This window comes from Papaver somniferum, unplaced genomic scaffold (genome assembly GCF_003573695.1).
Source record: "Papaver somniferum cultivar HN1 unplaced genomic scaffold, ASM357369v1 unplaced-scaffold_21, whole genome shotgun sequence".
Classification (NCBI taxonomy): Eukaryota; Viridiplantae; Streptophyta; class Magnoliopsida; order Ranunculales; family Papaveraceae; genus Papaver; species Papaver somniferum.
The window spans coordinates 15878859-16023037 of NW_020631041.1; the positions used below are offsets into that span (position 1 = coordinate 15878859).

The 144179-nt window shown below is 36.6% G+C and overlaps 8 protein-coding genes and 1 pseudogene across 10 annotated transcripts; 7 read left to right on the plus strand and 2 right to left on the minus strand.

Moving 5' to 3' along the window:
- Window positions 1–6662: 6662 nt before the first annotated feature.
- On the plus strand, window positions 6663–7940 carry LOC113340357 (transcription factor MYB113-like). Its single transcript, XM_026585565.1, has 3 exons — window positions 6663–6835; window positions 6914–7043; window positions 7238–7940. The coding sequence occupies exons 1-3, from the start codon at window positions 6682–6684 to the stop codon at window positions 7761–7763; spliced, it is 810 nt and encodes a 269-aa protein (XP_026441350.1). The 5' UTR covers window positions 6663–6681; the 3' UTR covers window positions 7764–7940.
- Window positions 7941–39430: 31490 nt separating this feature from the next.
- Window positions 39431–40432, minus strand: LOC113339674. The gene is made up of 3 exons (XM_026584910.1): window positions 40421–40432; window positions 39943–40335; window positions 39431–39859 (listed from the first exon to the last, which is right to left on the minus strand). Exons 1-3 carry the CDS (start codon window positions 40430–40432, stop codon window positions 39431–39433), a joined length of 834 nt encoding a protein of 277 aa, XP_026440695.1.
- Window positions 40433–40515: 83 nt separating this feature from the next.
- LOC113339675 lies at window positions 40516–41046 on the plus strand. The gene has a single exon (XM_026584911.1). The coding sequence runs from the start codon at window positions 40516–40518 to the stop codon at window positions 41044–41046; it is 531 nt and encodes a 176-aa protein (XP_026440696.1).
- Window positions 41047–59988: 18942 nt separating this feature from the next.
- Window positions 59989–72297, plus strand: LOC113339928 (myosin-15-like). Its single transcript, XM_026585153.1, has 39 exons — window positions 59989–60161; window positions 60251–60388; window positions 60487–60630; window positions 61264–61409; window positions 61514–61670; window positions 61818–61876; window positions 62113–62269; window positions 62376–62525; window positions 62650–62786; window positions 63219–63365; window positions 63460–63561; window positions 63690–63747; window positions 63835–63936; window positions 64197–64234; window positions 64324–64450; window positions 64743–64916; window positions 65340–65471; window positions 65646–65755; window positions 66063–66123; window positions 66257–66434; window positions 66524–66729; window positions 67008–67127; window positions 67325–67423; window positions 67583–67804; window positions 67900–68039; window positions 68200–68311; window positions 68644–68703; window positions 68792–68881; window positions 69114–69284; window positions 69422–69562; window positions 69807–69980; window positions 70078–70212; window positions 70473–70543; window positions 70622–70721; window positions 70822–70878; window positions 70986–71042; window positions 71142–71222; window positions 71311–71393; window positions 71643–72297. The coding sequence occupies exons 1-39, from the start codon at window positions 60156–60158 to the stop codon at window positions 71767–71769; spliced, it is 4569 nt and encodes a 1522-aa protein (XP_026440938.1). The 5' UTR covers window positions 59989–60155; the 3' UTR covers window positions 71770–72297.
- Window positions 72298–72430: 133 nt separating this feature from the next.
- On the minus strand, window positions 72431–75204 carry LOC113339929 (F-box/kelch-repeat protein At3g06240-like). 2 transcript variants are annotated; one of them, XM_026585155.1, is made up of 3 exons: window positions 73826–75204; window positions 72778–72831; window positions 72431–72627 (listed from the first exon to the last, which is right to left on the minus strand). In XM_026585155.1, exons 1-2 carry the CDS (start codon window positions 75046–75048, stop codon window positions 72798–72800), a joined length of 1257 nt encoding a protein of 418 aa, XP_026440940.1. In that variant the 5' UTR covers window positions 75049–75204; the 3' UTR covers window positions 72431–72627; window positions 72778–72797. The 2 variants fall into 2 exon arrangements, with proteins under 2 accessions (XP_026440940.1, XP_026440939.1); XM_026585154.1 differs by having other exon boundaries at window positions 72431–72667; window positions 73826–75201.
- Window positions 75205–85297: 10093 nt separating this feature from the next.
- LOC113340313 (glycosyl hydrolase 5 family protein-like) lies at window positions 85298–88593 on the plus strand. 2 transcript variants are annotated; one of them, XM_026585520.1, is made up of 5 exons: window positions 85329–85464; window positions 86155–86334; window positions 86484–86818; window positions 86919–87166; window positions 87272–88593. In XM_026585520.1, exons 3-5 carry the CDS (start codon window positions 86585–86587, stop codon window positions 88284–88286), a joined length of 1497 nt encoding a protein of 498 aa, XP_026441305.1. In that variant the 5' UTR covers window positions 85329–85464; window positions 86155–86334; window positions 86484–86584; the 3' UTR covers window positions 88287–88593. The 2 variants fall into 2 exon arrangements, with proteins under 2 accessions (XP_026441303.1, XP_026441305.1); XM_026585518.1 differs by lacking the exon at window positions 86155–86334 and having other exon boundaries at window positions 85298–85464.
- Window positions 88594–96124: 7531 nt separating this feature from the next.
- On the plus strand, window positions 96125–98745 carry LOC113339677 (golgin IMH1-like). Its single transcript, XM_026584912.1, has 8 exons — window positions 96125–96191; window positions 96444–96722; window positions 96941–96951; window positions 97063–97437; window positions 97509–97653; window positions 97729–97770; window positions 97941–98261; window positions 98357–98745. The coding sequence occupies exons 1-8, from the start codon at window positions 96125–96127 to the stop codon at window positions 98743–98745; spliced, it is 1629 nt and encodes a 542-aa protein (XP_026440697.1).
- A 12622-nt stretch (window positions 98746–111367) lies between these two features.
- Window positions 111368–112824, plus strand: LOC113339678 (annotated as a pseudogene).
- A 28519-nt stretch (window positions 112825–141343) lies between these two features.
- Window positions 141344–142105, plus strand: LOC113339679 (non-classical arabinogalactan protein 31-like). Its single transcript, XM_026584913.1, has 2 exons — window positions 141344–141677; window positions 141780–142105. The coding sequence occupies exons 1-2, from the start codon at window positions 141344–141346 to the stop codon at window positions 142103–142105; spliced, it is 660 nt and encodes a 219-aa protein (XP_026440698.1).
- Window positions 142106–144179: the final 2074 nt, after the last annotated feature.

Sequence of the window (144179 nt, forward strand, 5' to 3'; positions counted from 1 at the left end):
ATCGCCTTTATTACCCCTCGATTTGATTTGAGTTTCATCTAATCTTAATTTTGTCAACTTGTTCTATTCTTGATAAATTTCATAAAGTTTAATGTTTATTTTTTTAAATTTGTTCAAATTATAACAACAAATGAAATTTAGTATCACGGCTAGAACTATGTATCTAATAGAAGAAAAATCTACTTTGAGTTTCATTGTCAATTCAATCTTTTACCGAGTATCTAGTAATAACAAGATGTTGTCGATTCACAACAAGTACGAGCTGAGATCTCTGCAACCTGAACTCGCTCATAGCAACAGAAGCTCTCGTAATACATCTGTGAATTGATATCGAAGTGTAATGAACTCATATAATTCATTATCTTCTTAAATTTTTTTGATATATCTCTTTAATCTTGTTGGTTTCTTATGTTTTCTGAATTTTTAGCCTACTGCGTGGTCGCAGCGAAGCTGCCAGAAGACAAGTTCCAGTTGCATTTCTAGAACGTGTCAAGGATTGACTTCAGCAAGAGATATAGAGGAGGCAAGACTGGAATTGTTGTTGCACACAACCTTAACAAGTAGTTTGGGTAATTCTTTCAAAATTTACCTGCCAATAGGAAACAATAATTAATAATTATGTATCTTTAAAGTCATGAATTTGAGTACTGCTAAGCATATGGATGTGTAACTGCAGATTACACTAGCCATGTGGATATGTAACTTCTTATTACACAAGCAATATGAATGCGTAACTACAGTTTACACAAGCCATTGCATGTGTACCTGCTAAGTATATTATTTTTTTTACGTTTCAAGTGTGTAGTATTCGTAAAAATTGGTTTTATCTGTTCATTTAAACTATTTAAATTTTGGTTTTGGGTAGGTGTGGGCACTGTAAGAAGCTTGCACCAGAGTATGAGAAGCTTGGTGGAAACTTTAATAAGGCTAAGTCTGTTCTTATTGGAAAGGTTAAATAATTTTAACTTATTTACTTTTGATCTATATTGATGTTTTTGAACTTCCTTCTTGCATGATGTGTCATTCTGCTTACCTTTACCCTATCTCCGTTTTAAGTAAGTAGAGTGGAGGTTTTGAAATAAGTACTACTTACTGGAAGCATCAAACAATTGTGCTACTGTGTGTCTTATTCACTCTTGTCTTTACCATTTCAAGTACATTGTCTTTTCTCAGAAGTTGTCTAATCAATAGCAGAACTGTCTAAAACTAGTAATTACTTTTTTGAGTCGAGTCTTTATTTGCAAGGTGAAATGAGTGCCTTCTTCTTGTTGTAGTTTTGTTTTCTATCATTAGCTGTCAAGTGCAACCCTTATTGTTCATCGCCAAGGGAGCTGTGTCAGAGGAAAATAATAAAATCTGTTTTATGTATTTAGAGGCTTACTTTATTTTTAAATATTTTTGCAGAAGACCAAGCTAACAAAATGTCAAGCACAAATGCAGAGGATGCCCAGAAGCAGGAACATGTAGAGGATACAAGCAAAGACCAAGTTAACGAAGACTCGCCTGAAAATAACCCAATGCATGAACACGGAATAGAAGAACATCCCATGCCATCACCTCAGCAAGAGGTACTAACTGAATATTTGTTTATTTGCATTTCTGGAAAGAGTTATTTTCCAAGCCAGTTTAGAGCTTACTTGGCATGATTATGTTTGATGATTTTCTGTGGAGTACCAAAGTTGGATTCCTTATGGTACAATCCTAATTTAAAAATGTTAGAAACTTAACATTAAAAATATGTCTTCAGGAAGAATTACTCAAGAAGAAATATGGAGGAATTTTATCCAAGAAAACTCCTTTGATATCCAAGGTAACAATCTATTTCTACAGTTCTTATGATTAATAGTCGCTACCTAGTTTTTCTACTTTTAGGCTGTAATTAATCGACGAGTGTTATTGTTTTTTCCAGGATCATGAGCGTGCATTCTTTGATTCTGCTAATTGGGCTCTTGGAAAGGTAATTTATACTAGTTATCACTTCCCACATAATTTTAGTTACTAATTGTTTGTCGTGCTACCTGCTTCAATGTGTGATATATGTTATTGTCTGATTGAACAGCAAGGAAAAGCAAAGCCTAAAGGACCACTCGAGGCACTCCGACCAAAATTACAGGTATCTTTATGTTTCAAAGTTACTGTTCCGATATAGTTCTTATTTTGTAACAAACAAGTAATTCACTTGTTTTCCTGTTTGCTATTACCAGCCCACACCACACCAGCAAGCGCGATCCAGACGATCAGCTTATGCTCCAGCAGGCGAGGGTGAAGGTTAGTGCTCTCATCCCCTCCCCCCGCATCAAATATGTTACACTTCCTGGTAGATGATTCATATAAAAAATTACACTATCAGTTTCTCTAACCAAGTTCAATGTGATTAATATTTGAAGTCAGTGGTGGTGTTTTTTGATTAATATTTCAATGTGATTGTGTTTCTCATTTTGACGATTATGAACATGTGTAACTTTCGTCTACACATCCAAATTGCATGTGTAACTTGCGTCTACACTACTTAGATGCATCTGTAACTCCCAGTTACACTTATCAATATGTATGTTTCTTACTGTCTGAAGCTTTACTTTCTGTTGCTTAAAATGTCCTTCGTCATCGATAATATGAAAATGGCTTAGGTACATCTAGACTAGCGCTGTAAAACGTCTTTCTGTTAATACAGTGCTAACAACGTCTTTCTGCTGAAACAGTGATATCTTAATTAAGAGCTTCTCATTCACTTGCAAGGTTAATTGTATTATTTTATGACTGGTAATTGCTTGATAGTCACCTCTCGTTTTTGCTAGTGTTATTCATTTAGAGATGGATTTGCTGATTTTATGTTGACATATCTAAGTCAGATGCATGTGTAACTCCTAGTTACATAATTCAGATGCATGTGTATCTGCAAGTTACACATGTTAATTAGATGTGTAACTTTTACTTACACATACTGATTTTGGGTACACATATCAATATGTATGTGTAACTCCTAGTTACACTAGTCATATGCATGTGTAACTGCTAGCTACACTAGTCAGATGAATGTGTATCTCCTAGTTACACATGTTATATGCATGTGTAACTCTCAGTTACACAATTCAGATGCATGTGTAACCGCTAGCTACACTAGTCAGATGCTTGTGAAACTGAAATATACATTGTTTTATGTACTGTTCATTTTAATCGTATAAATACTGATTGCTTGTTGTTATATTTCAGGTTTTAGATAACTTCATAAAAGCTAATTGCTTAAACGTGGTAATGGTCTCGCTGGAACTGGAGTTGACGCTGAATACACAAGTCAGATGCATGTGTAACTCTCAGTTACACTAGATAGACACATATGTAACTCTCAATTACACTAAACAGATGCGTGTGTAACTTCTAGTTACACATGCTAAGAAATTATTGTAAATGAATATTAAAGTAATAACTTTTTTTTTTGTGTTTTTTTTTTATGTCTATTTATTTGCATATATATACAAGTGTAACTTTGCATTACACATATCATAAGGATGTGTAACTTCTGGTTACACATGCCATATGCATGTGTAACTTCTGTTTACACCTTCGCAGTGTATTTTAATAATTTCGGGCCTAGATTTAATAATTTTGGGCTTAGATTTAAATTTTATTTAATTATGGGCTTGACAATAAGCATAAGGGTATCAAGGTCTTTTAAAAACTGGGGGCCTAGATTTAAACTTTTTTTAATTAAGGGCCTCATATTATGGGTTATCCATGGGTTGGGCCTGAGCCTAATTTCCCCTTCATTAATTAATAATATGATTTCAGGTGAATGTTCTCTGTTGTGGTTAAAAGCTAAATAAAGCTTTCTTCCAAGAGCTTCTGCCCCACCAAAAATATTTAGATCAATAAAAATCTTCATTTTTTTCACACCACCAATATTTTGTATTGTCCACACCATTACATCTCGATCATATATCAAATTCCCCCTGCTAATACCACCATTCTACACACCGAACCCTAAACTGCAAACTAAGTCCTGCACTGTAACACCACCATTGTCGTCATCACCAGAACTCAGAATATTCAACTGAAGTAACTGATCAGCTATATATTAGGTAACAATGATAAGCTTTTAGGGCTAAACAAAATCTAAAGTTGGCGATAAAATCTAGGGTTTGAGAGACAAGTTGAATACTTGGAGTTCTCCAATGGGATTGAGCTCTCTTCAAAACAGGTACTTTAACATATATTTACGGTTTCGTTTTAGTTTTCAATTTTTTTGGGTGATTTTGGATTTTAATGATCAGTTAAAACAAATAATCAGGGTTGCACAATTTCTTTGGTTTGAATTAGGTTTCTCTCGCTTTTGAGCTAGCAATTACTTCACAGTGTTCACACCAATTACAGACATGACGTTGTCGATGTAAGAATATCAGTTCTCCAATTTGCTTTCATGTCCACTATTCTCTACTTTTGTTAGCTACATCGGTTATGTTCCTCTTATGAATATATGCTTATCAAACGTAGTTAAGCAAACTCTCCTATCTGAATATAGTTTTTTTTTGCTCGATTACTATCTGAATATAGTAGATACGAGTTCTCGAGTTGCATCATCGTGTTTCATATGTTTCTGTGTATTACTTATGGTTCGTTATGATCATCGAACTCTTCTAGAGTTGGAGTTCTCGAGTTGTATCATCGTATTTCATACATGTCTATGTGTTAGTTAGGGTCCATTAAGATATTGTTGGATTTCCTATGCGATTTTCGTTGATGTCGAATTGACTTTCAATTGTGAAGATGCCTTCTTCAATTTAGACCCTCTTGAAATTTGTGTTAAATCTTTCTACCCCCACTCCTGGAAAGCTTGGCCCCTGTATATAGGTCTCTCTTTCTCTTAATTTTTCAAATTGAATTAGTGAATTGGTTGTTTACTTAATTAGGTTTGCATTTGTTATTTTGCTTAACTAATTTTAGATTGACCTTTTCAGGTCCCTTTACTCGAAGCGTTTTCAGGAATAACAGCCCCTTTCGGATATGAGGTTGATAGATTTAGCTAACAAGCCAGGATGGTGATTTCACTATATGAGTTATATGCATAATGCATTATGATTAAAGGTGGTAAAGTCCATCCAGGAGGTAAAGTTGCACTTATCAAATTTAATGATGATAAGCGGCTTGCAGATTCAGATTTATTACACAGTCGTCGGCTAAGAAATTCCCTGATCCTGTATTGAGCAGTCCACCTGAGAAGGCTTCCATGTATGTTCTCTATCTTCTTTTTATTTTTCTGAGCATACTATTTGAGTTTGAGGTGCTTCAAGAATGCCAAATACCATGAATGGTGAGCTTTAAAGATAATACCAAAATGGCTAAATGATTGAAATACAAAATAAACCAACTCCATGTCTGAAATGGCAACCAACTCAAATGAGAATGATCATGGAAAAAAGTAATTAAGTAAAATACAGAATGCGTCTAGGAAGAAAATCATTTGAGTGTAAGACTGCACATTGCTTATAAGTCTCTATTAAGTCTCCTTATTTTTAGAATTAAGAGGTTTATTTGTTGCATATCCTTCTCCTCATTCATTGGTTTTCTTGAAAGTAAAGATCAAAGTGATGGAACTGAGTAGGCATTGCTCAGTCAGAGGTTACTGACTTACTTCTTTGAACGATCATATTGAAGGAAAAAAAATGACTGATCTCTACTCATTGCTTTATAAACTTACTACAGCGTTGTAGTGTCTGGTGTATTATTCTATGAGCAAATTTGTTGCATTCACTCACTGACTTTGGGATCAATACTTACGTGAGTCGGTTTTTTGTGGGGTTTTTTTTTGGAAAAGATAAAATTCATTCAATAAAATAAGTGTTGAGTTAGCACCAAAGTAACAACGGAACATCCGTCAATACTAGAAATTACCGTTGTGCAGGATGATGGTGTTGTTCAGGATGATGGTGTCAATGCATTTGGCATGGTGTTTTTAGTCTCCCACAACTTAGAATTGTTGCTGGCCTGCTGCATACTCCAAATTGACCACATTGTAGCAACTATTCTGAAGATTCAATGTAACACATACTATTTTGTCCTTTTCTCTATCTCACCATATCATCATGAGCAGGTATGCAATATAACGTTAGATTATGGTTGGATTTATATGAGTACTTATGATTAGGTTTCAATTCATACATGTTTTTGTTTATTGTGTGGAGGTCTCAAACTGTCCCGCAGATGATCTCTCTTAATTTCAAAAGGAAGTAGTGATGTTTTTTTCTTGATCGGTAGGATCGGAAGTACTGATGTTGCAAATGGGTCTCTCTTAATTTCAAAAGGAAGTTTCACGGCTAATTCACTGAGAACATCACTTTTTCCGAGAATTCACCTTCTCATATATAAAACAATGTGGTAAAATCAAAAAATTAGATCGGGTCTCATCCTCCACATTTTCTTCATTTCGTACATGCATTAAAACTTCACTTTCCCACACTGAATTCTCTTTCTCGTATGCCGTATAAGACAAAAAATAGCGAAAAAGTAGCAGTTGTGAACGTGGTTAATTTGCTACGTAGTATCCAAATTAGCCATGAAACAATCCTTCTAGAAACTAAAATTGCAATATAAATCCTCCTCCACTTCTTCCTTCATTTATCCAAATCACGTGCATGCATTTTTCTTAAGAGTGCACTATTTTTAGTAGTAGTTAGGCAGCACTAATTAATGCATCACCCAAGCATGGAGAATACTTCTTCAATTCCGTCATCCTTGAAAGGTTTGAGGAAAGGACCTTGGGCTGAAGACGAAGATCTACTTTTAAGGAAATGTATAGAAAAGCATGGTGCAGGAAAATGGGGTCAAGTTCCTCTTAGAGCAGGTACTTAACGTACATTTAATCTAATTAGTGAGCATATATTCAGTAAGCATGTTTCATAGTTCTGTTGATATGTCTCAGGCCTAAATCGATGTCGGAAAAGCTGTAGACTGAGGTGGTTGAACCATCTGCAACCAGATCTCAAAAGAGGAGAGTTTGAAGCAGATGAAGTGGATCTTATTGCCCGCATGCATAAGCTTCTTGGAAACAGGCAAGTAGCTACTCTGAGCATCAGTCCACAGTGGGAGAAACTAAATATATGAATAAAACCTTAACTTCACTATATTTAACATTTGAATTTTCCTCGGAAAACTATTGAGAATAGTTAATACACGGGCTATATAACGGTAGAAACTAAATCTATACCAACTTCTTTATTTTATCAAACAATGAATTTTTGCGCAGGTGGTCCTTAATTGCTGGTAGAGTTCCCGGAAGAACAGCAAACGATATCAAGAATTTCTTCAACACTCACTTGAAGAAAAAATGTTTCTCTAAACACGGTCAGAAGAACAAACAAAAGAAACGTAGACGTCCTTCTCGTCGGAATATCGATGATAATCATATGACGGTGATGACAAAAGTTTTGAGACCTCAACCTCGAAGCTTCTCCGAGACATCTCAGTGGATAATAAACAAAGAATCAGCACCAATAGCAGCAGGGATGATTAACAATCTTAAAGCCACAACAAATAGTAATGATCATGAAGATCATGAGTTGGCAAAGAATTCTTTGTTGTCGGTCGTTAATCATCTTGATGGGTTCTCATCAAAAAATGTTAACAGTAGTGATGCTTACTACTGTAACTTTCATAATGATCGGAGGTTGAAAGAAGTTGACGATTACTTGAACAATGATGGCTGGTATCTGGATGATGATCTATGGAGAATGTTAGGGGAAAATCAAGATGGACAGTACTTAACCATCTAATCGATCACATTCCCATAGGCCTTGCCGAGAAAATAATTAAGAAGTGGTCCGTACACTTTTGTTTGTTCTTTGTTTAGTTATCCCAAAAAGTAGGAGTTGTTTGTTTGTTTCTAATTCAAGTGTTTCTGGATTTGTCTAAATACATGTGGATAAATATTAATGCGAATCAGTTCTGTAGTTCGATGCAAATATCATTGACGCCCAGAAAGGAGGGAAAACCCAATCAAATGGTGGGAAACTTTGGTTGAAATCCGAAATTGCTTCCAAGTCCACAAAAACACTTATAGCCCATTTGGATGTTATTTAAGAAACTTGTTTGTTAAATTTAGGAGTAATTGACTCTTCTAAAAGTCAAAAATCAAGAAGTCAATGTGGCAATATTATTTCAAAACGACTTCTAAAAGTAAAGAGAAAAAAGTCGATGTGAAACTAAAATGTTTTTGTTTCTGACTTCTGGGATTGATTTCTGCTTCTGGAGAAGCAAAAACACTTTTACTTCTTGTATCCAAACGTGTTATAAAAGAACTAAAAGTTAGTATGGACACATAATTTCAGAATAGTTTTTTTTTTATCAGTAAAGAATTTGGCGCTTGTATCATTACCCAATGACTTTACCACTGTACTATAGTGATACCGTTCAAAATGACTTTTAGAAGCAAAAAAATAATAATTTTTGTGAAATAGATTGTTTTTTCTTGTCACTTTTGGGTTGAGTGCTTATGGTATTCAAACACCCTCGTATAAATTTCTTGTTTGTGTTTATGTTGATATGTTAATTTAATTATTCTTTGAAAATAGGTTTGCCTCATTGGCTCTATTATTGATGGAGCTAATTTTGGGAATCGAAAACCTTAAGGGAACATGATTATAAGACAATCATCAAGCTATAGTACCTTCACCGATTCTTGCCTAACAATTCTATCTGTCGGGGGACCTTCTCTCACTCGCTTTTTTACAAAACAAAAGACCAATTATCAGAGAAGTTTGATTTTGAAATAAAACAAGTATGTATCATTGTATAAAGCAAGACTGGATCAGACCTAACCCGATGTTTCTCAGAACATGTAAATAACATGAAATGGAGCTTTCAAATTTGAACTTTTTGAGGCAATCTGAATAACAATGTCCCAAGTAACAATAACAGTATCCAAGGTAGTATCCACATCACCAATCAATCGACCTTGAAATGTCTGTATCGGAAGTCGAGTCGGGATGACTTGCCTTTAGAAATTTTGGTAATAATTTTAGTGGTTGATGATGATCTTGATCGAGTAGATGTTGTCTTGAATCGTTTCTATTCTTTTTGCTACTGGTAAATTTTCTCCACAGAGAAACAATATCTTCCACTTGAGCCAACTTTTTGGTGAACCGAAAATAAACAACAATAACCCAAGAACAATATATTTCAAATCAAAAAATAGAGTTACTAAACCTAAAAACTATCACAGAAATCAAACCTGGTAAAAGAAATACTCTAGAAGAAAAATCAATAAAAAATAGTAAAAATTATATAGGAATAGTGAAAGAAAAAATTAAATCCAAGCTTAGACAGTGTAACTATTTGACTCAAACCCAAAATCTAAAGAAGGCGATGAAAATTAAAACAAATAAGAGAGATTAAGTGCAGGATGAAGTTAGATGTTAATATCCATCTCTATTAAACAATAAATAGTCAGATATTAGTCATTTATTATTATCCTTGATCAAAAGTAAAAAAAAATCCATCACCCCTCAAAAATCCCCGTTTCATCCTGAAACAAATATCTCAAGCCATCATTATCCTTGATCAAAAGCATTTCCATTTCTAGATTTCGCATGACTTTTCGATATTTCTACATACAAATTTTTATCACAGGACGATCAAAAATACCTATAAACTTATCAAAACGGTTTTGGAATCTATTTCGACCTCACTAGTTGAGGGAGTAGAGAAAGAATTAGGAACAAGGGGGCCACATAATTAGACTCGGTCCCATTGAAAACAATTATAAAATATCATGATGAGAAACCATGTGACTATTAATTTCTCCATTAATATTTAGTCCCTTCGAACGGAAGAAGAGTTAAACCAACTTACAATTGAATAATGAAAATATCCCTGATTCAACCATGTTGAAGTAGGAAAAATGGCCATAAAAGAAACCTCTTATGGGGTTGGTTTCTTTGACAACATACGTTGTTCAAAACCTTTCAGAGAAGTAGAGAGAAAATACATACCAAATTGCAGCCAAAAAGAAAATACATACCAAACTCTCTTCTTTTCAAAATAATAGGCTGGTTTCATATGTAAATTGCACATGAAACCAGCCTATTATTTTGAATCAGAGGGAGTAGATTTTCGCAAGTAAATAAAAACATAAGATATTCCACATCCACAGAAGTGGTTACTACTATCACTTTTGCATTAGTCCCCGACTCCCCATAAATAACAAAAAAATGGTCCCCCACGTAGCAGCCATCTTAACCAGGTACGTTCCGAATTTACATAGAGGTAGGTTTCTTTTCGTTTAATGCCCGTTTGCCGTTGCTATCGTCAAACGTCTGGACTAAATTCAGGTCATTTAAAGCGGCAAGCAGATGTACTATTATATTTCTATTTAATAGTTAAGATTTGCTGATAAATTGCAAATATTCTGACTGAGCGATCATTCAATATGATGATGATCTTTCGTTTTCGTACTGCAATTTAATATGGTGAGGACCTCTTTCCGGAGAAACAACAAACCTTTTTGGACCCGCGAATAAGTTGCTTTTTAAGTTGTTGGGTGGCATGGCAATATAACTTCCAGTTCTGCGTTAAATCCATCGTTGGTCTGTATTTGTAATTAACATGGCAAAAATAAAAACAACAAAATTATATTGTGTCCTCCTAAACCCTAAAATATTGTACATTTGGATATCTAAGATTTCATTTAGAGGTGTAAAACATGCCGGTCCAGCACAGTCCAACCCATGAAATCACGTGTTTAGTTTGTTATGTACCGTGTTGTGCTGTGCCGGAGATTAAGACGTGTCGTGTTGTGCCGCTGTGTCGTGTTATCAGACGTGTTGTGTTTTGTTGTGTCACAAAAATAAACGTGGTGTGTCGTGTTATGCTGTGTCGGGCATATTTATCTTATATTTTCTAATATTTGCTACATCATCAGCATTATGGATCCTTGGATATAAATGTACCGCCTGTTTATCAGACTCTTTTGTCTATCGGTTTCTCGGACTTTTTTATCTATGATCCCGACCATAGGAAAAAGGGCACATACACGAACTTTTTTGTCTATAGATCCCGACCACCATAGGGGAAAAGGTACATCAGCGCCGGAACCAAGGGAGGATTAGGCATGGCTCTAAACCCTCCTAAAATTCCAATGATCCCCGTTCAGCTCCAAAATTCCTTAATATTTTATGTACAAACCTCCAAAGTTTAAAATGTAATTCCCATAATTTGTAAAGTTTTAGAGTTTAGTCCACCTAATTTTCCTTATTTGAGAGCCTTGGTCCGCCACTGAGGCGCACACAGACACAATCTCTCTTTTCAAGGAACGAGAAGTTCTATCATTCTTCGGTTGAACCTCGTGCACCCTTTACTTGCCCAAAGAGAAGATAATCATTTATCCGTGTATTTACCTTTACACATAGATGTGTAAAACGTGTCGACCCAGCATAGCACACCCCACAAATTCACGTGCTTAGCGTGTTGTGCGTCTTGTTGTGCTTTGCCGGAGATTAAGGCGTGTCGTGCTGTGTCGTGCTAGATGCCGTGTTGTGTTGTACCAGAAAATTAAACGTGATGTGCCAAGTTGTGTTGGGTCGGGCACATTTATTTTATATTTTTCAAAGTAAACATTTTCTAAATATTTATGTATTATATGAGTTGTAACAAAAATAAGTCAATATATTGATGATCAAACGTCTAAAATTGGCTAGAATAGAGACTTCTTATGAAATATACACAAAATGTGACGTATTTTGTAGTGTTTTGTGCATATTATTACGTGCTTTCTTAACGTGTTGTGTTGTGCCACGTATTTATCCGTGCTGCGTGTTGTGTTGTGCCGATGAGGCTAGCCCAACACGGCCCACGAAGCTAACGTGTTGTGCCGTGTTGTGCTGCGTTGTGCTCAAATTTTTACATGCGGGGCAGAACTATGCTCGTGTTGGCACAACCCAATTTACACCTCTACTTACTGGCCTTCACCACTGGTTGCATAATGCACGAAAGCTTTGAAAAACCAATTGTGTGGCATATGCCATCATTTTTAGTACAACCGTACAAGGTTGTACGCATAATGCAATATATACCAATTGCAGCACCATCCCATAGCTAAGGCGGGAGCTGGTACACTTACGGACAGTTTCTACACCAAAATGTCCCGGTAAGGAAATGGACGGACGAGATCCAAACTCTCAACACATGGATTGCTAGATGACATCTTCGTGTTTGAAAACGACTAATTTAATTCATTTACAGTCATAATATATCACAAAGTGGATGCCGACACTTCCTTTGGTGGGCTTGGTTACTTGTATGTTAAAACTATAGTGAGATCCATTTTTCAGATTTCTTCCACTGAGAAATTCACGCCCAGAAATCTAAAGGCACGCATTCATTTTTTAGAAAAAAATTATTGTCGAACCCAAAATTATCGAAATTAAAGACCAGCAAAGAGAGTCGGACAAAAAGACCAGCAAATCGGAGATCGATTTTCAAAATCTGTTGCTCGTCTGGTTTCTTTTTCTATTTTCGTTCTCAATTCTCTTTGTGTGTTTGAATCTTAACTTTTTCTAGATCTGATTTAGGTATACGATCCAAACTATTCTCAGATCCTTTTGATTGATGTAATTTCGATTGTCTGATGCATTAATTGTGTTTATTGTTTCGGTTTGCATATTTCATACTATTCAATTGTACATACGGCATTTTCCTATGGGTTCTTCACGCCTGTGGTGTTTCATGGTAAGATAACAAAACACCGTAGAGAGTTTTCATCTTAACAAGAGACGAACAAAGCAAAAGTTTTAATCTTCTCACTGAATTGGTAGTTTCATTTGTTTTTCCAGGTGACCTTACCAATTCCTAGATCTATCGACACCATGGGCACCTGTATGGTAAGTTAAATCTTAAGCTCTTCTATATATTCCGTTTTCACACTCGTCCACTCACGAGAACTTTATCTACAGGTATCTTTGCCTGGCTCTAATTTACTTCACTTGTTACGTATTGTATGCTCTGATAGTAAAACTAAAGGTTGGAGCATTCTCGAAGTGGTTCCCTCATGCATTCGTGAGCATACCTTAGTGACTTTCTTTCTGTTCATGGATTGATCAACTATTTTGCATGGATATGGATTAATCACTTTTGTTTATTTTTCTCAAATGGTACGAAGGTGTGGGAATACTGAAACCTGATGCATTTGCTCCTCCAAATCCATAAGCCTAGTTGAGATATTTGTAACTGTCACTTAAAAGACTGCCACTTTTGGTAAATGCTAATGGTACTATTTTGTTTTGAAATTTAAACTCAAAACTCCAATCCAATGACTAATGAGTACATAATCCAGCCAAATTTAAATATAAACAATAATAAGAATGCGTTGTTGGTTGGGAAGCTACGAATATATTGATGTTGGTGTTAGTCATAATGGTTGAATAATTTGTTATGCAGTTGTGAAAATGGATGCATAACCTGTTCTGCATCTAGAAAAATTGTTGCATAACTTGTTATGCAGTCCAGAAAACGGTTGCATAACATGTTATGCAACAATTTTTTTGTTACTATTTGTTTTTATCCGAAAATATGGTTGCATAATGCATTATGCATCGACAAAATTGTTGAACAATCTTTTATGCATCGAGAAAATAGATGCATAATCTGACATGTCCGTAAATATGGATGCATTATGCATCAATTTTTTATTTACGCACTAAAATCAACCAAAACAATGGCTATTTAACTTGTCATAGATGCATAACTTTGTTATGCAGATGCATAATTTGTTATCCAGTCGAGAAAATGGTTGCATAATTCGTTATGCGTCTGCAGAATGTGTTATGCATCTTTTTTGGTGGCTGCATAATGGTTATGTATCAAGTTTTCAAAAAAAAAATCCTAAAATGATAATCACCACCGATTTTTCGTGAAAAATAAACATTTGATATTGTTGTTTGTACTCGTACTGGTACAACCCAATTTACACCTCTACTTACTGGCCTTCACCACTGGTTGCATAATGCACGAAAGCTTTGAAAAACCAATTGTGCGGCATATGCCATCATTTTTAGTACAACCGTACAAGGTTGTATGCATAATGCAATATATACCAATTGCAGCACCATTCCATAGCTAAGGCGGGAGCTGGTACACTTACAGACAGTTTCTACACCAAAATGTCCCGGTAAGGAAATGGACGGACGAGATCCAAACTCTCAACACATGGATTGCTAGATGACGTCTTCTTGTTTGAAAACGACTAATTTAATTCATTTACAGTCATAATATATCACAAATTGGATGCCGACACTTCCTTTGGTGGGCTTGGACCGGCTCTGGACCCAGATTTCTGGGTTTTCTATTCGGTAATTACTTGTATTTGTGTGTCTTTGTCTCGTGAATTAAAACGGTTTTTTTGAGGACCATGATTTTTTTGGGACCATAATTTTATTTTGGGTAAATACATTAAAAGTAAATCTAGGTTATCCCTTATCTAGATATTTATATTAATACCTAAATTACCCTCTTGATTTATTTTTTGGTAATGATTAGTTAGTGTTAATAATAGTTAGTATAGTGATTAGTAAAATGATTAAGTAAAAGATAATTAATGAGATTAAAAAATCAGATGTTTTTTTTTTTAAAAGAAGCAGAATCATTGAGAGAGTAAAGTTGGAGAACATGAAGAAGGAAAACATGAAAACAAAGAATTTTACCAACCACAACCGAAGGAAGAGTATTTGGGTACCCAGGTATGTTTCAAACTTAGATAATGTTGGTTGAATTGCTTCAAATTTTCAAAAAACTGTAAATTTTTAGGGTAGATTTTGGCTTGTTCGGTTACCTTATGTGAAGAGCAGGTTACCGAACTTATCTGAAAGTGTAGTTCGGTTACCTTTTCCATATACGCAGGTTACCGAACTCGTTCTTTAATGGAGGTTTTTAGTTGTTCGGTTACCTTTTCCATACACGCAGGTTACCGAACTTTGCTTATAGGACTTACAGAGTAATGTTCGGTTGGTTCGCAAACTTTAACCCAACAACATATCTAACTGAACTCCACATGTATGCAATTAGTGAAGAGTTCGGTTTGTCAAAAAAATTTACGAACAAACCGAACATAGTGGAACAAGTTCGGTTAAATTGAAACTCAACATAGTAGGCAAAATAACACGGTTCGGCTACATTGGAAAAAGAAATTCTTTTTGGAATATAAGTAGAGTTCGTTTACTAGATAGTTTTAGAAATTTTTGCAAACCAACAGAACAAGGTAGGTAAAGTTCGGTTATATCATAACTCAACATAGTAGGAAAAATAACACAGTTCGGTTACATTTTTTTTTTGTATTATATATGGGTAGAGTTCGTTACTAACTAGTTTTAGAATTTTTTGCGAACCAACCGAACTCGGAGTTCGGTTATGAAAAATTAAATTCGTGATAACCGAAGTGTTCTTCGTGTTCTTGGTTTCAGAATGTTCGGTTACAAAACTAGTTTTTTTAAAACTATTCCTAACCGAACATGCCACTTTAACATCCATTTAAACCATACTTTGATGATTTCTACTCAATTTTCCTATCCAAAAACGAATTAAAAAGATTGATGGGTTTTTCAATGGAACGAGGAACGTCAAGGAAAGAGAGAAGAAGAAGAGAAAAACTTTTTTTCAAAACTAAAAAATTTCGATTGCTCTTTTGATGTTGATTCGATTTTGATTTTGGTTAATAAATTCATTTAGATTAGATGTAGGAGTGTATGATTAGATTTATATAGTTATTAAGTTAGTTTTAATTTAAATTAAAGTAAAGGGTAAATGGGTATATACCTAACTTTGGGACACCCCTTATAAGTATAGGGAGGTTGGCCTAATAAAACCATGGTCCCCCAAAAAAACATGGTCCCTAAAAAATCGTTCATAAATTATCAGGGCTCAATTGGGGGCTCTGAAAAATAATTAGGGGCCCTATCTACAAGACAAAAAAAGGTCATGATTTAGTAATTGGGGGTTATCCCTTATCTCAGTTTTTTTAAAATGGCTAAACTACCCTCAAATCGTTATTGTTAATTGAGTTGATTAGTTGTTAATCTTACTTAATTTGATTTTAACCTTTTTTTTTCAAATTTTGTGTTTGCAATTTCTTTCTATCTTTTTTTTTAAAATTTTTTTTTTTTGCCCAAATTTGTATTCAAAATCGTCATGGAGGTTAAGTGTTTCATTGACGACCCTCAAGAGTCGTTACTATTTAAAAAACAACCCCCAAGAGTCGGCATTGGTTCATTGACGACCCTCAAGAGTTGTTATGCTTCAAAAAACGACCCTCAAGAGTCGTCATTGAAACAATGACGACTCTAAACAGTCGTTAACGCATATAAAAGGGTCGTAATAGTATTGAATAAGACCATGACGACCTTTTGATGTATTTTTCCGCAATTAATGACTTTTCAGAGAAGATAACGACCATTTTATATGCATTAATGACTGTTTAGGGTCGTCATCGAAACAATGACGACTCTTGAGGGTTGTTTTTCAATCATTAACGACTCTTGAGGGTCATCAATGAAACAATGACGACTCTTTAGGGTCGTTTTTGAAATAGTAACGATTCTTGAGAGTCGTCAATGAAACACTTCACTACCACGATGATTTTACATACAAATCTCGGCAAAAAAAAAATTAAAAATTAAAAAAAAATAACAACTAAAAAAAATTAAAAAATTAAAATTAAAAAAATTAAAACTAAAATATATATATATATATATATTAATAGGTTGACATGTGTCACAATCCTAAGGGTTGGGTAATCTAGTCTTTTCATTGTATTTAGACACCCCTTATCCTCCTCCCATGAGTGGGGATAGGAATCTAGAGCCCCTAATTAGTTTTCGAGGCCCCGATTAAGCCCTGTATATTATCTTTGGTTCTGTTTTATCAAAGCTTTCAATATCTCGTGGCGAATGCAGCCGACTCTTACTCATAATTTTAATACCTGAAATATAATCCTCTACAATAGAAAAACGAAAAATAAAATAAAATAAGGAATTTCCTTCCTAGTCCTAGTGAGATAATTTGGGTCATCTAAAGAGGATAACTCAAAATACAGTAAAACTTTTATAAAGTAATACTCGTTAAAATAATAATCTCTATAAAATAATAAAATTATTTAGTCACAACTAGGTTTGGTCAGGTTAAATTTCTTCTCGCTAAAATAATAGTCTCTTTAAAATAATAATTTTTCTCGGTCCCAAAACTATTACTTTAAAAAAGTTTTACCGTATATGGAGGTAAAGCCAAGAAGAGTGAAGATTTGATTTTGGAGGTAAAATCACTTGTAATCTTATGGTTCTCCTGTGAGAAAACTTCTTACTTGGTTCCGTCTTATTTAACTAGGATGCGGTAGTAACATTTGGTGATGGTTGTTATTTGACCTACATAATAAGTCAAATGAGCACTGCGGCACTGCCAATTCTCCAAGACGATCTCCTCATAATTTGTAGGGCATCAAAAACTCGAGCACCTTCTCCAGGTATATAATATGTCTGCATATCAGCGAATTAATACTTTAAAATACACAATTATTCACCGCCAAAGGCTTGATCATCCGCAAGTAATTGCCTTTCACCCAGCTTTCGACATGCCAACATGAACCTCCCCATTCCTCAAATCTATCTAGGAGTCCAATTAAAACACGGAGGATTCTTTCGCTGCATTTTTGAATTTCTGCTTCAACACCTAGCACGTAAGGAGAGCAGTTGGGTAGCGAAATTCCTAATACATGCAGGAATATTAGTACTCATAAAATCCTCCCTGACCCCTACTACCAATCATATCATGCAACCAAAACTTCTCCCTAACCACGTGGATTGCACCACCAGAAATATTTTCTGGGGGCATGATTCTTATGTCAAGAAACTTCATCCCCTAGATTGGGATAAGCTTATGAAACCCAAATCAGAATGCGGGATAAGCATCATAAGTAATAGCAAACAAAATAAAGCACTGATAATGAAAAAGGTTTTCAATATCCATGAGAAATTGGGTTCAGTTTGGGTCACCCTTTGCAACGAAAAATATCTAAAACAAACCTTTTTTTTTTTTTGAAGAAATTCCAACCATCCCTTCCTCAACTAGCCCTCAATGAAGGGAATTGACATCCTCATGCCTACAGTAAAACAACATCTTTTTCATAGAATTAGGATGGTTTAACAACCCAAATCCAAGAAAATTGGATCCTATAATTCACCAATACCCTTAATCCAGTGATTGTTATACATCCAAAAGATTGCTAACCTCATTCATCATATCACTCATACCTAAAACCACGATAAATTAAACATCCCCCTCCCCACATAGCCCAACGATTTGCGAATATCCATCTCCCACAACATAACTCTAATGGCAACTGCAAGATGAAACTTAGCTTATATAAAGACAACTCTCTTTATTGATGTTTAGAAAATCTCTCAAAACTAAACACAAGCTCTAATCTTGCTCATATGATCAACCACAACTTTGGTGATCATATATATATAGAACTATGAATTCCTTTTCCTAGTCCTATTACCTTATTACATGATTTCTATGTTGAAGATTAACCAACATTCTCCCCGTTAAGCTTCAACTGTGCTTGTGAAAAATCTTGTACTCATATTAATTTCCTCATTTCTTAAAACTTGATCTGAGCCAATGCCTTTGTTAATATATCTGCCTTCTGCTCAGTTCCAGGTATGTGTTCTACGTTAATGACCTCCTTCTCGATGCATTCTCGTATGAAATGATACCTTTTGTGAATGTGTTTCATCTTCCCATGAAACACTGAATTTTTAGTGAGTGCAATTGCAGACTTATTATCAATCTTGATGAGAACTTTTTCAGGTTCTCTTCCTTTGATTTCACCCAACAGTTCTTGAAGCCATATTGATTGTTTAGCTGCTTCTGTTGCAGCCATAAACTCAGCTTCACAGGATGAGAGGGCTACAGTGTCTTGCTTATGTGAACACCATGTAATAGGTGCTTCTCCTATATAAAATAGATGACCAGTTGTACCTTTTCCATCATCTTGGTTAATATTATGACTGCTGTCACTATACCCAACAATTCCTTTTGATCCTCCTCGACCATGCTTCAATCCATAGTTGATTGTTCCTATTAGATATCTCAATATCTGCTTTATTACATCACCATGAGACTTGCGTGGACTCTGCATATAACGGCTTGCTACTCCCACAGAGAAAGCCAAATCTGGTCTTGTGTGTAATAAGTATCTTAGGCATCCAACATTTCTTATATAACTCGTTGAATCAATCTCTGCTTCTTCTTGTGCCTTTGAAACTTTAAGTCCAAACTCCATTGGTATCTTAGTTGGATTACAAGTTTCAAGTCCTGCTTCTTTCAGAATTCTCCTTGCATAAGCTTCTTGTTTAATCTGAATCCCATCTACTCCTTGATGGACTTCTATGCCAAGGTAATAAGTGAGTTTTCCGAGGTCTGACATCTCAAACTTTGATGATGTTTCTCTCTTGAACTCATTGATAACCTTAAGAGAATTACCAGTCACAAATAGATCATCTACATAGACTGCAATTACTAGTAGTGTCCCCTTTTTCTTCTTTTCTGTATACTGATGTTTCTTTAGAGCATTTAACAAATCTGATTTCTCTTAAGATTTGATCTAACTTTGTATTCCAGGCTCGAGGAGCTTGTCTTAGACCATATAGATCTTTTGATAACTTATAAACTCTATGTTCTTGTCCCTTTACTTCGAAACCTTCTGCTTGTTCAATATACACATCTTCACTTAGTTCGCCATGCAAGAATGCCGTCTTTACGTCTAAATGATGTATTTCCTAAGAGTTTGATGCAGCTTCTGCTATTAAGAGACGAATTGTCTCTAGTCTAGCAACTGGTGTGACAACTTCATCAAAGTCTATGCCTGATTCTTGAACGTATCCCTTAGCTACAAGTCTTTCCTTATATTTTTTAATAGTTCCATCAGCATTTCTTTTAACCTTGAAGATCCACTTGAGGCCAATCACTTTTACCCCACCTGGCTTATCAACTAGAAACCAAGTCTTGTTTCTGTTGATTGAAATAATTTCTTCTCTACATGCTTGTGTCCATTTAGTCGATACCTTTGCTTCCTAAAAATTCCTTGGTTCATCATTAACAGAAAGTATCATAATCTCACATTCTCTGCAGCTTGAAGAACATAATCCTCCAGATACTGTGGCTTTTGTATATGTCTTTTTGATTTTCGCAGTGGAATGGGTTGAGTTATTTCATCGATCTCCTCCTCCTTCTTCTTCTTCTTCTTCTACTTCTTCGTTATTCTCAGTGTTTTCATTATTCTCTTCTTCTTCTTGATTAACATCATTGTTTCCATTGGTATTGATGATTATGGGTCCTTCGCCTTCATCAATTACTTGACCCCATCTCATGTGAAACATTCCTAGATCCCTAATTGGTCCATCATTAGTTTCTTTCCAATTCCAGTTTGCTTTTTCATCGAATACCACATCTCGACTCACTATTACTCTTTTCGTTGTTGGATTGAATAATCTGTAAGCTTTGGATCCAGGCTCAATTCCTAGATGCACAAGAGTCTGAGATCGATCATCCAGTTTCTTAAGAGTTGCATAATCAACTTTTGCGTATGCTTTGCAACCAAACACTCTTAAATGATCTATGTTTGGTTTTCTCTTTCGCAAACTTTCATATGGAGTCATGTCTTTCACAGCTTTCGTAGGTATCCTGTTTATTAGTATGTGGAGTGTCGTACAGCTTCTCCCCATAGATAATTAGGTACCTGCATAGCCTTTAAAGAACTTCTTGTCATCTCCATTAGAGTCATGTTTCTCCTCTCCACCACTCTGTTTTGTTGTGGTAGCCCTCGAACCATCTTGTTCTGAGACATAGTTTTTAAGGTTCTGAAACTTATGTGTCCTAATCTTGCATGCCACTTCCATGTCTGATCTTCCAGTCTCATATTCAGACACAATGGCCTTCAAATCATGAGACTTATCTTGTAGAGTATATTTTGTGAGCGTGAGACTCTAACTAAAAGTCTTCCACTTGGGTCATGAACAGTTAGATATTCTCGCCGCATTCTAACATCACATCCAACTTCTGTAGCTTGTCCCAGACTCAGGATGTTGCTTTTTAAGTTTTTGATGTAGTAGATGTTTGTGACGAGCTTCTGTTCACCGGTCTTGCCTTGAAATAGGATTGATCGTTTCCCTTTAATCTGTACATAAGAACCATCTCCAAATTTCACCTTTCCTTTGATTTTCTCGTTGAGTTCAGAAAAATAATGTTTCTTACCAGTCATGTGGTTGCTGGCTCCGTTATCTAGATACCATACTCCTTCTTCACTATCCTTTGTTTCATAGTTCTTTGGTATTAATTTCTCTTCGTTTAGGAATACCACGTCGTGCATGAAAAGAGCAGTATCGGCTTCCTCTATCTCGTTCTTATTTGCCTCTTGTTTCTTTTGTATTCTTTCAGGGCATACAGAGGAGAAGTGTCCTGGTTTATCACATATGTAACAAATAATGTTTGATCTATCCTTCTTTTCTTTCCCTTGGTTTTGATCATTCTAACTTGTTGTTCTATCTTGTGAGCTAAACCTTCCTCCCCTTCCTCGGCCTCTGTTTACTCTACCACCTCTTCCACGACCTCTTCCTCTTGTCGCAGAGTTTTGTTGGTAAGAGTTTGTGTACAAGAGTTTTCCTTGAGTTTCTACATTGTTTTCTTCATCAAGGATTCTCTCTTCATATGCTTTGAATCTTCCAATTATATCTTCATAGCTAGTCTTCTTTAAATCTAAGACTTGTTCCAGAGAAGCTATAATCTGGATGTATTTGGATCTTGGCAGACTGTTGAGAAACTTCTTGACAAGCTTGTTCTCTTCAATAGTTTGTCCAAGTGATGCAGCTTTTGAGGCTATCTCTAATAGCTTTCCTGCAAAGCTATCAATAGTATCTGTGTCTTTCATATTCACTCTTTCAAATTCAGACATTAAGGTTTGCAGACGGGCTTCTTTAACTCGATCAGCTCCGAGATTACGTGCCTTTATTGCATCACAAATTTTCTTTGAAGTTTTGATGTTCACCAACTTGTAGAACAAGACATTCTGGTATTGCTTGAAAGAGTACTCCAATGGCAACATTGTTTTTGTCTGGGTCCAATGTACCAGGATCAATTGTTTCCCAAACTTTGTAGATTTTCATCAGTACCTTCATTCTCATGGCCCATACTGTGTAGTTTAGTGGCGTTGAGGATTGGAACTTGTATTGTTGGTGGCGTGAACTGTTTTGCACCCACAATGGTGGTTTCGTTTTCCATGGCTCAGAAACACGCTTTGATACCAATTAATGGCAACTGCAAGATGAAACTTAGATTATATAAAGACAACTCTCTTTATTGATGTTTAGAAAATCTCTCAAAACTAAACACAAGCTCTAATCTTGCTCATATGATCAACCACAACTTTGGTGATTATATATATAGAACTATGAATTCCTTTTCCTAGTCCTATTACCTTATTACATGATTTCTATGTTGAAGATTAACCAACAAACTCCACTGACGAATCATTTGGCCTTTCACCAAATCTAAAAAATACACCATCTTATCTGGATACAGATGGTTAATAAAAACTTTGGATCACTCGCACTAATACCCCTTCCCAAAATCTAAGTTCCCGGGGACACTCCCGCAGCCCCCCAAAGTACATATTTTCTTGTTGAAAATAATTAACGAGAGCCTCCTGACTGCCTACATTCTAAACCATATCCACCCCATTGCCATCAACATCTGGTTCACAATGTAATTCTGGTCATATCGTCCTCTACTGCCAAATCGCTGCACCCTCCTGGAACATTATCCTGACGAGGCTTTCAAACACAGTATAGAGTCTTTTCCCTACTTACCGAAACCTCAGACAACAATCTCACAAATTCTAAAACTCAAACACCACTCTTGAACCAACATCGATTTTTTATTTCCAAAAGCAGCCAAATCCAGGAAACACATGGCCCCTTGCCTTCAACAGGAATTTTCCTGGGCAGAGGAAAACCTACCTCCCTGGAATGTCAGCTCTCATAAACCCTGGAATTGGATCGCGAACGTCTATAAAAATTCTAATGGGATGGATCAAACCTAGGTTAGAATGGATCAAGATCAACACAGACGGAGCAGTGCGAGAACACCCTGAAGCAGTGGCAAGTTTCATTTGCAGGGAAACGATTGCACCATGCTAGGTAGCGCAGCCAATGGAAATCACCACTGTTGTAGCAACCGAGCCTTGGTCCATGCTCATAGCAGTGTCAAAGACAACAAAATAACGAAGTTAGCGTAAACTGCAGTTGAGATGGATTCAGAAAACATATTGCAATTCCTAAGTTCAGATGCCGAACCACCATGCTACATCTCCGGAATAATCACGGAAATCAAGCTCGTCATCAGCCCAATGCACGATCCAGTATAATTCCAGGAAATGAGAGCAAGTGACGGGCGAGATGGCAAATCTTTCTGCGGATCGATACCGACCAAACGGGAAACCTATCCGCTTTGATTTGAGACAACAGAATCCCATCTTGTATTAGATGACTCCTTGAATAAAACATACCCTCATGTATTAGCTACTTAGTATTTAATAGTAAAATTTTGTGCTTTAAAAATAACCAATTGGATTGAGGAAACAGTTTTTATAACTTAGTCAACTGTCGTCCCCAAGCCCATTCGTTTAAATTTCGTGTTAATTTCGAGCCCAAGTTCTAACCGGTACGGTATCGCTCCATCCTATTTTCATTTGTCGAGTGACATACTTCATCCAATCAGAAACAAATTCAACTAAGCTGATCAGTGGACCTCAGATGTAGAATTGATAAAAGCTAAGCTGATCTCGCACTTCTCTGCTATGTTTACGAGAGAGGCGGACACCATATTCCCCTGCATTAATGTTTCATGCTCGTCTACTTCGCTGACTCTTGATGAGAACAAGGCCTTGTCTGCAATTCCCTCACATAAGGAGATAAGTGATGTTCTAAAAAATATGGCCCCAATGGGGTCTCCGGGACCTGAAGGTTATCCAGTATGCTTCTATAAAAATTCTTGGAAGGTTGTAGGGAGTGACGTTGTCAAGATGGTTCAGACTGCCTTCAGTGGGGCTGCAATTCCTTTGGGTCTTAACCACACTCACTTGGTTCTCATTCCAAAGGTAAAACAACCATCTCAGCCTAATGTCCTTTATAAAGTTATTGCAAAAAAATTTAGCTAATAGGCTACGATCTCATCTCTCAAACTTTATTGATAGTAGTCAGTCGGCATTTGTACCTGGTCGACAGATTATCGATAATATTGTAATAGCTAAGGAACTAATCCATTCTATGAGTAAGTCTAACTCTGTCCTAGGTGCCTTTGCACTTAAATTAGACATGAGCAAGGCTTATGATAGAGTGGAATGGAGTTTTTTAAAGACTATTTTGCAGGGTATTGGAATCAGGGGAAACTCACTACAGCTTATAATGTCTTGTGTTTCAACTGCCTCATTCTCGGTGTTGATTAATGGAGATCCAGAGGGGTTTTTCTATAGTACCATGGGGATCCGGAAAGGCTGCCCTCTTTCGCCTTATCTGTTCATACTATGCTCGCAAGGCTTCTCCTGGCTAATGAGGAAGATGGAATTAGAAGGTCTTTACAAAGGATACAAGATTAATCGATGGGCACCTAGTATTTCCCATGTTATGTTCGCAGATGAACTGCTTCTCTTTGGAGATATGAACGTAACTACAGTGAACTCTCTTAAGATTATTCTATCGATCTACTCCAAGTGGTCAGGTCAGGTTGTGAATTTTCCAAGTCTTCTATCCATTTCAGTAAGCAAGTTGTAGAGGTTAAAAATGATATAGCTAATGCTCTTGGGGTTCGTACTATGGCTAAGCACGAGAAGTATCGGGGAATTAAAATTCTTCAACCTGCTAATCAGTGTGCTACTTATGATTTTCTCATTGAGAAAATTGAGGCAAAACTGGCAGGCTGGAAGCGTCATAATCTCTCTCATGCAGGAAGAACCCAACTGATCAAGACAGTTCTTGCTATCTTACCGATATATTTTATGGCGACAACAATCATTCCTAAACGAGCAATTAACAGACTCACTCAAATTCTTCGCAATTTTTGGTGGGGACATAGTAGGGAGGTCAAGCAGATGCACTTTATTAATTGGAAATGGTTTAATCTTAGTAAAGAATGTGGGGGTCTTGGTATTCGTTCGTTGGAGTGGTTAATAAAGCCATGGTAGCGAAACTTGGATGGAGATTCCTTACTGACAGTGAAGCTCTTTGGGCGCAGTTGCTACGTGCAAAATACCTTCGTAATGGCTCCTTTTGGGTGGTAAAGAAAGCGGATGATTCATCGAGCACGTGGAAAGCTATCTTATATATTCGAGAAGACTTGAGAAAAGGATGTCTATGGTCTATTGGTGATGGAAAGTCTGTATCTATCTGGCACGACCCTTGGATACCAGCTATTCATGGCAACACTCCAGAGAATGACAATCAACCAATGGCTGGTGCATCTACGGTCAATGAGTTATTACTTCCTAATGGTACTGATTGGAACTTCACTAAAATTAACTGTCTTTTTCCCTGTTACAGCGACTGCTATTAAGGCTATCCATATCCCAAAAAGTGGAGCAAGAGACAAGTTAATATGGAAATATACTACGACATGGGTGTTCAGCGCAAAATCGTTCCAGAAGTTATTAGAAAATGATAATGGCCAATCTTCTGTTAGTATGGACGCGGAGTTTCCTTGGAAGAAGTTGTGGTCTGTGAAAGATATTGCCCCCAAAGTTCTTGTTTTCATATGGAGAATGGTTCATAATGGCTTGGGTTGTCGTGCTGCTATTGGGCGCTTTGCTAGGCAAGTTGATGCGAACTGCTGCTATTGAATTGATGAAGAGGAAAGCATCAACCATCTATTTGTTCTTTGTTCCAGAACTAGAGCTATCTTGTTTGCTTCAGATCTTAATATCAGGTTTGATCCAAACTCTGCACCTTCAATTCAGAGCTTAGTTGCAGGTTGGCTCATGGCTGATGATCACTATGCATCCTTCTGCTATGGGGCTAATGTATTATGGAGTATTTGGACAGCCAGGAACAGGCTGATTTTTGATAATAAACCTTCCAATATTCATAAGATACTACATGATGCAAGAATCCTATTCACTGACTACTACAAGCCCACTATTGTGGAGAATTTGCAATATGTGAGCAGCTCAGTCACTCGACCTCAATGGATACCCCCGGATCCAGGGAAAGTCAAATTGAATTTTGATGGAGCTGTACACGAATTTGAGTCTGCAGCAGCTGTTGTGGCTAGAGATTCGTCTTCGTCTGTTCTCGCAGCTGCGTCATCTCTTCACCTATAAAAATGTCCTGTTGTGGCTGAGATATATGGAATTCTACTTGCACTTCAATTGGCGAAGACGAAGGGTTACGACAAGCTCCTCATTGAAGGTGACTGCCAGCAGCTTATCCGTATATTCAACGGTGAATCTTCAACCATTCCCTGGATAGTCGCACGTATATCTGAGGATATTCAAGACCTATCTAAGGAATTCACTTCAGTTTCTTATTCTTACATCAAACGAGATGCCAATGACATGGCTCATGATCTCGCACACCACGCGGTGCTGAACCATATCCACACTGTGTGGTCTACTTCCAATCTCCCTTTCTGTGTTGTCTCTGGCACATGGTTTTAGCTTTATGTTTTTGCTTTTGTTAGTTTTCCTTCCCTGTTTTTGTTTCTGGTTTGGCTATCAAAAAAAAAAAAAAAAAAAAACGAAAAAAAAAAAACAAATTCAACTAACTAAAAAGTCTAAAACCATTGCCCTGCATGAGGAAAAAGAATTAATTTTCCAACATACTTTTCCTGCAAGGATTTTTCATTTTTCTTTCAAGTCATGGATGAACAATATAATTATTCATTCGTTCAAGCAAAAGTGATACAGTCATACAGACGATTAAGAATAAAGGCATATGACATCAACAACATATGCCTTTTTGATAAATCATAATAACAATTTAAACTAATCACTCCTTAAGCCTACAATATTATCAGTTGTATAAAGTTCAGTAATTACAAACTCAACGTTCAACATATATATTTTTAATCAAAAGAAAACATTTTTCAGTTTTGTGTATTGCGTGAAAGACAACAGAAGTACCGTTGCTCTATTCTAATCCTCGCGGCTCTAATTCCCGGAATACCCAATCGTTAACGTTACATTTGATCTCGTTTTCTTCAAAAGAGAATTTGATCGCAAAATTTGAGGTTCGTCGTGTCTCTACAACAAAAGTATGGCCAGCAAGTTATAACATCAATAAATCTACTGATCATAATAACTATAAGCGGATTGATTTAAATCCATGGGATATAGAATTCTTGCGACTGGTATATATGCAAAGGGGTCTTCTCTTCGCTAAGTCGTCACAATCATCATTACCCAGGTGAGAAGATGAAGAAGAAATAACAAACAATAATGTTATCTTGAATAGGGTAAGGAACTACGAAGGTCAGTCACATCCTTTACTCTCTGTTGAAATATCATGCGTAAATGTTACCATGGGATTAAGGTGCTAGTTAAACGAAGGCAAGTGAAGTGCAGTCAAAATAAGTGAAGTGCAGTCAAGTCTCCGTCTAGATAATAGGATCAAGTCAGTTGTAAATCCTTTATTCTAGATAGACTAGTTTTACATAGTCAGAGATACAGTTTCTTTACCTTCTTTATTCCTATCATTTATAAATAGGAAGAACCAAAGCAAATGTAACTATCCCAGTAAATTAAGTCTGCAGATCAATCTAATTCACCCTACGGGGTTCTGTCAGTGGATGTAGGCGTTAGTGCCGAACCACTTTAATTCTATTGTCTTGTTTATTCATGTTTTGGTTGATTTTGCTTAATCGATGATCCGTCTCGATACCCATAATTTATTATGGTATCAGAGCGGGGAAATCCGCTCAGATTGCTTCCGCTTTCAAAATTCTTTTTCTTTCTCTCTTCAATATTAGTCCAGAAGATTTAAATTCATAACCGTCATTTTTATGAATTCTATTCAAGTCTAAGACCTACAGTTGTATAGGCTTTCCTCCGTTCACATTCAAGAAATTGTTTTATGAAATGACCGACTCTTTGTATTGATCAGTAAAATAATATTGTTTGTTGCTCAAACTTGTTTCATTTTCTCAACTTCATAATCTCTTTTATCATCATGAATTCCTTCTCATATTTTTATGACTATGGATATCGATCATAGTTTCATGACTTTGTGCACAAGATGGTAGTTTCATGATTTTTTTTTTTTCCTTTTCCTGCTCTTGTCGCCAAGATTCATGGAAACTCAATCATTTCCGGAGAGTATTCCATTTTTCAGATATCTTGTTATCGCTTTTAACAAGTTTATCTTATTGAGGTTTTGCTTTACCAAGACCTAATATTTTCATGTACTTGTTGGATTCACCAATCTATATGGTTTCACTCAATAGTTCAAACTACGGGCTAATCTATCCTTTCGCTATGACATGTTGATACAGTACACATGATATTCTATCAATATCTTGCCATTGTTCACTGCGAAACATTTCTCTTAATATCAAGTACTCTATACCTTAAAGCTTTTATGGTAATTATGGGTATTTCAATCAAGCACATTGTGGATGATCAAGTATACATCCCCTGTAATTTACTATTTATTTTTCCTTGATTTTTCTTTGCCAAGAAGAATTCAATCCCGAAAATATTTCCATATCTGAAATTCTTGCCAAAATCTGGCGAATCGATTCATTCATTATGGACGTTTCCATATTTTCCATCTTTTACGAGATACATCCTTTATTTCGGAATATTTAAGGAAAATATTATCTCATCTAAGATTTGGTAACATCATTTTGTTACAATAATATTCTCTTCTTCTTTTTTGTTTCTGGAAAACATAAGTTTCCTTCGGTGAAACTCATAAAAATTCTTTTTTTGGTGTTCTTCGCAAGCTAACACGTTGAACTATCAGTATCAATTACTTTTCTTCCACCATAGATCCGCGATGGTTCGTATCTATAGCCATTGCAGTGGTTATTTTTGGTCAATGAAAGATTGTTTTCCCATTGACAAACCAGTCTTTATCTTAACTCATTCAGGCAAGATGCTATCATGATCTTCTTGTCCGGTATATCAATCATTAACCACAGCAGATGCCATGATCCTTGGCAGTATGCTTTTGTTATTCATGAGCTAATTTTTTTTTAATTAATTGATCACATGCCGTTTGTGGTCTGTTAACACAGTGAAGTGTGATGAAGTTCAATTATCATGTTTACAGTATTCATGATCTTATTATTCACGGGCATCATACACAACGTTTAAGTTGTTGCTTTCTTCCGTCAACAGTATGGCCAATATCACGCGGAAATCTCCCTCAATATCAGGAGTTTTCTCTTCTAAGATCATCATTATCCTGATCTTATTTCTGTTGGAAAACGATTAATAAAAAATATTGTTTTTAAAGTTTTAATAAAAAATTATAATTTATTGTTTTCTTTTGTGAATGAAACTTTTTAGTCCCACATTGTGGAGTTTCCAATTTTTACTAGTTTTAAGAAACTATATAAACTTATTAGTCCCACATTGTGGAGTTTCCACTTCTTAAATTGTTTTATTCCATTATATAAAGAAATTCACTACTTTTGTAAAATCTATGGGAAAGGGGTTGCTCTATATTTTAGAGGGACCCCTAAGGGAAAATATTTTATAGCGTTTCTTAAAAGTTCGCGATTTTCCTTAACGGTCCTGTGAGGGCTATAGCATCACTCTTGAGTGTAGCCGGGCGCTAATGTCTTAAGGGAAACGTGTTGAACACGTGACTCACTCTGTTTTTCCAAAGTTTTTCCTTGTTGCTACTGTGAAGATATGAGAAGCTCGTTCGTTTCGTCAATCGATCAATTCCATTATAAAGGAGATAAGTATCAATAACTTTTACTTATTTGATTTTTTCTTTATTTTAATTATTACGACCAACAATCTTAAGACATTATAATTTGTAATAATCGAAAATGGTAGGTTGGTTTGTGAATCATGGATGTTAATTGTGGAGTGAAAAACAAAAACAATTTTTTGGTCAGCTGTAGAGTTTCGATATTATCTCTTAACCTAAAAGGAATTTCGATGAACCCTTTTGACACAACGTAGTAGACATCCTGATAGTTACCCAGGTAAAATTTCAGAATTTTTGGAGTTGTAAAAGTATTTTTTTGATATTTTACAAAACAGACAAATGTTCCTGAAAAATTCTGACGGGCAAACTTTTGTTGTTAACTAAAGTATTTTTTATGGGGTAATCATGAGTTTTTTGATATGTTGGTTCAAACGAAGTTTGTAAATCTAGATATTATCTTCAAAACTCATATTTTATCTTCCATTTCGGAACTAAGGTTTGTGAGATGTGGTGTATTAGGTGATTGGGAAATTACCGTGTCCGTGGTCAGAGTATAAACGAAGATTGTGACATGAAATTGAAAAGGAACATGGCTACCGGGCGCATGTGGATGAACACAAGTCTTCCAAAGCTGACAAAGGCGGGAATATCAAACACAAATCTAACCGTAGTCTTCATAAGAAAGGTATGTTTCGTAAAACTGAATCCGGCGTTACTTTAATTAAGGATGATTGTTATGTTTGTAAAATTCCGCGCCATACGGTAGCAAAGTGTAGACAACATAAAACCTTAATAAGTAGAAAGTTAATGCTAAGTTAGTTGAAACAAATTATAACGAGTTCATTGACATGATGTCGGAACTTATTTTAACAACCAATGTGAGAGACCAGAAGGTGGACTCTAGAGCCACCAAGAATGTTTGTTGAAACAGAGACCTGTTCACCTCCTATCAGAGGATAGGGGATGTCAAGAAACTCTTTTTTGAGTAACTCATCTGCAATAGAGGTTGCATAAAAGGAAAAGGTCGATCAGAAGCTCATATCTGTAATACTCTCACATTGAATGAAGTTTTCATGTTCCAAGCATATGCAAGAATCTTGTATCTTGTTCTATTGTAAATGGAAAAAGATTTAAGATCTTAATTTTTTTCTGGAAAACTTGTTGTAACAAGGCAGTTATTTTTTAAGCAAGAGTTATAGGACTTTGGATCTATATAAGCTTAACGGAAAAAAACTGATGATGTGAACATAGTTGATTCTTGTGCTTTCTTTATGTGATTGATTGTTTTATGTGGTATGCTTGTAACCGTAAACTTATAAGTCAATGCTTAACTGGATAGCATAGGCTGCGTACCCAAATTTAGTTTGGACTTTGAACACAAAAGTGAAATCTGTGAAGAATCAAATTTGCTTTAAAACCTTTTAGCACAAATGTTCAGAGTAATTCTAAGCCTTTAGAATTAATTCAGTTAGGCCTAGATGACATGAGTTCAACCTAAAATCACTGTGGTAAAAGATGGTTTATAACTTCCGTAGATGATTGTACGAGGTACTGTCTTGTATACTTGCTTAGGGATAAGGATGATGCCTTAGAAGCCTTAAGATGTATAAACTTGAAGTTCAAAACCAATTAGAAGCCTTGAACATAACAACTGTATCCTTAAGAAGATGATAATTGTCATGTTGATTAGTTCAGGATTACCTGCGGCCTTGTGGGGGGAGGCAGTCATGTTAACTAGTATATCCTGAATAGAGTACCCTTAAGGATCAGATAAAACTCCATATGATTTATGGATAGGTAGATGACCTTCTTATGAATGCGTCGAAGTGTGGGGGTGTTTGACTAAGTTTCCATTCGTCTTCCTAAAAGAAGTAGATAGAAACCAAAAATGTTGATTGTGTCTTCATATAAGGTATGCTGAGTATACTTCTACATATAGATTTTTGGTTGTGTTTCTGATTTTTCAGACTTTGGTGTGATTTTTCTGACTTTGTTGTGAATACTATTACATAATCTAGGGATTGAGTTCTTTGAACATGTTTATTCTTAAACCTGTACCTCATTAGAGATGTGTTGTTGATCCCCTAGATTTATTTTCAAATAGTCAGAACTTATCTTAAAGGAAGATGAAGTTAGGTTGAGCCTAAGAGAAGTAAAAAAATTAGACTTGAGACTTCTTATGAAGCCGACTTCATAACATGCCTAGCTTAGTCTAAGCCCTACTTGTAAAGAAGCCTTGATATCTACTGAAACCCCATTCTGGTAAGAAGCTTCATTTAGTGAAATGGACTCAGTCCGTCGGAACCTGACTTGGGAGGTTTATAGTTTACCTCCAGTAAGACCATGAGATGTAAATGAGTCTTTAAGAGGAAACAGGTAGGAAGTGTAGAAAAATATTAGGCTAAGTTGGTAGCTAAAGGCTATAAACTAAAAGAAGGTGATATTTCCTTGATTCTTATTCACATGTGACGAGATTTACTTCGTTGAGATGCTAATTGTTATTGCTGTCATAAACAAATTAGAGATACATCAGATGGATGTTAAGACAGCTTTTCTAAAATGTGAATTAGATAAAGAAATTTACATAGACCAACCTGAGGACTTTGTAGTGAAAGGTTATGATGACAAAGTTTGTAAGTTGAAAAATTTTGTATGGTTTATAAAATAAGCACGTAAACAGTGACATGGAAAATTTGATCATGTGATAATGTGTAGTGGATTTAAGTTAATGAATCTGACAAGTATATTTACAAGTAACTTGTTAAGGATGCCTGTGTGATTGTATGCTTGTATGTTGATGATATGCTTATACTTGATACAAACATAGATGTGATTAATTCCACTAAAAAACATGCGCTGAATGAGAACGTTGACTTGAAAGACTTAGGCCCTGTTGATGTAATCTTAGGGATGAGGATTAGAAATAATCTAACATATAGTCTTAGTCATTCTCATTATTTGAATTTGTGCTTAAGAGATACAATCAGTGTGATTGTAAGCCTGCTTGTACTCCGTACGATTATTCTTGTAGACTCAAGAAAAAAGGTATGGAGTATCTTAACTTGAATACTCAAGAGTTATAGGATGTCTGATGAATTTAATGAACTGTAAGAGTCCAGACATTGCCTATATTGTGAGTAAGTTAAGTAGATATTTGTGTCCAGAGCAAGAGCATTCAGATGCACTAGTAGAGTATTATGGTACCTAAAATACTCTATTACCTTTTTTGTTTATGAAAGGTATCTTGCTGTCCTTGAGGACTTTGTGATAAACTGGATAGTTGACTCAGAGGAGTCTAAGTCTACGAGTGGATATGTTTCACTCTAGCAGGGTTTGTTTTGGAAGATTTCCAAAAACATATATGCTCAATTCATTATGGAATCTGAGAGTATTGAGTTAGATAAAGCACGAGAGGGGGCGAGTGCCTAAGATGTTTTTAGAAGACATTCCTCTCTGGCATAGGCCTGTGCCAGCTATATCTATATACTGTGTTAGCCAAGCTATAATAGCTAAAGCTAAAAATAACTAATCTCAATCGGCGTTATTTCCATTGATTGGATAAAGTCCAAGGAGAATATCGCGCAACCTTTGACGAAAGGTTATCCAAGAGATGTTAGAAACATCGAGGGGAGGGGCTTAAGCTCACAAATTAAACTTGCCATGAAGGATACTCAACCTTGCTGACTGGAGATCCCAAGATCAAGGTTTCGAATGAGACAACTAATTTGTGGTGGGTAAAGGTAAACACTATCAGAGAATTTAATTATTTGTCCCTTCCCTATGGTGTAGACGTGATAGCGTGACTGCATGTGAAGGATGACTTTTAAGAAGTCTTAATGAGTTCCATAGTTTCAATTTAAGATTGAAGTGGGGTGTAGCAGTAACACTCTTTATGGAAACTCACCTATCTGAATGAGGAAGTGGGCCGCTTCCTATGAGAATATGAGCTTTGATTCTCTAGAGCATTCTGAGAAACAGGATATGTCCAAGGCCAAATTGGACAAAACGGCACGAGCTTGGCAGCACCCTTGGAGATATCATCCTTAGTTGTTATCGCGATTTACATCAAATGCTAGCAGTTCAAGACATAGTTCACTGTCTCTAGCAAGTAATTCCGGTAATATCTCACTAAGCAAAGGTTCAAGACCTCATGGACACCTCTGCCTAAAATGGTATTTCCTGCGCTTTTTATGTGATTTTCATTTTGATGGTTTTGGTATTACTGGAACTTAGGACCTAAAGGTCACTAAGGGTTCACTAGTTCATGCTTTTTCACTTTGGTGAAAGATACCTATAGTCTCACCATGTGAGAACTAAAGATGAAAGCTCTCAATATTATTATGATTTATGCAATCCATAGTATGACCCTGGGGTCAACACACTTTTGTGTGAGGGAGAGGACGTCAAAATGACTAGTACGATTTCAACACTTGCACGATCAGTCTGTTTGGTCGTGAGGTTGGGATGTTGATTTACCAAGATCTATCTGTGTTTTCATGTTTTATTGAGTTTTCATTCATGTGGGGGATTGTTGGAAAATGATTAATAAAAAAAATATTGTTTTTAAAGTTTTAATAAAAAATTATAATTTATTGTTTTCTTTTGTGAATGAAACTTTTTAGTCCCACATTGTGGAGTTTCCAATTTTTACTAGTTTTAAGAAACTATATAAACTTATTAGTCCCACATTGTGGAGTTTCCACTTCTTAAATTGTTTTATTCCATTATATAAAGAAATTCACTACTTTTGTAAAATCTATGGGAAAGGGGTTGCTCTATATTTTAGAGGGACCCCTAAGGGAAATTTTTTTATAGGTTTTCTTAAGAGTTCGCGATTTTCCTTAACGGTCCTGTGAGGGCTATAGCATCACTCTTGAGTGTAGCCGGGCGCTAATGTCTTAAGGGCAACGTGTTGAACACGTGACTCACTCTGTTTTTCCAAAGTTTTTCCTTGTTGCTGCTGTGATTATTGTTGGTCGCAATAATTAAAATAAAAAAAATCAAATAAGCAAAAGTTATTGATACTTATCTCCTTTATAATGGAATTGATCGATTGATGAAACGAGCGAGCTTCTCATATCTTCACAGCATCAACAAGGAAAATTTTTGGAAAAACAGAGTGAGTCACGTGTTCAACACGTTTCCCTTAAGATATTAGCGCCCGGCTACACTCAAGAGTGATGTTATAGCCCTCACAGGACGGATATCTCCAGGATAAAACACCCTACTACACCTACTACTAGCATATGTAGTAGATGCTCAACTTGAGCTTGGCAACTCCGAAAAAACCGTTAAGGAAAATCGCGAACTCTTAAGAAACGCTACAAAATATTTTCCCTTAGGGGTCCCTCTAAAATATAGAGCAACCCCTTTCCCATAGATTTTACAAAAGTAGTGAATTTCTTTATATAATGGAATAAAACAATTTAAGAAGTGGAAACTCCACAATGTGGGACTAATAAGTTTATATAGTTTCTTAAAACTACTAAAAATTGGAAACTCCACAATGTGAGACTAAAAAGTTTCATTCACAAAAGAAAACAATAAATTATAATTTTTTATTAAAACTTTAAAAACAATATTTTTTTATTAATCGTTTTCCAACAATTTCTAACGTTAGTTTTTCATCCAAGAAAACTATCTTACACGTCCATCTCTGTTTATCAATATGGACGATTTTTTATACAAGACTACAGGTTGTTTGTATGTCTTACCTGAGTTATCTCTGTTTGTCGTCAACAAATCAAACCCATATCATTCTTCTAAACAATCTTCAAAGCCCGTTATCCAATCAAGTCCATTTTACAACCACAAAAGTTTCAGAGACGACCATCATTCGTTGTTGTTGGTTTGTCTATCATGTATTTCCTTGGTTATCAACAAACGAAGAACTCAACTAAGCCATTTTGAGCCCCTCAGTACATGCTGATGTTGAGAAGGTCATTTTGCTGCTCTGTTACAATTTTTGTTCAAGTGGACTTGATTAAAGATCAAGTTCCCGTGGTTCATAATTGAAGTTTGTATTACAAGATTCTTCCAAGAGTTTACCTTAAGGGATCCGTTTCAAAATTTTCAAATTGAACACTTCAATTCTCTCCATGTCCAACTTGAGGGGGGTGTTGAAATATCATGCGTACATGTTGCCATGGGATTAAAGCGCTAGTTAAACGAAGGAAAGTGAAGTGCAGTTAAGATAAGTGAAGTGCAGTCAAGTCAAGTCTCCGTCTAGATAATAGGATCAAGTCAGTTGTAAATCCTCTATTCTACATAGACTAGTTTTACATAGTCAGAGATACAGTTTCTTTACCTTCTTTATTCCTATCATCTATAAATAGGAAGAACCAAAGCAAATGTAACTATCCCAGTAAATTAAGTCTGGAGATCAATCTCATTCAACCTACGGGGTTCTGTCAGTGGATGTAGGCGTTAGTGCCGAACCACTTTAATTCTCTTGTCTTGTTTATTCATGTTTTGATTGATTTTTCTTAATCGATGATCCGTCTCGATACCCAAAATTTATTACTCTCCGTACAAATAACCGAACTACTTGACGGTGTATTTATAGGGTCCAGTGCAAATTATTCTGTATGCAATGGTATATCGTTTTGGAGTTGCATTAATTTATGGTCTGAGATCTCTAGATCTTCTAATAATTACATTCCATGTCCTCCTCCGATTTTTATGTATCAGTCAAGTCAACATTAGTTGACTTGACCAGTTTGGTCTTGTAAAGTGTGTGAAAGAAGTGTGTCATAATCATTTTCTATTTAAGGCATATGATTATCCATGCAATAGTTATCCATTAAGTCAATGTTATTACAACTTTCTCATGGTATCAATCAGGTCGGTCTGATATTTCATCAAAATTCTTTATCATCAAAAATCTTTCTCTGCAAACAATTTTTAATCAATACCTTTTTAGCAGATTTCTGAATCATTACAAATCTTTTTCATAATAATCTTTTTCTTGATTCAATTCTACAAACAACTACATCAAGATCCGTTTTAGGGTTCTTTGTTTCTGGCTCAAGCAACTTTTTCAGTACTATTTGATGTCCGTTATTGTTTATACAAGGAGAAACAAGATGAATCCAGATACGAATTCCGTTGCTGCTGATGGTAATTTCATCATACCCTTTTCTAATATTGGAAATTTTGTCTCAATGAAATTAGATTCTTCAAATTATTTGCTATGGCGTGACCAATTTGAGTCCATTTTATATTCTGCTTCTTTATATGGATATGTTACTGGGGAAGAAGTAGAACCAGAGAAGAATGTTGTTGTTAATGGAGTTATTTCTCTTAATCTGAAAGGGGTCTATTTGGAAGAAAGCTGATTCTTATTGATGAGTGCTAAAAAGTGCATATTTCTATATATTTTTCTTGGCATTTAACTCATCTTTTGTGCATTAATTCTACATTTTATCCCATATTCTGTATTTTCATTGTTTTCAAGAATAAATATTTTTATTAATTAATTTTGCATTTTTAGGTAATAAATAAAGTTTGGATGAATAGCGGAGCGAAAAGAGCAGAAAAGTAGTGAAAAGCCGGGAGGAATTACACAAGGAAGCCGCGAAGAATGTTGTGCACAAGACCAAAAGGCTAGAAGTGGGCTTGAAGAGGAAGAATTGTTCTTAAACAAGATATGGGCTTGGCATACTCAAGGCCCAAAACCCTCACCCAAACCCATTACCAATATCCATACCCGCATTCATCTTCAGCCGTCAGATTGGATCATCTCAGCATCTTACGCTCGCTTCATCGTCGTGCATCGAAGTCTGAAGCTCCTGTCAAACACTACAACACCTAACTCCATCTTGGACCGTCAGTTTTGATGTATTACATATCCAACGGTCGCTCCACATCCATTTACATCACATCGTTGGATCTTTCCCTCATCCTATCATCCTACGGATTCCCTCACAAAACATCGAGATTTGATGGGTCTGCTCAACACCCAAACAACCAAATACCTATACCCGCAAAACAAACAACCCCTTCCTCAAACCCCATCGACTCCATCTTCTCCCTCACCCTCTGCAACACCACCTTACCCTGCCTCACCACCATCATCACCTCCACCTTCCTCAACTGCCACGACCATCACAACCACTCCAACCACTAAAACCCATCATCACCATATTTCTCTAGCCATCTATTTCATCGATTTCTCACCTCACCTCTCCTTGAAACCCTAGGTGAGAAATTTATGAAATGGGTGAGTCTATAGACGTAATTGGAAGGCATGGAGAGGAGCAGGAAGAGCAGAAGAAGAGTGGGTCGAAGAGATGGAGCAATTGTCCCATCTAATTAGGTGAGAAATCAGAAACCCTAACTGCCCTGTTTTGAATTTGGGGGAAAATTGTAAACCCTAATTATGTAAATTGGGTATAAATAGAAGGCTTGGGTGTTGTAGAAGGCATGCCTGGACTAGCCAGTGCACCACCAAGAGGACTGGACTAGCCAGTTCCTCAATTGTTCATGTTCTGTTTTTGCTTCACTTTCAAATTCAGTTTTATTTTCACATATTCATCATGTTTTAATTTATCACTTGCTAAGTCTCATATGAAGCCTAGTGCACTGTTGAATGATGTATTGCTAGGATAGTTATCTTGATGCCTGTGTTTGCTTGAGCAATGGGAAGTAATCAGTGCTCTGGTATGCCTGTGATTGACTGTGCTGTCAAAAGACAGTCAATACTAGGGGCATATCAGTGAGCAAGCTGATTTTCCTCCCATTCTAATATATGCTCAAGGTCTTCAACTCAACCTAGAATTGCATTGCTTGATTAGGTCACAAGGTGGATTCTAAGCCTTGGCTTAGCCACAAATCTTTTTACAGTCACTTTTAAGTTCAAGCCTGTTTTGATTCCCTGCTCAGTTAAATTTCTTAGCCATCTTGTTCAGTTTTTCTTGCAAATTGTAGCTGTTGTGCATTGAAATCAGTGCACAAACTCCTCCCTGCCCTTGGCTTACAGCCTTGGTTCTTAACTGTTTTGCCATATTGCTTTGCTGTTTTGGTTCTTAAATGTCATGTCATTTGCTTTGCTTTGTTAACTGTTTTCCCATCTTTGCATCTGCCTTATTGCTTTGCCTTTGCCACTGCCTAAATACCATTGTATATGTCACTGTCACCTTTAACTCACCTTGTATAGGCCCTGTTTTGCTCTCTTTGCTTCATTGTGTCATTGTCACTCATTGCATTTAGATTAACCAGCTTAGGAATGCTTCAATACACCCCAAGTCCCTGTGGAATGACCCTGTCTTGCACACATTACTACAATTTGACCCTGTGCACTTGCAGGTATCACTGTAGGCTGTCTTTGCTCTTATTTTATACATATCCCAAAGCCTACCACTTATGTTATGAGTTTTTTTTTTAGAACAAAAAAGGGTATATATTGAAAAGGAAAAATATGTACAGAAAAGGATGGTCCGTAGACCCCCGAAAAACCACTCAAGCCCAAATTACATCTTTACAACATCTTCCCATTGGAATAGAACTTGAGTAATCAAAAAACCCTTAAAAACTTCCTCATTAGAGCACCACAGGCACAAGTTGTGTTTAACAACAACCAACAATTCGTCCAGACTCTTAAACCTACCACCATGAACTCTAGAATTTATCTCCTTCCAAAGTTCCCAAATAATCGCATAAGGAATAGTTTTCCAGATACTCATCTTCTCCCTGCTAAATCTCCCAATCTTCCATCCAGCTAGGTAATCGCATAAGTTATTCTGCATGACCCATCTGATGTTCCAAGCGTTAAGAAAATAATCCCATATCTTCATAGCCCACTCACAGTGCAAAGCAGGTGATCGCTGGTTTCCTCTTATGTGTTGCACAGTAAACATAAATACGAAGGCAATGTCATTCCTCTGTGATGCAACATTATCCTAGTTGGTAAAGAATTGTGCAAGGTTGCCCACATTATTAAGGAGACTTTCGGTGGGATGTTGCTACCCCCTAGCAGGTTAACGAAAGCCCAATCTTCATTGTCGTCAGAGTGTTTCTCATATAACTTCTTAGCTGTTAAATCTCCCACCATCTTATCAACTTCATCCTCCACTAAAATGATACTCCTAAGATCATGTTTTAATTCTAAGAGATCGATTCTCTCTGCAGGATCCAAGTCTCTCTTAAAATTAAAATTCCAGTTTTGCCTTTTAAAATCTGCTATGGAACCCATTTTAAACAAACTTAACTTGTACAATCTTGGGTATTTGTCTGCTAAATCTCTCTTCTCAACCCACCAGTCATGCCAAAATCTACACCCTTCTCCATTCTTTAATTGGATATCAGCACATTTATGAAAGTCTTCCTTGGCCTTAGCTATTACTTGCCAAAAACTCCTCCCAACAGGTTCCTTGTTCTGGCTAGGTAAAAGAAACCCAGCATCATCATTAACTTTCTCACAAACTATCTTTCTCCACCAAGCATCTTGTTCATGAGCATACCTCCAATGCCATTTAGCTAAAAGAGATTTGTTAACTTTCCTTAGACTTCTAATACCTAATCCTCCCTTCTTTTTAGGTTTATGAATTTTAGGTTTATGAGTTGTTTGAAAGCTACATTTACACCTTCTGTTTCTGGTAATGTATTGGGTTTGTCTACTGCACAGCAAATTTGGTATTTTCTTGAAGTAAGCTTTAAAAATCAGTTCATGGCTAGGAAGACTATGCTGAGAAATCAATTACATGGTTGCAAGAAAGGTAACTCCACAGTTCTTGTTTATCTTCAAAATTTAAAGACTATTGCTGATTCTTTAGCTGCAATAGGAGAAAAGGTCTCTGAATCTGACTTAGTAATGTATGTACTCAATGGATTGGGAAGGGAGTTTGATAGTTTTGTAATTTCTGCTCAATATACAGACGTTCCCTTTACTTTTGCTGAGCGAAAACCAAGGCTATTAAATCATGAACAATGGCTTGTTGATCAACATAAGGATACCAGTTTAATCTTTGATACACAAAATTCTTATGCCTTATATTCAAGAAATGGTAATAATGGTAGAAATAATGGTTATGGGAGAGGAAGAATAAGAATAATACTGGTGGCAATAATGGTGGTAGTGGATATGTAGTAATAAAAACACTCAAAATAGGAAACTACCTACAAATGGCTCTTATGAAGCTTTTTCTTCTGGTGTTGTTAATGGGAGAAGAGATTTTTCTCAGGTTGAGTGTCAAATTTGTAGAAAGAAGGGTCACTATGCTAGTAGGTGTCATTTCAAATTATCCACCTCCAAGTACTAGCTCTGCTAATGTAGCTTAACAACAACAATCTATGTCAGAAGAGGGTCATTTTTCAAATTTTACTGCTCCTTCTACATCTGAGACTCCACAATGGTTAGCTGATTCAGGAGCTGTTGCTCATATGACTAGAAATGATGGTCTTCTTCAAAATTCTTCTAACTACAGGGGAAAGGAGACAGTTCAATTTGGCAATGGTAAGTCTCTTACTATTTCATCTACTAGAAATTCAGTCATTAATACAGCTACTGCTAGCTTTAGGCTTCACAATGTTTTATTAGTACCTGAAATGAGACATAATTTACTCTCCATAGCAAGATTTACAAGAGATAATCATTGCTTGCTCAAGGGAATGTATTTAACAATTTGTACCCCATATGTCATTCTGTTTTATTTCCTTCCCACAATTTGTCCTTATCAATCTCTTTGTCTGCTTCTTCTCAAGGGTGGCACAATAGATTGGGTCATCCATCTAGCCATATAGTTCAAAAGCTAAATTCTTCAAAACAAATTATTTTATCAAATCCTATTTCACGTTCTTTGTGCCATCCTTGTCAGCTTGCTAAAAGCAAAAGATTACCTTTTCATTTATCTGATTCTCATGAAAATAAGCCTCTATCTCTTATTCACTGTGATGTTTGGGGGCCAACTGTTCCTTCTTTAAATGGTTGTAGATACTATATTGTTTTTATTGATGATTTCAGTAGGTTCAATTGGATTTATCCAATGGAATTGAAGTCTGATGCTTCTCAATGCTTCACTCATTTTAAACAGCACACTGAAAATCAATTTTCTACAAAAATTCTTTCCTTTCAAGTTGATGGTGCAGCTGAACTTGTTAAAGGACTTTTCTTAAAGTTATTCTTGAACAAAGTGGCATTAAGCTTAGGATTTCTTGTCCTAAAACCCCAGAACAAAATGGTCTAGCTGAAACAGAACACCTGCAAAACTTTTAAATTTCAAATCTCCTTTTGAACTCTTGTTTGGTGAAACTCCAGATTACTCTTTTTAAAGAATTTTTGGAACTGTTTGTTATCCACATTTATAACCCTTATGAAAGAGCTGATAAACTTTCTCTTAAAATAGTAAAGTATATTTTTCTTGGACATAATCCCTTACATAAGGGTTATAAATGTTACAATCCAATTACTAAAAAGTCTTATAGACCCATAAATGTTATTTTTGATGAAACTCAGTTTTACTTTACAGAATCTTTGTCACCTGAAAACGCTTGTTTTCTCCATCTTTGCCATATGACAATGCTATTTCTTCCTTACTTGTTGGTGATCTTATTTCTTCTGATAATCTCAATTCAACTACTATGGTTACTAGGTCTCAGAAAGGTATTACTAAGCCAAAACAGTTTCCAGATCATGTGTCACATTGTTCTGTAAAAATATCCAATTTCTTCTGCTTATGCTTCTTTGTTAACTACAGTCTCTGAGCTTAAAACTTTTAAGCAAGCTATGAGTATTCCTGACTGGCAAGTATCAATGAAGGATGAATATATAGCTTTAAGAGATAATGATACTTGGGATTATGTAGAACCAGAACCTCATATGAACATTTTAGGCTCCAAATGGGTTTACAAGGTAAAACAAAAAACAGATGGAACAATTGATAGACTTAAGTATATATTAGTTGCAAAAGGGTGTGATCAACAAGATGGCATAGATTATAATGAGACTTTTATCCCTGTTGTGAAAGCTACTACTGTCAGAATTGTTCTTTGTATGGCCTTAGCTTATGGTTGGCAGATTAGGCAAATGGATGTTAGTAATGCTTTTTACATGGATATCTCAATGAAGATGTTTATATGGCACAACCTCAAGGTTTTCTACATCCTGATTATCTTCCTCATTATGTTTGTAAAATGAAGAAAAGCTTATATGGATTGAAACAAGCTCTCAGGGCTTGGTTTCATAGATTTAGTTCCTTTTTGAATAATTATAGTTTTAAGAAGGCAATTTCAGATAATAACATGTTTGTGTTTTCTTCTCCACAAGGAATGCTTGTTCTTTTAATCTATGTGGATGATATTTTGCTTACTGGAAGTTCATCTAGTTTGATTGATTCTTTAATTACTTCTCTTAAACAAGAATTTGCGATGAAGGAGTTAGGAGAATTTGGTGACTTTTGGGGAATTAAAGCAGTTAGAGGACCTGATTCTATTGTATTGACACAAAACAAGTATACACTTGAATTGTTGGAAAAAGCCAGTATGCTTGATAGTAAACCTTGTGAAACTTTAGTTGCTAGAGGAGCAAGGGTATCTTTACATGATGGAACTAAATTTCCTAATGCTAGTGAATACATGACACTTGTAGGTAGCTTGCAGTATTTAATAATTACAAGGCCTGATATATGTTTTGGTGTCAATTATGTGTCACAATTCATGCATTCTCCTTCAGATATTCACTTACAGTTGGTAAAAAGGATTTTGAGATATTTGAAAGGTACTGGTCTAGGAATTACTTTAAAGAAAGACAGTTTACAACATTTAAAAGCTTACATAGATTCTGATTGGGCTGGATACCCAGATACAAGAAGATCAACTTTAGGTTATGCCGTATTTTTGGGTAACAATTTAATGTCCTGGTCTTCTAAAAAGCAGTCAACTGTATCTAAGTCCTCAGCAGAGGCTGAGTATAAGTGTATGTCAGTAGCTTCTGGAGAGTTAAAGTGGTTGGTTGATCTGTTATCTGAATTGCATGTTTTAGTTGAAACTCCAACATTGCTTCTTTGTGATAATACTACTGCTTTATCCTTGGTTTTTAATCATGTTTTTCATGCCAGGACAAAACACATAGAAATTCAATACCATACAATTAGAGAGATGGTGGAGCAGGGATTCTTAAGACTTCAGCATATTGCTAGTGAGGATCAAATTGCAGACATTTTTACCAAAGGACTTTGCTTTCCAATTTTCTTCAAGCTTCTACAGTCTCTCATGGATGTTCAGTTGCAGGGTCTTTCTTTTGGCACTTCTGCAGAAATTATTTCTTAGTTTTTCTTTCAGTTACAGGGTCTTTTAGTTTTTTGTTGTTTCACATACTGTTCCAGACTATGGTTTTCAAACTGTAAGTGCGCCCTTATCAGTTTGAGGGGGTGTATTAGATAATGTAATAATCTGTATTAATCAAGTCAACATTAGTTGACTTGGCCAGTCTGGTCTTGTAAAGTGTGTGAAAGAAATGTGTCATAATCACTGTCTATTTAAGGCATATGATTATCCCTGTAATAGTTATCCATTAAGTCAATGTTATTACAACTTTCTCAGTTTTTGAGAGACGGTTTATCAAGGATACAGATTGCCCTATTTGTCTTCCATTCTCTTTTGCTGATGAATTTTCGGCAGGAATGAACATCAGTAATACTAAAGTTGTACTGTTCAAAGGTCATGTAGAGAGACGTTTTCATTTTACTAAAACAAACATTTCAAAACTGAAAGCGAGGGCCAATTCTGAAATAATTTCTGAGATAAAACAACATACAATAATCTCTTCGGTACAAGTTGTGTTAGCTCACCTTTGGATAGCAGTACTACGTGCTAGAAGTAGATTACATAATAATTCTGACAAAACTGAAGAGACTTCGTTTGCATTTAGGAAAAATAACAGAACTAAGTTGATTCCAACCTTGCTAGAGGCGTACTTTGGTACCGCAACATCTTATGTGAATGTAACCGCGGAGGATGACGAGGTGCTCGCAAGGGGATTTGGGTTCTTACCTTCGTTATTAAATGAGGTTGTTAACTCTAACAATGATGAAAAGATTAGAAGTGCTTTCGAAAAGATGATGAGACAGCCCTTATGAAGAAAGGTTTGTACGGGAACGATTTTGGTTGGGGTCGATCTATTACCACGAAAACGGGCGTTCATGGAAAGAAAAATGGAATGACGGTTTTGAATGAAGGCCCAGTTAAAGGAAGTATTGACATTGATATCAGCCTTTCGGTTGAGGTTTTTAAGGCCATGGAGAATGATGCTGAATTCATGGAAGCCTTCTTATTTAAATTTTTTTCTTATAAAATCACGCTTAAAAAATCACGAATAATGATGTTTTCAGTAATGGTTGGTTTTACTACTTTCACCTAGAGGCGTAAAACGTGCCGGCCCAACACAACCCAATCCATGAAATCACGTGCTTAGCATGTTGTGTGCCGTGCTGTATTGGGCACATGTATTTATGTTTTCCAAATATTTGGATATTATATGTGTTGTTATGAATAAAAGTCGACATAACGATAACAAAATGTCAATAATTAGATAGAATAAAGGCTCTTTGTGAAATATACACAAAATGTGATGTATTGTGCCATGTTGTGTAGTATTCTATACATATTATGAGGTGCTTTCTTAACATGTAGTGTTGTGCCGTGCCACGTGCTTATCCATGCTGCGTGTCGTGCTGAGCTGATGTGTCGATTATTCTAACCCAGTCTGTCCCATGAAACTAACGTGATGTGCAGTGCTGGGTTAAACTGCGTGCTGGGCTAGGTTGTGCTCGAATTTTAACGTGCCAGACTGGGATGTGCTCGTGCCGGCAAAACCCAATTTACACCTCTACTTTCACCTATCCGAGTTGTTATTCCTTTGAGTTAAAAGGTTGGCATCAAAATGTATATACACATGAGGGAACACTTAATAATGAGGGACGGAACCAAGTGTTGACTAACCCTGGCTCTAGCCCCCTAAAATCAATAAAATTAATAAAAAACTCTTAAAATTTCCCGCCTAAAATTTTGAATTTAGTCCATAAGAGTTCACATATTTATTCATAAATATTTTTGGCTCCCCTTTAAAAAAAAACTCCTTTTTCCGCCAGCTAAGGAGTGGTACTAGTTTTTGTTATTGTAGGAAAGTTATCTTTGGTAAATAGATTCTTCATCGCGAGTTCGTTTGGGTGGTCATCTGTTCAATTTTCTTTTGAATGTACTTTTAGTATCTTGGATAATTGATCTCGATTTTGGGTCAATGTTGTTCGACTTTAATGTACTTTTAGTATTTTTGATAATTGATCTTGAATTGGCCAAAAATAACAAATCCCGTCGGACTTTGTGTCTGTATAGGCTTTTTCATCCTCTTTGGTCGTGTAAGCTAGGTTTTTCCCATATGAGATGAAACAAAACAAGAATTGAGTGTACTACTATATTAACTAGCTGAACCTGACCATAAATAGCTCATATGGTTGGGAAAATTCTTCTACGGCTAGGTCGAAGTTCTGCCGCTAACAAATCATGAACTGTTGTTGGGAAAATTCTTCTACGGCTAGGTCAAAGTTCTGCCGCTAAAAAATCATGAACTGCTGGCCGTAGATATGTTTGTTCTCCGTAAATGAAGAACTAACCCAAACACTTCTGGGACATTGCTACGTGATGTGTTTGACATAATTTTTTTTGCGATCTAGCCGACTATGGTGAGTTGGCTGGGTTACCAAGCTGATTATGGGTAAAAATTTAGAAAATTAAAATTCCACCCTCAAATTTTACTAATTAAATTTAACAACCAATTGACTCAACTAATTAAAATTATTAAAAAATAATTAAGTAGGACAATTTAACCATTATAATATACATTTAGGCCTTTATTTCGAAATAATCCTACTTCATTTTATCTTGCATCCCTTTAGAATACTTGCAGCCCTTAAAACAGGGGAAGAAGTTTGTTTTGAGGCATACTCAATAAAGACTAATAAAATCATTATGTAGTAAAACGAGTAACCACTTATCCACCATATTTTAATAATGCCAGTAATTCCCTTATCGTTTTTATTTTTATAATTTTTTTTTTGAATTTTTGGTTTAAAATTTTAATTTTTTTCTTTATTTACAAAACCTATACTTAGGTTCCGCTCACAAGTTATCATCCAGACCTAAATGTTTTCAAAACATACATAGGTTCGGCAAACAAGTTATTAAATGAACCTTTTGGTGTTTTTTGTGAATGAAAAATACTCATAGGCTCAGCTGATAACTTGCCAGTCAAACCAAAGTTTTGAGAAAGCATGCTTAGGTTAAGTTGATAAGTTATCAGCCGAACTTCACTCTTTAAATTGTTGAACTTAGGTTCGAATGACTCGAGAAAATGTGCAACGGTCGAACTTAGTGTTGTTTTTCAAAAAATGAAGTCCGATTATCATTTTTCGTGTTTAAATATCATCTAAACTCTTCATCAATACTTTCAGAATGAAGAATAATGAGTAGGGGAGCTTCCCTCTGTAACTGATGTAAAACCTAGTTTTTTCTATTTAAACTTAATATATCAATCAAACACAAGAAAGTAAGATATGGGTTTATGGGAAATATTTTTTATTTTACTTGCAATGAGAGATTGGTTCTCGCTCTCTAACTTCACTCAATTCAATATCTTCCTCAACTTCTCCTTCTTCACTAATTTACAGATTAGAAAAATGGTTAGACCTTCTATCTTTAGTCCAAGACGATGAAAATTGAATTCGGGGTTAGAGATTAGAGTAGAGAATATCGAAGGGAAAAAAATAATTTTAAAAAATTAAAAAAATTAATTAATCAATATTATCTAAGTAATTTAACTAGCTTTAAGGCATCCCTTATGATGTATTGTGGATGTCCCATATCGATATTGAAGCACCATTTATAGTCCATCCTAGAATTACTTTGAGTATGCCAAGTATGCCCTTGGTGCTAGTATAAATTAGAAGAGATAAAGCTACAGGGGGAAGTTTTGGGTTTTGAAATATTGTGTGAAGAATGAGAGGTTCTCTTCTTTCAAACCTAATTGTTATCTCTAGGGGGAATTAGATCATCTAATTCTAGAGTATCAACTAGATGCCTCTCATAATCTTATAGTTTCCAATTTAATTGGGTAGAAATTGTAAGTTATTTGAGAAGAATATCCATTATTAGGTTCTTCCTTTATTCAAAGGGTAGAAGAAACTAAATTGGTTGATTATTTATCCTTTTCAAGTTATCAATTTCAATTCATTTTCATTGTAAGTTTCCGCTTCTCATCATTTGGTATCAGAGCTTTGGTTTGATTCTCAAGGGAAAAAGGTGTGATTGGTGAAGATATTTGTTTTTTTTTTGAGGTGAACACTACTAATCTTTTTCTCAAGTATTTTGGGTTGATTTTTATGTTCTTTGATAGTATTTTCAAATTGGGTTTTTCAATCATATATTGATTTCACTATGGTTTACAAAAGAGAAGTTAATTTGGGTAGGATTCATTCAAAGGATGTGTTAATGAATATTGTACATGAAGTGTTTGATGATATGTATCTAAGAATGGGAGAAATTTGTGAAGAATATTATTGGAAACTTGTAAGTCTCCACCAAGAAAGGATTCTACCTAATGATTGTGATGATATAAGTGAACTAGATGTACCAATTTTGGTTGGTGAATATGAGGATGAACAAATTTCCTACAAGATGTTTGATGAAATGTCTCAACCAAAATTTGATAGTTACTTGAGTTATGAGGAAAATGAAATAGTGAGTGTTCTTCCAATTTATCAAGATGGCATGAATTTGGATCAAATATTTGATTATTTTACTATCATGGACCAAGTGCTATCACGTAAGAATCAAGAGAAAGAAGAATACAATCCTTTGTGTTCAATTTTTGATGAGGTATTTAATGGTAGTGAAGTAAAAAAAATTGGTGTACCAAGGTATGATATTGAATTGGAAAATGCTATGTTAGAAGCATCTCGAGAACAATTTCAAGTATGTGAACCGAATACCGGAAGCAAGCCTTCACTCAAGCTACAACAAAATGGGGAGGCAATATATATGAATCCAATTTGGCTTTCATTAAATATAAGTTTCATGGTTGTAGTCTTCGTGCAAGGTTGAGAGAAATTCTTGGTGTTTCTTTACTACTTGGGGATGCTCTTAACTATGACCACAAGATGTTACATTTGGTGAGCAACTACAATGGAAGGTGTAGAGGTAAAATTTTCTTCAAACAAGGAAGCACTAATGGAGAATATGCTTTGGAGAATTCGTGGACGAATTTGTTCAAACAAGGGGAGGATGATGTATTTACAAATGAAGAAATACTTGATGTGTTATTACTAGTTGGGGATGCTCTCTTCTATAACCACAAAGTGCTACATTTGGTGAGTAATTATAATGGAAGGTGTAGAGGTAGAATTGTCTTCAAGGAAGGAAGAAGTTCAAGCACAAATGGACAATACGCTTTGAAGAATTCGAGGACGAATTTGTTTAAAGAAGGGGAGGATGATGTATTGTGGATGTCCCATATCGATATTGAAGCACCATTTATAGTCCATCCTAGAATTACTTTGAATATGCCAAGTATGCCCTTGGTGCTAGTATAAATTAGAAAAGATAAAGCTAAAGGGGGAAGTTTTGGGTTTTGCAATATTGTGTGAAGAATGAGAGGTTCTCTTCTTTTAAACCTAATTGTTATCTCTAGGGGGAATTAGATCATCTAATTCTAGAGTATCAACTAGATGCCTCTCATAATCTTATAGTTTCCAATTTAATTGGGTAGAAATTGAAGTTATTTGAGAAGAATCTCCATTATTAAGTTCTTCCTTTATTCAAAGGGTAGAAGAAACTAAATTGGTTGATTATTTATCCTCTTCAAGTTATCAATTTCAATTTATTTTCATTGTAAGCTTCCGCTTCTCATCACTTATCAATCTAAACTAGTTAGGGATATTCATGACATGAAAGAGTCAAAGGAACATCAATCATTGGTTTAGGCGAAGAAGATATTAAAAGTATGAGGCAATTAAAACTATGGAGACAATAAATCCTTTAAATGGGTAATCTCCTTTGAGTTTTGGAGGTAATTTTCGATCATTCTATTCAGGAATTTTAAGAAAAAATCTTTTCTTTTACTTGCATCAACCGTTCACACATAAGACGATCCAGTTTTCTATAAAATAGTAGAGTTTCTAGATTAGTTTATTACTCCCTTCGTCTTTTATTAACTGTCCTGATTGACAAAGTCAGTCTTTTATTAACTGTCCTGATTGACAAAATCAAGATATTAAGGGGACTGTAAGAAATGTCATGACTAACACTTATAAATACTATATAATTACTAAATTTAATACAAATGAAAAGATTATATATGAATATATAGAAGGTTTATTAAGAATTTTATAGTTGTCCATAAATTTTTTATTAAAAAAAGGAATGACGAATAGTACGAAAGATATTGAATAGATTTTTGACTGAGTTTATATTAAAACTGATTTTATAATTATAAAAATAAAGGGTATATTTGATAGTTTAAGGAAAAAATATGTCTATAAACAGAGCAGGCAGATAAAAAAGGACCCAAGGAATAGTTTATTGCAAAAAAAAAACCAAACCAGCAATGGATGGAGAGGCCCGAGCAAATCAAATAGCAATTTGTTTTGGTTTGTTTGGCTGATAGTCCATGGAGGACTATTAGGTGGGCATCCAAACCATCACTGGTTGGCGATTTGTATTGCAATCATAATATAATATATGGAAGATCCTTGTAATGTCGTTGTCAAATGTGGGATTATTTGTTAGGAATACATCTCATCAAGACTCAGTCAAAGCTCTTCTGGTAACAGCTGCCAAGAGAAAATCACGTATCAATCACTAGCTTGTGTTACGCTACAGATTGATAATTGCAAATATATTCTCTATAATTGCTAGCTTATGTTACGCCGAAAACATCTTTGTAACCGTTGTAAGAAAGGCATGTAATCTCTATATATTTGTCTACCTTTCCACCATTTGAAGTGTGGATCAATTCACCAAAATATTGTATTCTGTTTTGGTATGAGACAGAAAGATCCTAAACCACACTTTCTTCATTTTTCCGCATCAATGGCAGCACCAGAAACATCCACTCTTCAAGCAATTCATATTAACCATCTCATCAACATCAAACTCAATGATACCAACTATCTTTTATGGAAGACACAATTCAAGCCACTAATGAAGGGATATCGTTTAGAAGGATATGTAGATGGTACTTATGCAATACCATCACCAACCATACCAAACACACAAGTTGATTTACCACCATTATCAAATCCTGCATATGAAAAGTATGAACAACGGGATCAGATCCTACTAGGTTGACTGCTTTCATCCCTCACAGAAGGAGTATTAGGTCGTGTATCTGGTATGCACTTGAAAAAAGATATGCACCCAAGACAAGGGCACATCAGATGAATCTAAGAAGGCAACTAATGAGTTTGCGCAAAAGTAACAGATCCATGTATGATTATTTTGCAAAATCTAAACAATTATTTGATGCCCTTACAGCATCAGGGAATGCACTTTCTGAAGATAATATGCAGCAATCAATCTTGAGTGGGTTGGATCAAGCATATGATTCAATTGTCACTTCGCTGAGCACTGTCGAAAAGATAGATATGGATGCATTTTATGCACATCTGATCGCATATGATATGAGACTTGAGCAACAACTAGCTTCTATTCAGCAACCAATGGAAAATATTGCCTCTTCATCTACTGCACCACCATATCAAAGACAAGAGCAAGGACGGTTTTTCCAGAATCGATCTCAACAAAATCAAGGTTTTCGTCAGCAAAATCAACACAATCGACAGCCTAAAAGAGATCAAGGACAAGGTCCTTGTCGGATTTGCAATCGCAAAAACCATAATGCAAGTTTCTGCTGGTTTCGCAAATATAACAATGCACCACAAAGAGGAAAACCATATGCATATCTTGCTTTACCTGGTGGTCCTGCTGATAACAATTGGGTGACTGACACAGGAACAACTCATCACTTAACTGCAAATCTCAACAATCTGAACATCAGGCATGAATATGATGGAACTGAACAAGTTCGTGAAGGAAATGGAAATGCTCTACACATTGAAAATATTGGTAATGCTTCTTTTACCCATAATAATCGATCCTTTCATCTCAAAAATATACTTCATGTGCCTGACATAAAAACAAATCTTCTTTCTGTTTCAAATTTCTGCAAAGATAATAATGTATATTTTGAATTTCACTTCAATTTCTTTGATGTACAGGATATCAAAACCAGGACAACACTGTTGCAAGGCAGGAGTAAGAATGGGCTTTACATGTTTGATGATGTTCGAGAGATTACCAATACAACTCCAGCTGCTCTAGTAACCAACATTATTCCACTGTGGCATCATCGTCTAGGACACCCAATGCTCCGTACTGTTTTCCGAGTCATTAAACATTTTTCCCTTCCAGTTTCCAATAAGAAGTTTGAGTTCTGTCATTCTTGTCATGTGAGCAAGAGTCATAAACTTCCCTTTCCAAATAGTAGTACTGTAATCGATAAGCCACTGAGCTTACTTGTGTATGATTTATAAACATCTCCTTACTTATCTAGAAATGGATATCGATATTATCTTCTGCTTATGGATGTTTTCTCACATTACACATGGATTTATCCACTATTTCGTAAATCAGATGCATTTCCTGTGTTCATTCAATTCAAAAAACTCATTGAGAATCAAACTGATCTCAAGATTAAAGTTTTTCAGTCAGACAATGGGGGGAGTTTAAAAAGTTCACTGCCTTTCTAAATAGCTCAGGAGTTATACATAGATTTTCATGTCCTCATACATCAGCTCAAAACGGTCTTGTAGAACGTAGAATTAGACACATAATAGAGTCAGGCTTAACACTTCTTTTTCATGCCTCAATGCCAAAATCCTACTGGTTTGAGGCTTTCACAACTGCATGTTACCTCATCAATAGACTCCCAGCTTCAAAAACTGAGTCTAAATCTCCTTTAGAGTTATTGTTCAACAAGACTCCTGACTGCTCCTCTCTTAGAGTTTTTGGATGTTTATGCTATCCATGTCTTAGACCATATGTCTCAAACAAACTCGAACCAAGATCTTTACCATGTGTTTTTATAGGGTACAATAGTGCTCACAAAGGTTATTTATGCTTACATGTTTCAACCAACAGGCTATATATCTCTCGACATGTCAAATTTGTGGAAACAAGCTTCCCATTTGCTGCCAGGCAACAGGTAAATTCTCCTAACTTCACACAGAAATCACTCACTACAAAGCTCTTAAGCTCGTCTGTTTTATCAGTTCCATCTTCTAGTGCATCACTTGAACCTGTCCAACCAGCATCACCATCCATTGAAGCTGAAGCTATAATTGATCAACCGTTGTCCTACAGTCTGCCAGAAGTATCATCTCCAGTCATTGATCAACCCACAGACAATATAATAGTTGGTACTTCATCAGTAGCATCTGATAGCACTGTTTCTCAAGCTCAACCACAAATTCAGCAGCATCATATGGTCACACGAGCTCGAGATGACATTAGAAAGCCTGTAAACAAGTTGTGTCTGCAAGCAACTAAATATCCACTAGAGACAACACATATTACTGCTCCAACATCATATACTGAAGCATCAAAAGATCCAACATGGAGACCACCCACGGATGATGAAGTTAATGCTCACATTCGCAATGGAACTTGGAGTTATGTTCCATATGAGGAATGGATGAATCTAATTGGCTCAAAATGGGTGTTTCGTGTCAAAGAAAAAGCTGATGGGTCAATTGACAGACGCAAAGCCAGATTGGTAGCACAAGGATATAATCAGCGTGAGGGACTTGATTACTATGAAACATTTAGCCCAGTGATAAAGCCTAGCACGATAAGGCTTGTTCTCTCAATTGTTGTGTCTCAAAATTAGACAATGAAACAATTAGATGTCCAAAATGAATTTTTGCATGGTGAGTTAACTGAAGCCGTATATATGAAGCAACCACCAGGGTATGTCAATCCTGACTATCCTAATCATGTCTGTAAGCTTAACAAATCGATTTATGGGTTGAAACAAGCTCCGAGAACTTGGTTTTCCAAATTAAGTAATTTTCTCATTGCGTTGGGATTCAAGGTTCTATTTCTGACAGTTCTCTCTTTATACAACAAGCATCGGAAGGAGTTACATATGTCCTCATCTACGTTGATGACATCATTATCACAGGTTCAAACTCTTCTCTTATCACCAATCTTATTACTAATCTGAGCTCTGCCTTTGCAGTAAAGGATCTGGGAAACCTAAGTTACTTCTTAGGCATAGAAGTAATCCACCAAGACACTTCAGTGATACTCAGTCAGCAGAAGTATATAGTTGATCTACTCAAACGAACAAAAATGTATGCTGCTAAACCAGTCTCTACACCTCTTCCAGTAAATGCCAATATCAGTAAACACGGAAGTGTGAAATTTGAGGACCCTACTCTGTATCGTAGTGTCTGTGGAGCTTTACAATATCTTCATCTCACCAGACCAGACATTGCGGTAGCAGTCAACAAAGTCTGTCAGTATATGCATAATCGTTTTGTTTAGCCTTGTGATCTAGTTAAGAGAATCCTACGATATCTCAAACATACAATGCATTATGGTTTAGTTTTCCGTCCTTCAGCGGATACAACACTTCATGCCTACTCAGACTCTGATTGGGCTGGCAGTTTAGATGATAGAATATCAACAAGTGACTAGGTATTTACTTTGGAAGTAATCTTATTTCGTGGAGTGCATGCAAGCAAAAAACGGTCTCTAAATCCAGTACTGAGGCTGAATACAGAGGCATAGCCATAGCTACATTAGAATTGATATGGCTTCAGTCACTATTGCATGAATTAGGCATTGTAGTACAAGTTCCAACATTGTGGTGTGACAATCTGGGTGCGACTTATCTGACAGCAAATCCAGTCTTTCACGCATGAATGAAACACATTAAAATTTATTACCATTTTGTACGAGAAAGAGTTGCAAACAAAACACTACTGGTAAAGTTTATTTCCTCAAAAGATCAGCTAGATGATGTTTTTACAAAGGGTCTTGCTTCTGTAAGATTTGAGTTTCTTAGAGACAAGTTGAGCATTCGGCCACTCATCCACAACTTGAGGGGGGAAGTTAGGAATACATCTCATAAAGAATCAGTCAAAGCTCTTATGGTAACAGCTGCCAAGAGAAAATCACGTATCAATCACTAGCTTGTGTTACGCTACAGATTGATATGGATTTATTGCAAATATATTCTCTATAATTGCTAGCTTATGTTACGCCAAAAACATATTTGTAACCCTTGTAAGAAAGGCATGTAATATCTATATATTTGTCTACCTTTCCACCATTTGAAGTGTGGATCAGTTCACCAAAATATTGTATTCTGTTTTTATTTGTTGAGGCTGATCAGTCCGCGAAGGATATATTATCATATTTCTATGTCAACTTCTTTAATCAGCACCATCTTTACAAGCACATCTTTTCTTCATTATGCAAATTATGTTACTCCAGCGACTGGTTCTCCACCTCTTTCTCTAGATCAAGTAATGAAGTTGGTAAATTGGTATCCCTTGTCATCGATCTCAAACATCAACTGCACATACAAAGTTAGGGACCTTTAATCAAGATGTAGGATTTATTGAATCTTTAATTTTCAAGGATCGAATATCCCCTCAAAGGTACTTCCCACTATGAGTTTAAAGTTTTGAAATGATATAATGCCAGTGAGGTCGATCATGTAAAAGTCATTTCGCAATGGATCATCTTAATATTTTCGGAGACCAGGAATCATCCAATTTGAAAGTTTCAGAGGTCCGCAACATTCAGCCATATGTTAGCAAATCAGATACAAACCCACCAAAAAGCCTAAAAGAAGCTAATTCAATGATTACAAGTTGAAAATGCAGGGACATCATATACCTGCTCCGACTAGGCTTTCGGTCTAAGGGAGTCCCGACTTTGAATAGAACCTACCTTTCAGGAGCTCGCAGAATTTGAAGCTGGGAGGCAATGCTCAATGGTTCTCAACAAGCACATCAAGCTCATATTGGATAGGAATGCATGGCGTGTTGCCAGAACAACACGAGGTGAACCTAGTCTTGAATGGAAAACTTAGTCGACTATTTATTTAGCCCAGGTTCATTCGTTTGGATTTGGTTTTATTTCGAAGTCGTTACCATTGAGATGCATCATCGCATTTTCACTTGCTCAGTGTCATACTTCAAGCCAGGGCCGGCCCTGACGTTTTGTTGCCCCAAAGAAGACCTAAAAGATGTTGCCCTTTGTGGTTGTTTGAGGATTTTACATGAGGATAACTATATATGTGTCGGTCATGAGTATATTTATGTCATTCTTAAATTAAGATCATAAGTTTTCTGTATTTAAGTATGGAGGTAGGTGTTGTTGTTGATGATTAAGGCAATTAAACAAGTACAAATGCCACTTTAATTATTGGACTCACTTTGAATGCGCAAATAATTCTTGTTTGATTGATCCATGATAATAGGAATCGCTCTTTCTGATTTTACTTTCATTTTTTACCTTTCACTTTGAATGCGCAAATAATTCTAAACAACCCTAAACACTAGGAAGCACTAACACATTAGTCAAACGACTGACAAATGACCAAATCGCAGTTTGAGTTTAAATAAAACTCTGACACCTATGATCATCATCATGATGTGTAAATAAATATCGGTGGTTTTCAAGTGTGGATATTGCCCCGTTTGGGAGGCACGATTGGGGAATCAAGTTGAAAATGGAGTTTTGCTTCAGATCTAAAAGTAGGCCAAAAATGCCGGCAGCCGTAGTCTGGGAGGGTACAAGTTCCACACACAAGGATACGGTTTAACACCAAGTGGAAGTGGTTTAGGAGAAGAAGTTGGAAACCAGAAGGAAGCAAGCGAGTGTTTTGAAGAGAAACCGATAAGAAAAAAATGGCATCTCATTCTCTGTAATTTATGAGATCATTTAAATATTTAGTAATAAGTCATTAAAGTAAATTTTTGATTACAATATGCTCCTAAATGTTTTGTTACACGTCCTTTTTATTTTTCGTAATCGTGATTTAATTCTTCAATTCTCTTTTTTAACATGAATCACCCACAGATAAAATCCTATTTTTACTGCCCCTTCTCCGTGCTGCCCCAAAGTCGCTCAGGGCCGGCCCTGCTTCAAGCAACAATATTCCACTCATTCGTTTGGATTTGGTTTTATTTCGAAGTCTTTACCATTGAGATGCATCATCGCATTTTCACTTGCTGAGTGTCATACTTCAAGCAACAATATTCCACTCATTCGGAAACAAATTTGAGTAAACTAAAAGTCTAAATCATAGCCCTCACCATGAGTATCACGTTGGTCCATTTCTTGTCTCCAACCGACAAGTAGAACCATCTGATAACTTGTTACCAAATTACTATGCTCGAAACTAATTTTCCTGCGTACTTTCCCTGTTAAGGTTTTCATTTTTCGCTCAAGTCATGGATGAAAAACATGGGTTAACTAATCATTCGTTAAAGCAAAAGCGAAATATGGATTAAGAATAAGTAATCAAGACAAACTTTTAGTTTTCCACGAAAAGTGTTCTCAACAATGACATTAACATACATATGCCTTTTTGACTAATCATAACAACAATCTAACTAATCATCATTACTTAATCCTAAAGCATTAGTTGTGTATTTAGTTTAGTAAATTACAAACTCAACGTTCAGAGTAATACAATTAATCAAAAGAAAACGTAGCAAAGTAGTCTTTCAGTTTTGTGTTGTTATACATGGCGTGAAAGAGAACAAAAGTACCGTTGCTCTATTTTGTATCCATTCCTCCTCCTCCTCTCAAATACTTTATCCTCACGGCTCTTAATTGATTGCTAAAGCCTTTTCTCAAATAACGGATCGTTAAAGTTAAATTACTAGTTTGACCTCATTTTCTTCTTGATCAAGTATAAGATTGGTGGTTTTTATATATATTTGGCCAATATACTGAATACCAACCGGGTATAATAAGCGGACCTAAATAAGAACAAATGTAGATTCCCACAACTCATACAACCTTACACAATGCATTTGTGGCCTCGGCCCTTACTCGTTGCATTGGTTTCGTTCATAGGTTTCATCGATTGCCGTCTTCGACTCTAAGGGTAAAATGGTCATTATGCCGACAAGATACACATGAGACTAGGTAAAAATAATGTTGTGTAGATCCATAAACACACGTTTCATGAACGTTGACCGTGTATGCTTCTTTTAATTGACAGTTTTTTTGAATTTTAAAATCTCAGTGGTTCATGGCGGGTTGATTCAAACAAATGTTTTTAAAAGACCCAATCTCTGTGCATTGAAATGCTACATATTACCTGCTGCTGTAAGGTGTGATCATGTGGTTTTCTCGGGAAGCAATAAGTGGATTTTCCTACATGGCGACACCACCAAGCTTGGAAGTAAAATGGCTGCCTTCTTGCTTGCCAAAAGTTCGAATTTTTTTGGGTAGAAAATTTTCTATAGTAGTATTAATATTGTTTAATGGTTGGTATTATGCATAATTAAGGCTAATTAGCTGCATCTAGACCAGGTGATGAAGATGCGTTTTGGAACTTTGAGAAATTAGAATGATGTGAGGGAAAATTAGCATCAAATTCCTATTCTGCGGCGTGTTCTATTGTTTGTTACTTGCTAATCAGCATATAAAGAATGAAATTAACATACTGCCTAACATGATTTTTCTTGAAAGCGATAATTTCTTTCCAATTATATATACATTGCATTTAAGATTTTATTTTTATTGTGATAATTGTACTAATAGAACTTTACGTCTGAAAACGAATCAAGGATATGTGATTTTTTTCTTTTTTTTTTTTAAATAAGAAAGGAGAAATCATATTAAAAGAATTCATTGAATGTTTACATTCAGTTCATTTTAACCATAAAGGATAAGCAGAGAACCAGGATTGATTAATCCTATCAATTCTAGCCTTTTTAGCTAGGCTATTAGCAACTTCATTTGACTCTATATGCACAAAAGTGCACTTCCAGTCCCTAAAACTAACTAACAGACTTCTACAGTCCTGAATGACATTATTATTCGTCCATCTAATACTAGAAAAATCACCATTGATAGCTTTTACTACACCAAGTGGATAATTGACGTAAAACAACACCGACTGTTAATGATATAATATTCTCATTCATATCTAATGTCCAAGAATCCCACAAAATAATTACTAGTAATTTCCAATCCAATTTTGCATAAAATTCAAACCCATTATATCTATCCGCTCTTCTTCTTAATAAAATGTAGTTCTTGTTCCAAATTTATAAGACGTCGAATACATCCAAGCCAAAATTTTAAAATTTCCCTTTAAAAAGCGATATCACTGTAGCATAATTGTGAATAAATTTACGAATAACAAATACCAATGAATAACCTAAACCCAAAATAACATGATTGCTTAAGGTTGCTACCAACATTAGCAGGACTGGTATCATTTCAGTGATCCAATGATAGAGATTGTTTCGAAATTTTTCGTCTCATATCAAATGGTACCAGCCTTTAGTAATTGTGCGGAAACAACTTGTCAGCATCAAATACTTTATTGATTTTCTTTCTATATTACCACATTTCTTTTTAGAAATTATCACAAGCAAATCAAATGAAATCAAATTAAAAAAAGAAAATAAAAATCAAATGAAATCATAGATCAGATCATAAATGCAAATCATCTCAACCATTGATTTCAAATATCAAAAGATTCAAAATACACAAACTCAATAAAGTCCCCTCATACCAAGGAAGGAGAGAATCCGTACCGCCTCGGGACCCGTACCTACAAATAGATCCCATCGACTTCCCAATAATCCCCAAATTACCCCTACGCTCAAAAATTCAAAATGAGTGGCAAACGCGTAATTATCATAAATCCTAGTGTCATTTCCACATCAGTTGTCGTAAGTTCGAACGGGTGCTGTATAGTAAGTTGCCGCGGAAGGGAGGAGGTCGACAAAACAAAACAAAAACTCTCTCTCTCAAAACCGAAAAATCAATCCGAAAAAAATCAAAATCATTCTCTCCAAATCGATCGATCTTCTCTCATTTTTCACTGATTTTGGTTACTTTTGGTGTTTAAAAAGGAATTTGAATGACTACTACTGCAACAAAATTATGACTGTAAGTGATTTCTCTAGGGTTTTTCTGTGTTTTTTCTGTGATTTTTTTTGGGATTTTTTGGGTTTGATTTGAGGTTTTGTTGTGTGTAGGAAGAAATTATTAAGATGAATTGTTATAAGAAAGGGTATAATGTGTGGATTGAAGATAAAGAATCAGCATGGGTTACTGCACAAGTTGTTGATGTGAATGGGAAACAAATTCATGTTAAGACTTCAAATGGAAAGAAGGTTTGTGATTTTTGTTGATCTTTTTTTTTTTTTTGAATTTTTTTGTGATTTTTCCTTTTTTTGGGGAATTGATTGTGATTTTGTTGCTTGTTTTTTAGGTTATGGTATCTTCGGATAAATTGTATCCGAGGGATCCAGATGCTGATCATGGAGGAGTTGATGATATGACCAAATTAACTTATTTAAATGAGCCTGGAGTGTTGTACAATCTTGCCAGGAGATATGCATTGAATGATATTTATGTAAGTGGATGAAATTTTGTTGATTCTTTTTCTAATTGAGCGAAGAAATTATTATGTTAGTGATAATTTATGCTGAAATTGGAGAATTGAAGGTCAGGAGACAGTTGTGAATGTGTTTGAGGAGAGGAAAATTGAGGCTTATTATGAAATTTACCTAGTTTGAGTGACCTTGCATGACATTTCTTAGTCAGGGGTTTGGGTATAGTGTTATACTAGTGAGCGTCGAGCGTCAATGTAGTCAGAAATGAATACAACACGTAGAGTTCAGTGTAATTTGAGGATAAATAGCGATACAGTCAGCATCTGGATATTGATTTTGAGAGATACTTAATCATTGTTTATCACCGAGATATCAGTGATGTTTGGGAATTTCGGCCACCGTAACCAGTAATATGGTTGCCCCAGTGTGATTGATGGGACCATTAACATTTTAAGTCTCCGCTCATTGCGGCATAGGTTTCCATTTAACATGCAATAAATGCCCGTTTTGGCGTATTCGGTATTGTAAAATAGTGCCATTTAATGTTATTATTGAAGGTTCATTTTCTGGGTTGTTCGAAGTAAATGCATTTTTAGTAATTTCCTAGCTTGTGTTACCCTGTCTTATTCTTGTTTTTTCGTATGGATTTGTAGACGTATACAGGAAGCATCTTGATTGCCGTTAACCCATTTACAAAGCTTCCTCATCTGTATAATGCACACATGATGGAGCAGTATAAAGGAGCTTCTTTTGGCGAGCTAAGTCCTCATGTGTTTGCAGTAGCTGATGCATCATACAGGTGTGTTGTATTTGAAGTTCTTATAAATTTATTAAGCAAGCAAGTACATAGTGTCTTAGTGTTTTGCATGTACTAACATAGGTATGTTGAAATTCACAAATCAGAGCAATGATGAATGAGGCTCGCAGTCAGTCCATTTTAGTCAGTGGTGAAAGTGGGGCGGGCAAGACAGAGACAACAAAACTGATTATGCAGTACCTTACTTTTGTTGGTGGAAGGGCAGCTGGTGATGATCGAACTGTCGAGCAGCAAGTTCTTGAAGTAGGGTTTTCACTAAGTTCATGTGATGTTTGCTTCTACTTCCACATGAACTTATTATGCATAAGCTTTTCTGTTGCAGTATTTGTTCTAGGTTCATTTCTAGTTCATCTTATACTAATCTGTGTCTTTCTGACTGGTGGATGCTAGTCGAATCCGCTTTTGGAGGCATTTGGCAATGCAAGGACTGTCAGAAATGACAACTCAAGGTCTGTTTTGTAGTTGCTGAAAAAATTTCTTCGTTCACTTTTGGTATAAAGGTCTTGTAATTTTAGAGGCGGCCTATTTCATCTTACTCCATTAGATTGAGTTACTTCTGTTTGACATTAATGTTTAGTATCTTTGAATCTTGGAGCTGTAAAGAGGACAGTGAAAATGATAGGCTCATGCAAAGTTATGATTTGATATCTTATTTGTTTAATTGTTTTTTGATTTTTGTTTGCAGTCGTTTCGGAAAATTTGTTGAGATTCAGTTCGATGCAAATGGTAGGATATCTGGGGCTGCAATCAGAACCTACCTTTTGGAACGGTCGCGTGTGGTGCAGATAACTGATCCAGAGCGAAATTATCATGTCTTCTATCAGTTATGTGCCTCTGGGAAGGTGAGCAGGCACACTTGCAATATTGTTCTTTTCTTTTCGTTTTTACTTAAGTTTTTATTGGGTTTTTCTTAATTTCTAATATGAGATGATTGGTTCATATTTCTAGGATGCAGAGAAGTTCAAGTTAAGCGATCCAAGTTACTTTCACTACTTAAATCAAAGTAAAACCTATGATTTAGATGGAGTAAGTAGTGCAGAGGAATACGTGAGGACAAAGAGAGCAATGGATATAGTTGGTATTAGTGTTGATGAGCAGGTTTGTCTAACTTCTGTATGGTGTTGGATTTTGATTTCATTTTTACAGGATGAATAGTCTCTTTGTCGGGATGGCACTGTTTTTTAAGTATTGTCTTTACATTTATGAGTATTTTCTCTTCCAGGAAGCTATATTTCGCACCCTGGCAGCTATTCTGCATCTTGGCAATGTTGAATTTTCTCCTGGTAAAGAGCACGATTCTTCTGTTATTAAGGATCAGACATCTAGCTTTCATCTTCAAATGGCTGCTAGTTTATTCATGTAAGTGAATTGCACAGAAAACACCATGTACCTTGTAGGTGATTTACACCTTTGAAATCGCTTAGCAGTGAAAAATTATAAATATCATTCTCTTGTGATTTTTGGATATGTTGATGCTTTGTTATTTTAAATTTGGAATGCTGCTACAAAATATGTCTTCCCCAGATCAACCAAAGAAAAGAAATTAGTCTCCTTATTTGAGTCTCTTTTTTTTTTTTGCCTATAGTTTTTAGAGATTTATTGTTCTCTGATTTACCTCTTTTGGAACTGCATAGTAGGTGTAGATTTAATTATGATAGAGAATACATATATGATCCATAATAAGATCTATAAGGATTACATTATGCAAGTATTTTTGGTCATATACGAAGCATGTAATTTGAAAGTTGTCGATGCTTTTAAGGACTGGAATAATGTCTGAGCTCTTCTTAGGTGCGATACAAAACTTTTGCTTTCAACACTCTGCACACGTTCTATTCAGACTCGAGAAGGAAGTATTGTGAAAGCTCTCGACTGTAATGCTGCTGTAGCCAGCCGGGATACATTAGCGAAGACTGTGTATTCTCGCTTGTTCGACTGGTATGTAAAATTGCTCATATATTCAAGATCCGTGATATTTAAGGGTAGCTTCTCTTATGAAAAAAAGTAACATTGTTTCAAATGTCTATTCTAGGCTGGTTGAAAAGATCAACAGGTCTGTTGGCCAGGACCCAGATTCAAAGATACAAATTGGAGTCTTGGATATTTATGGCTTTGAGTGTTTCAAGAATAACAGGTTATATTCTAATATGATTCCCACTTTGTTTTCTTTTCGTTCGGTTGTTGTATACCCCTATTCTTATTTCCATGAATAACAGGTTAGGAGATTTGTCTGTTAACTTAAGTTATTCTATTTTGCCTCAGCTTTGAGCAGTTCTGCATTAATTTTGCCAACGAAAAGCTTCAGCAACATTTCAATGAGGTACGTGAAAAAGTTTTGTTGGATATACCCCTATGTGTGACTTTTTTACATAATTATTTCTCATTCTCTTTCCTACATTCATTTCAGCATGTGTTTAAGATGGAGCAGGAAGAGTACAGCAAGGAAAAAATTAATTGGAGCTACATTGAGTTCATTGACAACCAAGATGTCTTGGACTTGATTGAAAAGGTGTCATTTACTTCTCCTATATATATGTTAAAATTTCCTGGGTGGATGTCTCAGATATCAATATCCATCTTAACCTCCATGACCAAGCTTCATTTTCCCCTAACTTTATTTGTGAATTCTCCTTGGTGTTATTCACCGCGTTCACAGAATACCACCTGCACCACTTTAGGCTTTATTATAATGTTCTTCTATTTGCTGGATTTCAATGAGTCTGTGCCAGTCAAACTCTTTAACTAATGCTAGTGTACTTACAATTGCAGAAACCGATTGGAATCATTGCTCTCTTGGATGAAGCTTGGTAAAAGAGAAGTTTATCAATTTGATGAAAATTTACATCAGGTCCTTCTTGCGATGTTTATTATCAACCTGCTTTTCTTATTTATGCAGCATGTTTCCAAAATCAACAAATGCAACATTTGCAACAAAGCTATTCCAGAATTTCCGCGCCCATCCTAGGTTGGAAAGAACCAAATTCTCTGAAACAGGATTTGCACTCTCTCATTATGCTGGGAAGGTATGTGATGTATCTTAGTGCAAACAAAATTTATTTTTTCTGTTACTTGTGTGTCTTTCTCCTAATAGGGACCTTATACCTGTTCTGACGTATTTGTAATTTAATGCCTCCTAAGAATTTGAATGGAGTCAGATCTTCATCTTAAACTTAGTTCAAGTTGCGAGGAATGATGCTGTTATTATTATTGTGTAGACTATTACTTGTTACACCAATTAGCATTTGATATGCACATAATTTTTCTTTTTAGTGAAGTTCTAAATTCTAAGTGGTTCATTTTGTTTTTGTTTTGTAGGTTACATATCAAACGGATTCTTTCTTAGATAAAAACAGAGATTATGTAGTGATGGAGCACTGCAATCTCTTGTCATCTTCTAAGTGCTTTTTTGTTGCTGGCCTTTTTGCTTCGTCGCCAGAGGAACCTTCAAGGTCATCATACAAGTTCTCTTCCGTGTCCTCCAGGTTTAAGGTATACATTTTCTTTGTTTAACTCTTTTGTTTTAGGTGTTTTACAATATCTCTATCAGTTACTGAGCATAGGAGGAAGAATCTAGTCATACGAAGGTAAAAAAAACTTTTTCGGAGTTGTGGGCTAATCTTCGGAAGAAATGGAAAGTTGATCATGATGTTGGCATGTTGCTATAGCTTTGAAGATTAATGCGATATTGTAGAACTTTATATTTTTGTTTACTACAGCATGGGTAAACAGATTTCTTTCATCTTTCTGGGATGAAAATTAGACTTAGAAATAGTTAGGGTTCCTTGTATTTCTGTTTGCGGGAAGTTTCAGTGCGTATATAAACATGATGGTTTTTTGTTTTGAAAAAAACAAACAAACCGAACTTCAAGACTTGCTAATCACGTGCAATCTTTCTTTCTTTTTTCCCCCCAGCAACAACTTCAAGCACTAATGGAAACCCTGAACACAACAGAACCTCATTACATTCGCTGTGTGAAACCCAACTCTTTGAATCGACCTCAAAGGTTTGAGAATCTGAGTGTCTTGCATCAGCTACGATGTGGGGTGAGTTTACTTCCTTCTTATCTTTATGTGTTAATGCAGTTTAAATTTCTCATGGTTCAATGTTACCTGGACCTGCTAATTTGATTTTCTACATTCTTGTGAACAAATTTATTGGCTTCCAAATTAAACCCCAAACTATTGACAGTATATCTCTTTTATTTGGTTTATTTTCAGGGTGTTCTAGAGGCTGTTCGTATCAGTCTTGCAGGTTATCCTACACGTAGGACTTACTCTGAGTTTGTTGATCGCTTTGGTCTCTTAGCTCTGGAACTTATGGACGGAAGGTAGTTAATTACTTCAATCAACTGTTCCATTTTTGAGCATTAACTCGCTTTTGTTGATTTGCTTTAGTTTGTTTTATATTTTTTGTGGTGAGGTTTAGTTATCAGTAATGTCAGCAGGTACCCCTGTCTGTCCTTGTCATATATCTTATACTTTAGTAATGTCTTACATGTCTCAGAATTCTTATTTCACCTTTTATGCTTATTGCTTGTAGTTAAACTGTTCTGCAGTGAAATTCTTTTTGTTCAGGTATATACTCAGACATTGCCTTTAAGTGCTGATTTCCTTTTTGTTTCTCTTACCTCGCAGTTATGATGAAAAAGCTTTGACGGAGAGGATTTTGCACAAGTTAAAACTTGAAAATTTTCAGGTGTGCTAGCTTACCTTAATGAGTATATTTTCTAATGGCAGTCATATTTCCACAAGTAGGAATTCTTGTAATGGCCTCTTTTCATCAACATAAACTTCTGGTTGCATTGATCTACAATTTCTCTTTGTCACAGTTGGGCAAGAAAAAAGCTTTTCTTAGGGCGGGGCAAATCGCTGTTCTGGATTCCAGACGAGCTGAAGTTTTGGACAGGGCCGCAAAGATCATTCAAAGTCGATTTCGAACATTTATTGCATGCAGAAAATTTATCGCTACTCGGGCAGCTGCAGTTGTGCTGCAATCATATTGCAGAGGTCTTCATTCTTTCTTCTTGTTGAAACTTCTCAATTTAGTGAAACTGTTAGTTGATCAGATTTCCCATAGCATTCTTTGTATTTTTCAGGGTGTCTTGCTCGAGAAATGTTTGCAGATAGAAGAGAAGCTGCAGCAGCTGTGTTGATTCAAAAATATACCCGCAGATGGCTACTTCGGCGTGCATATGTGCAACTATACTCATCTGTTCTTTGTATACAGTCCAGCATTAGAGGTTTCTCTACGCGCCAAAAGTACTTGCACCAGAAGGAACATAAAGCTGCTACGCAGATACAGGTAATCATGTTTGTGATCTTAATATATTTTTTGGTCGAACTTTATAGTTACATGTATTTTGCTGAACTATCTACTATGTCCACCAATCTCGTCTCTTATCTCTTTCTCGCTTCAGTCCCTCCATCTTACTCTCTTTCTATTGATTCAGCAGGGTATATGAACATATCGCTGGATTTCATTTGTCTTTTTTAACTTAATGTATTGGTATTTTATGTGGATGCTGTAAAATTGTTTCCCTCTATTAGTATGGCTCTTATATTTATTTCTCAATTACACAGACCTGCTGGAGGATGTACAGGGTGCGGTTAGCTTTCCAGAATAAGCAGCGGTCAATAGTAGCCATTCAATGTCTTTGGAGGCAGAAACTGGCCAAAAGAGAGCTTCGAAGGCTCAAGAAGGTACTAATCGACACCATAGCTCATGTTATATAATTTTGCAATATTTTCTTTCTTGACAAGGGCTGAAGTCTACTTTCAATGATTAGTTCAGTTTATTGGGATTTCTTGCAAAAATATGAGTTCCTTCTACTGATCGCTTTTCATCCACATCCTCATGCTTAAATAGTTTCCCGTGCTAATTCTATTGAGTTCAACAGGAAGCAAATGAAGCTGGTGCTTTACGCTTGGCAAAGAATAAACTTGAAGTACAGTTGGAGGATCTTACATGGCGGTTGCAACTAGAGAAAAGATTACGGGTGCGCTATTCTTAAAAATATTTTTCTCTTGGTTGAATTTAAGATAAACCCTAATGAACATCATCTGTTTAGACTTAAGACCTCGGTCTTTGTTATTTTCTGATAGAAAGTAAGACAATACCCGTGTCATTGTTGTATTTATGATTTATCATACTGCAGGTGTCTAATGATGAGACGAAGCAAGTGGAAATATCAAAGCTTCAGAAAACTGTAGAGTCGTTGAACTCGGAGTTAGACGCAGCCAAGTCAACAATAATGAGCGAGTGCAACAACAATATGTTGCTTAAAAGTCAGTTGGAATTAACAAATAAAGAGAAATCTGAATTGGAAAGTAGACTTAATGGAATGGTAGAACTAAACAAGGAGAATGTAGTTCTGAAGGTATGCAGTTTTGTGGATATGAACTTCATCTTTAATGATATATTTGCGTCCTTGAAAACTCATGTGACTTATGTCCTTGTTTGCTATCTCTGTAGGATTCACTGGTGTCTTTGGAAAAGGAAAATTCAGCAATGGAAGTTGAGCTTGTGAAGTCTCAAAAAGAATTGAAGGATACCATGGAGAAGTTGTGCGGCGTGGAAGAAGCACATGTACAACTACAGCAGACATTGCAAAGGTATTATTTCAACAGCTACATGTTATCTTTGAATTAAGAATATTAGGAAACTTCACTCCCGGGAAGAAAAGTCATAAGTATGTTTGTGTTTGAACTTTTAAATATCAGTTGGCCATTTTCACTGGTGGTTAAATTTTTGTGTATTTTCTATTGAATGCAGTTTGGAGGCAAAGCTCTTGACCTTAGAAGATGACAATCTTGTTCTTAGACAAAAAGCAATAACCACCCCACCTAAGAGCAACCATCCTGGATATGCAAAGCCACTGACTGAGGTACGACTGAAATTCAGTTCGATTTTTAAAATTAACTATATCTCCATTTTTATGTGTGTGCTGGTTTGTCATATACTCCATTTTTAAAATAACTATATCTCCATTTTTATGTGTGTGCTGGTTTGTCATTTTTATGGAATAGCTAACATCTAATAAAAAATTTCATCATAAATATCTGAAAGTATCATTGGACCTTTAAGATGATATGCCACTGTTGTTGAACCTAACATATGTTATTCTGTCTTTGTTCATTTCCTTTATCACTTTTAAGCATTTTATCTTTATCACTTTTAAGCATTTTATCTAACAAGTGATTTGAAATCTATATTTAGATGAATCAGAAGTACTCCACTGTGCCATATCTTTCCAGTAATGACCAGAAGTCTGTATATGTAAGATTAAAGTTAACCCGATAAACTTTTTATTAAGAACCTGCTCCACTGCAATAATTGCTCACCTTCTTATTCTCTGTTTAAACAGGAGACACCAACGCCGACAAAAATGATTGTTCCTTTTCCCAACAGCTTGACAGATTCACGTAGGTCAAGGAGGACTGTGGAGAAGCAGCAGGTTTGTTCACATAATACTTCACCTATTTATTCCTGATAGCTTCAGCTTATTATCAATGGTGCCGTTGTCTGTAGATTTTAGTATTTATCTACAGATGTGTATAAAATCATGGAAAATTAGAACCAAATTGCTAGCTACTACATTTATTCTCGCACACTCCCCAACCACTCCCGTTTTAGATTTCCTCTTATTTGTTTTGTTGTGTGAACTTGAAATGGTTATATGTGTGCAGGAGAACCATGAATTTCTCACAAGATGCATCAAAGAAGATTTGGGATTTCATGATAGTAAACCCTTGGCTGCTTGCATCATATACAAGTCTCTTCTTAACTGGCGTGCCTTCGAGTCAGAAAGAACGGCGATTTTTGACCATATAATAGATGGAATAAATACTGCTGTTAAGGTGGTCTTTCTCTCATTTTACATCTTATTTCTGTTGTATTATATCCCTGCCCCTCTTCCATTCCTGGACTGTTCTTGTTGATTGGTCAGTCTTGCTCTTCGATAGTTTTCTTATCAGGTTCCTATTAAATGTGTCAGGTTGGAGATGACAAGAACTCGGTCTTACCATATTGGTTGTCCAATGCCTCAACCCTCCTGTGCCTACTGCAAAGGAACCTGCGTACTGGTGGTTTCCTGTCAACTCCTTCTCAGCGTGGATTAACTGGGAGGATAGCACAAGTAAGTAATTATGATACTATTCAATTTTTACCTAAAGATTTGCTTGATCTTGTAACCCTAGTGTGGAAAAGCGCCAATCCCACATGGTCACAACATCGTTGAGCAAATCGAGTACATTCAAAATGCTGTATTTGTTCGATTTAAGGAATCATATTATTAGTTTTCTATTCTTGTCAGGTATTCGATTTTGCATCCATGTCAACTTTAATTTATTTACCGACACAATAAGATTTGTTTTCTTCAGGGGATAAAATCTTCTTTTAGATATGCTGGGTCAGACGAGAACACATCAATTGAAGCCAGGTATCCAGCTGTACTTTTCAAGCAGCAATTAGCTGCTTGTGTAGAGAAGATTTTTGGCATGATCCGAGATCTTTCAAAGAAAGAGATAGGGCCGCTTCTAAGTCTTTGCATCCAGGTTACTTTGATTCTCATATCTCTTTTTAGTTTGTATCCATCTTAGAGAATGAAACGCATTGAGTTTGTCAATTTCATATTGACCAATTGTCTGGCAGGCACCAAAAGCTGTGCGAGGAAATGCTGTGAAATCATCTAAGTCGCCTGGGAGTGGTTCTAAGCAGTCACCCAACAACTGGGAAAGTATTATAAAATACTTGGATTCATTGATGATCCGCTTACGTGAAAATCATGTGAGTTTTGATATTTATAATTTCAACATGATACTGTTATACATATTTTTTTAGCAGATTTTGTGTTATTCTTTCTGTCTCTCTTTGCTATGGGCATGCTTTAAAAGAGCAGTTTTGTTTCGAAGGAGAGAGGAGATATGTTTCTTAACCTTTTCTGGCGATGAACAACTCTAGATCTTCTTCGGTCGAAGATTTTCCTTTTTTATTTCACTTCAGAACATTATTAATATTGATGTTTCTTTTTGTTTCCCTCTATTTAGGTTCCTTCATTTTTTATTCGCAAGCTCATTACTCAAGTATTTTCGTTCGTCAATATACAACTGTTCAATAGGTGAGTCCAGTTCTACCGTGTGAAGCTGCTTAAATTGTTTTCATGAATTTTTATATTTAACTGATTTTATTTCTTCAGTCTTTTGTTGCGTCGTGAGTGTTGTACGTTTTCCAACGGGGAATACGTGAAATCTGGTTTAGCTGAACTGGAAAGATGGATAATGAATGTTACACACGAGGTATTGTGATTATCTGCCTTCTTTTCAGTTTGAGCAGTATGTCTGCTACTGTTTTAAATCTCTTGGTATGGTGGTACCTGAACATATTTGTTTATCGCAGTTTGCAGGAAATTCTTGGCATGAGCTGAACATTATCAGACAAGCTGTTGGGTTTCTGGTAGAGAACTAATCCGTTTTGTTTTCCCCTTTGCATGATGATCTACATTTGCCCTTTGCCACTCTCTTCTATCCTGACATATTTTGGTCCTTATATGACACTCTCAGGTTATACATCAAAAGGGTAAAAAGTCTCTCGAGGACATTAAGCAAGATCTTTGTCCGGTATGATCTGCCTCTCTCTCTCTATATCTCTATCTCATATGTTGTTCTTTGACATGCTCTTTTGACTAATACATTTTGGCAATTATAAATCATGAGCAGGCATTGACCGTAAAGCAAATATACCGAATATGTACAATGTACTGGGACGATAAGTACGGCACTCAGAGTGTATCGACTGAGGTAAAGTTCCCGTATTGTGATTATTAAATTCTTCAGCATCGGAGTACTGTTTTTCAGTCTTTCTGATAATGGTTAGATGTTTTGCCAGGTCGTTACACAGATGAGAGATATTGTAAACAAGGAGTCGGAGAATATGAGTTCAAATTCATTCTTGTTGGATGATGATTTGAGGTAGTTATATTCCCTAATTTTCAGCAAATTATAAAGATCATTTCCATCCGAAAACATAAACTCAAAAATAAGAAATCAGAATGTCTGCAAAACAATCTGTCAAGTTAGCAAAGTGATCATGCTTTCTAGTTACTGTGTATGAATACTGTATTTTCCGCATTTTCGTAGAGTTTTATATAGAATTTGTAATTCTCTCCCTTTGAATTTTTAGAAAACTCAAGTCCTTTCGTTGTTCCTATTTTAATGCAGCATTCCATTCCTAACGGATGATATATCAAAAGCGATACCTGTGATAGATCCGGCAGATGTTGAACCCCCTCCATTCTACCAGGAATATACTTGTGCTCGGTTACTCCTCACACCTGGAGTAAATTAAGCAAGCTGCTCTTCTGACTTAGAAAAGCTACTTGGGTTTCCAATCCATCTCTGGGCAGAACAAGTTTGAGACGTTGAAAAATATGATAAATTTCTCTCAAACCCTGAGAGAGGGTAAGATGAGTTGTGAGCAATGGTCTGATGGATGGCGAAGCCACTGAGAATCACAACTTTGTGATCAAACACTTGTATAAAGTAGGAATCGGAACAGTAGGATTCTCAATTTAGGATTAGCTAATTGGGTCCTGTGTAGCATGCCCTTCATCTTTCTCTTATTCTCTAGTTGTAGGTGTAGAATATAGGCAGTGTAGTAAATCAGAATGTAGGTCTTTTTAAGCAGGTTATTTCATCGTGATCTTCCATGTTGATCGACCTTATTTTGTCACGGCTTTCATGCGAAGGATTGATCCCTTAGCCTATTTTTATTAAATTAAACTATTAGTTCATTACATTCAGAGCGATTAGAAGTAACATTTATGTTGTACTTGAAGAACTATTTATTAATGTAAAGTAATTATAGTCTTTTATATGTCTAATTTCTTAAGAGTGATAGCTCGATAGAGCAATTCATTTTCAGTCTTTTCCCTTCTTTACCTGTTATGTGTGATCGAGCACCCGTTGAACACTTCTTTTTTTTTTTTAATCAGAATGAACACAATATGTTGCTTGTAATATAACCTTATTTTCTTAATTCATAGGAGTATTTCATATTGTCAAAGTTCTGGGTTACAAGTGCAGAGAACGGCAATACTGGCCTAACGGTGTGTAGCCAAAGAACTCACGCATCAATGAAGTTTCAGAATAAATCCCAGCTAAGCTTCTCAAAGACAGGCCTATTGAAAGCTTGTAACATATATATCTGTCAGAAAGTTCACAGCACAAGCCAATTTCACGTCCTCCTGTTAAACCAAAAAGATCAAAGAAATAGAAAAGACAACTTAGCTGTACAGTGCAACATTGAAGAGTAATATCAAACCCTCCAGAACAGGATGTAAGAAAATTAACGAACCTAAATCCCCAGTCTCACTACTAACCCAATTCTAACAATCTTTCCAGGAAACGCCTGCAGGAAAATCAAAAAAATACATGGTCAGATGTAGAAAAAGTATCTCTGCAGAGCCAAATACAGTAATGATTATAGCAATTTATATATTTTTACAGTCAGCATAGACTGCCTTGTGAGATTTTCGACACAAGTGAGGGTTTATAGTTGATGAACAAAAATTCTACGCTCCGCCTTCAAAATTTCCGGGACAAGCCTAGTAAAACCTTTAAAAGTCGATATAAAAAGTGAACCAGTAAGTTAATTGCTCCTTCCCTAAACTTTGGCAATTCTTCAGTAATCTCAGCGTTGGTATTTTCGGCTTCCAAGTATAGGATGATATAGGGATTCATATAGCAACTTGGCACTTGCATTGGTTTCTCAGCCTTTCTGCACGAGTCTTTCTTCTAGTTCAGTCCTACTCTCAACCTATGTTGTGAAAGGCGAGCTATGTGCTCTCCTAAGTACCCTAGGCGCACGAGTCAAGCAAGGGGTGCCTAGTTCATAAAAAATGCCCAACCCGCCAAAATGGAACGATAATTTTTTTCTGGGCACCTAGGCCTAGGCGAGGCGAAGGGCTTGGCGCCTCGCCTAGCGCCTCGGACAACATATCTCTGCAATGGTGGTCTTCATTTCCTGCGGCGTTGCAACTTAGAAAAACGAGCCCGTAGATGCTCCTCTCATAGTCTCTAAGAGTATGCTCTAGCCCCTAAGTGTAAGCTGGTTACCTATCATTATAACGAATCTTTTTGCACATACAGGTGAACATGATAGCTTCAGTTGTGCAAAATATCTGAGAAACATGCCTTTCTCTCCTTGACAAGCAAAAACAACATCTACATAACCAAAAACTTCTTCAACAATCGAGTATTCAGATACATACCGATTCTGCTTCTCCAGAAACTAAACTAAGCACTAAACAACCCTACTTATTTCACAAGAAGAAAGAGAAACAGCAACTCATATAAATAGTTATGCATATTAATATTACTTCCCAAAGGTAAATGAAGATTACCAGGTTCCAGTACTTGCTCTGTCCGCTAATATTTTCGCATCTTTTTCTCCTAATCCTTTCAATGAAACTAAGGTGTGCTGGTGTGGAAACACATGCCGAGCTATTTCATTAAATTGCACAAGGTTTTCCCAGGTTGAAGTTGATGAGACAAATCTTTTGATATGGCCCTCGTCATAGCGTAGAGGAATGATACCCTCCATAAAGGCGAACGGTTCTCTTTGGTGAAGACTATTAACTTTCCTCCAACCCCATGACTGGTGTTCTTCCTGTCCTTTCATAACATGATTATCATTCTTATCCATTAACAACCATACACCATCGAATTCATCTCCTTCGGCAGATTGACAAACAACATAATATAAAATCCCACCACCAGAAACCCCTATCACAATAAGACCTTCAAAATCATTATCACCTTCAAAATCATTATCATCATGGGTGTGCGTTAGCAATGGAGGAGGCGAAATATGTTCACGAAACTTTTCATCAGCCAAATCAAATACCAAAATCATTCGTCCTCCTTCAGTATTCCCCCAATGAAGACAACCATTCAGAAACACACCATGTGCATCCGGACAAAGTGTGGAAAATGTAAAACCGAAATCAAACTTCCCAACATACCTCCATCCCTTACCACTCCCAACAGTGTACACCTCTACCTCAACGACATTACCTTCTTCTTCTTCCTTAAGTTTGTAAATCCTAACAACTTTGTACTCATTCGTTTCGGAAAGGTAACCAAACCCACAGGTCAAATGCTCATATCGATCCATTTCAGATTCGAAATGGGGAAGAACAATGTATTCTTTGGTAACCGGATTGCAAACAACAGCAGGTCCATCAGCCTCAAGTGAATCAGGTTGAATTCCATATATACAAATCAAACCATTAAAGGAACCAATTAAGGTGTAACTTTTATATGTAGTTTCAAACATCAATTTTCTACAAATGGGTTTCACAAAATTCCAATCCTCATGATGATTATATTCAAAATAGTAAAGATGAGACCTGTTAACATCATCATCCGAACTCAAGAAAACGTATCTTAACTTACCTGTTGAAGAATTGAGACGAGTTAAGTGAATTTGGGGGAATGATGGATGAAGAATCAGATTCTTCCATGTTTTGCAGACTAACTTGGAAACTAGGACTGATTCTGTTGGTAAATGAGCTAAGATTCCTGAAATGATTTCTGCTGGTAGAATCTTGTTGATGTTGTTCATCAATCAAATTGAAATTTAAGAGTTTGAAAAAAAAAAATTAGGGGTTTTTATTTCCACAGTTCTTCTTTTATTTCTAATCGATACAACACAAAGATAAAAGAGAATGAGATGCTGCTAACACTTAACGGAGGACCAGTGGACAGTATTTTATCCTAGCCTTTTTAGGCAGGGTCACCCAAACAAAAATTGAAACAAAATAGTGTCATAATATATATATTCGGCAGTTAACCTACAACAAGATATTCGGAAGCCAAAAAGTTTTATTAACCTACCGGTTATAATCATTTTGTACACATAAAGATATGACCAATAATATTCGGCAGTTAACCTATAAATCTATCTCCCGAATTCGGTCGAGGTTCTTGAGAAATGAAGAACACGACTACATTCGGAAGTCAGTTAGCATGGATATCTTCCGAATCTGGGAAAATAACGAAAAACCCTAGAATTATTTTTTCTCGATTCGTCGAATTAAAGCAAAATAAACCCAAAAAAATGATAGAGTCTTACCTAATTGGGGCCATTTGAAGTTGTCGGAGTGTTTGACTATCAGATTGGCCACCACCAACTACATCCGCGACTTTGTGTTCTTCGTGTATAGGGTGCGGTATGTGATGTATCTTAGTGCAAACAAAATTTATTTTTTCTGTTACTTGTGTGTCTTTCTCCTAAGAGGGACCTTATACCTGTTCTGACGTATTTGTAATTTAATGCCTCCTAAGAATTTGAATGGAGTCAGATCTTCATCTTAAACTTAGTTCAAGTTGCATTGAACTAAGATGTAGTTCAAGTTTCTGAAATGTTTTTGATTTGGTTTTCATTTTCTTTTTACTTGTAGGGCATTTTGGTAACTTCAATGTCCTATAGGGTATCCCTTAACTAGTGCCCTTGGCTGAGTATAAATTGTTGTCCCCTAATTCCTTTTGAGTGCCCCATAAAAATGCTAGGTATTTTATTTTATTTTGCTAGAACGGGAGCAAAAAGCCCAAATTTCATACATTTTCTAGAAAATTTACATCAAATACATTATAACGGAAATACATGAAGAAACACAAATATTTGTATTCTAAAATGCATCGAAAGTACTAAATACATGTATTCCATTGAGGAGGTTGATGATGATGATCGATGGATGGTATGAAACTGCTAATTCCACCATTTGAATTTTCGTTCTTCAATGAGAACAATTTTCTCTTTCTCATGAGGATAAGATGTTCCAAAGAGGAGTGGTTTGTTCTGTGCATCGAAATTGCAATCATATCCAATATCCATGAATCTTCATAAAAATGCAGATCTACGTCGCTCCAGTGCTAATTGTCCTTGAATATATTTGAAACGATTTAAGTAACCGATAGAAACACCTGAAAAGGCTATATGAAAATTGAGTAATCACCAAACTAGGGATTATATTATATTTAGACAATAATAATTATTATATTTACAAATCCTAAATTCTGCCCAGGTCTTTAGATATATAATTAAAATCTGGGAGAAAACTTAACTAGGAGAAGATTAAACTTGGACTCATAGGATTTTCTGATTTGGAGGAAGGACAAAGAAGAAGTGGAATAAATGAGAAAAAAACCGTTACGCAGAGCAAAAACCACGAGGAATTGATCCATATACACTATTATATCGATGCTATTTTGAGGCCTATAGATTTTATTTGCGCCCTATCTCTAGGTGACAAAAACAGATCATTATGAAATAAAGTCAAAAACCCCTTATCCAACTATTTTTCTTAATGGCTAATTTATTCCTAGTTAACAAATATTAATTAGAGTGGTTAATTGATGTTTAATATTGTTATTACATAAATCAACTAATGTTAATCCATCATCAAAACATAATTTATTTTTTATTTAAAAAAAAACATCAACCAATCATCGGTGGATGTTTATGCACTGGTAGGCCAATTATTATTGATGTTCTTCATCCATGAAGATTCTCGAATGATGTTCATTCGCTCGTAAACCAATTCTCGGTTGATGTTCTTCAATCACGAAGAACACTAGGAATTGGTGTATAAGACTTCAAATGTATATTGATTGTGAAATTTATTAGAGTTGGATGATCCGTCAAGAAGATCAACCTAGAATCGGCATATGTTCTTAACTTATATGGATAATTGATCACAATCGGTTGATAAGATCCTCCACAAGTGACGATTATAAAAAAAAACCTAAAAAATGATGATTTTTTAAATAAAAATATGTCAACAAACAGTGGATATAGTTACCCGTGTTACAGTGTACCAGTTTAAAACCGAACCGTTCATTGAACAGTTCGGTGACAGCTTGAAAATTGAAAATCGTCCATCTTACAGTTCAGTCGACGATTTTAGATAAAAACCGGACCGACCGGCCGTTGTGCATCCATACTCGTGTACCGATTATAAAAACTAAAATTAAAGAGTCTTCCTGCAAATTTTTTTTTGTTGCCATAATCTGATTAGATAAATGTCGTTAGGATTTCACCTATGGACCTTCATAGTTCAGCATTAAACATTGAAACCGTTATAAAAGCGTAACTAAAGACTTGATTTAACACAGGAATGACCAACGGTTTGGCGCTCCAAAAATTGCTTTAGCGTCTAATGGTTTGGCGCTCCGGAGGATATTCTCCTCGAATTTGCTTGTGAGCGACTAATGGTTTGGCGCCGAGGGACTGGCGCCAAAAAATTGGTCGCTCACGTTAAATATTTGTTAATGTTTTTAAAGCTATACATCGGTCGGCAGAAAGCGCCAAACTGTTGGTCGCTCAGTGTCTATCCATTGGGACCTTTTAGAAGGAATCTTGAATTACCTTAAGGGTTGGGGGATGATTCATAGTGACATAGAACGATGTTGAATGTTGAATCTTGAATCACCATAAGACTAACCCTTATATACCGATTGTAAATTTGGGATTTCTGTAACTTATTCTTTTTGCGTTAGACTTGTATTGTCATTCTGGGTTTGTACAAGTTCTAATTGGTTTTGGATCCATGGATTCCATCTTTGCATACCATACCCTAAAATCAAGAAAAAGTGGGCATTTTATTTAACCATAATCGGTTTATATGAATGTCCACATCGACCGATTTTGGGTTTGATATTCTTTAACCAAGAAGAACATCAACAAGAATCAGTCTACGTGGTCATGAACATCAACCGGTTGTTATTGAAATCTGTCAATGCTAGCATGAACATTGACCGATTATGTTTAAACACATAAAATCAAGATTCATATGATTTTGAATTTTGAATGGATAAACCAATCACAGGTATAATTAAGAGTTATGGGTTTTAATCAGTGATTTTTATTTTGAGATTTCATTTAAAAAGGATAACAGAATTTTACTTTAAACCGATCGATGTAGTTAGAATCGATTGATGTAGTTAGGTTTTTCTTTTTAATTTGTGATGTAAGTGATTTCAATGGGTTTTATTTTTGAAAAGCTTTGAATAAGTTTCAAAATTTAGAAGGATAAGGTTTAGGATTGAATTTTAATAGTGGGGGTAACTTAGTACTTTTACATAGTTTAGACAACCCTTATCCCCTTCTCTAGGTTGGGTGAGGGATTGATAGTTCCCAATTAAAGCACCTAGGACCCAAACTAGCCAAGTAATACACAGACACACTATTTCACATGAGTTACGCCATTTCTTCAATAAAACTCAAATAACAACGAATCCTTAGTTAATATTTTTAAAATATATTCCTCTTATAAAAATCTATATTTTTACAAAAAAACAACAAAGAGCATAATCTAATACCTATAACATCACGATCTACCAATTTGAAACTAGTCCTTGAAAATTAATGATTGAAATTCAGATTGGTAGATGATGAAGTTTAGTTTCTTTGATTTTTCTCATTTTTGGTAGGAATATCAAGTCAACATATTATTTCTAAATTCATTGTCATTTAAGTTTTATGGAATAAATGGTGCAAATCACGTGAGATAATATGTACATAAATGGTTCTAAATTCATAACTTAACGTACATGTTGAAGAATGAGGATTAAGATTGTTGAGACGAGTTAAGTGAATTTTTGGAAATGATGGATGAAGAATAATATTCTTCCATTTGTTAGTTACTTGTTGATATTGTTCAAATTGAAATTTCAGGTTTGAAAAAAATATAAAAATTAGGGATTTTTATTTTCCCGTGTCTTCAAGAAATATGGTTTTTTTTTAGTAGAAAGTTAAAATTTATTGATGTTAGGAAAAAGATAAGACAACTCATATAAGAATAACACTACTAGTAGTTACAAAACTTTCAGCTAACTATCTATGATGACCTTCCAGTGAGTGACAAGGTCTCGGAAAGGGGTGGTTCCAAACAATTTGGTTGTTTGAGTCCAAAAAAATATTGAGCTCTTCACTTCATTGATAATAAATTATTCTGCTTTAGGAGATTTCAACGCCATAACTCGTCTTTCCTCTGTCCCCAAATAACGCAACATATAACAAAGAATAAGATGGGCCGGATCTTCCTTCCCCTGTTTTTCTCTTTCTCATCTTCCAAGCAATAACTGAGCTGTTACATCCTTGCTTTGCACCTATTTTATGTTTTAACCAGCTACAAAGTAATTCCATACCTTGTGAGAGAAGTTACAGTGGAGAAGTAAATGACTAGTTGTTTCCTCCTCCGCACTGCATATGCTACAAATTGTATTTAGCAGAACACATCCCCTTCTAGTTAGGTTGTCAGCGGTTGCGATTGCATTTTGAACTGTCGTCAATATAAAAAATTGCACATTAGGTGAAAAAAATTGGACCCAGACTTGCTTGAGAGCCACATTGTAGTTATCCTGGATTGGACCATATGTACCATTGTTGGAAATGATCCAGTTGTAGCATGATTTTGTAGTGAAAACTGACACAAGATTACAAACAAGGATATCTTCTTCATCAACTTGAATAGTAGGCGGCTCTCCAAGAAAAGAAAACAGTGTTGTAACTTCATCGAACCCAAGATATACAATACAAAAGGGAAAAAAATAATAAAAAAGTGAGATACTTTACGAGGGTGGATCGTGGACATTCTTATCCTTCCTAGTTTGAGGCTTAGGGGTTTTATTTGAGGTCTATAGATTTTTTCATCTACCCAACAAAGAATGATAAGGTTGTTTAAAGTGTGCTGAAATACTAAACTATCCTTTACACAAACTTAATAAGTCTAATAATCTAAAACAAATACAAAAACCTAAATCATTTCTACTAACAATCTTCAATCAAAAACTAAAGCCCAATCCATCAAAATCAAAAACTTAATCTCAAATCTCAATTTTCCTTTTTTTTTTTTTTTTTTTTTTCAAACTATTTTTTCGGAATTTTGTTTTCAAGTGATTGAGTTAAATCCTTTTAACACGTTTCTTTGAAGAGAGATTCATCAATCATTTAAGTATGAAACTCAGAAATTTCCTCATCAATTTTTCTGAAAATCAACCGCAATCGATTTATGTGTGCATTAACGTAAACCGATTGCGGCTGATGTTCATCAAACACGAAGAACATTGCCCGTAATCGGTGGATATGGTACACATACATAAACCGATTTTGGGGTTGATGTTCTTCGAGTTTGATGAAATTCAACAACAATCGGTATACACTAATGCATATATTAACCGATTCATTAATCATGTCTGAATCTTTGCAAAAACCTTGGTATTTTTATCTTTATATCGTAGGGGATAAAAATGCGAGATGAACGCAAAAAGAATAATGTCCTTCCGACATCGAACGAAGAATTTATGAGCAAAACAATCAAGGAATTGCCCAGATTTATAATCGGTTTACATAGGCATTTATGTAAACCGATTCTAGCGAAAAAAAATCACAGAAAAACTCTTGATTTTTACAACCGGTCTATGTTCTAAGTCTTATAAACCGATTTCTATGTTAACAAGTGTATGAACATATACTGATTTACAAGTGCATGAACGTATATCGATATTCAGGGTTGAGCTTTTTCAAGAAAAATCAAAATTGTTACATGCTTTTGATAATGATGTAGGATTAGTTGATTTCTATGTTAACAAAATTAAACATCAATTAATCACCTGAATTAACACTAATCAACCAGGGGTAAATTATCTATTAAGTAAAATAGTTGGATAAAGGATTTTTCATTTTACTTCAATTTTTTTATTTCTTTTAGTTTACCAATTTTCATTATATGTATGTATCTTCGTCTTCATGATGGTTAGTGATCGCTTTTCTGAATTTGCCAAGGTTCTATCTTCGTCTTCATGATGGTTGTATCTCCCAGTTAAAGGGTGTTTTTTCTATCACTTGTTAGTGATTTTTCCCTCTCTTCTTCCCTTCTTAGATCTATGTTTTATCTATGTTTTTTTTTTCCTTCCCCCCCTGATTTCTCTTGTGAATCTTCTATTTTCATGTTATCTGCGTTGATGTCATGACTTCAAAAACAATGGGGATGATAGAGGTACCCTTTACTAAATGAACAACATCATTGATGAGCCTCAAACCCATATTTAATGAAGACAGTAAGGACCTATCTATGACTATTATATAACATCATTGATGAGCCTCAAACCCATGTTTATGAAGACAATGAGGACTCATCTAAGGATATTATATAATATAGTAGCTAGAAACATTATATTCAAGTTTATTTCAAGAAGAGATTACAATCTTAATATTTTGAATGAGTCTATTTCTGAAGCATGGAGGCCATAGGAAATATACCATGGCTGGTATGGGAGGTGACCATTACAATGTTAGAAAGGCGTCAAGAAGATTTAGTAATGGAAGATTATGAGTTCAAATTTATTTATGTCTATGCCACTACAAAATATGCTTGATATTGTAACCCAGTGTGGAATAACGCCAATCCCCTAGAGACACAACATCGTCAATCTAATATAAGACATTCAAAATATTTTCCTTGATTCAAATTAAGGGAACCATATTTGTTAGTTTTTATTCTCGTCAGTTTATTAACTTGCATCCATGTCAGTTTTGATTTGTTTACTGACACAACAAGATTCGTTTTTTTCACATCCTAAAATCCCCTTTAAACATGCTGGGTTGGACGAGAACACATTAGTAGAATCCAGGTCTCCAGATGTACTCTTCGAGAAACAATTAGCTGCTTCTGTAGAGAAGATTTTTGGCATGATTGGAGATCTTTCAAAGGAAGGGATAGGGAAATTTTTGGTTCTTTGCATCCAAAAACATAACTCGGCATGAAATTTGTCAATTTGATGTTGACCTATTGTACAATAAGCACCAAAAAATGGTTGAGGACCTGCTGTAAAATCATCCAAGTTGCCCGAGAGTGGTTCTAAGCACTAACATTCAAATGAATTGAATGTCTACATTTACTTAATAAAATTTGATCAATATATTATTTAAAAAAAGATTATGATTTACATGTACTGAGTTTATATACTCAAATATTCGAAACACACTCTCACGTGCTATTTGAACATGCTCACTACACACAACTCTCACATGACTTGTACACGAACCAAACACACACTTACAATATACTAAGATACTCCCTCCTTAAATCTATAGTGGTTTGTAACAAGACCACGTGAGACTGCAGTCTCACATGAGAAACACTTACAATACACAAGAAAATATCATAGTGAAGAAAAGGAGACAAAATAAGTGGTGCAATTGTCATAGCAGAATAACCTTGTATGTTGCACAAATTAGAAGTATAAGAAGAAAACACAGTCACATTAGTTTTTGTAGTAATAAGCATGAAAAATCTGAGGATGTTGCAAGATACACAAAACATGAAAATTTTGGCAGTAGCAGTACTTGATGCTAAAAAAAGTAGTGCTTGCAGTGCGAAGTCGTCGTGGTAATATTACAGAAAACAGCTTATACCTGAGGTGACGCAAGAGAAATAGTAAATGATGCAAGCATGAACAATAATAGTTGATATAGTAGTAGTTTCCTCGCAATCAGTATTGCATAACATTTAGAAATAGTGGATATATAATAAATGCAGACCATGAATTAAATTGCAAGCCAAGGCTAACCACATTGGAGTTTTTGTTGTATGAGCTTGAAAAAAATATGAAATCCCATTTACCTGCTAGCAAAAGAAACTTAATAGCTGAAACTCGAGGAATATTTTAGGAAAAAGTTATCCCCTCAAACATTGTTGAAGCGCACACACAAAAATCCAATAAAGGTATACCATTAACATACCAAATTCAGCACTCTAGTCAGATGCACACACATAATAGTTGTATCAGTACAACGATGATGCACCAACACGTGAAGTAAAAGAAGTAGTTGCGTTAAAGGTATGCACTCCAATTGCTCAACAAGAGAGATTATAAGTTGTAGTCTCATCAGATACTTTGACAACACTACTATCTCGCATATACCAATGACATAAGAGAACATACAAATAGTTATCAAGTATTATTTAGACACATGATGAATTAAAAAATAGTATAAGGATAAAGAACACCAAGTCACATTCTCAATTAAATGCATACTTATTAAAGAGAACGTCAACTTGTACTTATATATCTCACCAATTTCAATCCCATAACAACATCTTCAGTTTCAGCATTAAACTCACAAGCCAACTCACTCGTGATCTCTCACATGACGAGGACTGTATCAAACTAACATCACTGAGATGAACTAAAGATAAGCAATCTAAGCACATGATTTGTACATCAAACAATCATTTAATACAATCATCAATATACATATGTGATTTAAGAAGAAATTTTCTTCACTATCAAATGGAATAACATTAAACTTCTCACAAACTATCAATCGTAGAAATAGGCATGCTCGAATCTAGTAGCTCCAGGTATCAGTACAAGTACAACTTGATGAAAAAACTAGGTGAAATCAAACCTATTTATGATGAATAAAACTTTTGAAGACGGAATTGTTTCTCGTTGATCTAGTGATGTAGAAATTGAACACAAATAAAATCTAAAGTAATCTAAAGATAAAGTTGGAGATTAGCAGCAAAGGCTCAAATTTTAGCTGTTGAGGTAAGAAATTTCAGATCTAAACAACCAAACTGGAAATCCAAAATAACCACGAGCTCAAGTTCTAAAATCGAATTTTAGATCCAAAATACATGCATAATCATGTTTGACGACGTTGCAACAAAGCATCAGGATCAAATCAAATTTCACGCTAAGAACCATCAGTAATCACAACTGCATTCCAGCTCCATGAATCTTCAATTTACACTCCAAAAACAAAACGAGTGTAACAAAGAGAAACATACCAATATGAAATTCAAACTTAGAAACATCATTAAAGTTGCAACATACTTCGACACCTTAATGAGGACTGTCTTGAAACAAGAAATGAGATTAGAAGTAAGAAGAATGAGTTAAGAAATGTGCAACATCATATTCACCCACAAACTCTCAACCTTCTTTTGAATCCAATTGAGTGGAACAACTTTAAGTTTCCCCCCAACTAGACCTTGATGTCGCAGACTAAAACATGCTCATACACTTTCGACATCAGGAAATAGGAACAACAAATCTTAATTAAGAAGTTAGATGTAAAAACAAACTAATTATGATGAAAATCTTCGGTTGTAGATGAAACCGGATCTTGTTGAGGTAAGAAATTGAAAAACAGGAAGTATGCTCAAGTATTTGTAAAGATGAATTTACAATGCAGAGATTTGATGAAAAACAATAAAAGAAGAAGTTGAATTATTAAAAATTATGTACGAATCAGTGAAATATGGATCGATATCCCTAAGAATTTTCATTCTCAGGTATGATACCGTGCTAACATTCAAATGAACAAAGTGTCTATTTTTTTACTGAATACGAATTGACCAATAGATTGATTAAACACACATTATGGTCTATAAGACTGGTCTGAGTTTATAATTGAAACATTCAAATATTTACTGATACTCTCGCATGCTATTTGCACATGCTCACTGCACACGCGACTCTTACATAACTTGCACACGAGTCAAACACACCATTACAGTACACAAAGCTATTATTCTAGCTAGACTACCAACCAAAGTTATATATTTGTTTTTTATTTTATTTTATGCTTAAAAAATGAATGATGAATAAACAAATAAACGTGCACAATCGTGAAGGCATCAGACTATCCACTATCTCTTCGATTTGTATATAATATAATCTTCTGCACCACAAAAGGTCGGTTCATGGTATCGAATAATATTATAATTATTTACATATATATAATCATCGATCTGTGAAAGTAATGTATTTTATCCATATAAGCATGGTAACCCCTCGGAGGCCACACCCATTTTCGCATTAAGTTTCATAATTAGAAAGAAAACATATCCTTCAAGAAAAGAAAGGTGTCTTGTGGAAATGGCGATAGCTAGGAGAAAAACTCCTCATCCGCTCTTTGCTTGCTCTACTGTCTTTGCAATCGCCATATGCCTCTTTGTCTCCACAGGTAAATTATGCTTGCGCATTACCAGTATGTATATATTTTTGCTTCTAAGGTAGTGCTTAAAGAGGGTAACTAGTTTGTTAATTAACTTTTTGTTTCAATCCACTGCAGATGCAGTATATCCATTTTGAAATTTAGACCAGGCATAGTTTTTATCTACACAGTAGTATATATATGTGCTCCTAGCAGGAGTCACTTTAGATTCTTTTGGTACGAACCTCTAATGGTGATAGTCCCTTGTAACATGCTTCCCTTGGTATTCTTTGCTCAATTTCTATCTATCTAAGAACAGATAGAAAATATTCAGACATATATATTAGAAGTTTGTGGATTAATTAGATATCAAATTTAAAGATTAGAGGAAGCAATACAGGAAAGATTATGGCTTTGTGTTCGTTTCTACAAACTTCTTCTCTCACTATTCATCTCCTTTCAATCAAGTTACACCGAATTTGCTTAGAAGTGTTATTTAGTTCTGTGTTCTATGGCGTTAGATCGGCTAATTAATCAGACAAAGTAGCTAATTATCCTGTACTTATGATTTGTACATATATCAGAGCATATTAGCTAGTAGTATTATTTTGTATTTTAGGTGTTCAAATTATATTTATAGATATAAAATTAAATTAAGTTGTCAAAAACAATTAGACAACCTACTTTGTAAATGAAAATTTATTGATCTGTTCTTTGTAGAAAAGAAAAGAACCACAATATCTCAAGTGATTATTGAAGAAAAAAGAAAAGAAAAAGTATACCACAGTAATTGACGCCTTGTACTCTTGTTGACTTTTATCAACAACAAGCCACAACAACCCAATGAACTTAACTTGTCGGGCCGGAGCGGGTCACATATCTGAACCTGGTGGTGTGCCGGTAGGGGTCTAACCGTCTAGTATATGCATATGGAATATTTTTGGAGAAAGAAATAGTGTTAAAGACTAGGCAACGTTTTTTTGGCTAATCTATATACTAATATTTTGTACCTAAAACATTTTTATTTAAACTTCTAATATTAATGGCAGCTTTTCCTGCAACTCTACATACGAATTCAAGATGGATTGTCGATGAAAATGGACGGAGAGTAAAGTTAGCATGCACCAATTGGGTATCCCATCTTGAGCCTATGGTAGCTGAAGGGCTGAGTAACCAACCTTTGGATTCGATTTCAAAGAAGATTAGAAATATGGGATTTAACTGTGTTCGATTAACATGGCCTTTGTTCTTAATTATGGATGATTCTTTGGCGTCGGTCACTGTTCGAACATCTTTTCAAAGATTGGGACTTGTTGAATACGTTTCTGGAATACAAGCTAATAACCCATCTCTCCTTGACCTTCCTCTCATTGAAGTTTTTCAGGTAATCTAACAATCCTTTTTCATTTCTTTCGCCACTTTACAAATGGAAATAATAGGAAAAGGAAGAAGCATGTGTAAACTTTTCACTTGTTGGTATTTAGGCTGTCGTATCCAACTTGGGGGAGAACGATGTGATGGTGATACTAGACAACCATATCAGTAAGCCAGGTTGGTGTTGTGGTGACTCCGACGGCAATGGCTTTTTCGGAGATAAATACTTTGATCCGCAATTATGGATCAAGGGATTGACTAAGATGGCCTCCATTTTCAATGGCTCAACCAGTGTTGTTGGCATGAGCCTTAGAAATGAGCTTAGAGGGCGCAAGCAAAACGTCAAGGATTGGTACAAGTATGTATGTGTATATTCAAACTTCTTAGAACTAGAATTTAACACGTACGATATCAACCTTAATTAGACAAAATGCAATGAAATTTTTGTTCATGACATGGTCAGGTATATACAAAGTGGAGCTGAAGCAGTTCACGCGGCAAACCCAAATGTTCTCGTAATACTATCCGGGTTAAATTATGATGCAGAATTAAGTTTCCTATCTAAAAAACCAGTGCGCTTAACATTCACAGGAAAAATAGTTTATGAGGTACATTGGTATCAATGGTATGGATTCAATGGTAATGCCAATCAAGTGTGTGGGAATATAGTGAATAGTTTTATGAGGAGAGCAGGATTTTTGCTTGAACACGGTGTGGCGCCGCTGTTTTTAAGCGAATTTGGAATAGATCAAAGAGGTAGTAATGTGAATGATAATAGATATTTCAATTGCATGATGGGTGTTGCTGCTGAACTTGATTTTGATTGGGCTCAATGGACATTAGTTGGGAGTTATTACTTACGACAAGGTGTACGTGGAAGTGAGGAGTTCTACGGAATGTTGGATCGGAATTGGTGTGAGACTAGGAATTCTAGTTTTGTTAAAAGACTTTCTTCAGTTCAAGTTCCTCTTCAAGGTCCTGGTATTTCTGAAACAACTCCATACAAAATCATTTACCATCCATCTACCGGACTTTGTGTTAACATAAAAAAATCATTGTTCGAACCACTGGAATTGGGATCTTGTTTGAGTACTGAAGCATGGGATTACACCCCACAAAAACATATAACACTCAAGGGAGCTGATAACCTCTGTCTACAAGGTGATGGAATAGCGAAGCCGGTAAAACTTGGAAATATATGTACAGATTCTAATTCGAAGTGGGAAACGATATCGGAATCCAAAATGCATCTTCAAGCTAAGCTGGCCGATGAAAAAAATACGGCTGTTTGTTTGGATATTGATTCTAACAATAACATTGTTACTAATTCTTGCAAATGTTTGAGTAGAGACAATATGTGTGATCCTTCAAGCCAGTGGTTCAAAATTGTTAACAGTACCAGAAGTACATCAAGTTCAGCCGTAGAACTATCTCTGCCGACGAACGAGCAAAATCAAATGATTGAGTTGACGATTTAAGAAGGATTAATGATCAAGGGAGATGACACATGACGTGTTTTGACGGGTTCCGCATGGTAGTTTTTTCTCTCTCTCTCCTGTGTGTTCTTTATTTTTCGAGTTTGTACCTGTGTGATGATCTAGAGTTTTTCATAGTACCTCGAGCGACTTTCATCCATACCTTTTACTATAACGTGACCGATACTTTGCAAGTTCCATTTTTTTTTTTCATACGATGTACTATGATACTCAATGCAGCAGCTGTATTTTTTTACTGCAGAAAGTAAATCACCTCCATGGTCACAATCAACTGTAAAATATCATCTATCATGCGACAAAATAATAAAAGAAAACGGATCATTTTTCATGTGACTGAATATCAAAAGTAATCAAAATATTATTTGTGTTGTAGTAGTCCTAGAATACAGAAGAGCAAGAGTTGGTTATAATGTAAACCCTGGTTACATCTATATGGTCACATGGACCCATGTCAAGGTGTAAAACGTGACGGATCAGCCCAACCCAACCCACAAAGTCACGTGCTTAGAGTGTTGTGTGCCGTGTTGTGCTGTGTCAGATGACGTGTTGTGCTGCATTGTGATGGAAAAATAAAAATGATGTGACATGTTGTGCTGGGTCGGCCACATTTATTTTGTATTTTTAAAGTAAATATTTTCCAAGTATTTATGTATACTATGAGTTGTTATAAAAATAAGTCAACACAACGATGATCAAATGTCAAAAGTTGGCTTGAATAATGACTTTCTTGTGATATATACACATAATGCGATGTAATTTGTAGTGTCTTATGTATATTACGACGAGCTTTCTTAACGTGTTGTGCCGCATGCTGTGCTAATTAGGCTAGTTCAGCAATGGATATATATCTTGGATCAAATGGTGTGTCACTTCTACTCATTTATCTCTTTTTGTGAATGGTGTATCTACGGAAAAATTCAAACCAATTAAGGGTTTAAGGCAGGGAGATTCACTGTCGTCGTATTTGTTTCTTTCGGTGGTCGAAATTCTTTGTAAATTAATAAACAATGCGATTGAGAGAGGACAACCTTCTGGTTTCCAAGTGGTGAATCACGACTCTATTATTTGTCATCTTCAATTTGTGGATGACACTTTGATTTTTATTGATGCTTCAGTGGAGGAAGTTAGACATCTTTTCATCATTTTGGCTGTGTTTGAAACTATTACATGTTTGAAGCTGAAGTTAGATAAGAGTACTATGATCATTGTGGGAGCCGAAGGGGTAATTGATGTTCTACCTAGAGAACTAGGCTGTAAGACAGAAGAGGTTTCGTTCACTTATCTTGAAATACCAATTGGAGCACATTGGTGTATCACATCAGTTTGGGATCATGTTTTGATTGTAATGGAACAAAAGCTGGCGTCGTGGAAGAAAAGGCAACTTAATAAAGCAGGTAGATTAACCCTTATCAAGAGTTGTCTTTCGATCTTACCAATTTATTACTGGTGTCTTTTTCATCTTCCCGGTGAGTTAGGAAAAAAGAATGATTAGGATTATGCGTAACTTTCTGTAGGTTACGGTGGAAGGTAAAAAGAATTGGTGTGGGTCTCATGGAAGAAGATTTGTGTGCCGAAGGAGAATGGGGGTCTAGGTGTGAGAAATTTGAGGAAAATAAACCAATCACTGCTAGTCAAGTGGATTTTGGAGATTTTCGAAGACCAAAAACAACCTTTGGAGGAAGTTAGTGAATGAGAAATTCAAACACAATAGAGAACTGTTAATCCCTGATGTGGATAATATGCCACAAGGTAGGAGTCTTTAGGATAAGGTAATCAAAATGTTGCTGATAGTCCAGAGCATGGAAATATTCAAGGTTCATGGTCAGAAATGGGAGAGGCATTCGTTTTTTGGAAAGATTGCAAGACTTGTTTCTGGTTTCCTTTAAGGTGGCAATGGTGAAGGATGCAACAATCGCCGATATGATAGTGAATAGAGATTATTTATGCGAGTACAAGAAGCCACTAAACATGAATGAGAAATTAGAATGGGATCTATTAAGGCGAGATTTAAATCACGTACCTGATCTGGTGGAGGCGGATGACGAAATGTAGACAATGGAAAATTTAATTTCACTACGGTATTATGAAAGCTTTACAGGTGGCATGGACGAGTGCGGTTTCGAAAAGTTTCTTTGGAAAGGTAACATACCCAACAAGGTAAGCTTTATCCTTTTAACTACATTATTGACTTCCAACCAGGGACATGTTGCGTTATCGTGGTATAAACTTTGACCTGTATGTTTCGTGCAATGACGACCGAGAATCAGCAAACCACATGTTCATGCACTTTCCATACTCCTTTGAGATTTGGAGATATTTTATTAAAGCGTTCAAGATCGCTTGGCCCATGCCAAGAACATTGCTTCAATTGTTTGAAGCGTGGTCTATTAATGTGGTGTAAGGTAGAGGAAAGGATGTATGGAAAATCTTACACTACATGACATGTTAGATTTTGTGGAAGAGTAGGAATGAAAAGGTTGTTGGAGGACGACTCAAGCGTGCGACAAAAAATATTGACTTGGTTAAGAAACTATTGGTCTTATAGTCCTGCGACAACGATTCCCTTAAGTATGTCGACCCTAGTTTAGTTTTGAGTAATTTGGGACACTCTAATGTATATGTAATGACCTTGATTTGGTCTGCTCAGTAATGACCTTTATTTGATCATTGGTAGTTTTTTCCTATTAATATAACCTTCTTTTCGGAAAAAAATAAAAATAAAGTGGAGTATGTAAACTTTAACCTGGCCAGATTGGGGTATACCCATTTTGTTCCCAACCATAATAGTATGTTAAGGGGTGTCCAGTATGTATAAAGTTAGCTAATTACCCTTCCCCTAATAATAACCATAACTACTCCCCTTTTGGTTTTAGATTCAAACCTTATTCTTTTCCTTCTCCTTCATTATCAATCTAATGATCAATTCCTTTGTCATTCCCTATATTTCATCGTTTAAAATGCAAAAAAAAACAAAAAAACAAATCGTCGATTAGATTTTTTTTTTATTGTTGATTAATTCTTTCAAACTCTATCTAATACTTTGTTTGTTGTTTAAATTACATATTAGGTTGGAAAGATTGAAATTGTTGAATGTTGTTACACGGTCGTCATGGTATCTCTTCGTCGAGCATGACGACTTTTTATATTTATTTTTAGTCGTCAAGGTTGTAGGATGAATAGAGTCGACGATTTTTCAAAGAGTTTTATTTCTGAAAGTAACATTTTACAGGGTTGTCATGGTCTTCATATCTAAACATTGACGACTAATAACTCCTAAAAAACAAGTTTTCCTGTATCCAATTTTGTTGCTAGTCGTCATGGTTTTGTAGAAATAAGATGACGACTAATAGACAGTCGTCAGTGTATTGCATTTTTGACCATGATGACGACTACTCTGTAGCCGGCAGGTTCAAAAATAACTAACATTCCGACTAATCAAGCATTTACAACACCTTTCATGTATGTCAAAAATCATATAGTCGGCATTATGATTTATTATCAGAGTGTCGGCTACTAGTGGTCGTTATCTTCTAGCATTATCGACCTTGCCGACTTTTCATACTTTCAGCTCTGAAAGTGTAGATTTCTTCTGTATTTTTGAGTATGAAATCACTCAGCGCCTTTGCTATCCCCCTTTTAGAAGTGTTTGGGTAATGTGGTTTCATTTTCGTTACAAACAAAATTCTCAAAACAAATTTTTTTTTCTCAAAAAGTTCCCACATAATCCGTGAGTTCAATTTATATAAAACATAATTTCAGAATTTCAATCAACTAACACCATTGATTAATTAACCTAAACAAATTTATTAATGTAAATTAATCAAGGATAGATTTTCCATTTTTGAAAATATGTGGCTATGGGGTTTTGGGTTTTACTTCCCAGTGACCCTATTTTGTCTTATTGAGTGTACCCCAATTAATCTGGGTATACCCCAGTCTAGCTAGGAACTTTAATTGGTTACATGAGAATAACGTTCACGGGCCGTGAGTTATAACCCCAAAGGTGTCACTATCCATCCACAAAAAACCCATCAAAATATAAGTAACACAAAAACCCCAAATAATATGAATATTTGGGATTTTTGTATCAATATTCACTACTACCATCACCAACCACCACCACGACCATCACCAACCACCACCACCATATCCACCATCAATATATACGAGCACTTCCATCACCAACCACTACCATCACCAACCACCACAACCATATCAACCATCACTACTAGCAACCAACACCACATCCACCAACAAATACTAGCACTACCATCAGCATAATAGGCGTCACCACCAACCAACATCACCACTAACTAGAAACAGGACGACCAAAATTTTGTTTCATCATAAACTTACCGTTTCATCATTAAAATCTTTGATTTCATGATAAAAAATAAGCAAAAATAAGATGAAACTAAATTTTGTTTCATCATAGAATTTGATGAAACCAACTTTGGGTTTATCATAAAATTTGATGAAACCAATTTTGTTTTGGGGTTTTTGTATCAATTTTTAAAAAATTTGGGAATTTTATATGAATTTTGTTTAATATGGAGTTTTAATGGATCCCAACATTTGAATGGAATTTTTGTACTCCAAATTTGGCCACCTTGGTGTTTAACTACTAGTTCTGTAACGTTTATTTAGAAAGATAACGGCAATAGGATTTTTACGGTTAAATCTTATTAGTTTCATAATGTAAACGATGGTAAACATCTCTCGAACCAGCTTGTGCGTATCTCTCCTCTCTTTCTGCGAGAGCATCACCCTGGTGTAGGGTAGGTTTTGACTTTCGATCTGTATGTATGCATGTGTTTTCCGATCTGATCTGGTAATATTTCTTTTCACATTTTCTGATGGAAAGATTTGTTTTGATTGGATTTGATTTAGCTGTCTTTCAACGGCTTCCTACAAAATATATTATATGAAGAGTCAAAAGCTTTAGTAATTACGTCCTTGGACAACACACACACCGGTAGTGTTGACATCTCTTGCCACATTTAACGTATCCATCGATCCTTGGAAGGAAAATAAATATAGAGCCTCTTTCATCCTTGGAACAAAATTATGGTTTTTTTTTTCTATATAATAAAAATATACTTACACGCTCTCTGGAAATCTGCTAAGACATTGCGTTGCAAGACCTCTAGGTACAAAATAATAATTTTACGAAAGAAAGAGATCATCAAAGATTCAAATCATTAAAGCAGGGACAATACTGTAAGTTACAAAAAATCTGAAAACCCAATTCGATCAAACAAACACACCTGTTAGGGAAACAACACCAATGTATATTAGATTTGTGAATGGTGTTGGTGGTTGAATGTAAACTCAATTCACCGGCCAGTACATTAACTCATAGGATTTTGCTTCAAACAATACAACACGCACAAATATGATGTGTAACACGTTCGAGAGCAGCAACCTGAAAGCACGTCCCCCATTTAACACCTGAATTGAGCGAGTCCCCGGGAAGTTCAAGTGAATTACAGTAATTATTACAACCCAAACAAGTATACTGCTGAACCCTATACCCGAAAGGGTTTCCCGGACTACAGGAGGAGAATATTTTACCTCTCAGACCACCTCCTCTGTAATATCATTTTGATCACACAAAATAGAACAAACCCCAAAAGGAATGAACTGTTAATATATATGAATAATAACCAAAACAACAAAATATGTCAGTTCCATAATTTTAAAGCCACGATAGTAGAATGAGTACTTACTCGGAGAAGAAAGCAATTCAAACTAGGAAAAGTAAACCAAAGAAGAAAGGAGAGAAAACGAGAGCATTCTTCGCCATTATTCCAAATTTTGTTCCAGGAACAATTAGTCAACTTAAGAACTGTGAGATTTTGCCTAGCACTAATTAAGGCTGTACTTATAGAGAAGAAATGTCTTTAACATATCCATGACCACATGGTGTACAATCCGAGTTAGCGACTTACAATATTACTTTTTAATATACGCACATCTTGATCGAGAATCAGTTAGTAGTTCTATACTAATATTATATTAACATGCATTCTGCAGTTCTTGTATATTAAAATATTTTGTCCTTATAAGGCACCGCCATTCTCGACCTTGAAGTTCACTCAATTTGTCAAGTAGTAGTACTGCTGTATTAGTTTAATTAATTTCATGATTTTAGAAGATACGGTGATTAAGAAATTATTTATCAAAAATGATTAATTTTTCTAACTTCATGATTAATAACTACTATCCCATTTCTTCGAATCTGTCCCTAATCTATTCCTAATCTTCTATAGATATTGGTCATTATTATATGTTTTCATATTGTTGTGATTAAATCTGGCGGATTCCAACCAAAAAAAAGAGAGAAGAAGATGATTGTTAAAGTTTGTGTGGTTCAAATGGGGAGTTGTAGTTCATCACTTGGTTCTGGCGTTATAAGGATAAAGTTCGTGATCAAAACAGTTCGTAAATATATTTTCATCTCCGGATTTAGGATAATTTTGTATTGATGATATGTTTGCGAAATGTCTAAATCAGTATGTGAATTCAACTATAAAAAGTCCACATGGATTTTTAATGTATCGCCACATTATAGCTAAGCAATGGCCTATAGTGATTTGCGTTAGCTATAATGTACAGGTTATGGCCAACCAAAATGTACTACCATAGTGCTTATTGTTGTTAAGGTCACCATCTTGCTGATGAAGTTCTGAGATAGTTGAAGCCATGATTATGTTCTAAAATAAAAAAATCGTGGGAGACGTGCTTTAGTTGACCAATGACAAACAATTTGAACAAGTCAATAGTATTTTCTTTATTCATTATTGATAAAATTATGTTTTTTATAAATAGATGGAAACAGAAATGAAAACGAAAAATATCATTTAGGAAAGAAATTAAATCATGCGGAACAAAGTTTCATTAGAGTTTTGTTGACTGCTCTTCTCTTTGTTTTGCTGATCGTTTTGGCGCTGTCCGGTGCACCAAGTAAGTTGTTCTCGTCATCATTTTTGTCGTCGCAGGAAAACCTATAACCACACCTCAATATTTCTAGACTATCACTCAAATAATCATAATGAATTCTTTATTAACTTTCAAAGATTATAATTGGATATATTAACCTTACAATGATTTTACAATGACCTTACTTGCTCTCCAAATAAACTTTCTCCTTCCTAGTTTCTTGTCTAACACTCACTAAAAGATCTCTCCCTTCGTTATGACTTCCTTCCTTTATATAGTGATTCCTCATAGTGGATGACAGCTAAGAGATCCACTATTTTCGGAATCATTGTGCGATACATTCGCTCATTTACGATCACTCATTATCGCACAGAATATACCTCGCATAGAACATCACACTTTACTCGTGATTTCGCTGACATCGTCCAATACGTCACTTCATTTTTGACATGTGCGATAGTCCTCCGTTACATCAGATAATCCTTACTTCGCATACTTATTGATATGTGCGATATTCCACTCTTACATTTTGCCTCTTCTCATTTCGCTTACATTGTGAAGTGAGCGATATGAGAAATTCCCATCCTATAATATCACATGTGTATATCTTTTCGTATTCCATCTTGCCGACATTCCTTCGGAATTCCAATTTTTCCTTAATTACGCGTGTATTTTTAACCACTTATTATCTGACACGTCATTTTAACCGCCTGTTTTTATCCGTTCATTCCTCGCATTAATGAAACCTTGAAAAATGGAACTGATTTCTTTCGTCTTCTTTCTACTTTCTTGTTTAATCTTCTCTGTTACTGCTTTCTCTCATCGAAGCTAAATTTATTTCTTTCTACTTTTTACCCATTTCCATTCTCATTCTAAAAATGGCTTCTGCTGGCAAGAAGATGGAGACAGAATTCAGCAGGTTGAAGAATGAATTTCATTCGAGAGGTTACTCACTTTCTCTTCCCCCGTCATCTGACTATTCATCCAAACTCAATCTTGATTTGATCAATTCCGATCAATGAAACTATCAAAGAGTTATTGTTTCATTGGGAAAACTTTCCATTCTTCCAATTCCCTTGTTTAACCCAAAAATATCCCTATTTTATGAAATTCTTGTTGATGCTCGATTCGCACGGGGAATATTTCAACTAAGTGGTGATGCGATCAGAATAGCATATGAATATTCTCGTTGGGCAGCTGGTTTAGGGACTTCTTACACTTATGAGGTGCGAAAAGAATCGCATCTTGATAAAGTTATCGATTCTTCCGAATACACTCTTGATAATTTCTTCAACAATTACTATGTTGCAATTATGAAGAGTAATTTAACTAAATGGGCCGTTCGCTTAAGAAGAAAAGATGGTATTGCTGAAGATGATAAGATTATGCGAGATGTTGATTGGAATGACAAATCTAACAGTTCTGCTCGCAGATCTAACGACTCAAGCTGGCTTAATTGCCCTGTCATTCTAGAAGGTCCTTAAATTTCTGGTAAAGCTGAGGATGGCTCTGATATTCCTCTTCCCGAGAAGTTTTCTTCTTACCAACCTTGGAAGTTTGTTCTTTCCGAAGCTGAGACAAAGAAAGTGGTATGGGGCTTCACATAAATGTCTTCAATCTCGCATAACTTCCTTCCAATTTTGAATAGTCATATAAATGTTCTCAATCTCACATGATAATTCCATTTTTTGCAGGCTGCCAAGAGGTCCAAGACTTCATACAATGCGTCAGCTTCGCAGAATAATAAAGTAAAAAACATTCTTTTTAATTTTAACAGTATTGTTGCCTCTGTTTCTTATCTTGATTATTCGCGTAGGTGAAATCTTTGGGTGATAAGACTTCAATTAAAGGCAAGAATATTCCTAAAAGACCTATGTCTAAATCTTCATCAAAAAGGACATCTTCAATGGATGAACTCCTTAGGAAGCGTAAAAGATATGATTCTTATTCAAGTTCGGAGTCTAGTGAGGATGATATCCTTGCTTATGATGATTCATCAGTTCTTTCTTCTTTGAAAGAGTTGTCCAATCTTTTTGCTGGAGATCTTTTGACTGCTGTTGATAATGAAAAATTGAATCGTGCTTTTAAAATGGTTTCTAAAATATGTGATGCTCCTACTTTAGAAGATTCATCTCTTCGTGGAGCTGCCTCTGCGATAAATCCGAACCTCCAATTTACAATCAGTTCTTTGGTAACATTTGCAACTTTTTCTCTTTAGCCTTGTTTTATTCCTAATCGTAATACTTCCTTTCATTCTCGTAGGGAGCCCGTTTATCTTATGTAATCTCCTTAGACTACCAAAGGAGACTTACTAAACTTGAGAAAGAAAATGCCAAGCTTAAAGCTGAGAATTCGACCAATTCTGATTTGATTCGCAAAGCCCGAGAAAGAAATGATGAACTCATTGGTATGTAGCCCTTACTTTCCTTGTTCTTCTATTTTTATGCAATAATTCGCATTTCTTATTTTGTTATATTCGCAGACCTGTATAACCTTTCAGATGAGGCTGCCAATCTTCCTGATGGTGAAACCCTTTTAAAACACCTTAATTCTTCTTTAAATAACCATACCAACCAAGGAATTGAAAATTTGAGTTTGGAGGAATTAAGACTGAAATATGCTTCTCTTAGAAAAGCCATAGATCTTTATTGACTATATTTAATAACTTTAAACATCGTCTTCATGAGAGCCAAGAACAAATTCAAGTTTTGGAAACAAAGAAGAATAAGCTTATTGATGAGAAAGATGAGATTGCTCTTAAGGGTGCGAAAGCACTAGAAAAATTCCAAGAATCCATTGTTGAGGTTCCAAAAGAACGTGATTTAGCTTTGAGCGAAAAGAACGTACTTGTCGAAGAAAGAAATTTGATTCGCTCTCAACTTCTCATAGAAAGCGAAGCTGAATTTAGTTGGGATGCTAGGGTTCTGAATGATGCTAGAGAGAATTTAGCTATTAATGTGAGTCTTCAAGCTGAACATTCCGCATTGGTTAAAGACATTGTTTCTAATTATGAAGGTCAAATATTGTTCTTTTAATATTTGTCTTTTCTTTGGGGGATAATATATATTTTTTTATATATATATCCTAACCTGCTTATTCATATATCGCAGATAAGGAGAAGAATTATCTTCAGAAGATTGAAGAATTAGAAACTCGCTTAGCTTCTGAAGAAGAGAAGAATTATCCTCAGAAGATCGAAGAATTAGAAACTCGCTTAGATTCTGAAGAAAAAGATTTATCTGTTCGCAACTCTAAGTATCAACAATTGAAGAAGAATTTCATCATCATGGTTTCAAACAATAGCAATGATGCTAATTGTGCTCGCGAAACTGCTGTTAAGAAAGTCTGTGTTGAGAATAACATCCCTCTTACAAAGTATAGATTTCCAGAAATCCCTGATAATGAACATATTTCTGACATTTCAGACAGTGAGGGAGAAAATGAAGAATCTGAAGAAGAAATGAGCGGTTCGGAACCTGAGCGAGATGAAGAAAAATGAAAATTAGTCATTTTCACTTGTTGTAAATTCCTTGTAAATTCCTTGCCTTCTGAATATTTTCATGTAACCTTAAAAACATGCACTTTTTGAGTATTAATTTTCACTCATTTAATATAAATTCTCTTTGTTCGCATTCGCGTTCAAAATATCGTTCTTTCGCATGTATATAAGTCTACCAACTGGGGAAAATAACATTCCCCTTGCATTCCCATTCTTGCCTCTATTAATTGACACATCTTGATAGACTTAGCATGACTAATTCTATTTTATAGTTCTTCATGCATTTGGTGCGAATACGTTCGCAGTATTCTTTTTTTTTTTTTTTTGTAAATTCCTGCAAAACAAAATTAGTATAAAATTTTATATTTCTCACAAGGTCTTATTTTTCCTTCCTATGTAAAGGTCCTATCTTTCCTCAATTTTGTGCGATGAGATTGCAGGCTGTCTTTACACTGTAGTGTATCGACCCATTGATCTCATCTTATCTTTTTCTTGTATTATTTCCTCTTCAGGTTTTTCGCATAAATATGATAAGTCTTAATACTCCCTTGAGTAAAAAGTCTTATGACATTTACGTCTTTTGACACAATTCAGCTCCCTAATGGAGGGTGCCGTCCTTATCTTCCCCCTGATTGCCCCTTCAAGGAAGCTTACCTCCACCGGGTTAAGGTTATGGCTCTTCCCATCTGGTTAATTCAGCAACCAGTTGATTTCGCAGTCTCACACCCCAACACCGATGAGGTTTATGGTTGCGAGACCACACCCTAAGTGGGGTATCTTCGAGCCGAGTGCATCATAGTCAGGACTTGTCAAGAATGGCAAGGTACGCTCCAGACGCCCCGGGCACTCTTGACTCAACCGTGTACCTCGGCGGCCTGATCGAGTTTCTGCACTCCTTAGGAGAGACTTTCTCACCTTAGTCTCTCAATCTACGATTATTATCATATAATGAAAATTTAAGGTACCTCTCCCGGATGGGCATTTTCGTTTGTTCTCACCCCAAATCTCTATGACTCAAGTTCCAGGGTCGGTATAGCTTTCCCTTGAGTCATGCTTTCTAGGTTCTCCGACTATGACGTGCAATAGGTCTTACTTTTTTTCCTCTTGCATGTATGGGAACTAGGTTGCATGCCACATTCGAATTCCTAGCCAATCTGATTAAAATTACTTCTGGTGCCTTTTATTAAGGTCTTATTATAAAGATTTTAATTTTTCTTTTCTCGACATGGTATCACTTCATGAAACTAGAATTTGTCATTCCATTTTCAAATTTTGAGTTTATATAACTCTAGTACATAAATTTCTTATGAACTTGTTTCTCATAAAGAAATACATCTGCATTCTCCTAATTACTCATTTAAGCTCGCAGATACTGTTCAGAATACTATTTCGCACACCCCTTTCAATCTTCTATGTGCGATAACTATTGCACCCTTTATTTTTGTCTTGAGAACACAACTTCTGTCTCCGCATTTTTCCTCCTACGGTAAAAGTAATATTTCTGGTTCGTTTAGTATCATTATCCGCAGAAAACCCTGTTTCAGTACTCTGTTTTTCTGTTTGTCTAACTCTCAACTATACTGTATCCACCATTAACCTCTCAGCTTTTTGACTATCTGCAGCATGTTTTTTCCAATTTCTTCGCTTACTCTCTCTTTCTTCGCACTTGTCAATGTCAATTTCTTGACAATTTCTACTTTCAACTGTGTCTCCTCTTATAATACCAACACCCTGAGGTAAAGGAAATTTTATGCACTGATGAAATGTTAAGGCCACACCCAAGATACTGTGCAGCCATGGTCTTCCAACTAGAGCATTATAGGGCGATTCGACATCTACAACACAGAACACAATATCTGTAGGCATATGCTGAAGAAGAATCCTCATAGTCACCTAACCTTTTGGCTTGTTCGCATTTCCATTGAAGCCATAAATTTTGTACATTGAAGGAATCAATTCGTCGTCCCTTCCACCCATGGTTTTATATGTAGAATAAAAGATAAATTCAACAGAACTTCCGGGATCTATAAGTATTCTATTTATTCCCCAAGTGTTTGCTTCATCTTCCTCATCATCTTCTACCTTTGCTTTCGGATTAATTCCTAATCTCACTACCAATGGACATTCATGCGATTCCCCTCCTCCTGGTGTTTCTTCCGCACTAAATGAGATAGTTTGTTTTTGCCAATCCTTCAATGGTGATATTTTCGCAAGATTAAGAATTTCCCTTCCATCAGCATCTCTCGCATAGACCCTTCTTAAGACATTGTCATGGAAGTCTTCTATGCTTCTGAATGAATGTACAATTGAATTACAATAAAGGTTCTTTGCTTTCGCACCTACTTCAATTACAAATGTATTCTTTCCTTTATCCTTTTCATATATATTTCCTCCCGATGGTGGTGGTGGTAAATTCTTTGGTTGCTGTGCTAAGAAATGATCCAATTTTCCTTGTTCAATCATTCGCAATATGATTTTCCTCACATTTCTGCAATTACTTGTTGTGTGACCATGAAAGCGATGATATGCACAAAATTCTCTTCTTCTCCTCCCTGGTGGTGGTTCATCCCCTACATTATGTGGTTCTGGGATTTCTTCCATTAGGATGACAACTTCCCATACTTTATCTACTATAGTGTTTAGCTTCGGCAGAATTATCTGTTCCCATACTATCCTTCAAGTTCCTTGTTTTTTATTATAAAATGGTTGTTGACCTTCTGAACTTTCTGGCGGATTATCCACGGTTTGAATCTTATTACTACCTCCATGATTTTGAAATTGTCTATTTCTGTACTCTTTGTCAAATTCTGCTTGATCTTCACTTCCCATGGCTATTAGCTTTTGTTCCATTTATGTAATATTCCTTCCTTGGTTTCCCTCCGATGTACTCGCAACAACATTTGTCAGTCTTGGGAGTAAACTTGCATTTCCACCTTTCGCATCAGGTACCGCAACCGGGTATCACTCCATATCTCTTTGTTTCTCCTCAAGTGCTATGTACTCTTCTTGAGATTCGCGCAGCTCTGACATTGTTATTGTATCCTTTATCCTAAAGATTTGTGTATATAATAAATCTGTTGCGAAAAGAGCATTAATAAATGCAAGAATAAGGTGTCGCTCATCCACTCGTCTTCCCATTTCACTACACATGATTCTCCAACATGTTGTCAGATGACGCAAACTCTCATTTGTTCTTCTGCGAAGTCCAAATGCCGTATCAATCCCTGGTCTTGACATATTATTGCTGATATATTGTCCTAAAAAGATGTTCTGTAAGTGGTGGAATGATCCAATGGATTCTATTGGTAGTCCTTCAAACCATTTCTGAGCTTCTCCTACCAGGCTCGCAACAAAATATTTACACATTATTGCATCATTGTTCTCCCACTGCAATAAAGATCGTGTGTAAGCTTTTACGTGTTGTATCGCACAGGTGCTTCCATCAAATATGCTAGTGAATGCTTGTAAACTTTCTCTCTCCTAGTTTCTTGTCTAACACTCACTAAAAGATCTCTCCCTTCGTGATGACTTCCTTCCTTTATATAGTGATTCCTCATAGTGGATGACAGCTAAGAGATCCACTATTTTCGGAATCATTTTGCGATACATTCGCTCATTTACAATCACTCATTATCGCACAGAATATACCTCGCATAAACATCACACTTTACTCGTGATTTCGCTGACATCATCCAATACGTCAATTCATTTTTGACATGTGCGATAGTCCTCACTTACTGATGGACACATTTATGTGTCTTATATAATCTCAATTGTATATATTATTAGTGCTCGATTTTATATTTATTATGGCTTTTTATGTCCCTGTAGGTATTTATGGAAAAATAAGCTTTTGCGGCGAAATTGGCTAAAAAAAAGTGGTTTTTGCGCTCGTGGGAGAAAATTACTATACGGACTCTCACTTTGGATAAGGGGTAACCTAATTACTAAGGGGTGACCCATTTCCAGGCATCTGCAAAAGGGAGAAGAATTGGATAGGGGGAGGTCATCTTCTCCGTTTGAAAACAAAATTGGCGGGAAAATGTTCATCACGTCTGCATGATTTTTGGGTGATGATTCGATCGAGTTCCAGAGCGATACAATGGCTGAAATTGATTGGGTTTACTCCCTAGGCCTAAACAGGCCTAGTGAAGTCTTTGAATGGCACCCAAATTGGCTAGAAACCGAGTTGGAGCTAAACAGGGAAAGTATTTTTACACGGACCTTATTAAGCTTATTTTTAGAAGTTCTAGAGAGACTAAAGACCTAAAAATCTTTCCAAAGATACATATCTATGTAAGGAAGAGTTTGAGACAATCGGGAAAGCTCAGAAATGCGTGGAATGATTTAGAGAAGAGATTATTTCTGTAACTGCCAAGGAAGGAAAGAAGAGATTTCGAGGAGTTTTGGGGAGATTAAATCGCTCTGTTGGATATATATAAGTTTCTGGGAGTCCCAAGAAGGAGGTAGAACAGTTTGGGGTAGTTTAGATAACCACAGAAAGCTCAAAATTGAAATTACAGACATTCATTTCTGCTGGTGTAGGGGAAGAACACGAAGAACATACTACTCCCAGAGACAGTCGTTTCTTCTACAACAGTTTCATATATCGTTTCTGTAACAGCTGTTTGTAACGCTTATACATGGTTGCAAACTGTCTGCGTAACTAGGTTTCTCTTGTTTTTCACCCTTTTGAGCTATGAAAACCTATTTTGAGTATGTGAATAATATGAGGAGCTAAACCCTTAGCCGAGGCGACGGAGGAAGCCATTGTTCCATGAAAATTGGTATATTTCTATTTTAATTAATTCTTGCAATTTCTTTTATGATTATTTGCATGGAACTAATATTGGAAAATTGATTTTTATCGAATGATTGTGATCCGTTTTGATGGAGCATGCTTAGTTTAATACTTTTGATGTTTCATGCTTGATGTATACAATTGTTACTTCAAAAATCTACTAGAGACAATATATTAGAATCACTTTAAACGCAAAGAATTGCATGAATATTGATTAGATTAAATCAATTAATTGGTCAATGGTGGATTCCTGAGTCTCGGTGCTTTTTATAATCTTGATAACAACTTCATCTTGAGTTTTTGTTTTAATTTAAGTCTAAAACAAATCTTCACAAGTCTGAGTGAACGATACTTTACTACCACTTTCTACAACAAAATAAAAACCACATCAATTTTTGGCGCCGCCGACGCGGACTTGTATTTAGATTTGTTTTACGTTTCTTTTCATTTTTATTATTTTTTGCTCTTTTATACGCGTTTTGGTATTTTTCGATTCTTTTCAGATTTGGAGCGAAGCTACAAGGGAAGAAAAAGTGTAATAAAAGGAAAGCATCGCCAAAGAATGAAAGAAAAGAGAATCCGAAAGGAGTGAAGAAGAAGATTTTGTATATAGTTATTTTGTTTTATTTTTAGAAACTGTAAATAGGGTGTTATTTTTGTAATTTTTCTTTTCATTTTTGGACATTTTTATTTTTGGACTTTTTGGACATTCTTGTACATTATTTTTAAACCCTAAGGAAGGGTCAAAATTAAATATCAATTATTTGCAGGGAAGGACGACAGTTACGATACTGTCTCGGCCCCTCGGGTTCGTACACTGACATCGGAGTCGGTGGCCTGAGTCGACTTCAACGGTTCATCGCCCGTCTGGTACGGGAGGTAAGACTCTATCCACCCACGAATCCCCTGTCAGTGGGTTTTATTTTGTGTGAAAACTCACACCCCCGCAATAGAATGTCGAACTGGTATTACAATAGCCAATACAACGAATATCAGACTGAGTTTCAAAATGGACGTTACTACTTTGACCATAGTGTGAATAATGGTTGGGAACATCAGCCTTTTGAAGGTTATGGTCCATACCATGGTGAGCCCAATTACTATCCACACGCCAACCGGTCATACGAGTAAAATTCCTCTATACTAGAGTCAACACGTAAGTTAGCTGAGTCGACACGTAAGTTAGCAGAAATGAATAACTTAGTTATGGACGAAAGCAATGCAACGAGTGAACTTTCTTTCCTAGATTCAATCAGGAAGTCATGTGAGTCGACTCAAAATATTTTGTTAGAGGCCCAGAACATAACTGTTCTTAATTTCCAATATAGTGTTTCCAATAGTACCTTTGAAAATGAAGATAGTTATTCACATAATCAAGATGACGAGGATAAAATTGGTAACACTACTTGTTTAGATGAGGTTCAACCATTTTCATGTTATTATAATGATGATTATGATGAGGATAGTGTTGATGAAGAATTTGAAATAAGTAGGCATAATGATCAGGAATTTGTTACTCCAATTGAGCTTAATAGTGATAATGTTTCTAGTTCAAATCCAAATAATTTTAATAATTATTAACCTATTCAAAAGGACGAAGATTTGACTAGAGATACCCCCGTTTTAGACGATGTAGTATTTTCTTTTGATTACGAAGCTAATAATGGTTTAGAGGAACGAGTTTTTTCTGTGAATATTGTTTTAGAGTCTAGCGATTTAGAAACATTAGTCTTAGACAAAGAAAGTGAACTCGTAGGGATGAGTGAGGATGAACCATACTTAGAAGAATCAATTGACCATTTTCAGGAATCTAATGACCTTGAAATTAGGGAAGTTGTGACTAGTCTTTCTAGAGACACTGAAAACTCTAAGTTTGGGGGTGATTATCATTCTCCATGTGCTTTAACTATTAGAAAGGTCCCTCACTTGGGACTTGACATATGTGCCTCAACCATTTTACAAGATTATCTTCATACACGTTTTCCTGAACCTAGTGATGTCCATAAGGAAGTTCAGTTGTTAGAAACCTATCCTATGGTTGATGTGGTTTACCCAGGCAATGATATCCAGATTGACTTTGTTTTCCCACCAAATATTTTTCGACCAATTGTGGGAATGTATAAGTTTCATATGTGTCAATTATTAAGTTTTGAGACTAAACCTAATTACTTTAGGAGATTAGGGTCGACACATTTGTTTAAGGAAGACCACCACTCTCATTGTGGTCTGCTGTGTGAGTCAAAACTGATTGACTTTAAGGATCCACAATTATTCAGGTTATTATTATGTGCTTCTAAGTTTTTACTTGAGTTTTTCCAGACTCTAATACCTGAACCGGACCTTAGCTTTGAGGAATTCCAGCGCATGAAAATATTTTATCTAGACCCTTTCATAGAGCCTGAACCTGAACCACAGTTAGATGTAGTTGTCTTAAACAGGAAACTAGACAAGGGTGCGCTTTATTTTTTAATTTTCTTGGCATGTTGCAGATTCCTTTTACTTGTGATAGCTCTATTTGGTTTTGGTTACCCACGGATATTTCGTCTATTACTTTATGATACGAGGTGATTAATCCTTTCTTATGTCTGGCTAAAGACGTTAAACTTAGCACTTCTTGGGAGGTAACCCAATCTCATGCAACACGGTAATATCTTTCCTTAACTCTTTTGCTTCAATGGTAACAGATTCTCCTTGTTCATGCTTTTAATTTCATCTTTAGAACATTGAGGACAATGTCAGATTTAAGTTTGGGGGTATGGGAGAAACTTTTTAGTTGCATTAATAAACTCCAGAGCCTAGAAATTTATGCATATTAAGGATCGCACTAACTAATCTAAGTGGATGGAATCATTTTGTTTGTAGGAGTTGAGGAACCAATCTGATTAGATGGCAACATCTAAAGAGTCTATTCATAAAAGCATAGAGCTCAGTTGTTAGGAATAACATGATAGTTTCACCATATCTCGTTGAGTCCTTTTCACTTCTGTTTTTATTTTTCTTTTTAAATATGTTTCTAAGTGATTTGGTGGGGCTCACGATTCAAGTTGTTACCAATGCTAGGGTGAATTAGAGTGATTGAGATACCATGAAAAAAAAATAAAAAATTGAGACCGGACCATTTGACCAAAAGGAAAATTCAATAAAATCGACCACTGGTACCCTTGTATATGCCAGTTGTGTTTACCTAGAGTTAGGTTATCGACCACTGGTACCCTTGTATATGTCAGTGTGTTGATATTAGTCAGACTAGTATCTCAATCCATTAGGATAGGTTCATTTTGGCGGAGGCCTTCAGACAAATATGAGAAACGCCGTTCACTTAGTAAACATCAAAACCATCTATGTTTTTCTCTATTAGCATCATCTTGATCTATCCATGTGATTAGTTTTGACTCCAGATATTGATGTCCATAGTGCGACTATCTGAGTAGAGCTCTGTCACTTTATATGAATTTTAGTATGCTTGAGTGCAAACTCGTGTACAACAATTGGAATTTCGCATCAGGGTACTTCCTCCTGTAGTCAATAAGTATGCCAACCAAGGAGATTCTTTAGTGCTTTCCAAGGTTCTGCGTAGATAGCTAGGATCTGGAGTATAAAGGTTTTGTGGGTATACCTCTGGTAAGCCCTCCAGAGACTATAACTCGGCCACTAGGGCCACCTAGGGGTTTAAAGGCTTATTGCATACGCTAAATGCAATCGACGATGCCTGTGACAGTGAGTTAGGATTTTATTTTCTATTTTAGATTTGCTCGAGGACTAGCAAATAATAAATTTGGGGGTATTTGATGGACACATTTATGTGTTATATAATCTCAATTGTATATATTATTAGTGCTCGATTTTATATTTATTATGGCTTTTTATGTCCCTGTAGTATTTTTGGAGAAATAAGCTTTTGCGGCGAAATTGGCTAAAAAAAAGTGGTTTTTGCGCTCGTGGGAGAAAATTACTACACGGACTCTCACTTTGGATAAGGGGTAACCTAATTACTAAGGGGCGACCCATTTCCAGGCAGCTGCTAAAGGGAGACCAGAATTGGATAGGGGGAGGTCATCTTCTCCGTTTGAAAACAAAATTGGCGGGAAAATGTTCATCACGTCTGCATGATTTTTGGGTGATGATTCGATCGAGTTCCAGAGCGATTCAATGGCTGAAATTGATTGGGTTTACTCCCTAGGCCTAAAAAGGCCTGGTGAAGTCTTTGAATTGCACCCAAATTGGCTAGAAACCGAGTTGGAGCTAAACAGGGAAAGTATTTTTACACGGACCTTATTGAGCTTATTTTTAGAAGTTCTAGAGAGACTAAAAACCTAAAACTTTTTCCAAAGATACATATCTATGTAAGGAAGAGTTTGAGACAATCGGGAAAGCTCAGAAACGCGTGGAACGATTTAGAGAAGAGATTATTGCCGTAACTTCCAAGGAAGGAAAGAAGAGATTTCGAGGAGTTTTAGGGAGATTAAATCGCTCTGTTGGCTATATATAAGTTGCTGGGAGTCCCAAGAAGGAGGTTGAACAGTTTGGGGTAGTTTAGATAACCACAAAAGCTCAAAATTGAAATTACAGACATTCAGTTCTGCTGGTGTAGGGGAAGAACACGAAGAACATACTACTCCCAGAGACAGTCGTTTCTTCTACATCAGTTTTCATATATCGTTTCTGTAACAGCTGTTTGTAACGCTTATACACCGTTGCAAATTGTCTGCTTAACTAGTTTTCTCTTGTTTTTCACCCTTTTGAGCTATGAAAATCTATTTTGAGTATGTGAATAATATGAGGAGCTAAACCCCTTAGCCGAGGCGACGGAGGAAGCCATTGTTCCATGAAAATTGGTATATTTCTATTTTAATTAATTCTTGCAATTTCTTTTATGATTATTTGCATGGAACTAATATTGGAAAATTGATTTTTATCGAATGATTGTGATCCGTTTTGATGGAGCATGCTTAGTTTAAGACTTTTGATGTTTCATGCTTGATGTATACAATTGTTCCTTCAAAAATCTACTAGAGGCAATATATTAGAATCACTTTAAACGCAAAGAATTGCATGAATATTGATTAGATTAAATCACTTAATTGGTCAATGGTGGAATCCTGAGTCTCGGTGCTTTTTATAATCTTGATAACAACTTCATCTTGAGTTTTTATTTTAATTTAAGTCTAAAACAAATCTTCACAAGTCTGAGTGAACGATACTTTACTACCACTTTCTACAACAACATAAAAACCACATCACTTACATCAGATAATCCTTACTTCACATATTTATTGATATGTGCGATATTCCACTCCTACAATTTTCATTTGCATATGTTGAGTTTTCGGTCACATTTAGGTAGGTTCATATAATGTATATAACATTCCTGCTCAATGTGCTCAACATCACCTATATTTCTTTTTTTTTATCGATACATCACCTACATTTCTGTAGGTGTTAAGGTTGATAATGATCCATCTTTCGACGCCTTTGTTTTCGCCCGTCAATATCCCGTCAACGCTAGTGCTGCAGTTGAGCCCGCAAATTGTTATTGGAAAAGAGTTGGGAATTGAGATGTAAAGAAGTATTGATATATGCATAGATAGATGTTGTCTATATATATGTTGTCGATGCAACTCAAGCTCTCCTTGGTCATTTCTTTCAGCAATGGCAACAGGATTTCTTTACCCATTATTTGTGTGATTAAGCGCCCCTTAAACAAAATATGTTGCTTGTAACCTTATTTTCTTAATTCATATTTCGTATTGCCAATGTTTTTGGAAGTTTTTCATACTAAAACAAGTAGGGAAAATTGGAATATGCCCCAAAATCGACTATCATCTTGGGGATATGTCTCAGTATTCCAATTTTCGGGAATATGTCCCAGCCGTCCAAAATCCTTAAGTACTCAACATTTGCACACACTTGGAATTCTATATATACGTCAATTAAAAGACATATATAATATATACTAACACCTTTACAAGGTTCAAGAACATATTCAGACAGAAAAACCCACAAAAAAATTAGAGAGAAAGTTCCTACACATTTACAGTAAATCGACTATTTAACCTTCCTTGACAGAAATCGTTACTTTGGGGCAATGGGGTATATTCCCGTAAACTGGAATCCTGGGGTATATCTCGAGAAGACAGTCGATTTTGGGACATATCCCCAAGTTTTCCAAACAGGTATCCTCTGACCACATCCGCAAGCTTCAACCATAGATAGCCTGTCCATCGCAGTCTATGCCTTATTTGCTCTAACGAATTGAGGTAACTGCAAATTCTATTTAGCTGAAGGAACAAGGAAAAATAAAAAAGAAAGGAAATAACAAAGACTCCAATATAGCAGAGAACATATATAACTAAGAAAAGATTTAATCACCTTGAACATCAAAGTTAAACTACTTATCTATCTACTAACATACTTTTGCAACGAAACCATAATATTATGTAACCAAGAAGCGCCGAATACGTCTTTACAAACGCCCAGCCGATGTTCAGTTAGACAGGAGCAAGTGACATGAAATGACAAACACAATTCCGTCTATATAGAATCAAACTGTCCTGAGAAAGTTGGGGTCCTAGAGTATGAATTTTCTTGAAGATCATATTTTTTTTTGTGTTGTGTGACACCACCTGGTATTTGCATATAACCAATTTCAGAACATCTTCTTCTTGCTGATCAACAAATAATATACAAAAATCTACAAGAAAAAAGTAATCTGCCTCAATACCATCCAAGCCGTTTCTGTGGGGAATGATGCCGGCAATGCTTCAAGATTGACACGATATTTTACGTTCCAAGCACTATAATCCCTCTCCATTTCCAAGATATCAAGACTATTCGTTCGTTCGTCATAACTCTCGATAAAATTCAAGTGCCCCTTGAGCAAGATCTAAACTAAAACAAATAGATTATATGATTGTTAATAAGCACTCCTATTTGTTTATTGATTTTTTTTCTCATAAAAAATAAGCACTTCTTAACAACAAGTTTGCGACTTGTATTTAGTGTTCAATTAATAGTAAGAAAATAAGTACCTAATATCTAAAATATCTTATGATAAATACCAATCTCATACTAAAAATAGTAAAAATAAAAAATGATTCACAGGCCAGGAGTAAAAAATTCTCTACAAACGGATTCCAAAATTATATCCTGCCTCCACGTATCAAAACTAGATCCAGAATTATATTTATGTCTCCATCTATAAGAATGAGGTTTACATCTTCTACCATGATCAACGGGTTCAGTTGGCCACTGCTAAACGCCTAGCTAGCTCTATAATTGGACTTGATTAGCCCTCATGGTCCATGGTCCATGGACCACATAATAATTTGTTTATATAAGTAAAAGATCGAAATTCAAATTATTTATCTCCGAAAACTGAATAAAATAGAATGGAAATGATTTTCCATATCTATTCTCTACAGACTGATGTTAGTATATTATATTAGTTGAATATAGTTTAAAACTATAGTCAAACAATCGTGTGGACTACCTCCCCAATTCGGGCAATTCCCATCGGAATATATATATGGATTATTCGCATGTCTAACATATCTTTTGTAGAAGAAAACTACTGATTCGTGCGAGCAAGTAGAATATTGGGAAGAAAGACAGTAAAATGTACAACATGTGACAGAATTAAAGTGGTTACCAAGCTGCACTTGAGGCATAAACAAGAGCTATATATATCTTGTATATATATGTCCCTGGCCACAATAAAACCATTTACAACTCACAAATAATCTATCTAGCTAGCTTGATTCAAAAGTTGGTCAACTGATTGGCATCTCATAAAATCATCAATAAACTCTTTGGATCTGATCAATGGAGGATCAAACTTGTATCAAGCAGTACACATCAATGTACACCATTGATGAGCTAGCTGCACTTGGAGGAGAAGACTTCACTACACAATCTCTTTCCTCTAATCAAAGCTTTTTTTCCTACCCGATGCACGTGGAAACTAGTAGTACTACTGCTGCTGCTTACCAGAGGTCCGCAAAGCAACTCAAAACTACTGATAGCTTGAATAATGAGAACATATCATCTCCTCCCGAGTCTTCTTCTCCATCCAACATTTCTTCTTTGAGTAGAAACGGTCATAACTCGCCTACGGATCCTCAGCAAGCATCACAAGTCTGTGGAGACGTAGTTGCTCATGGGGATCCTCAAGATCAAGAGGTGGTTTCTCCTGGAAAGAACTCTAATGCTTCATCCAAAGGAAACAAGCACGGAAGAAAGAGGACTGCTGCTATGGAAAATAACCAAAAGACTTGTAGTCAGGATCATGTCATGGCAGAGAGGAATAGAAGAGAGAAGCTTAACCAGCAGTTTATTGCTTTATCAGCCGTACTTCCAGGCCTGACAAAGGTAGTTTAGCTTTGCAGCACACTCATGAATTTCCTTTCAAATTATACTTCTTTTTATGATTTAATTTTGAACCATGCATGCAATTTGAATGAAAGTTTATTCATTAGTCCTTCAGCACACAAATTATTTGCTTAAGAAAAAAAAAAAAAACACTCATTATTTTGAGTCAGAATCCGAGCATCAGGCCGGGTGCATATATGAATTGATCGTAGGTGCTATTGAACGATAATAGCTATTATCAAACTCCTAATAAGAACAACAATCATGAGACCATGATGTGGATTTTTGATAATATATGATCTAATCTCACAGATGGACAAAGCTTCGGTTCTTGGAGATGCTGTAAATTACTTGAAACAGCTTCAAGAGAAAGTGAAAACATTTGAGGAACAAACAATAAAGAAAACAGTAGAATCGGTAATCTTTCTGAAGAAAACTCAAATTTATGCTGATGATAGCGAGTCGTCTTCCTCCAACGGAAACTCTATTGATGGATCCACCCATGATGAGCCAGTACCTGAAATCGAAGCAAGAGTTTGCCACAAGAATGTTTTAATAAGAATTCACTGCGAAAAACGTAAAGGAGTGTTTGTTAAAATACTTTCACAGATTGAGAAACTTCATCTTTCTATTATGAATTCAAATGCCATCCCTTTTGATGATTCGTTTCTTGCTATAACCGTAACAGCATAGGTCATTAGCTACTTAATCTTCTTTTTATATATATATATATATATATATATTTATTTATTTATTTTTATTTTTTTAGCTTAAATGTATGTTTCCTTCATATGATTCATGACTAAACCCATATTAAAACCCAGTCTTATTTCTTGCAGATGAATGCTGAATATAGTATGACAGTGAAGGATCTTGTTAAGAATCTACGATCAGTTGTTAGTAACAATTAGCTAAACCCAACCTTTGTATTCTTAGTTTCATCTTTTTGATGAAGCTTTGTTTTTAATTCAATTTGCCCTTTTGCTCTCAAAAAAAAAATGAAAGATTGGATCGGACTTCAGTTTAGTTCATGTCGACATTTATATAGAAGAATCCCACCATCATTACTTATTGGTATCACATTATCTTCTAGAGGGTTAGCCTTCCTGCTCCTCTTCCATCTTCTCAGCTCATAAATGTAGCAGTGGAACCACCGTATATCCACCTTCATATGTAAGTGGTGCTTCTAAATATATTTGCTTATCAGAACTTGGTTTTTTTCATGAGGGTTCTTTTAATTACGATCTCTTTTTGTTTAGTTGTATACGATTGACGAACAGTCAACCATGTTTCATTAATCCCTCCTGTTCTTAAAACAATATTTAATGGGTTCTTGTTAGTTCTTAATTAGTTTTAGATTCTTTCTAGCTAGATTATCTGTTGTTGATGTTAATTTGTTTTCTTGCTTCTGTAATCAAAGAACGGGCTGCATATATTTTCTTCTTGGATGTTAATTTTGGTACTATCTCAACATAAACATGCTAAATATTTTCCTTTGACCCTGCTTAGTATCCTACAAAATGTCAAGTGAGCACAATGTGTTTATATGTTAAGATTAATTAGCAATTCTTCTAATGGATAGAGTATATTCTTGCGGGTGTTCGCATATATATTAATTGATACCTTAAAGAGGAGGGATCCCCTCAATTTATTGATTGAGAAAGTAGCTTTGAAGATCAATGAAAATTTGAAAAAAAAAAAACAGCATTTATGAAAAAGTGATTCAATGGTCTGTGTTCAATTTTTTGCATTTTTTTCTTCCTTAAAAGAAAATATATAACTTATCAATAAAATTCAGAACCAATTAATTTTTTTTGATCGATTATTGGGAGTTAGTTCTCAAATTTCATGTCGGTTGGATTAGAGGAAATTAAGTTCTGATATTTAACCGGTGTGATCGATGCCCATTGGATTCAACGAAAAATAAGGATTAGAAGTAATAGGGGTTTGATTCGGAATTTGGGGGAAAAAGGGGGCTGATGGTGATTTGCTGCTTCTTGGAGTTGCACTCGTACTTCATCCATTTCTGAGTACCCTAATAAGTCAAGGGAAAAATATCGTTTGATCCTTATTTTTTTATGGTCCCAGGTCTATTTCGTCCTTCACCTTTTCCATTTGGTCCATAATTATTTAAAAATATTATATGGATCAAAGTACCCTTCCGTGTTATTTCCTACTTATTTTTTTGTAACAGTTCATTCTGTTTGATGAACTCCGGAATTCATTTCTTCAAATGAACACCTAATAAAACCTAAAAAGTTATGTCTACTTATTTTTTATAGCAGTTCATTCTGTCTGATGAACTCCGAAGTTCATTCCTTCAAATGAACACCTAATAAAACCCTAATTTTTTTTGTTTACTTATTTTTTGTAACAGTTCATTCTGTCTAATGAACTCCGAAGTTCATTCTTACAAGTGAACACCTAATAAAACCAAACTAAATCACATATGAAAACAGAGTTCATTCTGTAAAATGAACACAACACAAAACTTCATTTTTATGACATAAAACAGAGTTCAATATTTCAAATAAACACCTGATAAACCCTATATGGAAACAAAGTTCATTCTTCAAATGAATACTTGACAGAACCTATAAGAAAAACAAAGTTCATTCGTCAAAATGAACACCTATCAAAAACTAACTAATTCAAACCTAGAACTGAGTTCATTCTTTAAGATGAACACCTAATAATTCAAGATCTAAAAACAGAGTTCATTCTTTAACATGAACACACACAAAAATCCATAAAAATCATCTTCATCAGCACGAGTTCATCTTCATCTTCATCAGCAGCAATACACGATTTCATCTTCATCTTCAACAACAACATCTTCATCACAAATCTTCGTCGTCTTCATCATCTTCATCGTCTCCACTATATTCAACAACACTAGCAGCAACAAAAAAAAGTAGAAAAACGCACAAATGATCATTAGAGAAACCCTATTTTTGTTCATCTTCATCTTCAACAACATCTTCATCTTCATCAACAACAAAACACGAGTTCATCTTCATCTTCAACAGTAACATCTTCATCACAAATCTTCGTCATCTTCATCGTCTCCACCATCTTCAACAACACTAGCAGCAAGAAAAAAAGAAGAAAAACGCACAAATATTCATCGTTCATCATCATGTTCTCCGTCTTAATCGTCTCCATCATATTCAACAACACCAGCAACAATAAAAAAGAAGAAAAACACACAAATCTTCATCATTAATCATCATGTTCATCGTCTGCAAAAAAGAAAGAAAAAAAATGGAGAGGAGGAAAACTAGATCTGAAAATAGAGAGGAGAGAGAAAGTAAATCTGATAATGAGATATTTTCTATTGATTTTTTGTATATATGTGGTCCCAAAAGGTATTTCTGCCACTACAATGTGATAATTACATCATCCATGACGTCATCCTAGGACTAAACCATAATTTGTAGGACCAAACAATAATATTTATTTTAAAAAAGGATCAAAGTGACAGTTGACTAGGTCAACTGGACCAGTGTCAATCTAATATATTATTAATAGGACCATATGGTATTTCCTACTGTTTGATGGTGAAAACGGTTTCTGCTGATTTTGGTAATTTCGGGTGTGTGGGTGAGAAACGAATTTAAGCCCTAAACAATGTACTACAAGGGAGTACTTTAGATTCTAGAGATCAATCTGTACAAATCCGGCCTAAACCAAGATATGTTCATTCCAGACTTGCTTCGGTCACAAAGTGAAGGAGAAGGGTTGGTTTTAGGGAGGGAAGCGAAGAAAGTGTTGAGACCAGAAAAGTTGATTCTGGAGGAGTAGTTGTTTTCCACGAATTGTATCAGAAAGTGGGAAGATAACATATGGAAAGTTATCAAATTTTTTATGAGTGTTGTATGCTCCTGACCTGAACTTGTTGTTCGGTAGAAATAGGTAATGCCTATTTATACAAGTCGAAGTGAAACGTACTCTGGTCTCATTAAGAAATGGAAAACGGGTGAGTAAATGCGAGGAGATGGTAACCGGTAACGCCTGGAATTGATGTTCCATAAAAGAAAGAGTTTCACCATTACTCCCTGTATTTACTAACCGCCTCATCCTTATGATACTTTCTTATAACGGGCGTAGCGTACGACGCACGCTGTAAACCGCCAAACCAATACCCAATGAGCATCCCCCCAGTTTGTGACATGTGTTGATGTCTCGAGAGTTTTCATGAAAAACATGTAGCATGTTGTTGTAGTCTGGCAAGTGGAGCTTGGGAGACTTTCCGGCTCGGTGACCTTCGACGGCCGAGATTTTGCATCTTAAGAGGAAAGGTAGCCGTTGATTATTGCAACCCTTCGTTTGGTAGCCAGTGGCATGAAAGCCTGCTTGGTATGGCTTTAATATGTCCTGGTTTAGGCGCGGCCAAAAGTTAGGGTTTTGGATTTGTTTAGGCGCGACCAAACTAGGGCCAAAAGTTGTCATGCGTTAGCTCGTAACCTTGGACGTCTAAGATCTGCATCTTAGATGAAAAGATGGTCGTTGATCGCTGCAGGCCTTCGTTTTGGCATCCGCATAGGGAAGGCCGGTATGGCGTGGCGCGGCAAGGTGGTTGGCATGCCATTGGTACATGTGTCATGGCATGCATTGGCGTGGCCAAAACTAAGGTTTTGGGCCAAAGGTTACCATGCGTTGTCTGGCGACCTTGGACGGCTAGGATTCGCATCTAGGATTGAAGGGTGGCCGCTGATCGTCCCACGCCTTTGTTTTGGTAGCCGCATAGGGAAGGCCGACATGGTATGGAGCTACAAGGTGGTTGGCATGCCATTGGCACATGTGGCATGGCATGCCTTGGCGTGGCCAAAACTAGGGTTTTGGGCCAAAGGTTACCATGCGTTGTCTGGCGACCTTGGACGGATAGGATTTGCATCTAGGATTGAAGGGTGTCCATTGATTGTCGCACGCCTTCGTTTTGGTAGCCGCATAGGAAAGGCCAGCATGGTATGGCGCGCCAAGGTGGTTGGCATGCCATTGGCTCATGTGGCATAGCATTCCTTGGCGTGGTTTGGCGTGGCCAAAACTAGGGTTTTGGGACAAAGGTTACCATGCGTTGTCTGGCGACCTTGGACGACTAGGATTTGCATCTAGGATTGAAGGGTGGCCTTTGATCGTCGCACGCCTTCGTCTTAGTAGCATCATAGGGAAGGCCGGCATGGTAGGGCCAAGGCAATGGCGCTGACGGCTTGGCATAGTGGGTCCAAGGGTTTCGACGGCTTGGCATGGTGGGGCCAAGCCAGAATGGTGCGAACGGCTTGGCATAGTGGGGTCAAGGCAGAATGGTGCGGACGACGTGGCATAGTGGGGCCAAGGAAGAATGGTGCGGACGGCGTAGCATAGTTGGGCCAAGGCAGAACGGTGCGGATGGATTGGCATAGTGGGGCCAAGGGTTTGGACGGCTTGGCATGGTAGGGCCAAGGGTTTGGCATGCCATTGGCACATGGTGTGGCCAGCATGGCTAGGGCCAAGGGTTTGGCATGCCATTGGCGCATGGTGCGGCCAGCATGGCTGGCATGCCTTGGCGCGGTAAACGTGGCTTGCATCGTTGGCATGCCTTGGCGTGAAGATGTGGCTGGCATGGTTTGCCATTGGCACAGTGGTGCGGATGGCATAGTTGGCATGCCTTGGCGCGGAGATGTGGCTGGCATGGTTTTCCATTGGCACAATGGTGTGGCTGGCACGGTTCGCATGCCTTGGCGCGGAGATGTGGCTGGCATGGTTGGCCATTGGCACAGTGGTGCGACTGGCATGTTTGGCATGCCTTGGCGTGGAGATGTGGCTGGCATGGTTTGCCATTGGAATAATGGTGCGGCTGGCATGGTTGGGATGCCTTGGCGCGGTAGCATGAGAATTAGGGTTTGGCACGGATAATGTTAGTCAATATTAAGGGTTTTGCGTGGAATATGACCCATGTAAAAAAAAGGTACCCCGGTAATTCTTACGTAGGCATGCTGATTGATTCAATAAATGTGCTAATGGTCATAGTGACGTCATGTCGGATGTACAGTTTTACGATTTTAACCCTAAGCTAAAAACCACCATCAACATTAAGTCCCCTGCTTAGCTCGGAACAGGAGCATTGTTGCGAGGTAATCATAAGATGGTGACAGGATAAGACAAAAAATCGAAACAACAAGTCGTCATAAGATGGTCAGGAAAGTCCGACTAACCATTTTCGAGAGGTAAAGAGAGTTTGTACTTCCCGTATTGGCGGCCTTGCATAAATTGCACTGGTGGTGCAGACCGTGGAGTGGTGAGATGAAAATTGTCGGCTTAGTTTGGCAATGCATCACCTTGGCTGGGTTAGGGAAGATCGTGACGCTGGCTTGGCGATTTTGTTGGTGTTGGTGCGGCAAGTCTTGGCGCGGCACGATGGCGCAAGGCATGACACGGTGTGGTGAGGCAAAGCATGCGCGGACGGTGGTGCAAGGCATGACACGGTTTGGTGAGGAAAAGCATGCGCGGTTTGGCGTGTGGAGCCAAGGCAATGGCGTGGGCGCTCTTGGCATGTTGATTTGTCTTCGCAGGCCCGGTTGCCTCTTTTCCTTACTTGACTCAAATAGGAAGTCATTGCCTTATTCAAAACCCCGCAAGTGTTATGCCCGTAGAAAGGGGGCATTATTCCTTCTCCTCACGTCACCTTGTCGGTCTTGTTTTTTCCAAATCTTGGTGCTGGCGGTAGAGAGTAACAATGCGGGCAAGCGTGTCTTAAACATGTACTTCCACGTTTTCTCACCAAACCCTAATTTACCTCGATAGTAGAAAGAGGTTTTATTAGAATATGATATCACGCCTCAATCCGCGGCTAGTAGGAGGCTTTCCTTTTTGGGACTTCATCGCTATGCTGGTTATAAGAGATGATCTTGAATCCTTCATTTGCGCAGGTCGTTCTGAAATCGTGCCTATCCTCTATCCTTTCTCTGGTTTTGTAGCGCATAATGGGATCTTCCAATGACAGACATGTCTCCAATTTTTCGGGGAGAAACTTTGGAGCCGACCAAAACCAGTCTTCTTCTCATGGGGAGGCATTGAATAGAATTGAAACTCTGTTTCGTGAAGTCGGCGAAATCATTCGGGACATACCTTTGGAGGAAGAACGGGAAGGCGGCGAAGCATCCCAGCGCGTTGGGAGGATTTGTTGCAACAGAACCTCTTCACGGTCCACTGTTAGGGCAGGACAGTTTACTTCTCAGTTGAAACAGCGGAAAACCGAGCTTGTGAAGCTTTTAGGGGAAAATCAACGTAGCTCCCCTGTCCAGGACGGTGTCATAACCCTTGATTCTGATGAATCGGGATATTCTCTTCGAAAGGTTGATGAGAAGACTTCCGAGGAAGATGATGATGTCTCGATTGATGAAACTGAAACAACTTTTGGAGAAGATGGCGAAACTGTTGTCGGTGGAATTCGAGAAGTCGTGGTGTCATACGCTGGGTTGGTTGCCAAGGAAGATGTTGGTAAACAGACGGATGATGTTGCTGCTGAGACGACTTCTGGGTGGGATGTTTAGGATACTATTGTTGATGTGGCTTCCGGATGGAACCTTTGCTGTCCGAAATATTGTTGGGGAAAGTGTTTGAAAAACCTCTGACCTAAGCATTGGCAATTCACACATTAGCTTTCTATGACTAGCTTCTTCTTCTTCATTGTTTTCATTTTTCATTTAGTTGTCCTGACGTTTTGCAGACTCTTTTTTTTTACCTTCCTTGTATTCGAGGCGACTAGTTGCGGTTTCTGTATTTGAATAAAAACTTCTCATTTTTGAAAGACCCAAGCCTTCCCTTAGAATGAGTTGGTGTTTATAGTTGTGATTGGATGGTTAATGGCTTCTCAATGATTTGGGATTTGTTTGGTATATTTTTCTGAGATTTGAAAAATTCATTCGGAAAAAAATGTATGCCTTTTGAATAAAAACGAAACCCTAAAGAAGAATACAAATGGTGCATTCATCTTGGGGAAATACAAATATCAAGCGGAAGGAGAAATTGTTGAAGAAAATACTAAAGGGAGAGTGCTGGAAGAGGGTAGTATAACCTTTTAGGGATTGAAAGATTGAGACATCACGAGCGAATTATCACGCCTCCCAGCTTGTCTGTGTTGATGAGCTTGCAATAACCTACCAAAAGGACGTCTGCCACCAGATATGGCTCGTCTTCTTTTTCCTTGGGTGAATCAATCCGAGCAGCTATCTTCACCTTCATTTTCCCGACTTGAAACGAGTTCACTTTGACCACCATATATCCGATTTGAAACGAGTTCGGGTGTTGTGCAACCGTTTGAATCTTGGTCTCGTCAGTTTCGATGACATCTTCCAAATTCTTTGCAAAGCGCTTGAATGGCCCAGCGCCCCACTCAGATCTCTTGACAGCGTCCGCGCCAGTAATTGTGTTGAGTCCTCATGACAGAATAGGGGAAGAAATGACTGGTTGTAAAGAAGATCATTCGTACAGACTTACTTGCGTTTGGAATCTATGAGTTAGCGCCAACAGGTCATCTCCAGGTGTCGGGGTTCCATCGGTAACTCGTCGATGCGGAAGCAAGTGGGACGGTTTGTTGGAGATTCTTTCGGGCGTTGACATCGGTAGAGGGGATGTTCCTAATTCCGCCTTGTTGTTGAGTACCCATAAGGGCCCCAATATCATGTCGTAACCCAGTTATTTGACAATGTAGAATTTGCTACGCGTTATAGCGTCTCCCACCTTGATCTCGAGGTTAATTTAGTCGTACGCGTTCAAGGATTCCCCTCTCGGGTTCTTAATCACGGATGGGGAATGGGTAGCCTCTTGTTTCGTAAATCCCGCAGCTTTCAGAGTCTTGAAAGTAACAATGTTGAAGTCAGAGGCCGTGTAGGTTAGCGTGTTGTCGAATTCAATACCTCTTAAATAGGACGTGGTCAACAGTCCCCAGTTGTCCTTTTCGATTCCGCTCGCTGAGAGAGCGTGGGCTCTTGGTGTAGCTTCCATGGAGGGAAAAAGCCGTTTGCCCGACACGATACCATTGAGATCCGTGAAGATATCTTGGCACTGCACCTTGGAAAGGTAAAGAATTTCGCATACGTGCTGCATCATGGATCGCACAGTCTCGTGCACGGAGTCCCCAGAGACTTCACAATTCCTCACCGGAAGTGGGTCTCGATGTACTCCCTCGTTTCCTAGTTGATGTTCCCCTGCTTCTATCTTTTCTTTGAAGATATGCTTCAGTCTGTTGCAATCACTGGTTGGGTGGTGAACAAATCTGTGGTAGTGGCAGTATTTGGGGGTTGCCATCTCGGCCTCAGTCGGTGGGCGTCTGGGAGATGGTAGTCTGATAACATCATCTTGAATCCATGCTTCTAAGAGATCGATCACCTTCTCAATGGGAAACGGGAAATCCAGGGTATTTCCTTCAGCTTCGTGATGACGCATGGGAGATTTAGCGGCGGCCTTCCGTGGAGGAGTTGCTCGTCGTGTCGGTGCTTCGCGTTTAGGCAGCTGGTCTGCAGCTGTAGCCTTCCTTATTCCTCCCTCGTTAGAGGAGGGACCAGCATTGTACTGCTTGTTGATGAGACGTCTATTCCTGTGAGTTTCACGTACATCTTCGGCTATGGTTGGTATAGCTCTTTCTAATAATGCTGGTGCTGTCGTTGCTGATCGCCTGGCAGCTTCATGGAGCTCAGAGAATGTCTAGAAACGCAGGTTCTCTAGCAAGGCGCGGTAAATGGCAGCCATACCGTTGATGCATGAATTCACCAGCTGCTTCTCGGTCACGTTTGGGTCATGACAGTCTAGTGCTTGAACCCTGAATCTCTTAATGAAATCATTTGGATGTTTGTTGTCCTGTTGGTACATCCTTCCTAGGTCCGAGAAGGTAACTTGTTCAGACACAAAGAAGTATTTCTTGTAAAATGCGGTAACCACGCCATCCCAGTTGGGGATGTTGTTTGGCGCGATGTTGTTGTACCATGTGTACGCTCTTCCGATAAGCGATTTCGAAAACTCCCTCAGACGAGGAACGTGATTGTATTCATGTTTGCCTAGGGACTCCAAGAAGCGAGAGACATGTTCAAGTGCATTTCCGGCGCCGTCGTACAGGGTGAATTAAGGAGAGGAGTATCCTCTTGGAAGAGTAATCCTTTGTATTTCAGGTGGGTAAGGAGGTTGATGCTGATGCATGTCTATTACATCATTCTTGATTCGATTCCAGAGAAGTTGCTCCAGATCCTCTCGTGTGACAAAATTGGATGTCTGACTTCTTTCCAATGGGGTTCTGACACGAATCTCCTCGTCCGCGGAGAAGCGTTCCGCCGAGGTGCTAGCGTCGGGGGTGTTGGAGGCATTTCTAATCGGCTCTGGAGGGCGTGACTCACGCGGCAGCAGCTCTGTCACGGCTTTGAGGAAGATGAGTACTTCTTTCTGTGTCGAAACCATATCCTTCTGAGCTCTAGCGAGAACCTCCTGTCGTTCCATCAAATCAGCGATGGTGATATAGGGTCGGGTTCCTCTGGTTCCTCCGGTTTCTCGTCCCGTTGGTGGGGGTAGTTGGAGTCTTAGTGGCGGTTGTAGGTGCCATGCTTGACGAAACGTTAGGAGCGGTAGAGACAGCTCTGGCCCTGGTGACTGGTGGCGTAACGCCTTAAGGAGCTCTTTCAAGACTGCCAGGATTAGCAAGCTGCGCAGGGACATTAGAGGCGGCAGCTTCTCTGGCCCTAGTGATCGGAGGTGTTACACCTGAAGGAGTGGTTTCGGTATTACTGGGGTTAGTAGGTGGCGTAGTGATGTTGTTGGAAGTAGTGTTAACACTAGGGACATATTTTGCGTTGGTGTTCTCTGCAGCTGATCCGGATCTGAGTTCCACCATGTTGGAGTTGGAAGTGAAAGGTGATATCGGAAATTTGGAAATCGATGTTGCAACCGATAGATTGATCTCCCACTGTGGTCGCCAATTATTTGAGGGTGAAAACGGTTTCTGCTGATTTTGGTAATTTCGGGTGTGTGGGTGAGAAACGAATTTAAACCCTAAACAATGTACTACAAGGGAGTACTTTAGATTCGAGAGATCAATCTGTACAAATCCGGCCTAAACACAGAAATGTTCGTTCCAGACTTGCTTCGGTCACAAAGTGAAGGAGAAGGGTTGGTTTTAGGGAGGGAAGCGAAGAAAGTATTGAGACCAGAACAGTTGATTCTGGAAGAGTAGTTGTTTTCTACGACTTGTATCAGAAAGTGGGAAGATAACATATGGAAAGCTAGCAAATTTTTATGAGTTTTGTATGCTCCTGACCTGAACTTGTTGTTCGGTGGAAATAGGTAACGCCTATTTATACAAGTCGAAGTGAAACGTACTCTGGTCTCATTAAGAAATGGAAAACCGGTGAGTAAATGGGAGGAGGTGGTAACCGGTAACGCCTGGAATTTATGTTCCACAAAAGAAAGCGTTTAACCATTACTCCCTGTATTTACTAACCGCCTAATCCTTATGATACTTTCTTATAACGGGCGTAGTGTACGGCGCACGGTGTAAACCGCCAAACCAATACCCAATGAGCATCCCCCAGTTTGTGACATGCGTTAATGTCTCGAGTGTTTTCATGGAAAACATGAAGAATGTTGTTGTCATCTGGCAAGTCGAGCTTGGGAGACTTTCCGGCTCGGTGACCTTCGACGGTCGAGATTTTTCATTTTAAGAGGAAAGGTAGTCGTTGATTATTGCAACCCTTCGTTTGGTAGCCAGTGGCATCAAAGCCTGCTCGGTATGGCTTTAATATGTCCTGGTTTAGGCGCGGCCAAAACAAAGGGTTTTGGCTTTGTTTAGGCGCGACCAAACTAGGGCCAAAAGTTGTCATGCGTTAGCTCGTAACCTTGGATGTCTAAGATCTGCATCTTAGATGAAAAGGTGGTCGTTGATCGCTGCAGGCCTTCGTTTTGGCATCCGCATAGGGAAGGCCGGTATGGCGTAGCGCAGCAAGGTTGTTGGCATGCCATTGGTACATGTGGCATGGCATGCCTTGGCAAGGTTTGGCGTGGCCAAAGCTAGGGTTTTGGTCCAAAGGTTACCATGCATTGTCTGGGGACCTTGGACGGCTAGGATTTGCATCTAGGATTGAAGGGTGGCCGCTGATCGTCGCACACCTTCGTTTTGGTAGCCGCATAGGGAAGGTCGGCATGGTATGGCGCGAAAAGGTGGTTGGCATGTCATTGGCACATGTGGCATGGCATGCCTTGGCGCGGTTTGGCGTTGCCAAAACTAGATTTTTGGCACAAAAATTACCATGCGTTGTCTGGCGACCTTGGACGGCTAGGATTTGCATCTAGGATTGAAGGGTGGTCGTTGATCGTCGCACACCTTCGTTTTGGTAGCCGCATAGGGAAGGCCGACATGGTAGGGCCAAGGCAAATGGCGCGTACGGCTTGGCATAGTGGGGCCAAGGGTTTGGACGGCTTGGCGTGGTGGGGCCAAGCCAGAATGGTGCGAACGGCTTGGTATAGTGGGGCCAAGGCAGAATGGTGCGGATGACGTGGCATAGTAGGGCCAAGGCAGAATGGTGCGGACGGCGTGGAATAGTGGGGCCAAGGCAGAATGGTGCGGATGGCTTGGCATAGTGGGGCCAAGGGTTTGGACGGCTTGGCATGGAAGGGACAAGGGTTTGGCATGCCATTGGCGCATGGTGCGGCCAGCATGACTAGGGCCAAGGGTTTGGCATGCCATTGGCGCATGGTGCGGCCAGCATGGCTGGCATGCCTTGGAGCCGTAAACGTGGATGGCATGGTTTTCCATTGGCACAGATGGCCGTAGATACAAATTTCTCCAAGAACTGATGGCCGTAGATATTAAATACAAAGATCGAAAAAGAACTGATGGCCGTATATACAAATTTCTTAAGGATGTATTGTGTGATCATGAAACTGAAAGAAAAATACAAAGATCAAAAAAGATATGGGAAAATATGTAAAATGGTTAATGAATATGGGTGTCCATTCAAAAGGGTGTTGGAACTCAGCTTGTGGCGAGATTTCTATCCAATCTCTTATAATGCTTATATTTTTTTTTTTTTGTTGTGTTTAAAAATATTCATATTTAATATAAATAATTGAAAATTTTATAATTACAAATTTTATTCTTTAATGAATTTAAAAAGAAAAGTTTTAAAAAAATAATTGGCGAACGGAAGTTTTGACAGTCAATGTTTGTTCCACATACCATCCCTTAATTTCTGATGAACAGGGTACCAAAGTAAGGTTCTGGTTAAAATCCAGATATCAAAGTACAAAAAACCCGTATGTTGATCATGAGACTACTGAAACAGTGAAACTAAATAGTTTTGAGAGTTTCAAGAGTTCTGGACTGTCTGTCTATTCGAAGAGGTTTATCTATCTTAGCTACTTGGTTTTGTGGGTGTCTTCACACTAGAAGAAACCTGTTTTGAGGCATATTGAATTTTTTTGAGGCATACTAAATAATGTCAAAATAGAGTCACAAAATAGGGCAACTACCCTTATATAATTAGTGTTAATGATTATGATTAGATTTGATTGATTAGAAATTTTAAGGATTGATTAAAAATTAAATTATTAGTGATAAATTAGTAGAGAAATCAAATTTATGTGAGAAAGTTGGGATTTTTGAGAGGAAGAAGAAGAAGAAGAAGAAAAAGTGAAAAAACCTTGGCTTTTGAGATTTTAGTTATTACAAGTGACCAAAATGTGTGATTCAAATCAGAGGTAGACTTCTATACGAGGTTTACTGTCCTTTTATAAGTTGAATCTGTCAAAAAAATTGAATTTTTAAAACCCAGATCTGCTGACCAGATGAACGGTTCGGCTGATAACTTGTCAGCCGAACCACTTTTTTTTGAAAATATACCTAGGTTCGGCTAACAACTTGTCAGACGAACGTAGGTATATTTTCAAAAAATAGAGGTTCCGCTGACAATTTATCAGCCGAACTTCACTCTATAACTGACGAATTTTAGGTTCGGCCAATTCAAACAAAATCTAGCAAAGTCGCATCAGCCGAACATAGTGTTTCTCTAAATCATACACTAGGTTCGGCTCAAAATTGATATTCCAAGATCAACCGAACTGATCATCTGAAAATTTAAAACGAAGAAGAAGGCTAGGTTCTGCTGATTCGAACAAAATCTAGCAAAGTCGCATTAGCCGAACATGGTGTTTCTCTAAATCATATACTAGGTTCGGCTCAAAATTGATATTCCAAGATCAGCCGAACTGATCTTCTGAAAACCCTAATTTCATCTTTGAAATCATATTTTATTGATCAAACAAAATAAAATCATTAAAAAACAAGATGGGTATGTTACAAATACATTCTAAAATACATCTGAGAGCAATTGATATTTGGATTTCGCACTCCAACATCGCTCACTTCGATTCGTGTTTCCTTTGCTTGATTGAATTCGAGACCAAAATGTTTAAGTTTAAAGGTTGTTTTGATTTTTGATTTTAGGTTTTTGAGGATAAGGGCATTCTAGTAATTTAAATTATTCAAGGATATATAGGTAATTGCACTACCTTTAGACACCCCTTATAAACCCAACCTAGATGGGATGATGTATGAGTATGCCTCGAAAAAAATCACTATGCCTCAAAACAGGTTTCCACTAGAAGTGTAAAACATGACGGCCCAACACAGCACAACCCACGAAATCACGTGTTTAGCGTGTTGTGTGTCGTGTTGTGCCGGATATTTAGACGTAACGTGCTGTGCCATGTTAGAAGGCGTGTTATGATGTGCTGTGCCAGAATAATAAACGTGATGTGTCGTGTTGTGATGTGCCGAGCACATTTGTTTTATGTTTTCCAAATATTTAGGTATGATATGTGTTTTTATGAAAATAAGTTAACATAATGATAATAAAATGTCAATAATTGGCTAGAATAAAGGCTCTTTTGTGAAATATACACAAAATGTGATGTATTGTGCCATGTTGTGTAGTATTTTATACGTATTATGACGTTCTTTCTTAGCGTGTTGTATTGTGTCGTGCCACGTACTTATCGGTGTCGCGTGTTGTGCTGGCCTACTATGTCGATTAGTCTAGCCCATCCCAACCCATGAAACTAACGTGTTGTGCCGTGTTGGGCTCAGTCACGTGTTGGGCTGGAATGTGCTCAAATTTTAGCGTGCTGTGTTGGGCTGCTCTCGTGCTGGCACAACCCAATTTACGCCTCTACTTCACACAATTGTGTATGCAAGTTGCACCAATCTCTATATGATTTAAAAGTAAACTCCAAGGGCTTTAATTATTTACGGTTTCTCTTCAATTTACACCTTCCAGCGCAGATATCTCTCTTTGTGCAAAAAAATAGTTGCAGCATAACAATTCTACTAGTTTTAGTTTATATGGTTGCAAATGTAACTACAGTACAGTAATGAAGTCCAATAACCAATGACCTGATTCAAAACTCGTCAAACATTGAATGGGGGATTCCTTTTTTTTATTTATTGCCTAGCTATCTGGACTTGTAAACATCAGGCCTCTTTTAGATGTTTTTCAAACTCGTCAACATTGAAATAGGGGATTCTTTTTCTTTCACTCATTGCCTAACTACTTGGGCTTTTAAATAGCAGCCATGTTCTAGAGGTTTTTATTTTTTTAGAAACCTATTTTGAGGCATACTAGATTTTTTTGAGGCATACTACATAATGCCAAAATAGGGTCACTAAATAAAAAAACAACATCACCCCTCATCCACCATTTTTGATAATGGCATAACTACCTTTATATAATTAGTGTAAATGATTATGATTAGAATTGATTAATTATGAATTTTAAGGATTGATTAAACATTAAATTATTAGTGGTGAATTAGTAGAAAAATCAGATTTATGTGAGAGAGTTGGGATTTTTGAGAGGAAGAAGAAGAAGTGAAGAAAAAAAGCTTGGGTTTTGACTTTTGAGATTTTAGTGATTAGAAGTGACCAAAATGTGGGATTCAAATAAGAGGTAAACTTCTATCGAGGTTTAATTTCCTTTTATAAGTTGAATCTGCCAAAAAATTGAATTTTTAAAACCCAGATCTGCTGACCAGATGAACAGTTCGGCTGATAACTTTTGAGCCGAACCTATGTTTTTTTGAAATTATACCTAGGTTCGGCTGATAACTTGTCAGCCGAACCTAGGTATAATTTCAAAAAAACAGAGGTTCGGCTCAAAAGTTATCAGCCAAATTTCACTCAGAAACTGAATCATCCACTAGGTTCGGCTTGAAAAATTGAGGTTCGGCTGGAAAATTGAGGTTCGGCTGAAAATATTGTAAAGTCGCATTAGCCGAACGTAGTGTTTCTCTAAATCATACACTAAGTTCGGCTCAAAATTGATACTACAAGATCAGCCGAACTGATCTTCTGAAAACCCTAATTTCATCTTTGAAATCATATTCTACCGATCTAACAAAATAAAATCAATCAAAAACAAGATGGGTTTGTTACGCATACATTCTAAAATACATCTAAGAGCAATTGAGATTTGGATTTCGCATTCCAACATCGCTCACTTCGATTCTTGTTTCCTTTGTTTGATTAATTTCTTTATTGAATTGGAGTCTTAGATGTTTAAGTTTAAAGTTTATTTTGATTTTTAATTTTAGGTTTTTGAGGATAAGGGAACTATGACAAATTGAAATTATTTAGGGATTTATAGGTAATTACACTACCTTTAGACACCCCTTATAAACCCACCCTAGATAATATAATGGATGAGTATGTCTCAAAAAAAATGAGTATGCCTCAAAATAGGTTTCTTTTTTTAGTTCGAAACTAGTTGACATTGGAATGTGAGGTTTTTATTATTATTCTCTTCCGGATAGCTACCTGGGTTTGTCGGTAGCAAGCCACTTTTAGAGATTTATAAAAAAAAAATATGTGGGTGATAATCTCATCACAGGTGATTCTAGGGGTTGAAAGAAATTCCACTGGCGTTTTTCTTTCACATGCCAAGTATGCCTTGGACATTCTTCGCTAAGAGTTGTCCTGTACTTGTGCCTCCTATCTTTTAACTTTGTCAAATTAATGCATGGTGATTTTTGTTTGTTATCTAATCCAACTGAGATCAAGTCCTTGGTGGGTGCTCTAAATACTTGATATGGACTATGGATGAAATCAAATTTGCTTGTATATGAACATTTGCAATCCCCTACTACTGAGCATATTATTGATGCTAGAAGGATCTAAAGATATATTAAAGGTACTCAAATCATGATTTAATTTTCTCCAAGGATCTTTTAATTAGCAGTTCATGGTTTTAATACTGCCGATCGAGAAAAATTTACTTGGTACAAAGAGGTCAATATGTGGTTGTTGTATAATCCTTATATTTAATCAAACATCCTTGTCTGGCAAACGACATATGGTGTTGCTAGATCTTCAACTGGGGAAGAAGAAGTTTTTCCACTTCTGTTGCTGAAGTAGCCCGGGCCTAAGCCTAAGTACATAGTATGCTAGCCTAGCCAAAATAGGTAATTGAAAAAAAAATTGTTGGATACGGAAAATTACACAAAGGAGTTTTTAGCCGGCAACCGAGTAAAAAGCTGGGCACCAACTCCTTTTTGAATAGCAACACCCAATCTATGAAAAATAAAACTACCTAGCCCACTGCCAACATCATTACTAACTAAGCAGTTCTTAAGACGCTTGAAAAAACAAACAAAATCCTCACCAAGCTCTCATAAAGTAGTGAAAGCCAAAACACATAATCCAAAACCATGCGAATCACATTCACTCAAGTATTTATGTGCGAAATTTCCTTCGAAATAGCCTGGCCTGGGACGAAGGCACGAACTCTGTCACCAGTGAAAGGTGAAACACATGTGATATCCATACACACGTCTTTGTTGTTTTCCCAGTTGAGCACCAGGATATCAGCTGGGCGTAGATCCTTGTTATTCTCAGACACCAAGCCCAAAGCAACTTCTTTGCGTGCAGGAACACCAACTTTGTAACAAATATCCGCATTTATATCACGAACTAAGTCATGACGAAACTTAAGTCCAACATCCTTGGCACAATGAAGCGCATGATCACCAAAAATGTCCATAGGATTATTACAACAACAGCAAATCCCGTCTTCGATAAACATAGGAATGCCAGGACGATAACAAACCACTGCTCTGAACTGTCTAGGACCAAGACATTGATCTAAGCCACTGATGGGAATAGCCAGAAGATAATCTTGAGCATGCTTAATATGGTTGCATTTCCACGGAATATAATCTCTTGCATATAATGTAAATTGGACAGGGATTTGCTTCTTAACTACATCAAAATAAGTGACTGCTAGGGAGTGCATAGAAGGGGGGGGGGGGGGGGGGGGGGGGGGGCAGTGTCATCGACGCAATAAGTGGAAGGAAAACCACATACCTGAATGAATTTCTGAAGAGCCAACGGATAGGAAGCACCATTGTCCGTAGAGAATAAGCTACCAAGAATCACCCTTCACACTGAAATAGTCTGAATCTGAGAGGCAAGAAAACAGTATGTGCGAGTGTCTGACATGGTGTATATACCAAGGCCACCATCTTTGATGGGAAGGTAGCTAATCTCTGCTGCAAAGGCCCAAAGCCAGCTCCATCTCCTGTGATTATAAGTCTCAAATACTTGAGTAAGTGATCATCAAAGAGGTCAAAGGCCTGTTTAAGGGAAACATGATTGGCGGTGCGCATAGCAAAATATAATCTGGTTACGACATACACCCCTAACTTAATTAATTTTAGTTAGAGTTGGCTTACATATATATACGTTGTTTGTATATGCTTCCAGGACTAACAACATTCTTATTTTTATTTCCAAGACTAATAAGGTCACGTTTATCATGTTAAGTTATAAAGACCTCTCCCATATTATGAGATATTACGGTACTAACATCTCATGTGTCAGAAATATTATTGAGCATTTCAGTATTATCACTGATCTCTACTACAACTCTAGTATCAACACCAACGTCATCCGCCTTAGTGTCACACACCTAATTTGCGACTTTCATTTTCCTTGAGTCATGACCGGAAATACTCTGTGGTTCAGTGAATGAACTTCACCCACAAATACTCAGCCTTGTATACTTGCATCAAAGTATGCATATGCCTTCACTCTTAAGGCATTTCGAAATAACAGTTTTTTTTATTTTCTCTCAATTTCTCAATGCGTCCCATACTGTATTAGAGGTTAGCCATGCATCATTCAAATTGAAAATACTCACAAGATCAACAACATAAAGAACAAAAAGACATAACACAACGTTCCCATTTTATTACATCATAGGAAGATAAAAAAAAACTCGTTCATACCTAGACTACAGTTGCCTCATCATTGAGGACTTAATTAACTCTCTCAAGGCCTATGCTTTGCTATCCTAACATATCCTACTGATTACAATGTATCTCACACTATTTATACAGTAATTACATGACCGAAACCTTGCATAACCGAATGTACAAGCCATGGACAGCCAAGTCTCGATTAGATAGTTTCAATGACCGCCTAATGTTGTGCATAACTGATCACCTTCTATAACTTGTGCAAACTTATGCCACACCTATCCCAGACGGTAGTGGACCCTTTAATATGCTTATAAACTTACTTTGTAGAAGTTCCAACTTGTATCTCAACTCTGGCATACATGTAAAGCCAATAACCAACTGGTAACCGACATTTGGGCCAATGTTATGCCCATTATTGTGCATCAGTACCTTGAGTTGTGCTTTCTTGGATGCTTAAGATGGAAAACTTATGCCAAAATGCTTCTCAACTAATGCCAATTATGCGTTATACATCATATGTTGTATGCGCCATAAGCTTCACCTAACATACTTGAAAATAGTGATGAACTCACTTGCTCCACTAGCTTGCATACATTGTCCAATATTTGATCAGTACTTGGCCCAGTACATAAGCTAACTCTTGTCTTATTCGATGTTGTTGCATCATTCTTCAGCTATGCTAACTCAATTACTCAGATGTATAGAAGTGTAGCATCGCATGTTGCATTAACCATTTCGCGATGTTCTGCCTTAGCTATGAAGCTTGTGACGGACAATGCGCTTCATTGTTGGGCCAATATTAGGGACTGTAACAAACCTCCCTTATCCATCATGTTCAACATCCTCGTTGAATTAAACGAACTAGTAAGCTTACTAGCTTGTTACCGGCTTTGATGTATACTTCAGAAACACTCGGCCAAGACTTCCTAACCTGCTTGACTTCGTACGCTTTTGAAATTCATCACCTTTGTTGACTTTTGCAAACATCCTTAGCCAATTTCTATGCTTTATCATCGGAATCGCTTAGATTATTTTATTGCTTTTAATCCAACTGACTTGAGATTTTGTTATCCCATTGGTCTATGCTCCAACTCCAACTCCAATCGTATATCAACACCAAAATACCAACTAAAATTCGTCATGCCAATTCCTTGAATTAGGATTGAACTTCGCATGAATCGTTTGTGTCTAAGTGTACACATTAAAATATTCATTCAACTGATCTCACTGATCATTGCCATTATCTTGTGCCTCTATTATCTGACTTGTGTTGCACCAACCAACATAACAAGACTTATACAAGAATATAAATTATTCTTCAATCATGTTGCGCCTATGCCAAATCATGCCATGTCTTAAGGTATGCACACTATGATTCCATATCACTCTGGTATGCACCACAACCTATAGCCTTTTTTTCACTTTGCGAAATATCAGGACTTTCACTAGATTTGACCTCCAAATCATATGGAAAACTTTACCCGCTCGGACTTGCATCATTTGCATGCCAAAAACCAATAACTTGTTGCTCTTTGCTTGTATTGTCTTGATACCGTGATTAAAATGCATGACTTTTGTAAAATATGACTTAGACACATGGGACATCCTAACGTTAACATGGACTCAATATCCTTTTCACGCGCCTTCGAAATCAACAAGCCTCACTTGTTCTTTCGAAATGCTACGTTTTAATGTAGCGAAAAAACATCATGTTCTTCCAAACTATGAGTCAATCTTAATTCAATTCTCTTGATGGTATTACTTCTACATTCTTGTTCCGTTATTTCATGTCATCACCGCTAATATTTTGTCACTCTTTTTTGCAACTCCCAACAACAAACTCGTTTATGCCACAAAATTGATTTGCTTCTTTCACTTTCAGCATATTATATTGCATATTTTGGATTAATATGCTCTGTAACATCTTCCCACTGAACTAGGTTTAAATTGAACGAAAGATACAAGAACTTCTGTCTCAAAATCCCTCATAGAGGGACTTAATTACCAATACCAAGATCCATACAACCCAAAACCGAAAGTATACTCAAACTTAAGCGAACACTTGCACCAACTGATTTCAAACTTATAAGACCCAACAAGTCTTGCAATACTAACTTCAACTTTGAAATTAAGCAACAAACAAGAAAACGATACATCACCTACTATCTTCAATGTTGTAATTCACTTTTCCACATTCATTCTAATAACTACCAACATTCTTATGATGCTCCCAAAACGAAGCACAATATGATTTCACTTCGTTGAATACTCCTTCAAAATGAGGAATTCATGTTTCTTTAGCTTTTGTGAAGATTTCTTCAACAATTATCTCATGTCATTCATATGCATCATTACTACTTTTTCCTACCTTATGCACTTCGAATTCGTCCTAACTCACATTTCTGGACGCATCATGCATATTGGACATGCCCAAATCCTATTTGGCGCATGCTAATGTTGCACATCTACCATGCAAGTTAACACCTTAATTTCGACATCATATTATGCACCTTTGCACTGATTATAATAATCGGTGCTTCTGAGCATCACCATGCATAGTATTCAGTAAAGTCATATCAATCAATAACTATTGCAAACCAATTCCCTTACTTGGATAGTTGCAAACGATGCCAACAACCCTTGCAAATAATACAACCATAGCGTATGTTCCTTAAAGCAAGCATATCTCCTTAGATATTACATTTTTCTTCAAACTTATAACACATTTTATTGTCCATGCACATCCGATTTCTTTTGTTTTTCCCCTTATCCAAAATTAGGTTAGTTAATATTGATTTGCAGTATACAAGAACGTCCTTTGTGGTTATGATCAAATGCATGTCTTGGACATCCTTGTCCTAGCATATCAATCCCATTATCATAAGATAGGTGAAAGCACACTCCTTGTCTATATCTAGCATCAACGAATATCTCTGTGCAAACACAATACCGTGGTAAATCTTTTTTTTTCCTAACATACATTTCTTTATTCATCTTATCCCTAAGCTTTATACTATAAAATAATTGGTCATACAAATCTTATTCCGTGGCATCACATTGCCATAAAAATGTTGGTTTACAACCAAACTTTGTATTACCACGAAGGTATATGCATTCGAGAGAACTATTTAAATCTTCCACCAAACTGGCTACAATGAGACAACTTCTATTCTATTACATAGCCAGGTTCTCCCTTCTCTTTTCCGCTACAATGTGTAATAGCATCTCTGAGTTCATAAATTTTCGCGAAATTCCCATTACCACATGTTATGTACTCGGTACTGATAATAACACTACGAAGATCTCCATTCCTAATGCTTAATCTTTGCATACTTGTGGGAAACATGGACTTAAACACCTTACTTACAGCATGTAAGTCAGCATACTCGATAGTTATGTCATGCAACCAACTGGATACCATGTCTTCAATGCTTTTAGCATGTTCATCTAAAATTTTGGTTGGAATTTTGACATAACGGTCATCAACTTTGACGGCCTGTTGCAACCTAAAAATTAATAATTCATTATCACACAAGATCAACTTCTTTTGGTAGAAATACTAAGGAAACCCAAAGAATCCCTTACTGAATTCCGAAAAAAAGGCGACACCAAGTTGAGTAAAAGAGAGAAAAATCACGAACTATGTCCCCAAAAATAGCTCTGATACCAGTTGTCACATGATCAATTCAAGAATTTCATTTTTCTTGGCAGTAATATGTGTTTCAGTGAATCAACTTCACCCAAAAGTACTCATCCTTTCACAGTTGCATACTCATATGCCTTCAATATTAAGGAATTTCGCAGCGAAAATCTTTCTTGTTTTCTCCCAATCTCTCAACACGTCCCATACCACATTATAGGTTTTCCATGCATCAATCTAATTTACAATACTCACAAGATAATCACATAACAAACACAAAGTCAAAATGTAACATTTTCATTTCGTGCATCAAAGAAAAAACTCGTCCACACCCATACAACAATTTCCACACCATTGAGGACTTAACTATCTCATGGACTAGATTTTTCTAGCCTAACATATCCTAAAATTCATGGATAGAGCATCTAATCAAAGTTTGTTCAGTAGATTTTATGTTTCATTTACAAGTATTATTGTCAACCGTCTTCACTATGCAGATGATACAATTTCTTTGTAGATAATAAAAATGAAGAGTTGCATAATTTGTTTTCGGTCTTACATTGTTTTGAGTTCATATCCGGTCTAAAGGTAACCACATCCAAAACCAGACTTATTGTTATGGGAGATGTACGTTGAAAAAGTGGGGGTACAACAACCACACATAATATTTCGCTTAGAAATCTGTATGGACAAACTCCAATATACTTTCTAGAGAATCAACTAGACAGTCAGACTTAATCTAGATAAAAAGTATATCAAACAGTTTATATCTCAATCTCTCGATTTGATATATACTCAAGCAAATAGAAATCTGCGAGTCTTTATCAAATACTAGAGAGATAACTTGGATGGTACCAAAGACCAATATCCAAGTATCAATCAATTTAAATCAACAACAGAAAGGTCGGATATTATAATTGATTAAACAACGCACAACCTGTGATATTTCATTTATATAACAAAATATAATGCGGAAAAGAAATAACACAGACACCAGAATTTTGTTAACGAGGAAACCGCAAATGCAGAAAAACCCCGGGACCTAGTCCAGATTGAACACACATTGTATTAAGCCGTTACAGACACTAGCCTACTCCAAATTAACTTCGGTCTGGACTGTAGTTGAATCCCAATCAATCTCACACTGATCCAAGGTACAGTTATGCTCCTTCGTTTCTGATCCCAGCAGGATGCTACGTACTTGATTCCTTAGCTGATCTCACCCACAACTAAAAGTTGCTACGACCCAAAGTCGAAGACTTTAATAAACAAATATGTATCACACAGAAAAGTCTACGGTAATAGATAAATCCGTCTCCCACGAATATACCTACGAGTTTTGTTCCGTATTTTGATAAATCAAGGTGAACAGGAACCAATTGATAAACCGGACATATATTCCCGAAGAACAGCCAAGTATTATCAATCACCTCACAATAATCTTAATCGACGATGAGACGAAGTGTTTGTGATTTCTTTTATATCTTGCCTATCGGAGGTATCAATCTCAAGCCAATTATTACAATTGTACTCGTACGATATAAACAGCAAGATCAGATCACACAACTACAAGAAAGTAGTATCGGCCTGGCTTCACAATCCCAATGAAGTCTTTAAGTCGTTAAACTGGTTTAGAAGAAGAAACCAAAGGTTAAAGGATAATCGACTCTATCTTAACACAACTAGTATCACACAGAAGGTGTGGGGATTAGGTTTCCCAGTTGCTAGAGTTATCCCTTATATAGTCTTTCAAATCAGGGTTTGCAATCAATTTTAGCTTGGTAACAAAGCATTCAATATTCACCGTTAGATGAAAACCTGATTAGATTCAAGCTAATATCTTTCAACCGTTAGATCGAAAACTAGCTTGTTACACAAAAATGAAATGCACATTTCTAGGCTTGTGTAACCATACCCAAACTTGTACATTTTTTGGTAATACAATAGTCAACCAAATGGTTAGCCATATGATCATTTCATATCAACCATATTTTTCTTCACCATAACTAGTTCAAGTGACTCAAATGAACTAGTTAGAGAGTTGTTCAATTGCAAGGAAATCTTATGTAACTACACAAGACAGAATTGAAGTAAAAACGATTTGATTCACTCGAATCGGTTCATGAACTATATAGCCCCGGTTTGCAATTTGCATTCCTTAGTTCATATAAGAATTAGTTCACAAACATCGTTTTTAGATATAACCTACTCAAGTTCGCGGACTGGGTACGCGGACTTAAATTCCTGGACGGAGTTCACAAACTCCAGCATAATTTCTCGGGACGAGAACTTCAGCCAGTTCACGTACTGGGTTCGCAGACTGAGTTCGCGGACTTGGCTCACGCCACCATTCTGGTTCTCTTGATCAACAAAGTTCGTAAACTTCGGTTCAAGTAATAAGGACTTATACATATATGTATTTCCACAACAATGCTTATATCCTCCAATGGTTATATAATCTAAACTCTCATTTCAATCATTGAAACATTCTTAGAGGACGTATATCTTTATCAAGGGGAGGTAAACCTGTCATGTATTTTGGGATGCCACTTGGTGCTAAACCTGGCTCTAAAGTTATCTTGGATCCCATCATAGAGAAGTTTGATGCTAGATTATCAGGTTGGAGACGTATATCTTTATCAAGGGGAGGTAAACTTGCTCTTTTAAAATGCATTTTATTCTCCCTTCCCACTTTTTATTTCTCTTTATTCAGGGCCCCTATTTGAGTCATTAAGATTCTTGAAAAGAAGATGCACAACTTTTTGTGGGAGTATAAAGAAGGTACGAAGACTTCTCATTTGGTTAATTGGGATTTGGATCGTGCGACCAAAGAAAGAGGTGTTCTAGGAGTGTGTAATCTCAGACTTATGAACTTAGCATTACTGGATAAATGGTGTTGGAGATATGGTGTCGAGAAGAACAAGTTATGGTACAAAATAATTGAAGATAAATATGGTTCTGTTTTTTCATATTGGATACCAGGAAATATAACTCAAACACATGGAGTCTCTTGTTGGCGTGTTATTGCGGAATCTGCAGGTCTAGTTAGTGAAAACTCGACTCTGTATTTGCATTCAGGAAACAATATTTCTTTTTGGAATGACGTTTGGCATAGACAACAATTTTTGTCGACTACCTTTCCTAACCTTTACAAGCTAGCCAGAGATAGGAATGCAACTGTTGCAAGCATGATTTCTTTGCAAGGAAAATGGAGGTTTGATCTCAAGCGTGTACTTACAAACTCTGAGGGTGAAGAATATGCGTCTCTAATCACATTCATCGATGACAATCCACCGGCTAGAGATGGCATGGAAGATACAAGATGATGGATACTTGACTAAAAAGGGGTGTTCACTGTCAAATCACTGTATGGAAGGTTAGTGACTGATTTTGGAGTTGATCACTTTCCACATCGCTTCATCTGGAGACATGCAGTTCCACCTAAACACAATATCTTAATGTGGTGTTTGCTTCATGATAGATTAAATACCATATATATGCTGCAAAATAAGGGTATGAACCACATGTATAACTCCCATGTTATGTGTGTAAATGGCACTGAGTCGCGAGACCATCTTTTCCTACACCGCAAAATAGCTTATAAGATTTGGTCTCATCTTTTACCGAGTACAGGTTGGATTTGGCACTCCCTGGTACTATGAGAGATTTGGCATAGATTTGGCATGACAATAACTTCGCTCAATATGGTAAATACATATGGGGTTTGCTACCTGCGGCAATCCTCAACACCATCTGGAGGGAACAAAATTGTAGAAGATTTGAACAAAACTATCTCTGCAAAACCGACGATGACCTAATAATAGAAGATAAGACATCTGTCTTGACTTGGGAAGCAGCCGCAGGTCATCGAGTCCATCTGAATTTCAACTATACAGTGCTTTGCAACTGGAATTTAGTCTTTTTGTAACTTTCAGTTTCTTTTCTTCTTTCATTTGATTTTGTTTTCTCTACCCCTGGTATAGTTGTTGTACATTCTTTCCTCTTTTAATACATCTTATTTTCTGATTAAAAAAAGTGTCTAAAGGGTAGTTTCTATAACTACCTAAAGTTGTGCAAAGCTGACCACCTCTCTAACTTGTGCCAATTGATGCCACACATATCCCAAATGGTTGTGGACACTTTAATATGGTTATAATTAAGCTCACTTTATAATCGTTCCAACTTGTCACTCAACTCTGGCATACGTAGAAAGCCAATAACCAACTTGTAATAGTCACTTGGGATAATGTTGCGCCATCATTGCACATCAGTACGTTGTGGCCTTGATTTGTGCTTGCTTGGACGCTTAAGCTACAACAAACTCATGCCAAAATGCTTCTCAACTGATGTCAATGATGCGCGATGCATCATATGCCCTCTACGTCACAAGCTTCACTCAGCCGAGTACTTGACAATAGTAATGCACTCGCTTTCATCACTAACTTGCATACATTGTGCAAGATTTGATCAGGCCTTGTACCAATGAATAGGCCAACAGCTATTAGATTATTCGATGCTCTTCCATCATCCTTGAGCTGGGTAACTCAATTACTCGGATATGCATCAATGCAACATCGTATGCCAGATTTTCCATTTGGTCCTATCTTTCCTTAGCTGTGAAGCTTCATTTTATCGGCTAATGCGCTTCATTGCTGGGCAAATGCTAGGGTATGTAACACTTAGCAATATCAGGTGCCACTTCGTCCTCATCCTCACTAGTAAATATCGTTTGTCTAAATAAATATATTCATATGGTCATTTAGCATATTTTTTGCCTGGCCTGGTTGGGATATACCCAAATTAATTGGGGTATGCCAAATGAGATAAATAAAGTCATTTTGAAGTAAAACACAAACAGCCTTATCCACATATTTACAAAAATGGATAATCTACCCTTGATTAATTAACACTAATAAATGTGATTAGGATAATTAATTTAATTAGTTAATTAGTTGATTAAAATTTTGAAATTATGTTTTATTTTAGATTGAACTCATGGATGTGGGTAGATTTTTTTTTTTTTTTAAGAATTCTACTTGTAACGGAAATGAAATCCTACTACCCAAACACTTATAAATATGGGATTGTAGAGCCGCTGGGCGATTTTATACTCAAAATTATAGAAGGAATCAACATTTTCAGTTCTGAAAGTATGAAAAGTCGGCAAGGTCTACGGATGAAGAACATGCCTATTATATCCTGCCGGCAAGGTCTGCGGATGAAGAACATGCCGACAACTTATTGCCGGCAAGGTCGATAAAAAAATACCCTGCCGACTATAGGGTTTTTGACATACATAGAAGGTGTTACAAATGAATGATTAGTCGTCAAGGTATTAATTTCATAACCTGCCGACTAAAATATAGTCGGCAAGGTATAGAGATGGATATCTTGCCGACCCTGTAACTGCTAATTTCAGAGATGAAAAGTCGGCATGGTATTCAACCTTATACCCTGCCGACTATATTTTAGTCGGCAAGGTCGACAAAAAATACCTTGCCGACTTTTGGTTCGTTTTGATTCTTCGGTTTCTTTTTTTTTTTTTGATTTCACATGTATAGTTAGAGTGTAGAAGAAAGGTTTTGATTTTTTTTTTTTAATATCTTTTGGTCGGCATGGTTTTTTAGTATGACAATTTGGTTTTTTAACACCTTTTAGACGCCCCTTAACACACTAGTTTGGATAGGAATAATCTGGATATACCCCAATTAATCTGGGTATACCCCAATCTCGCCAGGATTTTTTGGTGGAGAAATTTGAGATGGTTTTTAGCCTAAATTGATTCACTTTTTTTTGTTAAATGTGGTGTCTGTGTTATAACCTGAATCATCCATGAGGCTCTCTCTGGTCTCCGCAAACACCGTGACTTCCATGCACGCATTGTGTTCAAAATCTATAAAATCGGCATCAACTCAATTTAGATCCACCGACGCACAAGATCGAGTAATCGTACCTTATATATTTTTTAACATAGTGATTACTTCATGATCTTCTTTATCGGGTTTCCTCTTCACTTAAAACAGTTTGCTAGATCAATGTTAGACAAGAAAAAAGATAAGCATCATTATTATTAAAATGGAAATGTTAGTATTAATGAAAATCATAAAGATCAACTCTTTCCGCTATTTCTTTCCTTAAATGTATGTACCTTTGGTTTTGATTCAAAGTTTCTAACATTGTTTCTGAGTTTTTGTAATTACCTATGCACTGACTTATTCATAAATTGAATCTGATACAGCTGCTTACATGCATCACGCTGACAAGTATTTCTAATCATAACTAATCCAGTCTAGCTAGATGCGGCAAATTCTGCAAAAAAAATTATTAATAATACAAAAATATTAAACAGATCGTCCAACTAAAAACTCTAAGACCGCCCTTACAAAACCTGTCCAAAGAACTACCATCTATAAATCATTAACACGGGCTTACTCGTTTCAACATCTCGTTGTCTCTTTCTTTCAAGTCAGTTTAATTACATTTCAGAGTGTAGAGGAAGGTAACTTAAGAACTAGGAAATGGCTTTGTCTAAGGTTCTAGTTGCATTGGTGGTTTTGATTTCACTTAGTACTAATGTTAGCGCACATCTTGTACCAAAACCTGCACCAGTTTCTGTCGCCCCTGCATCTCCTCCCGTTTACTCCCCAGCACCCTCTCCCGTTTATTCTCCAGCACCTTCTCCTGTTTATGCTCCAGTTCCTTCACCAGTTGCTGCCCCACCACCAACTCCGGTCGCATCTCCACCCAAGTACGTCCCAGAAAAAAGGCTTATTGCCGTGCAAGGTGTTGTTTACTGCAAGTCATGCAAGTACAGTGCGTACAATACCCTTATGGGAGCTACAGCACTCCCTGGTTAGTTCACTACTTCTACTTCTTATAATTTTGACTTTCGTGACTCCAAATTTGTTGAAGTTAAATTGCTTTCTGTTTGTGGATTTGTCTGTTCATATGCAGGTGCTATGGTGAAGATGGTATGTGTGACTTCGACCAAGAAGAAAAACAAACCAGTAGTGTTGACTGCTGTTACAGACAAGAACGGTTATTTCTTTATCCCACCATCAAAGAAGGTTAGCCATTTAGGTGCTCAAAAGAGGTGCAAAGTCTTCCTATATTCTGCACCAAAGAAGTCAAAATCCATGACTCCAACAAACCTGAACTCTGGTTTAACGGGCGCTTACTTGAAGCGTGTCAAGCCATCTAAACCTCTTCCTTTTGCTCTTTTCACTGTGGGTCCTTTTGCTTTTGCACCACCCCCATGCAAAAAATCCACAACCTTTTAACTTGAAAACAAGTCTCTAATGGGGTTCTATGATTCGATGAGTTTAGTTATGAAATTTCTTTTTGTGTTTCTGTAATCCGCACCAGTCTACGTCATAGATTCTACGTTATGCATGGTTATTGATGCGGCAGCGAAGTGATTTCGAGTTGCTCTCTTGGCTGATATATATAAATCAGTCCATCAAATAATGAATGAAATTTTTATGCTTAAGCTTATTTTTCCATGGATCTTCTTGTTTTTTAAACTTAAAGCTATTTAGAACCACTTATGATCCGAGTTTCTGTTCATCAAAATAAGGAAGAAAAAAAAACACAGAAAAATTTAATATGTAGTAACAGTTGTTTCTTGTGGTGTGGTTGGTTTGGTATGATAATGGGAGTGGATCCACATCTAGACTAGATTTCATACTTAAAAAGGAATGATTTTCTCATTTTCTGTAAGTTGGGGCATATGGTCCAATTTGTGGAGCATGTGATTGTTGGTAGGATGGTCAAGGACTAAATTAGGAAATCTAGTTGGTTTGGGAAACCAATTCATAGTGTCCTAAGTATAGCAACTTAAGAGGTTTGTCTCTTAGAGTTAAGTTAGGAAATCCTATACTTGTAGGAAAGTAATCCTTATTAAGGAATGTGTCCAACCCTATTGATATGTATAAATAGCCATAGAGAGAACTAGAGAAAATACACCAGAACTAAGTAAGAGTTCTCTTCTTCTCGTCTAAGTAAGAGTTCTCTTCTTCTCGTCTATGGCTTTGTATATAAAATTGCTTATTCCTTCCCGAGGATTCAACCTCGTTAAATACTTGTTCTTCTTGTGTGTGTGATTGTGTTCTTGGTGATATTGAGATACCTCGTAGTAGTGTTGTTTGTACCTAGAAATATTTTCAGACACTAAACACGATGATTTTGAAGATGATGATCAGATCTAGGGTTTCACACAAAACATGAATAGAATAAGAGACACGAATTTTACGTGGTTCGGCAAGTGTTGCCTACATCCACGGACGAATCCCCGTAGGGAGAGATATTTTATTGATGTTAGGGTTACAATGGATTTCTGATCCCCTTTAAGGTTTGCCGGTCTCCTTTTCTCTATCAGGGCGTATCCCTATTTATACAGTTGAATATCTAGGTTAAACCCTAATTTCGAGATAACTTCATATGGAAGTAACTTGATCAGCAAGTCATCCAGAAACTTCCAGAATCTTCTTCTAGGATTTTTGCACTGGGTCGGTGGAAACGGGCCAAATTGACTTGGGCTTGCGGATTTGACCAAGACCTTGACTTTGACTGGATGGGTTGACTTTCGCTGTTGACTGCGATTATCGAGCTTTGACTGGAAGACTGCCTTGACTCGAGACATTGTTGGAGACTGGATGGAGGCTGGCTGGCAGCACGACTGGCAACTTGGCTAGAAACTGGCTAGCAGTACGACTGGCAACTTGGCTGGAAACTGGTTGGCATCACCATCGGCAACATGGGCGGAAACTGCATAGATGGAAACAGCACGACAGCACCATCGGCAGCATGGGTGGGAACAGCACTGCAGCACCATCGGTTCGTCAGTTGACCGATGGTTGACTTTGGTCGTTGACCGATGGTTGACTTTGGTCGTTGACCGATCATTGACTTTGATCGTTGACCGGTCATTGACTTGACCATTAACCATTCGTTGACTTGACCATTGACCAGTAGCTGATTCGGCATCCTGCTTACTGAGTTGGTTGACTGAATGGCAGACTTGAATGAGGGACAAATGGTGGTTCCAATAGCAATCTGGCCCAATATTGTGGCATTTTTACTCATGGTACAAAATCGCCCCCTCTTAACTTCCAACTTATTGAGGGGTTAAGAAGTTCTGTTTCTCTTGGTCAATGACAATATTCTCCCCCCCCCCCCCCCCCAAGTGTGAAATTGAAGTGTAATGCAGGTTGCCTCCGTTGATAGTAGAGATCACGACCAAGACGCCCCCAAGTGAGGCTTTTGTTATTGCAGAATCGAATGACAGCAAATGAGCACGAACTATCATTGTAGACAAAAACTGAACTGAAGGCCAAACTGGTCTGCAACTGAAGT

Coding starts and splice junctions, on each gene's coding strand:
- LOC113340357 (XM_026585565.1), top strand. CDS start 6,682: ATGCATCACCCAAGCATGGAGAATACTTCTTCAATTCCGTCATCCTTG. Junction 6,836..6,913: donor TCAAGTTCCTCTTAGAGCAG/GTACTTAACGTA, acceptor GATATGTCTCAG/GCCTAAATCGATGTCGGAAA. Junction 7,044..7,237: donor CATAAGCTTCTTGGAAACAG/GCAAGTAGCTAC, acceptor ATTTTTGCGCAG/GTGGTCCTTAATTGCTGGTA.
- LOC113339674 (XM_026584910.1), bottom strand. Junction 39,860..39,942: donor ACAATGAAGATTGGGCTTTC/GTTAACCTGCTA, acceptor TTTACCAACTAG/GATAATGTTGCATCACAGAG.
- LOC113339675 (XM_026584911.1), top strand. CDS start 40,516: ATGAGTTGTTTGAAAGCTACATTTACACCTTCTGTTTCTGGTAATGTA.
- LOC113339928 (XM_026585153.1), top strand. Junction 67,128..67,324: donor AGCTTCGAAGGCTCAAGAAG/GTACTAATCGAC, acceptor TGAGTTCAACAG/GAAGCAAATGAAGCTGGTGC. Junction 68,882..69,113: donor GGACTGTGGAGAAGCAGCAG/GTTTGTTCACAT, acceptor ATATGTGTGCAG/GAGAACCATGAATTTCTCAC.
- LOC113339929 (XM_026585155.1), bottom strand. CDS start 75,048: ATGAACAACATCAACAAGATTCTACCAGCAGAAATCATTTCAGGAATC. Junction 72,832..73,825: donor AGAGCAAGTACTGGAACCTG/GTAATCTTCATT, acceptor ATTTTCCTGCAG/GCGTTTCCTGGAAAGATTGT.
- LOC113340313 (XM_026585518.1), top strand. CDS start 85,377: ATGGCGATAGCTAGGAGAAAAACTCCTCATCCGCTCTTTGCTTGCTCT. Junction 86,819..86,918: donor CTCTCATTGAAGTTTTTCAG/GTAATCTAACAA, acceptor GTTGGTATTTAG/GCTGTCGTATCCAACTTGGG. Junction 87,167..87,271: donor AACGTCAAGGATTGGTACAA/GTATGTATGTGT, acceptor TGACATGGTCAG/GTATATACAAAGTGGAGCTG.
- LOC113339677 (XM_026584912.1), top strand. CDS start 96,125: ATGGCTTCTGCTGGCAAGAAGATGGAGACAGAATTCAGCAGGTTGAAG. Junction 97,438..97,508: donor AATTTACAATCAGTTCTTTG/GTAACATTTGCA, acceptor TCATTCTCGTAG/GGAGCCCGTTTATCTTATGT. Junction 98,262..98,356: donor CATTGTTTCTAATTATGAAG/GTCAAATATTGT, acceptor CATATATCGCAG/ATAAGGAGAAGAATTATCTT.
- LOC113339679 (XM_026584913.1), top strand. CDS start 141,344: ATGGCTTTGTCTAAGGTTCTAGTTGCATTGGTGGTTTTGATTTCACTT. Junction 141,678..141,779: donor GGGAGCTACAGCACTCCCTG/GTTAGTTCACTA, acceptor GTTCATATGCAG/GTGCTATGGTGAAGATGGTA.